We start from the raw sequence: 144,179 nt of genomic DNA, 5'->3' as shown, positions 1-144,179 counted from the left end.
GAAAACTTTCGATAATGGTGTGGGGATGCGGGGGGCTGTCTGTCGTTAATACTAATGGGCATAATAAATGTTAGATGCAAAATATTAAATAGATGTAGGTTATATGTAAAATGTGTATATAATAATTTTGCAATGAATTAGTTGACACACGTGAATTACCGTTAGTTTGCATTTTGTTGTGTTCTACTGTTTTTTTTTTTGTAGAAATAACCAATTTTTTTTATGTGACTTAGCTCTGAGCAAATAAATTATGGAAGAAGAAAATTGGAAATTCTTGTTATTGTTGTTTTATGGACTTGCAAACACAAAAAACGAGTGACTTCACTTTTCAAACAATTAGTTAACAAACTCTATGTAGATATACAGCACGTATATTGAATACCGCTAGTTTAATATAGAAATCTATGATAGATTCGCATATACATATAAGTACATGCATATACCTGTCTCGAGTAATTGATTTTGATATATAAATGATTGAAAAACAAAGAGAAGGGTTTCCCTGCGGTTCCCCATTCACACATTTTACACAAATTTATACGTTATGACGACGTCATACACGTTTTAGAATGTATGAAATTTACATAAAATGTAAAAATTTCACCTTCCATAACTTTCAACGTGCCCAAAGTTATGTCTTATATTATCCCTTATGCTGTTGTCCAATTTTGTACTTCTAGCATAAACTTAAGGGGGGTTTCCGGTTAAGTTTCTAAAATGTGCTAATATACTATTATTAACTTTATTTGTGCAAACATCGGAACGGGATGTACTTTAAGGCCTAGATTTCGTTTTCGTATACCAGTGTGATTTTTTTCAGATTTTTTAATTGGATAGGTTCTGAGAACGAAACCTGTTACACTTTTTGAGGGTCATATGTTGAGCCCTCTCTCCCCTATTTTTGACCCGGTATCAAAAGTATCATCAGTTTCGACAAGTACTAATTGAGCCCTTTCATTTGATATCCCACATGACCATATTCTGTGAAAAAAATGTCACTCTCTTTTCGCATCTATGGAGAGCCTCTTTAAACGCAACACAAAATGGCGCCACTTGCTATATGCAAAGGGAACACTTTCTCATCGAATTTTGAAAAACCGGGTGTGACAGACATACAGACAGCTGAGATCAATATTCCAGACTCTAATGGAGTATGTTGGTCAGTGAAATAACGTCCCCCACGCTATTCCGCGAAGAAGGAATAGTACCGTTCAGCAAACGGAAAGTAATGGTTGCCATAGCAACATAAACTATGTCGAGAACATCTCTTTCCAGAAGAGAACCCCTATTCCGGACAGCAAAAAGGAGAAACCAGTGCCGGCGCAAGCTAGGAAGACCGGAGACGGAAGCTTATCGGCCCACCCGGAAAAGGCCACTAACCGCGCCGAAGACTCTACTTGGACAAAATTAGAAAGTAAGAAACGGTTGCAAAGGAATATCAGGCCAGATACGCTAACAAAACCAGCCAGCTGACGTACGCGGAGATCTTACGTAAAGTGAAAGCAGATACCTCCCTGACTGGGCTGGTAATGTCACGTGTAAGACGTACACAGAAAGATGATCTGTTGCTAGAGTTTAAAGCGGGTGAAGATGTAGGTGAACCCTTACGGGAAAGAATCGAAATATCATAAGAATAAGAATCGGCCAGATGGAATTCTGAATATCGCCTTGAAAATGGCAGCTAGGACAGCTGTATGCTTGCCCAAGTTTTTACAACATGCCTTCGAGAAGGAACAACGGAAGCTACAAAAGCTAATACTTATTCCGAAGCCAGATATACTATTGGGTGACCTCTCCTCATTTCGACCGATATGTTTGGTCAATACAATAGACTATTTGCTATTGCAGAAAATATAGGATACTTTTCTGACAAGCAATTCGGATTTCGTAAGGGGAGATCAACCGTCGACGCAATCAACATGGTGACTGGAATGGTTCAGGCTGCAATGTGTGGTGACTCTCGATGTAAAAAACGCGTTCAACACTATAAAATGGACGAAAATTGTAGACGCTCTAGCCAAGCTACAGTCCTCGAAGTACATTGTACGCATCGTTGTTCGGCAACTAGCACGGCGGGAGAAAGGACGAGGCACAAACTACTACTACTACTACTGCATCATTCCAGACATTCAACTGCTACTTGTAGTCCAGCCTAAAATTAATAGGCAAGGAATAGCTTTCTCCGAACCACAGCTAGCTTCGTACTGATTAAGGGGTAAGTCGCTCCCAAATACATATTTACGCTTAAAACCAAAAATTCTAGCTACCCCTTGTCTAGTAAATCATAACATGTTGATTCACTATTCATTTCTGAGAAATCACGATTTGAAAAACACCCTACTAATTGAGGATTACAAGTGCATGTCGATGGAGTTTGTTACGTTTGTTAATCGGCGAATTGATTAGGCGAAACTTATTATCAATATTAATGAGGAGTGGCTTCTTCGCTTGCGTCCTTTATCATTTTAGTGAAGGTTTCGATCATATTCTCTATATTTTCACTACTTCTTGGTTCGCCTAAGTTAAGTCATTTGAATTCAATATGTTCGCCAAAAGTACTTAATTTTGTAAAATCTGTTTTCCCAAAAAAGTAAGATATTAACTATTTCAAGCACTACCCGAGAGAATCATAGAAATCATCCAAGAGTCTCTTCTAAGGATGGTAAGCATAACCTTGGGGTATATACCATGGGCGTGGAGTCAGGCAAAAATGGATTTTATTCCGAAAGCCATCCTTTTCTTTTAGTCATTCAGACTAATGTGCCTGATGGAACGAGTAACATAAACTACTAAGGAAGATAGCAGAAAAAGCTTCCAAGATATACAAATTGATCGACGCCTAGGGAGAGCGCAATGGCCCATCAGACTGTGCAGTTTGATTTTGTTGGTATCTATCTCCAATCCAACTTTCTTTCCAGTCACCCAGCCAGCCATTTGGTCAGGGTTCATGACGCGGTGAGAGAGCAAATAGATATCATCAGCGTAGTCGAAGTGTTTGAGGAAAGATGTCATCTTCTATGAACTCCTCCACGCGCTCTGGACTCTGCAGCATAAAGTACGGCATCGGTAATAATAAAAAATAACATAGGCGACAAAATGCAACCCTGGCGAACTCCATTTTCGACCTCAAAATCCTCCGATATTTTACCTTTTGCGCCATCATATGTCACACTGATAATTGCAATTAGTTTCTCGGGAATGCAGCTCCTGCGTAAAGTACGCCAGATATACTCCCTGCTCACGCTGTCGAAAGCTTTCTCGAAATCAATGAAGAGTAGGTGAAGCGAAAACCTAAATTCCGCGCACTGTTCCAAAATGACCCGTTAAGTGTTGATGTAATGAATGCAGGAAGATCCGGAGCGGAAACCATCCAGCTCTCTGCAGATCAAGCTTTCGGGATGCTCTTTAATACGTTCCAGAATTATTTACCTATTATCTTTGCGATGCAGAGTATACCCAGATACCCCTCCATTTATAATAATAATAATAATCGTTGACGCAACAATCCATATTGGATCAAGGCCTTGAAGTGTGTTAGAACACTTCATTCAAAACCGTAACGGTACACTAGGAGGCAATGTGGTCAGCATTGCGCTCGCCCGAGATTATTACCCTGATTTGACTCAAGTACTCATTCACAGCTGAGTCGACTGGTATCCGACGTCAAATCACGATGCAAATTCCACTGCCACCAGTGAGATTTGAACCGCGACCTTCCGTATGACAACCTAGTGCTCTAACCCCTCCATTTGCCACACTCAAAACGGGTGCCTTTCTTTGGAACCTTAACGATCAGCCCAATGCTCATTGCTATTCTTAGCAGGATTACTCAGCGCATCTGCCGTTAGATCAGAAAGGTAGCTCTACCACTGTTGCGACAGCTAGATCACACAAACGGTCGATGTTTAACTTGGGGGCCTCTGCTCTCCAACCCTGTGAGAAGTGATGGACGTAACACGCAAGCAAAGGCCAGCAACCATCAGATGGTGATTCCTTTCGATGCCGATGTCAGCGCCAATCTGGTTACGCCCGCCCAGCTTCTGATCGCGAAATGATCGATCTGATTGCTCACGCTGTATCGGCCAGTTGAAACCCAACTGACCTTATGGCAGGTTCTGTGCTCTAACAATGACGAGGCGGTGGAAGCTGCAGAAATGCATGAATCTCTCACCTTTAATGTTGCGATCGCCGCGACCGTGTTTCCCCATCAGAAGTCCGAGTAAGGTATTGTCAGACTCCATCTTGGGATTCTGAACATCCATCACGATCACAATGTTACTTTTACGAAGCCTCCACTGAACTGCGTGTAATTGCTCATAGAAAGCATCCTTCCATCGGATCCACTGTATCGGAAGTCTCTGTTGGTGCATAACTCTATACAATTATGATGCTCCTTAATTTGGACCGGAATCTTGCAGTCAGAAGTCTGTCAGAAACTGGCTCCCAGGTTAAGAGAGTGCGGCTTACGGTAGCCCTCTGAAGCAACCCGACGTGGATTCACATCTGCTGCCACTCGGCTTTCTACAATACAAACGAACATTGCCATTAATGTGGCTAGAAGGTGAGAGAAAGATTTCCACCATCTTATTTCGCTTAGGCCCACAATGTCCAACTTATATTGTTAGAGAAAGCGAGCATACCGTTATCGAGGAGCGTGCGCGCAGTCCAGAAACCAATCATTTCGAAAACCAAAGGTTTTCGGCTTAAGGTCAGTTCCTACCGAGACGTTGTTGACGTTTCGATATCAATAAGGTTTCAAAATTTGTAGTACGAAACTTAGCACAACAACCAGGGAATTGCACAAACTTCAAAGACTGACTTGCGTGTGTATCAGTGGCGCAATGAGAACATGAAACATGAGAAGGCGATCTTCAGAAGGTCCGGAAGCATTAGGAGGCAGGGAGCTGCCCAGATCGAAGTAAGATTGATATTCTTTTTAAGTATCATCCCGAATTACTGATGCCAAGAGATAACATGACAACGAAGTTTCACTTCGATGAGAAGTCTGCAACACGTTGGAGCAACAGGGCAAACTGGGAGAGCGTGGTATTGATATACAGCTTAAATCAGTACCTGATTACCTGATATTACCTGATTAAGGAAAACGTACATACCAACATATTCCAGGCGAAAATATACGCCTTTGATAAATGTGCTTCCCCCAACGTCGAAAAGAACAATAGGGGGCAAAAAACATTATAACCGACAGCCAAACAGCACTTAGATCCGGAGCTGATGAACTCTAAACTGGTATGGAATGCCTTGAGGAACGCTCGGCACAATAAGGTCTAGATACTCTGGGTTCCAAGGCACATTAAGTTAGAAACCAAAGAGCTGGCCAGGAAAGGAACAGAGACGCTGCTATACAGGCCATAGTCATTCTGTGGAGTCGGAAAATTGGTCTATGGCTACGCTAGAAACGAAGAACAGTCCAAGGTTCTTATAAACGCTGGAAAGATTATTCAAACCTCACATCGAAGAATCTCCGAATCATAGTAGGAATACTCATTGGTCATTGCAGCCTAAACTGTTCCTACGGATATTGTCTGTAGATTCGACGAAGAGAGTTATAGAACCTCCACACATGTTTTGCGACAGCGTCCGTCAGTTGAGCAAAATAGGTTGAGGCACCTGGGAGAGCTTATCAGTTATAGGCTTAAATGACATATTACCATATAGTTCATAGGTATACTATAACCAGTAAAGGAGCACAAGTTTGTATAAGTAACCATCGAAAAAAACTATTGGTTTCGCGATTGTCGGTGTTTCTTTTTTCTATGCTTCAAATCATGCCGTGAGTGAGTTATTATGAGTATGCCCCTTTTGACATGTCCCAATTTATTAGAACCAACAGTATAGTAAACCATCCATTTTTGTTGTATGAGGAATGCCCGTTATTGAGATAGTCCAATGCAATTAAATAGCAGAAAACTGTTGACGGTTAAGAAAGTAGCTTCTATCACTTTTCATTTACTTAGTGTGTCATAAATACTGATTGACGCTCTTGATAAACGATACGCCGATTCACGCAATTGGTACGTAGCTCCAAAAAACAAATATTTGCATAAAATATGTGCGTAATCCGATCCTCAAAAAATCGCAAAATCATAAACCTATGACAGTAAAGTTATTAATGCGGGAACACAATTTCACATTGCTGGTGAATTACTTCAGCAGAACGAACATAAAGCACTTGCCACGTCCACTTCAAAAAGCCAATGACACCGGGGCCCATATTTTGCATGGCTGCATGACTTCAAATGGGACTGGTCAGTTCGTCACAAAATGCAAATATTTATATTCAGACTTAGCATCGTCTTGGCGCTCATCATTGATTTTCTCGGTATTTGATTAAATAATTGAGTTTTTCTTTCTGGAGTCTGATTTTACTTTTAGAAGCTCAGCAGTTAAATGGTTTTTGGCGCCCATAAACTGGTTTTATGGCCGCTAAACGCTATCAAAGCCCAGTTTAATTGTGAATGCAATTGGAAACAAACAATAAATATTAAATTTTAATACATTTTCGCTTGGTTTTTGCAACGTGACCTTGTGCAATTGAAACGTTTGTGCTTCCCATTGCTTAGTACGGACTTTTCGGGTCCTGACATTATATGGTCAAAAGTTTCCGGGATATAAACTCGGAAGATATTCTTCTTGAAAGGGATGAACATCTCTTTGAAAACAGTGAATAGAGCGGTGAAATACAATGTGCACAAAAATAATTGTAAACATCACTTGTTGCCTTGACGATACCTAGCCTCCACTAATTTCAAATAACTGCTCTCAACACTCCTCCACGGTTTCATAGCGTTTTTGATATATCCACAAAAGTACGTGCTCCGCTTTATAAGTGGAACCATTACATTGCATAAGACTTTTTCGAATTTGAAATTCTGTCCCAACCTTGGCAATAAAACTACCCTGTTCTGGCAAATTTCATATCTCCGCCTTGGCCAAACAAACAGAAAATGTCTCACGAGGGTAATATTCTCAGCCAGGTATACTCGATATTGGCAGGTTTTTTTGATCACATAAGATATGAACGTAATTTGTACGTACTTCGGCTGGTGTTGTCAGCAAACCCTTACGTAAGTTTTTCAGTTTGACTTGAATATAAACTACCGCCCACAAATTTCACTAGTGAAAACCCAAAATTAGATTCCAGAAACTAATAAATTCTGGGATTCCGGTTACGGTTTTCTTCTTGAGTATGTTCATACGCACTGTGAGCATGATTTTTGAAAAAAAGTTGGTATGCCGGCACACACAGTGTCCATTAATACAAATGGGTGGAAATAGTAAAGACCGTTAAGTAAAATAACATGTCATACGTATATGCAAATAAAAGTAATGATAATAAAGATATCTGAACTGAATACCAACTTGCCAGTCTCGTCTCGGGATTTCGCAAATTATTCGAAAAATTTGAAGGTCAATCCCAAAATCATTAAGATCTAATTGAAATGCAAATACTTTTGGTAATGGTGCCGGTAATCCAAGCGCAAACTTTGAGAGGGGAGTAAAATCGTATTTAACAATTATCAAGGTTTTGTTAAATTGCTACAAACAAATTGCTATCATGACCCATGGGAAAATATGGATATACATACCTAAAAGGGTGGTCAAAAGGCAGTATAGGTCCCAGGGCGAAACGTGGATAGGTACCCACGATGGAGCATAAAACCTGGGAAATGCCTGCTGAACCAACACCAATAGCTCTACTACCAAACCCTATCTCCACCTCCACGTGGTGACCACTGGGAGCTCTTTCTTAACGAAAAGTTGCAGACGGAGAAGGATGAAGGGGAGTCTCCTGCGCCTAAAAACGGGACAAATTGTACCAACTGGTCCTCCAGGTTGGGGGTTGGGTAGGACTGACAACCCTACATGGAAAACAACTGATTACGAAACAACAACAGGAGTCTCGGACTGGACGAATTACACAACGACGAACCCGGCAACGACAAAGGAAGAACGATTTGCGCAGTTTCTCATGGAGTGTGCGCTCCCTATACAGAGGTGAAGCTGCTGAGCAGCTAGCCGATACCCTGTCCCAATATAGGGCTGATGTAACAGCGTTACAGGAGATGCGTTGGATAGGTACCGGTTTCTTCGGGAAAAGCCGCTACACCATATATTATAGTGGCCATCCAGTAAACCATGTGCTCGGAGTAGGTTTCTTAGTCAGCTACAAAATGAAACCTGCTGTTATCGGCTTTGAAAACATAAGCGAACGGCTATGCACTCTGCGCTTGCGAGGCAAGTTTAGAAATATAAGCCTCATTAACGCTCACACCTCTACAGAGGAGACTGCAGAGTCGGAGAAGGATATCTTCTACGAAGCAATAGAACGAACCCTCGAAGCCTATTCCAGATATGATATCAAAATCATATTTGGAGATTTTAACAGCCAAGTAGGGAAGGAGCGCGTATTCAGGCGATACGTTGGCTCCCATAGCTTACACGGACTGCGGATTATTCAATTAGCGGGGTCACACGAAATGGTTATTGGAAGTACCGCGGGCACGCGCAGAGACTTATCACGAACTCCGTGGAGCGGAGAAGCGACTTCACAGACGGAAAAAGGAAGTTTGGGAGAACCAACAAGTCTGTGAACTAGAAACGTGCAGGGAGCAACTGCACTAGGCGCGGAAGTATTACCAATAAGTCAGCAGGAAGAAGCCTTACACATCTCGATGTTCATCCTGCCGAGATAAAGAGGGAAATCTGAATTCCGACTGAATTGACATATTGGAGCGATGGGTTGAGTACTTTGATGAACTACTGAACAACCAGAACATCGGCGAGTTGGAGGTCCCGCCAACTGAAGACGACGGACAAATACTGCCACCACCAAGTTTAGGAGAACAGTCCGTGCAATTCATCGGCTAAAAAATCACAAGTCGCCAGGAGCCGATGGAATTACAGCCGAATTGGTTAAATATGCAGGCAACCAGTTACACCAAGTGGTTCATCAACTTGTGCTCAAGATATGGGACAGCGAATCAATGCCTCACGACTGGCAAAGAGGCATTATCTGTCTCATACATAAAAAGGGAGATATCACACAGTGCAGCAATTATAGAGGTATCACGTTGCTGAGTACCATCTATAAGATATTCCCCGCTATCTTGCTAGGCCGGATGAAGGTGGTGGCAGGGTCCGCCTCGTCTTCTCTCTTCTTTTTCTTCCATAGATATTGCCCTTATAGACTTTCCGGGTGGGATCATCCTCATCCATACGGATTAAGTGACCCGCCCACCGTAACCTATTGAGCCGGACGGAGTCCGGTCGTGGATAAAACCGGACGGTTATGGTGTCGCTCATCGATTTCGTCATTGTGTAGGCTACGGAATCGTCCATCCTCATGTAGGGGGCCAAAAATTCTTCGGAGGATTCTTCTCTCGAACGCGGCCAAGAGTTCGCAATTTTTCTTGCTAAGAACCCACGTTCCCGAGAAATACATGAGGACTGGCAAGATCATAGTCTTGTACAGTAAGAGCTTTGACCCTATGGTGAGACGTTTCGAGCGGAAAAGTTTTTGTAAGCTGAAATAGGCTCTGTTGGCTGACAACAACCGTGCGCGAATTTCATCATCGTAGTTATTATCGGTTGTGATTTTCGACCGTAGATAGGAGAAATTGTGAACTGTCTCAAAATTGTATTCTCCTATCTTTATTCTTCCCGTTTGACCAGTGCGGTTTGATGTTGTTGGTTGGTTGGTTTTCGGTGCTGACGTTGCCACCATATACTTTGTCTTACCTTCATTGATGTGCAGCCCAAAATCTCGCACCAATAGCCGCCTGCTCGATCTGCATGAAGGCAGTTCGTACGTCTCGGGTGGTTCTTCCCATGATGTCGATATCGTCAGCATGGGCCAGTAGTTGTGTAGACTTAAAGAGGATCGTACCTCTTGCATTTACCTCAGCATCACGGATCACTTTCTCGAGGGCCACGTTAAAGAGGACGCATGATAGGGCACCCTCTCCGAATTCTCTCATGGCCGTGTGCAGTTTTACCCTAGCTATGCTATCATAGGCGGCTTTAAAGTCGATGAATAGATGGTGCAACTATTGTCCATATTCCAATAGTTTTTCCATCACTTGCCGCAGAGAAAAAATCTGATCTGTTGCTGCTTTGCCTGGAGTGAAGCCTCTTTCGTATGGGCCAATGATGTTCTGGGTCTGTGGGGCTATTCGGTCTAGCAAGATAGCGGAGAATATCTTATAGATGGTACTCAGCAACGAGATACCTTTATAATTGCTGCACTCTTTGATATCTTCCTTTTTATATATGAGACAGATAATGCCTCGTTGCCAGTCGTGAGACATTGATTCGCTGTACCATGCCTTGAACACAAGTTGATGAACCACTTGGTATAATTGGTCGCCTCCATAGTTAACCAATTCGGCTGTAATTCCATCGGCCCTTGGTGACTTATGATTTTTAAGCTGATGAATTGCACGGACTGTTTCTTCTACACTTGGTGGTGGCAGTATTTGTCCGTCGTCTTCAGTTGGCGGGACCTGCAACTCGCCGATGTTCTGGTTGTTCAGTAGTTCATCAAAGTATTCGACCCATCGCTCCAATATTCCCATTCTGTCAGAAATCAGATTTCCCTCTTTGTCTTGGCAAGATGAACATCAAGGTATATAAGGGTTCATCCTGCTGACTTGTTGGTAAAACTTCCGCACCTGGTGCGGTTACTCCCTGTACTTTTCGAGCTCACAAACCTGTTAGTTCTTCCAGGCTTCCTTTTCCGTCTGTGAAGTAGGTACTTCTAGCAACCATTTCGTGTGACACTGCTAATTGGATAATCCGCAGTCCGTTATCATTTGTATTTTGGTGTAAGCTATGGGAGCCAACGTATCACCTGTATATGGGCTCCTTCCCTGCTTGGCTGTTAAAATCCCCAAGTGTGATTTTGATATCATATCTGGGACAGGCTTCGAGGGTTCGTTCTACTGCTTCGTAGAAGGTATCCTTCTCCGACTCTGCAGTCTCCTCTGTAGGGGCGTGAACGTTGATGAGGCTTATATTTCCAAATTTGCCTCGCAAGCACAGAGTGCATAGCCGTTCGCTTATGTTATCAAAGCCGATAACAGCAGGTTTCATTTTGTGGCTGACCAAGAAACCTACTCCGAGTACATGGTTTACTGGATGGCCACTATAATATATGGTGTAGCGGCTCTTCTCGAAGAAACCGGTCCCTGTCCAACGCATCCCCTGTAACGTGGCTAGCTACTCAGCAGCTTCACCTCTGTACAGGGAGCGCACATTCCATGAGAAAATGCGCAAATCGTTCTTCCTTTGTCGTTGCCGGGTTCGCCGTTGTGTAATCCGTCCAATGCTACTGATACTCAAATTGCTGGTTCCGGTCCCGGCATAAGGGAGATTGACCCCTCTTTCGCTAAAGCGTCCGAGATTTCATTTCCTTCTATGCCACAGTGACCAGGTACCCAGAGTAGTTCCACCGTATTGAATCTAGACATATAGTTCAATCGGTTTCTGCATTCCTGAACGATTTTCGAGATGATCAAAGGACTGCTCAATGCCCTCAGCGCAGCTTGACTGTCACTGCAGATTGCGATGCGCCTGCCCTTCAATCGCTCGTCAATCACCCAGTTTGCCACCCTTAGGATCGCATAAACTTCGGCTTGAAAAACCGTTGCACGTTGTCCCAAAGGAAAAGCCCACTTCTCGTTTTTATTCGAGAGGTAGACTCCGGCTCCAGAACCCTCTTCTGTTTTTGAGCCATCGGTGTAGAAGACTTCCGTATATCCCGCCACGCATTCCTCTGGATCTTCCCAGTCCTCTCTACCCTTCAGGGTAACTTCATATCTTCTACCAAACAGATGTATGGGGACACGAGAATCGGAAGGGATTGTAAGAACTGGATTCAGTCCTCCCAGTAACTCTTCCAATGCTCTGTGCCCCCCACATCCGCTGTTTTCCCATAGATCTAATCGAATTAGCCTATGAGCTGCTCTCATTGCAGTTCTTTGAATAAATATATCCAGGGGTTGCAAATTGAGTAGTGCTTTCAGAGCTGCGCCGGAAGTCGTGCTCATGGCACCAGTGATACCCAGACAAACAGTTCTTTGCAGTGCGGCTAGTTTACGGTGAAAACCTTTCTGTCTCACGTTAACCCATCACACTACGGATGCATATACGAACATCGGTCTAATGATGGCAGCGTATATCCACATTACCACATGAGGCCTGAGTCCCCATGTCGAGGAAAAGGTCCGTCCGCACAGCCCATAAGCTGTGAGAGCTCGTTTCATCTTTACCTCTACATGTTTGTTCCAAGGAAGTTTTTTATCTAGAGTGACTCCCAGGTATTTCACTTCTTTGGAGAGTTGAAGGGTAGTACTCCTCATCTCAGGGAGACAAAGTATATCCAGTTTTCTCCTTTTTGTGAATAAAACCATTGTGGTTTTATTTGAATTAACTGACAGACCATGTCTGAGGCACCAACTGTCTATCAAATCAACGACACATTGTATATTCCTACACACCGTTCCAAGATCCCGATCAACAGCAAGTACAGCCACGTCATCAGCATAAGCTTGAGCGTGTATTGGCAAATTTTGCAGTACGCGTAGCAGTGAGTCGATCAGAATACTCCACAGAAGTGGCGGAAGCACACCTCCTTGGGGGCAACCCTTCGTTGCTTCCGCAGTCAGGTAGCGATCGACCCCTACCTCAGCGCACAGCAATCTTTGCGTTAGCATAGCATGGATTCACTTAATTAAAGCATCATCAACACCATGCACTCTGGCGGCATCACAAAGTTTTTGAAAAGGCACACAGTTAAAAGCCCCTTCAATGTCCACGAACACGCCCATCGCGTAATCACCATTCAAAGTTGCATCCTCTATCTTTGTGACCAAAGAATGAAGAGCAGACTCACAGGACTTCCCACGTTGGTAAGCATGTTGGTTTTCACTAAGTGGGTGTGACCTAAGTGCGTTTCCACGAATGTGACGCTCCACCAGTCTCTCCAAACCTTTCAGCAAGAATGAAGGTTTCGTTATGAAAACTACCTTAACCTGTTGCCAAGAAGAAGGCACGTAGCCCAGAGCAAGACATCCTCGAAAAATATTTCTTAGAGGTCGCTCTACATGCTCCATACCCTCCTTTAGCATTGCCGGATAGATGCGATCCATGCCAGGTTCTTTGAAATGTTCAAAGGACAGTATGGCAGCTCTCACCCTTTGATGGGTAACAACCGCTTTCGCAGTGTTCCAGCTCCCCTTGCAACACTTGCGTGTTGAAGGGGTTGCAAGAACCGTCAACTCTCCCCCTACCACTTCACTCACCCGTTCTCCCGGGTGGTGTACTTCCAGGAGGGTCTGAACTGAGTTCAGTCTGAAGCTCGTGAAAGTACCGTCGTGTTTTCTAAGAGAATCCAACTTGGCTCACTCACCCCTTTTGAGGACTCTGCACACCCTTGAAGTCTCTCTTTCGCCTTCCAGTCCCTCACAGTACGCTCTAAAGGAGTCTCGTTTCGAACACCTAACGAGCCTCTTATATTCACGTTGAGAGTTCCTGAAATTTAACCAGTCTTCGTTCTTGTTACTTTTGCAAGCACGATTTAGAAGTCCTGAGTTCTTGCAGTTCTCGGTTCCACCAAGGAACCGTTTTACCGCCTTGGCTTCGGGAAATAGAACAAGCCTCTTCATAGCACTCTAAAAGTGTGCAGTTCAGAGTTTTCAATTCATCTTCCAGCACCAAAGGAGTCCTTAGTCACCTAGGGAACTGTACTATTGCCAAGAAGTTCATTGAAGTTTGCCCAATCCGTTTTCCTGGGGTTCCGTCTTTGTACTGCAGACTGTTCGCCCGCAAAAGTCAGATTGAATTCTAGATATCGGTGATCTGACAGTGAGACCTCGTCTAGCACTCGCCAGTGTGTAATCAACTCTACCTATACTACCTTTTGACCACCTTAATAAACAGTCTTGATAATTTGCTTTTCAACGAAGAAATAGTACGTTCTGCTTTGCTGCAATCGTGATCCTGTTTTAAACATTTTATTTTATTTTTAATTTACTACTTTTGAACCTGGCGTCTTTTCGAGTCGATTGAACAGGCGAAATACTTTCTACTTCGCTTTGACAACTTGCAATCTCTTCTTGCCTTTAAGACAATTATCGGAAATTAAATTTGAATTATTAATTATTAATTTATTTTAATAGTACTAAGCCCACCGTAAAGTTAATGGAAGACTGCATTAAATGCACAACTCCTTGTGCCACTTATATGCGCGAATCCCTCGTTCATGGGCAAGCACCCAATGAAAAAAAGAGGAAAAAGGCAGGACGGTTTCGTCCAAGAAGGAAACACGACGAATAAATATTAGCAGAAAACAATACCTAGCTACTGTTTTTCGGTCACGGTACTTACAAGATGGAGGCGAGGTAGCGTTTAATGAATTGCACCTCTTGATCTTGGATGAAAACGTCTAGCCTTTTTCTATTTTTTTAATCATTTTCATCTTCAAATTGAATAGTATCTTACGTCTCAAAAGATGATTTTTATATCCTGAGCTTTGCTCTTTTGGATCGGCCGCTTTTATTACCCTACTGCCGTAAATATTGACTCGGAACAGCATTGTCCTTTAATCGTGCTATAAAAGCACGGCACATGATTGAAGAAAGGTATAGCATCACATGGGACAACGTAGAAGTCATCAAGGAATGCGGGAACAGGAACAAGTTGGATGCTCAAGAGAGCTTGGCGATCCTATGGGAAAAGATTGAACTACGACACGGGCAACATGCAATAGAAGCTTCGGAGAGAGATCGCAAGGGTGATACCGGCAACCTTATTATCTCCACGATCTCTAATTAAGTAATCTAGTAGCAATTGAAAGACCCGCATGGTAAATTTAATATTTATAGCAAAGAATAAGAAATAATCTCTCAAAAACAAGTTGACTGACGATTTTGCCCAGGGCAGAGCAACGTGACCGAAAGTGCAAATTTTGACAGGTGGTAATCGCTCCATTTATATATAATCGCAAACACGTTATGAGTACAAATTATATTAAAGTGAAATCTGTGGTAAATTCAGAACGAAACCAGACCGAAGTGAATTTTTTGCTGAGGATGCTGGGAGTCCTGAGTCTGCATCCACCTGACAGACCGGATATCTTAGTTGATCAGGTACTGAAGAAGAGCACAACTTGTGTCCGAAATACGTATATACTAACGAATAATACATCCCGTTTCAGGAAAAAGTCAATTGTATTCTATTTTATTTAGATTCTATGCCTTGGAGCCTATAATTTTATAGTCGTGCACAAAATATTTTGAACACACACAAGCGTTTTTAAAGTCAATTTTCCTACACTTTTCACAAAGTTTTCTCAATTCTTCACAAATTGTCTTATTCCTCGGAAAACGAGAGAATCTATCACAACCATTTATCACACACTTCACCATTTTCAATTTTTCATAAAAATTTCTCTTGAACACGATTTATAGGAAAATTAAAACGATTTTCATACCAAAATGAACTACTCGATAACATGGTGGATATGATGTTCGGATGATATTACCTGTCATCCGATACATACATAGGCAGGGCACTTGCATAGGTTTCCGCTTCCCCGTTATAGGATGGACAGTTACTTGTATAATCTTGTAGACTTCCTAATCTGCATATATATATGTATCGATATCTAGCTAGTGAACAATAATCGGTCAGAATTTCGAAAAGCGGGAAAATGTTGGTGTGCCGAGGCTTTGCCACTTGTTCTTATTGAAAACTTGTTCCCAGTCTCTGATAGCAGCCTTAGTCAATGCTACTGATAGTCTAATTGCTGGCTCCGCTCCAGACATGGGTGAAATAAAACCCTCTCTTGCTAAGGCATTTGAGATTCCATTTCCCTCTACGCCGCAGTTACCAGGAATCCAAAGTAGTTTCGCCGTATTGAATGTAGATACGAAGCTCAAAAATTTTTTCATGCCTACACAATTTCTGAACCGCCAAAGGGACTACTCAACACCTCAAAGCTGCTTGGCTGCCTTGCCAATCGGGATGTGCTTGTTCTTCAGTTGCTCTTTAAAATAACGACGTTCTCAATTACATCAGAAACGAAACCTGCTCGTCACCGGTACCTCTGCCGTTTGGGAAGGTGACAAAAAATAACACTCCCGGTTGCTTAGTAGTTTCCTTCAAGGCAACGTATCCCCTCGACGTCGTCACTCAACCCTCTTTTTGGCCGCAGTAGGTCCACATCCAATCTTACCAGAGAAATAAATTAAGAGGAAATTTTCACGGCGCCCACCTACCTCCAATATAAAGTGATCATTTATTAGCATTAAACTTTTGTATCAAAATGTACCCTGTGAGTTGAGGGGTAAAAATACATTTAAAGTCTTCCCTGTTTGTTGTAAGGGGCGACTAAAAGGATAGAAATTTGTAGGCTAGCAACCTGCAAATTTTGAAACTTTATTGCTATCGACCTTACGCCTTTGGCTATCGAAAACGGACTATGATTTGTTTCTGGAGCGTGGTCATGCTCCTCGACAAGCGAAATTTTTCAAAATCCTCGTTTTCTCAAACTCGAGTGAAAATTCTAATGATGGTGGAACTCTGAAGAGTAGTCCTCTCCCTCTTGCGGAAATGTGCTACTGTGCTTTGAAAAGCTAAGTGTAGCAGGCGTGAATCTGGCATCGGATTGTTTCTGACGGCTACCACAAGGTGGGTTCTTTTGACTTGAGAGCCGGTTTCTGACAGATTTCTGACTGCAAGATTCTGGTCCAGGTTAGGGAGCATCATAATTGGACAATGCTATACACCAACGAAGACTTCCGACATAGTGGAGAAAAACAATTTCTATGAGCAATTACATGCAGTTCAAGAGAGACTTCCTAAAGATAACATTGTAATCGTGATGGGGGATCCGAATGCCAAGATAAGCTCTGGCAACAGTTTGCTCGAACATGTAATGGGGAAACATGGTTTTGGCGACCATAACGATAACGGTGGGAAGTTTGTCGATTTCTGCCGTTTATTGGAGCACAAAGCTTGTCATAAGGTCAGTTGCTTTTCAACTGATCTACATCGTATGACCAATTAGATTGACCACTTTGCGATTAGCAGTAAATTTAGGAGTTGTCTTCTGCATGGGCGTCGAAAGAGATCCTCATCTGATGGTCGCTTGTCTTCCCTTGCATATTGCGTCCACCACTTCGCAATGGATTGCAGAGCCCCGACCCCCAAGTTCAACACCGACCGTTTTTATTATCCTGCTGTCGCTCGACCGTAGGAGAGCTATTTTGTCGATCGGACTTGCCGTCCGATCTGAGTAATCCTTCTGACAGTATCGATGAGCATTGTGCCGCCATCAAAAAAACTCGTTTCTCTCGTGCGTAGTGTGTGCCATGATAAAAGTGAATTCGCTATTCTGCTGATCAGCACAGTGGAACTGCCACAAAATGCAGTGAATTCAGAAATGTATGCCGCATCACGAAAGAGCTTGCATATGTTCGCAAATGTTTCGATGGTGCTGTGAAGGACGTTAAAGAACATCTCGAAAATTTCATCGACAGAAAGCAGGTTACTTTCCACTCCGGATCCTCCTGTATCCACCACATTAACAACTTTCGGATCATTTTGCAACAGTGCATGAAGTTTAGATCTTCACTTCACTTGCTCTTCATCGATTTCGAACAAGGAGAGTATCTAGAGTGCTCTACGCAGGAGGAGCACCGAAGAAACTAATAACTTTTATCAAAGCGACATAGTCCAAGGCGGGGGTTGCTTCTTGTCGACGATATTGTTTCTTCTTGTTATCGATTCAGACGTTCTTCATGATGCCTTGTCCGGAGCACGTGGAGGAAATCAATTTACCCTCAAACACTCCGACTAGGCCCCTGACATATGTTTGCTCATGTCATAGACCTTGCCCAAGGTTCTCAGTCTGACGGGTCATCACTCTCTTCCTATCTGCATTGAGGGAAGAACATTGATACGGATTCGATCAATTTGTATGGGAAGGAAGCGTAGTTTCTGCCAATATTGGCACCGAATTGGATGTTGCCCGACGCATTAACAGCGCTAGATCCACTTTCGCTGGCTTGTCTAAAATCTGAAAATACATCTCAACACCAAGATCAAGTTGACACTGTTCTATGCTAGTGTTCTATGAGGTTTTATTTAATATTTACTGGCAACATGACGTAGGGAAAACCACCAAAGGGGCGTTACTACACTATTCTCTGGGTAAGATGGGGAAGAAAGATGTTTCCTTAAGGAAATTCATTTCAGTCCCGTTTTTCTGACTTTTTGTTAGTATAATGTTTAGAAAGAAATGCTCTGCATCGTATTTGCATGGAGTTAATTAATGTTTTTAGGCATTCGGGCATTTTATTTCAGGTGTGAAGTATCGAGTGGCCTTATCGTAAGTGAACTCATAATTCTCTACAAGAGTATTAACAATTAAAAGGAAAAGATTTTGTTCCAGAATCGTTTATCGTTTATAACATTCTGAAATTTGTTAAAGTCTACAAAGGTAAGGCTCCCCACACTACGCCTGCTTAAACAACCTCACGACATTATTCCAGTCGGTTTGAATAATAATCGTTGATTAGATTTGAGGTCAACATTGCGCTCGCCCTAGATAATTACCCTGATTTATCTCAAGTACTCATTCACAGCTGAGTCGACTGGTATCCGACATCAAATTACGATACAAATCCGACTGCCAAAAGTGAGATTTGATCCGCGACCTTCCGCACAACCGCTTTGTATTCTAAGCACTCAGCTATCCGGACACATTCCAGTTTGTTGGGTGCTTTTAATTACTGGTATGAAATTGCCATACGTTCTCCGAATCGGCGTCTTATATAAAGTCATCGGTTTGATCCGTGCTAGTTAAATTTACACTAATTGCAAAAGATGACTCGAATATAGTCATGTAGGGTATGAACTAAAAGGTCTAAATTAGCTCTCTTCAAAGCTGGTCTTACTTCTGACATTTAATGCACACAAGGGGGGGAACGGGGACTAAAAACTGGTCATTTCTTTCACGGAGCCATACTCAGAAACTACCCAACCGAAAAAATCACGAAGCTGCCACTATAGGGTGCCTAGGCTCCGAAATTCCCCCATACCAATATCTGTTCAAATAAAGTTAATAATAGTATATTACCGTTATTAGTAATTGACTGCAGTGCAATAATATAGGTTATAATATAAAGCATGATCCAACCAAGTTTGGTGGAAATCGCACTATTACTAACAAAGTTATGATAGGTCATAGTTGTCGCTTCAGTACAAATTCTAAAACTTTGAATGCCAACAGCACGCGAGAGTGGATATTTTAATATAATATATGCATCTACATTACGTGCTAGGTATTAATGGGACAAATATTCACTCGAAGATATTTATATCAAAAATACAAAACCCTTTCACACCTGAAGTGTCCAGCTGCTGGTTTTTCTACTTGTTTTTAAGATTCAACGATTCAATTAACAAAAGATTTATGCAAAAGACATTAAGCATGTAGGCATCCTATGACTTCAGTTTAAATTTAATTTATTTTGAGAATTATCTATCTATCTGCCTTGATTTATCAGCGCCATATGTTTGTGAAAGCTGGCTGGATGATAAAATTTTTAATTCAGAGCTCCTCGGAGGCTACTTAGTCTTCTGCTGTGACAGAAATCGCCCGGCTTTGCTTGGTGTTGTAAAGTTCCTGTTCCGTGCCGAACACATCTTTTCCCTCTACTTTTCTCCTTACGACTGTATTACTCTGCGCATTACTCCACCCAACGCGGGTCTATTTGTTATTTCTTGTGTATACATATTTCCCCTGCCTCAGTCCCTCCCACCTCTGCGAGGAATTTTCGCCAGTTTATCGGATGTCCTAAATAGTTTTCTTCTCTCTTCCCTTTCTTGTTTATGGTGACTTTAAGGGGGTCATCCCGTGTGCCGAATCCGCGGAATCGATTTTTTTCTGGCATCATTTGTATCTAGATATAGTGTAGAATATATGGGCAAAGTTATTTTTGATATTCGTAGTCGTTGAGAAATTATAGTGTTAAACACGTAATAAGTCACATGCCAGATTTATGTCGATCGCCATAATAAAGCGCATATTTATCGGCCTGAATGACATTCGAATGACTTCGCTAAAAGGACAAGAATTGAAGCCAAGGCTGTACATGTGTTTCTTGAAGAAACCTAAGGTTTATGGACTAGGTATAGCAGATTAATAATCAGTTAAGATGCTCAAGATATTAATAAATATATGGTGAAAAATTCGCATTTCTATCTTCATCCAGATCTTCACAAAGAATTCCTAAAAAAAGCGAAAAAATGCCCTTCACACGGGATGACCCCCTTAATCATCCTATGGCTTATACCCCAGTAACTCCTTCCACCCTTCTCTTCCCTTATGCACTTTTATGAGCACCTGTGCTGCTCTTCAGTTCAAACTCTCCAGAAATCACTGCAGTCTTGATCTTGTAGAGTACAACTTGCCTGTACCTTCACAATAATAATCGTTGGCGCAACAATCCATATTGAATCAGGGCCTTGAAGTGTGTTAGAGCACTTCATTCAAGACCGTAACGATACGCTACAGGATTACAGTACCCTGTAGGAGGCAATGTTGTCAGCATTGCGCTCGCCCGCCGGCAAATTACGATAGAAATCCCACTGCCACCAGTGAGATTTGAACCGCGACCTTTCGTACGACCTTGCGCTCTAACCACTCAGCTATCCGGACGCCGCCTGTGCCAAGCAAGCCTGTAACTGTCAGGAGTTTTAATATATTCCCTGCTTCCAAGTATTTTAACTTGGTGCCTTAACCTACTTTGCACACTGTCCGGGAGCGTGTAGGAAGGTTTCGTCACACTCCGCAAAGAACTTTCAGGTATTGTCCTTAGATATTTCTAGCTTCCCGAGGTGATAGTTTAGTCGGTAATGACCAATGAGTGTTCCCACTATAATCTGCAGATTCTTTTTGGTGAGATTTAAACAATCCTTTGTGCGCTTGGCTTCGTATCCCCCCGCAAGCACCCTCGACTGCTCCATTCATGGTAGGTACGCTTAGTATAGTTCACTCAGCCTTTCCTCTTCATTTTTTAATGTCACAGCTCGTTTCCGATTCCACAGAAGGGTTCTGGTCCGAGTAAGAGTGTCCCTGCTTTCTTCCTGGCCAGTTCATTCGCTGCCTCATTGCCTTCCAACCCAACATTTCCCGAAACCCAAAGTATCCAGACCTTATCGTGCGTGTTCAGTATCTCAAGGCATTCGCATAACAGCTTGGAGTGCAGTGTGCCTTGACCGCCGCTTGGTTGTCGATCAAAATAGCAATTTTCTGCACCCTAAAGCTCCTTTCGAAGTTGAAGGAGGCATTTGTCTATGATGTATATTTCCGCCTGGAATATGCCAGCGTGCTTTTCCTTGGACCAATGACCCCGGCGCCCACTCCCTCTGTTATGAGGGATCAGTTACCCTGGTAATCAGTTGCTGATTTAAGCCCTGTCACAGCCACGAATTCCCAGTTTGCCCTGTTACTCCATCGTTCAGCTCTCCACCTCACTAGTACTTCCGGCCATTCTGAAGATCGCCTCCCTTGCCTGCATCTGTATGTACAGATGGAGTTTGTGTATCTGCCTGGTTTTTGTGCTGAGTTCAGTTCTTTCTGCCCAGATTATCACCCCATAGGTAATCAGAGACCGTACTGCATTCATTCGTCATTTTTTTCCTGCTTTGGTCTTGCAAGTCATCAGAGTCCTTGTAGTTTCCCGATAAGTGTTTCCAAGATGTGTCTCCCAGAGTAATTTTTGGTCTAGTGTAATTCCCAAATATTGGATCTCTGTTTCTCGTTTCACCTACCTACTATGTAATCTAATGGCTCTCACGTGTTCAAACTTACGCTTCCTCGTGATTGGTATTGTGGTGGTTTTGGCAGGATTCATGCGTGGCCCCGGCTCCCTGCAGCAGCCACCAGTAACTCTTAGTCCAGTTTGGATTCCATCACATATCTGCCTATCCAGAAAGCAAGGTATTTCCCATTCCGTTGCGAATCAGGGCATTTTGTATCTCTGTGTACCATGTGTTATCGAACGCTCCTTCGATATCTAAAAACCCACCCTTTGTTTCCATGGCACCCCATAATACATCAATCAACTGATACAGAGCAGTTTCGATTGAACGTCCTGTCCGATAAGTATGTTACTACTGATGTAGAGGATTACGTATTAGAATTCTAATATAGTCGTCTATGACCTTCTCGATCGTACTGAGTAAGAACGAATTTAGACAAACTGGTGTGAAAAATTTTGCATGGGAAGGATTCTTTTCATCCGCTTTTGAAAGCAAGACCACTTTTGCCCGCCTCCATGCCTTTGGTATATATCCCAAAGCTATGCTGATGATTTCTAGGCCCCACTGAAGTATTGCTGGGAAAATAGCATCTACTCCGAGTCAATGGCTTAAAGGTTCCCACTGCAAACCTTACTCTAGCTTCCGAGCATATCTCTTTTGCTAGTTTCCAGTTCTCCTTTCTTCCCCTTTTGTTCGTTGTTGGGATGTCAAGCAGAATGTTGCCACCTTCCACCGTGGCGTAGAACACCGGAAAATAAGCTCTGGGAAACAGATGTACTCAGTCTTTCTTGTTATCGGTAAATATCCCATTTTACTTCTTCAGACAGACAGACTGTTTTTGGCAATAGCTTTACATACCCTGGTTGCATCTGTGGTTAGAAGCTATTCCGTTTCACTTCCCTGATTTCGTTGCTATACGCAGCCGCGAAACTCTGCTCTCATTTTGGATATGTTCCTGTTTCACCAGGATACATTCCTTGATGACTTAACTGTCTTAGCCGGACAGCTGGCCTTAAATGCGTCAATGATGACTTTGCCAAAGTCTTCCACTTCTAGGTGAACCATGTTTTTATTCTAATGCATTTCATAGGAGCCCGAATCCGTTCTTCTGAGATTCCTTATTATTTTTTTTATTTCGGAATTGTACTAGAATATTAAATCTGATTATTCTGTGATCCAACATAGAGGTCTCATCCAACCCCCCCCCCCCCATTCTTCACCAGCTCGTCATCAAAGTATTCCCTAGAATTATGTCTACTTGACTATTCTATATACTCACCTCTTTAGTGAGTGCCGCTGCTTCTCAAAACTTCCTGACGGGCGTTGACATCGCAACGAGGAGAAGTGGCAGCATCATCCTATAACAGAACTTCACCAGTCTATCTATCCGTGGGATCCTGATGGGGGGAAGTAGCCCGATGCCACGACCGCCTCTCGAGTTCTCCCCGCGGCTACCAATGAGACTTGAACAGCCACAAAGCCTACGGTCGGGAACTCTGAGAAACATATATATTTTAAATTATGTTTAAAAATGATGCAAGCCTTTGGTTTTTCGGAAGAAGAGTCCAAAATTTCCTTTCTCCTTGGAGACCACCAATCTGCGAACCTATCCCGATCGTGAGGAGTTTACCTTTACCCTCCATTTTGTTTTTGAAGAGTCTCTATAATCACGTATATAGATTACCACTATGAACAATTAGGAGGCCCGTAAGATCCTCCGCCTCGAGCGATGCGGTTTTATTCTGCTCCTTCCCAACCTGGTAATCTAGAGACTATAGTCCTAAGCCATTCCGCAGTGTTCTCCTTTCACCAGTATATGACCTGATCGAAAGCGATGGACAAAACCCGGTGCCTGACGACAAGGTCTTCGATAGTTTCCAGCTCCTCACGAGTAAGTATTATATATACTTCGGAAATGTTTTTAGCAGTAAAGCCAGTTGAATGCCCTTGACAGCATCGGAATTCCCCCCTATTCGGTTCAGATTTAAGTTTTCCGAGAGCATTCCGCTCATGTGGGCTAATCTCCGCTGCTCCCCGCTTTCTTGGCTTCGATAATCATGCCTTAGATCTGCCCTAAGCCCTATAAAGGGCCTCTTCAGGCTTCAAGCCTTGCTTCAAATAACGCAGGTACCATTTGGCACTTGCGCCACTGAAGCCGACCTCCTTCCTGACGTCTAATATTGATCTCAGACGTGCTTTTTCTTTGCCCTGATTTTTGAACAGTGCCCGTGGTTGGTTATAGTTGACCTTAGCTCAACTGCTTGAACCCCAAACTTCTCCCTTTTTGGGTGTGATCACCTGGTTCTGTGATCGGTAGCCAGTTGCTCTGGCTCTAAGCCAACATGTCGATATTTGCGATTAAATACACTAGGGTTGTCCCTAATTGAAAAGCAATCTGTTCCCTTGAGGAGACCATTTATCAGCGAGGCTCCTTTGGAATACATCCAGTTACCTCCCCACTACAACCTATCCAATGGGCACGGTTGGCTGACACATTGAATTGGGGGAGGTCTTTTTCGATTCTCCAGTCTAGATTCGTAACGTTTTGTTAATAATAGGGTCACATCGTACAGGGTGTAGCTCCCATCACCCACGAAAGGTATTGGTAACCGACAGGCTTGGCTCTTGGAGAGCCATATATCACTTTTAGATAGAGACAGACTGACTCCTGGGGGTCTGCCCTGCAACCCACTGCTTCACCCCTACAGAGGATTAGTGAGGTCATCAAAAGGCAACGTAATTGAAATCCCTCAATGAGAATTGAATATGACTGTCAATATTGGACGTACGTCGTGAAATGTTCCCCTCCGAGAGTTTCGTTAAACTCCCTTTAAACACAGAAAATTCTGACTGAAACGAGTTAAGCCGAATGATTTACTATCATGAAAAAACGAACTGCCTAAAGACTTCAGCTTTCCAGGAACAGCCTTAAAAAATAGTAAAAAATGGAAATTAACACGCGAAAGATTTACACTGAGCTTCCTAAAGCATTCGATAAGTTAGAAAAAGCGCCTTCTGGAACCCTAAGCAATTTTTGCATATTTTAAGGCTTGATAATATTGCATGATGTATGCATATGGGAATGTGATTTGCATTCGTCGAATGAAGCATTTCGGGGTCCTTGAGACGACTTCAAAATGTTTAGCGTTAGTAATGAAAGATTTACGGAAATCTAGTGAACAAAACAAAACAATTTTGTCAAATTTTCCTAAAAAATGTATTATTTCTCCACTCTTTAAATGGAATTTTTTGAAGAAATGTTATCGAGCATATTATTATCTGTAATTGTTGCAAGTGGCCGGAAAAAAGCTTTGTTTCCTGTTCCGATATTCCTGCAATCCGATTATTCCGTCCTATCTAGATGAAACCTTTGCACCAAATCACTTGAAAGATGCTCCAACGGCTTATCTGGAGGATTCTGTGGTAACCTCGATTTTAACACCCGCCAATAGATGTCGCCAAGGTTAGAAACGTCAAGCCTCCGAATGACAAATCGTCGGCTTCGGCAACGAACCCACAAGCATTACCAAATTTGGTAAACGCTACGGCGAAACTGCCGGCAAATACGCCGCATCATTGCCAGCCTCGTAAACCCTTGTTGCCTGCGTTTTGTGCTGTCAGTTCTGTTTTCGTCGCCCTCCCTTTTCACGTGTTCTTCGTTGACCGACGTCTCTCCCGTACTGTCAAAAACCGCCGTTTGTCAGTCGCGTTTTTGTTATTCGCATTTCATTTCCCACAAAAACGACGGCAATCTGAAGAAAAACGTCTTGCGATCGTGTCGGTTGGCTTCTGTTCGCGGCTCCTCGCCTTCTGTATATTCTTGTGCCTGCCTCGAGCCGTTCGCTGTGGTCGTCGCATAGCGCGAGCTCGAATCCGAAAGAATTTTGTTCGAAATAAAGTTTTGTGCGGCTCGCACGTTCACACGTTCGCGGTCTTCGCCTTTTACGGATACTCGCGCGGAAAATTGCGAGGAAAGTCGCTCCTCTAAGATTTCCTTAGCATTAAAGTGGGAAAGCCCGTCGTGAGCCGATTCTGTGTTTTGCCTATTTCCTTAGCGTCAGAAAGTGAGTGTGCCTTTTGGAATTTTCATACAGAAAACTGTGTTTTGAAAATGATACGTCCGCCGAGCAGCGGGGAAGCAAAGTGACGTGTGTGTGAGAGAATGCGAGTGCGAATGTGAACCGAGCAACACCCAAAAATGGGAAAAATCCGAGGAAGCTTCACGCACGGATTATTTTACACTCGCCCTCCCAGGGGGGATGTCCGCTGGGGTTTTGGATTTCTGGCGGTGCCAAGCTCCGCCAGGGCGCCGGCAGGCCGTCCAGGGAGGCCCGCCAGCGCGGTAAGATACTTTCACGGCCCTGAGGTCATACATGGGCATGGAATTCAACTGCAACGGATTCGAAGCCGCCGCCGCTAAATTTGGAAGAAATGACAAATCTCGGCCACACGGCGCTTTGAGGTTAGGTGGCATTCACTGAATTTGCGCGAGATACCCGGGCCCGCTCCGCTCGCCGGCGTTGTCATCGAGGTCGCTTTCTTGACTTGAATTCTTTAAAAATAAAATGGTCCGTGGGTGGAAATAGACCTTCGATATTCCGCCGTCTGCTGGCCGAGCGGGCGCTTTGCTGTCAAGCCGCTTCGCATTGGGAGAGGCCGGCGGCCGTTACTGCATGCGAAGTGTAGCAGCGACGATCCACTTTGAAAATAGCGCTCCAAGAAAAGACGAGATTACAGTCCGCCGCGGAATCATTTCGTTTTATTTTGGAACACCCAATACTGACCGCTGCCCAGTTCGAAGCCAGAGGTTCGCAACTTTTTATTGTTCATGTTCTTGTTGGAAGTTAAATAATCAGAGATGAACCTTTCACATTTGGATGGATAATCCATACTAGGAGCTCGTATTGTATTTTGTATATCATGCCGCAAGGGCCACTTGCTTCAATCGACTGGATGATAGCAAAAACAAGTTAAATTATTGAATTCGTCGAACCTCTGAAATAAAAAAATACATAAACACCAAAATATCACACTTCACACTCCCTCATTTAAGCCATCCAATTTGCTATCCCTGGACTTTCACAAGTAAATAGCTTTCCTTAAGATCGTATTTAAATTTAGAAGTTCCTCATGGTCATGTTTCATAAGCCAATACGAATCTTGTTTCCAAATATAGCGGCAGATTCTAATTTATGAAACTTTTACCTTGTAAGTGGCTTAGATTGTCGCTTCTGGATGTCAACTTGAAGCCATGAATATTTTCTTTTAAACGACTGACCCCTTTACCAAATAGTCATGAAATGATCTGCAGTAGGTGCACATTTCAATTTTTCAAATATCCGAAAAATATTTATTTTCTACTTGCGAGCCCTCCAAAAAATAGTTTTAAACCGGTCCGCTCCTTAAAGAATCCCTTGTGTACTTCCCAAATTTATCGAAGCAAGCGAAAATAGTAACCGCTGAATCCTAGCTGCGCTGGCTAACTCTTCTCTCAGTTCCCCGTCTGCTAGTCAATTAGTAGTTCTCATGGCACGCTATTTTGGGCTGTTCTAAATATTACCGATCGAGCATCTGTTATTAGAGGGCTTGCCTCGTCCATGTAAATATAGCATGGAAGCAGTCTAACGATGCGCTTTACGGTCAACTCTACGGGACTCTCATTTCCCAATTGAAAATCTGCTTTATAAACATAACTTTCCAAACAAAGTTCTGCGTCAATCTCACCTACGCGCCATTGCTATCGGTTTCTGGCAATGTGCCGCAAGGACTTGCCTGGTGTTTAGAGGAGCAGTTCGTATCCTTATAATACAGTGGCTTGCCATATCACCCAGGAGAGGTAGAGCTGATTCCACTGTACACCATACGATCAAGATCCCTTCCTTACTATGTTACTTATCTATTGCCATTTACGCCCTTTCATCAACTCGTCCAAGGGGCTGTTCGAAATAGTATCATGCCAACATACCCCCAGACAAGTATTGCCGAAAGCTTGGAGCTTTAAGTAACAGTTGGAGTCATTTTGATCTAAATGTTGAGCTAATTGCATTTCCAGATTTTAAACAGGGCAGCGAAGGGGAATCTAGCCCTGTTAATGCGGCGAGTGGCACCCAGTTTAATGCCATCGTCATGACAGAAACGACGCTTCCTAGATATAGAATTTGGTCAACGTGTTCGATGCTCTACCCACTAATACAGATGGGGAAAGTGGGATGACCCGTGAAATTGAAAATCTTGGTTTTATTAGAGTTTAACTTCAGTCCGACTCTACTTGCCTCTCTTTCCAAATCCACGGCAATTTGTCCAAGGACCATGACTCAGTTAAAGAGGAAACAAATCTCTTCAACATAGTCGCAGTGTTTGAGGAAAGATGTCATGGGTCATTGAAATTCTCTGGACACACCCCCGACAACAAGAAGAAAGAATATCGATGATAAGATGTAATCCTGGCAGACTCCGTTTTGGACCCCAAATTTTACTTTAATAATAGCTACTTATTTCGCCGGAATGTCCCTCACTCCTATTCGCATTGTGTTGATATGGTCAATGTAGAAGAATCCAGAGCGAAAACCAGCCTGCTATCTGTCGATCAAGCTTTCGCGATGTTCCTTGATGAGTTCGAGGGTTCTTTCCACCTCTTTAGTTGCTCGTCATCGTGAATGCAGAATCGACCGTTAACGTCCTTCTCAGGATCGAAAGATTTGCGACCATATACAAGCTCTCTAATGAAGCGATATACACTTCTGAACTCATTACGGTCTGCAGCATCTTCTGCTTCCTTCACCAACGCAATAACAAATTTCCTGCTATCATGACGTACACTATATTGAATTTCCTGGAATTACCCATGATATCGGAGTTTGAGCGAATCACGCTCGTCATCAACCACATCGATTAATAGATGCTGCAATTCCTTCCGTTCAACCATTATATGATGATGCCTTTCGCTCGAACAATGCACCATCAATCACGAGGCGGTGTGAGCTGGAGAAATCCACAAACTTCCCATCTTATTGTAAGGTCAGTCCCTATCGGAGGCGTTGTTGACGTTTCGGTAGCAATGAAGTCTCGAAATTTGTAGGTTGCCTCTATGATTCTAAGGGCTGGTCGATTATAAAAGACAATGAATGGCGCGGTGAAGAAGACGAAAATGTTGCGTTGGACCAGTGGCGGTATGGACATGTAATTCGCACTGATGAGACCTCTCTAAGATGATCTAAGCATTGGAAACAATGTGAAACGACCAAATGGCCAACCGAAACAATATTAGCTTGATACGCTCGATAATTTCAAAACCATGACCAAATAAAATGACACAATCAAGCAAGACAAGTCGACTCCGCTACTGGAAGGCACAGAACCTAAAAAGGATCTAGTATTCACGGTATTAATACCAAAAAGCCCGTTTGATTGATCGCTCATTATGCAGTAAGGGTAATGTTCTTGCAAGTTGATTCTAAAAATTTGTACCCTTAGTGATCCTAATGAAAATTTAGAAAATGTATTAGGGTGTCCTATTGGTCCAATTTATTTACATATCACAGGATTTCCTTTAGTGGATGTGATGCTATTTACTGCAGCTGAAGTTCATCGGCATAAAAAATCTGATTTCTTCGCCTCGTTACAGGATGGCATACACGCAGCTACTGAATTGTAGCCAATCAGAATGCTTATAATACTTCTGCATGTCCTCCTGATTTTTAATAGCATAAATTTTGCAAAATGTTTGTTTAGTTCTGACAAGAACGATTTTGTGCATTTAGCCTCTGTCACATTCCTTCAGTTTTTGATAGCAATACTGGTTGCTGATACTGGTATTCCAAGTGCTGGTTCCGATCCTGGCTTCAGAGAAATTGAACTCTCTTTTTCCCAGGCTTCTGAAATTTTATTTTCCTGTACGACCCAGCAACTAGGTACCCGGAGTAGTTACATCCTATTGAATCTAGATATAGAGTTCAAGCGGTTTCTGTATTTCTGATGATTTTCGTTTATCCCCTGTTCAATATTGGTAGGAGTATAGAGCATCCACACAGGCAGAGTGTGTCAGTGTCATAACACTTAATGTTGTACACTTGATAAGCTCACATCAGTAAGATGAATATCCACGACCATATCCGTTCAATCGCTCGCCAATTTCTCAACTTGAAAAATCACTGTATGTTGTCTATCTTCGTACCAGTCGTGTGAATCCCCTTGCGTTTAATTCTGTGTGTAATTCTGTGGCGCAATTAGGCTAAACCTTGACGGGGCTTCAAATTTACTTACTCTTTTATACAACCCCAAGGACAAAAAATTGATTGAGGTTAAATTCGTAAAACGAAGGCCATGCAATTGTATCGACACGCCCAATTCACCTGTCGAGATATTGTCTACACAAATACTTCCTAACAGATCGTAGTCAGTTGCGTAACCATCTTGTTACATCTTGTGGTACAGTGCATCGGATGTTATGCTTTTGTCCTTCATTAATCCACCACACTATGGAAGAATAAAACTAATAGTGGTAAATTACTAATAATGGTCCACTTTGAACCTAGTTTTTCAAGTAATTTACTGCCTTACACTTCGAGATCGTAAGGGTACACTATGAGCTAATGTGGTCATTATCGCGCTCCCCGAAGATTGTTACTTTCATTTTACTGAGATACTCGCTCACAAGAGAGTTGACTGACGTCTTACATCGGCGCCTACGATAAAAATCTCTCTGCTGCCAATGAGAACTGAATTGAGATCTTCGGCTGGGACAACTTAGAGTCTATCTCTTTGGCTAAAAATCCAAAATATTCCTTAATATGTCTCCAAACTTCAATTCCGTCGTTCATATAAGTTCACTTTGTATGATGATGACGTCATATACGACTTAGTGTACAATAAATTGACTTTGAATTTCTACAACTTTGTTGATAATAATTGGATTGACTTCAATTCAAATTTCAGAATTATGTCTAAAATTATCACTTTTACACCTCATACAAGAACTATGGGTTGCAGGTGGGGAAATCACATGATCGCTAAGAAGACTGGACTAGTTATGTTCACCAGGAACGTTAGGTGAGGCAGCTACATGCTACTCACCTTAGCAAGGGCGGAGGTTCAGCTGGTACAAACAGTCAAATATTTAGGAGTACATCTCGACTTCAAGTTAACATGGAAGTACCATATCCAGGAACAATACCAGAAATCCTGTAGATTGCCCTGGTGATGCAGGACTGCGATAGGTAAGATCTGGCGACTCTCACCAGAACGTATTTATTTTATGTATACATCCATAACAAAGCCCATTTTGATGTATGCATGCATCGCCTGGGGTTCGAGACTGAATTCCGTTCATCGCAGAAAGCTGCTGATGCAGATTCAGAAGCTCGGTTGCCTAATTATTATCGATACAATGAGTAGTACGCCGACGTGGTACTCGAAGGTATTCCAAATTTACCCCTAATCCATTTGGAAGCGAAACGGAAAGCAGCTAACGACGCATATAGACTAGATATTATTGGCGCATTGAAAGGCATGGTCATGTGTCCATCTGGAAATCTCTTGGCAAACATCAGGTGGCGCTGATGGCCGTCGATCATATGGTTTCCAAATTCGTTGTCGAAAAGACATACTTCGTCGTAAACACCAAAAAAGAAACATGGTCGATAAATGGCCACGAGTCTTTTGGGATTACAGACTTAATAATCTCCACCGATGAGTCAGTCATGGAAGACGGATCGGGCGCAGGGGTGCTCTCGGTAAATCCAATTATGGAACTGGCTCGACCTCTCGGAAAAATGATGACCTTAGTTCAGGCGAAGATGTATGCCATTTTATTGGCAGTAGAAGAAAGTTTGCGCCAAAACTGGAGGAGTCGGACAACTCGAATCTGTTTTCAAAGTGGTTCAGCATTATCAGCACTAAGCAGCAACGATATATCTAGCCAGTTAGTGCGGAGTTGAAACCGACTGAACGAAACATTGCTGATGTGGGTACAAGGGCACTCAAACATCCCTAGTAATGAGAAAGCTGACAGACTGACTCGCCAAGATTCCGAATCTACGATGGTGGGGCCAGAATCAGCTTTTGGCATCCGGCCATCTACTGTCAAGTCTATTCTGAAGGTGGAAATACAAGGATTCACAAAACCGAATGGAGAAATCTGAACTTCTGCCGGCAGGCAAGTGTGAAAAAACCCGAGGCCCTAGAGCGGCATTTTTGTTGTCCCCTGAGAAGTGAAACATGAAAACCCTAGGGGAACACTACTTATTATGACGTTTACTTCCGGTGTTAAAGGAGATTCATAATCTCGACTCCTGAAATCATTACATGGTTAATAGTGCCGGGGCATAGCTTGCCTATTAGCTCCCGGAAATGTATTTCAACTCCTTTCAGGGCTTTCCCCGAAGTCTACATTTGATTCTTGCTATGCGCCACGTATGAATTAAAATTCAAGTCTTTCTAAATAATTAGTTGAAATCCCAACTTGTTATAAATAAACAAAACAAATTGGAAGGTATCCCCTTTCCACCACATACAATCGTGTTTGTTATTGCTTTTTCCCTATTTCATTATTTTTAGACTTAAAATGTGATAAGCCTACACTAGCAGCAAAATCACAGAGTCAAACGCAAGCATCCATGACGCAGACACGATTCGAACACGAGGTACGCGATATTGACGCTCAACCAGGTCGGCAAACGCACCGTCAAATACACATGGCAAGATTGGATTTGCTCATGGTTTATTTTTTTATTCTGATCCTGGTTCTTCGTTATCGTCATCATGCTTGTCAGGTCACCTAGCGCGACATCTGTTTAAAGTTTTTTGCTATTGGCATGGGACCTCAAATATTATAATATTGTAGAGAGTTCATTGCTAAAAATGAGTAATTTATTGACAACAATATTGCGTTTCCGCTGATTAAACTCTGCCCCTCCTTATATATAATCGCTTCGAATGATTTCTTAATGGCCGAGTCAAGACAAACACTACTTCTACCAACCAAATCTGTCCATTTTTCAAGTCTATTCTTCCGTAGTACTTTACTTAAGGCTCATTTCATTTACCCAGTCCACCTGTAAACTCAAATTAGAATAATACGTTGATACGCATAACGCGGGTTGGCAATTGCTCTTTCTCTACAGAAAAGACGTTCAGCTACAAATTACACAGTTCATAGACGAATTTATATTGTCCGCCAACTGTATGCACGCCGACTTGGCGAAATCCCGACTATTCACCATCTAAGCATCGACTAAGGAGTCTAGCTCTGTTGAGGCCAGCACGGCCGCTCTACAGCTAAATTTCTTTAATTAGGCGCGTGTGAAATGAGAAATGCAAATTGTCCGGTGATTCAGTAGCATTTGAGTGGAGTAGGCAAGTGTTCCTAACACTAAGCATCGTGCAGCCTCGAATTTCAGCCTCCTCAACTGTATTTGGTTCGCTTCAAGTTTTTGCAATCTTGTTTCCTTCATGTATTCATTGTACGATTTCTTGTTAGCCATGGATGAGGTGTATGGAGCTACTAATTGCCTACATCCAACACTGACTTGGCTACGTACTGCCACCACTTCACTGCTGCTGTGGGGCAGCTTACACTGTGTCAACGATTTTTTGGGTCCGGTGCTGAACAATTAGCACACTTATTGCGAATTAAATCTGTTAATTGATTGGTATTATTACGTTGGTCGAATGGACGCCTGCCTATTGTAATGTATTCATATTTGGAATGAATTAGTGAAGAAATGTGGGAGAAAGAAATTTCTTTCGAGAGTTTTGAATATTTCATTAGCACATGGACCGAGTTTCGATGGTGCTGTCGTTAATTTCGTATTCTATCTCATGGAATTGAATTAATTTAAGCAAATTCGGAACGGAATCAGCTGTATTGCTGTTAAGTATCGATTTAGAAACGTTGAAAGTAATGGGGAAGGCGGAATATTATGAATATACAATAACAAACTCTACAAAAAATTGAGAAAGATATAAACTTTGTTTCAATCATTTACAAGTATTAACTTGTCGGGGAATATCTATCTCAGTTTTCATACTTTATTTACCAATCCAGGTAGAATTTACGAAAATAATTCGGACACGTGGATTCACCAACATTTTCTACATCGGTTTGACTGATTACGCGCATTTTATAGCCAATCACATTTCATCATCATCAACGGCGCAACAACCGGTATCCGGTCTAGGTCTGCCTTAATAAGGAACTCCAGACATCCCGGTTTTGCTCCGAGGTAAATCACTTCGATATCCCTAATAGCTGCCTGGCATCCTGACCTACGCCATCGCTTCATCTCAGGCAGGGTCTCCCTCGTCTTCTTTTCCTACCACAGATATTGCCCTGCTAGGCTTTCCGTGCTAAATCATCCTCATCTATACAGATTAAGTGACCCGCCCTCCGTAACCTATTAAGCCGGACGGTCGTGGTATCGGTCATAGATTTCGTCGTTATGTAGGCTACGGAATCGTCCATCCTCATGAAGGGGGCCAAAAATTCTTCGGAGGATTCTTCTCTCGAACGCGGCCAAAACTTCGCAATGTTTCCTGCTAAGAACCCAAGTTTCCGAGGAATATATGAGGACTGGCAAGATCATTATCTTGTACAGTAAGAGCTTTGACAATATGGTGAGACGTTTCGAGCAAAACAGTTTTTGTAAGCTGAAATAGGTTCTGTTGGCTGCCAACAACCGTGCGCGGATTTCATCATCGTAGCTGTTATTGGTTGTGATTTTCGACCCTAGATAGGAGAAATTATCAACGGTCTCAAAGTTGTAGTCTCCTATCTTTATTATTCCCGTTTGACCAGTGCGGTTTGATGGTGCTGACATTGTCATGGTATACTTTGTCTTGCCTTCATTGATGTGCAGCCCGAGATCTCGCGCCGCCTGCTCGATCTGGATGAAGGTAGCTTATACGTCTTGGGTGGTTCTTCCCATGATGTCGATATCGTCAGCATAGGCCAGTAGCTGGGCCGACTTAAAGAGGATCGTGCTTCTTGCATTTACCTCAGCATCACGGATCACTTTCTCGAGGGCCAGGTTAAAGAGGACGCATGGTAGGGCATCCCCTTGTCGTAGACCGTTGTTGATGTCAAATGGTCTTGAGAGTGATCCTGCTGCTTTTATCTGGCCTCGCACATTGGTCAGGGTCAGCCTAGTCAGTCTTATCAATTTCGTCGGGATACCCAATTTTGCCCTGGCTATGCTATCATAGGCGGCTTTAAAGTCGATGAAGAGATGGGCAACTGATGTCCATATTCCAACAGTTTTTCCATCGCTTGCCGCAGAGAGAAAATCTGATCTGTTGCTGATTTGCCTGGAGTGAAGCCTCTTTGGTATGGGCCAATGATGTTCTGGGCGCATGGGACTATCCGGACTAGCAAGATAGCGGAGAATATCTTATAGATGGCACTCAGCAACGTGATACCTCTATAATTGCTGCACTGTGTGATATTTCGCTTTTCATGTATGAGACAGATAATGCTTCTTTGCCAGTCGTCAGGCATTGATTCGCTGTCCCACACCTTGAGCACAAGTTGATGAACCACTTGGTGTAATTGGTCGCCTCCATATTCAACCAATCCGGCTGTAATTCCATCGGCTCCTGGCGACTTATGATTTTTAAGCCGGCGAATTGCACGGAATCACATTTTGCTCCCCATATATGCAAAAGGGGGGTGTGATTTTTTTTCAGTTATGTGGGGCATCAAATCGAAATTAGTCTTATGTTTGATAAACACAGCGGAGTAAAGACTCAAAATGTGTGCCCCAAAAAGTGAAACAAATCTCGTTCTCGGAACCTATTCAACTGAAAAATCTGAAAAAAATCACAATGGTGCATTCATATGAAATCTAGGCCTCAAAATACATCTCGTTCCAATCTCTGCAGAAACAAAGTTAATAATGGATATTATCATATTTTACAAATTTACCCGAAAATCCCCTTAAGTTCATCGTAAAAGTTACTGGAGCCAGACATGTGTATGTATATGTATGGGCCAATGAAGTTTGCAGGTAACATGCAATAAGATGGGTATGTATGTACGTTAGTATCAGCGGTGTTTAATTTACGTACATGCTCCGCATGGAGCAAAATAAAAGTATGCGGAAATGCGTTAGATCAATTTAGATGCGGACATATATATGTAGTAGCATACGGTAATAGGTAATGTTTGTTTGCTTTAATATGTATGTACATGTTTATATTGGTTTGTCAATACATATTGGGTTGGGGAAAAAGGAATGTCGTATTTGTGATCGAAATTTGACGCTTTATTTAACATACTTAGAATTACCCGATTTAAATCAAATATGCGCCATTTTGTTGGCAAACTTATTGCCATTTAGAAGAAAACTTGGTTATCTCCCTTATAAAACCCTCCCTCCTTATTTGCAAAAAAACACAGACAGCAGTTTTCACAAGCCTCTTTTGAGGCCAACTTAGTAGCACCAAGAGCGTTTCGCATGGGCAGGAAGAGATGGTAATCACATGGTGCCAGGTCCGGACTATACGATGGGTGCGATAGGACATCCCATCCGAGCTCCCGTAGCTTCTGACGGGTCATCGAAGATGTGTGAGGCCGAGGGTTGTCCTATGAGCAGCTCATAGTGGATGATTCCCTTCCAATCCCACCAAACACACAACAAAACCTTCCTGGCCGGTCATCCGGTTTGGCGATGGTTTGGGCCGGCTCGCCGCGCTTCGACTACGATTTTTTCCGCTTGAGGTTATCGTACGTGATCCATTTTTCATCACCAGTCACCATCCGCTTCAAAAATGGGTCGAATTCCTTCCGTTTCAGCAATGCATCGCAGTCGTTGATTCGGTCCAAGAGATTTTTTTCCATCAACTCGTGTGGCATCCAAACATCCAGCTTTTTTTGGAATCCAATCTTCTGCAAATGGTTCCAAACGGTTTTATGGTCTATACAAAGTTCTTGGCCAATCGAACGAATGCTCACATGCCGATCTACTTGGATGATTTCGACGATTTTATCGGTTTCTACGACGATTGTGCTACCAGCACGGGGTGTATCTTCGACATCCACTACACCAGAACGAAATCGATCGAACCAACGTTGTGCTGTGCGAATCGTTACAGTATCGGGCCCATAAACTTCACAATTTTTGTCGACCGCCTTCGTTGTATTTTTACCTCTGAGGTAGTAAAAACGTAAAATATGACGAATTTCTTAATTGGTGGACTCCATTTTTGACCCGCTATAACTTGAGACTGAAACGTACGATCACAACACTGTCAAAGAGACTCTTGTAGCACAGATTATCGTCTTTAAATCGCCGTATGGTATGGCCCTATGCGATAAGTACAACACAAGATATCTTTAAATGCCGACATTTATTTTTCCCCATCCCAATATATGAAGGGATAATTTGCATTCTTAGCTATGGAGGAATGGAAAAACATCCTCACGTAAGATGAACACAAAACCTTTACACCCGAAGCGCGGAGCTCCCAGTATTCTGACTTATTTTTATTTATTTATATTTGTTGTAAATGTGTCTTATTTAAACAATCAATGGTAGATTTTGATCCTATTAACTGCTGCCACTTTAAGAATGCTTTTGCTGTAGAGCGGAAAAGTTGTCACGCGGAATTTTGAATAAAATTATCAGTAGGGACTATGTCACTAGCGATATTACTATCAGCAAACATTTTCAAAACTACTAAAGTGGTGTTTTCGGGTATCACCTAAATTGTGGTTAATAATTGTTCATCGAGCAGATAAGCGAATCAACTGGCCAGCATTAAGTTTAGAAAATTTCAACTGTAGATCTGCTATAAGACTCTAATACCAGGATAGTAAAAAATATTTTCATCACCTCCGAGAAAATTGCAAGCTTAAATCATTGCCAACATTTGTTATAAGGACTTCAGATGTATAAAAGCAAGAAAGAAAGAAATACTGAGAGTCAGCCACCATCACAATTTGATTTAGGAATGTTCAGTCAGTTAGATTGCCAATAGATGGGCGGTCTAATGTTCAAATGGTACTTATCATTTACAGCCGTGTTACTACTAAATCAAAGGTGGTATAGTTTTGGAAAGCGTCGACATATCTGAAAAATCTCATAGAATTGATAATCGAATAGAAATATCAAATTATCTTTGAAAAAAATGCGAAAGTAAGTACAAATGCAGGGTTGCAAATTTCGTTACAAGAATACAATTCAGGGCTCTAGTTCCTAAGGTCACATGTTCCAAAATTGTCGATAATGAGTTAAGTTTGGTACTGGATATCAGGGTTGATAAATATCATTGTTTTTTCTTTGTTCTTGGCAGATTTTTTTTTGGTTTAAAAAAAAATCAAATAAATGACGATTTTTTTGTAAATTTGTCCTAATTGAACTAGAAATATTTTACACTAGCAACACTCAGGTTGACGTTATATCCAATGTGTTTGCAAAAGAGCGGAAAAGTTATCCGGAGAAATTTTGTATAAAGCCAGTAAGCGGCATATCATTTCCGACATCAATGAGCACTTTCATTTTCAGATTTCTGTCGCCCTGCTCTAGCATTCCTTTCGTGCATGGCCGATCTTCCGACCATGGTGAACCGCGTCCAACCGCTGATGAAAACAACGTCGTTGATGGTAGCTTAAAAAACATCTCCATCGTCTTCCTCTTCCTCATCCCGCCATTCTTCTTTTCAGCTTCCTCATGTAACAAGCTATCCTTGACAAAACTTCGGGCTAGAACGTTATCGACAAAGTTTCGAGAGCAGTTTCGATTGTGTGGTATTCGGAAAGTACTATACACCATACCCTCTTCTTGCAGCAAAAGCCGTGTGCTATACCATAAAGTACTTCCTCGCGTTAATTATTATATAGCTTGCAGCTTATCGCATTGACGTTGCTCGGATTCTACTACACTACACTACACTACTTCCTGGGGTAATGAGTTTCATCGGATGTCATAAGCCGCTTCCACTTACTGATCGACTCATTTGGTTGTAGTATTGACAAATTGATATGTGATGATGATGTCATACAGGTTGTAGAGTGCACGAAATTCTCAAAAAATGGCAAAGTTTCACCCCCTCTAACTTTGTTAATAATAGTTGGATTTACTTCAAACTTGACCAAATTGTGCATTATGTTATCCCTTACACTCATGCCAGATTTTGTACTTCTGGAATGGACATAAGGGGGGTTGCCGGGTAAATTTCTAAAATGTGGAAATATACTATTACTAACTTTATTTGTGTAGATATCGGAATTGGATGTATTTTGAGGCCTAGATTTCGTAGAGATGCACCACTGTGATTTTTTTCAGATTCTTCGGTTAAATAGGTTCTGAGAACGAGACCTGTTACACTTTTTGATCTCTCGCTCCCCTATTTTTCACACGATATCAAATTCGTTTGATACCCCGCATGGCCACATTCTGTGCAAAAAAATGTTGCACCCTCCATTCACATATATGGGGAGCCCCCCTTAAACTTAACACAAAATGGCGCGTCTTGCTGCATGTAAAGGGAACAGCAAATCACATACTCTCACCAATTTTCATGACAATCGGTCTAGCCGTTTCCGAATAAATCGGGTGATGCAAAATGCAATCCACGAGGTGTCTGTCTGTCGGTGCGCTGTTCTCATATCAAAGCATTTGACGAATTTCAATGATGCAATGAGGCGCAATCAGTCTTTAATCATGATGCATGATGCGACCTTTTGTCGCCCATGGAATTCATTCGACCTCCCTAGACAAGGATGAAAGTAGTATGACTTGCTGCTAATCACAATTGCCAAACCGATGTCGGAGGAAACTTCAATGTTTGAATGGAATAAGAATAAGACGTGTATCAGTTTTCGACTATACTTTCCAACCATTCAAGCGTGTATTTTATTACCAACGTTAAAATTAAGCCCCTTTTTGAGAATTACTAATCGGGGTCTTTTATTTGATATCCCACATTGCTAAATTCAGGAAAGAAAATGCTCTCCTCCCTGTATGAGCTCCACACCTCACGTAAAATAATGCCACCCATCGCCTGCGTGGGAGTTCATAGTTCAAATATATCCACCAAATATTGTGTCAACAGATCCATCTCCGAATATAGTGTGTTAAGCAGATAGATCGTACACAAATTGCATGAAAGATTTGTGCAAAACAATTAAAAAATGGTGCGTACGAATGTAAAAGACTTCAACAAAAAGCAAACGACATTCAAACAATAGAAGAAGCTCGTTGTTTTCTGAAATTCTTGGTAATCTTTTAAGTGACCAGCTTATTTGAACATTATCTTGCAAAGCCTACCGCGAGGAGAGGTTGGCTTGCTTCTACTCGAAATGATTTAATTAGCACTCCTCCCGTTTTTTCGCTGTAATACCAGACAGCACGCAGCGAGTGCATACACGCCTAATGAAATGGAAATTAATTCACTTGCTATATATAAAAATCAATTGAAAGTTTATTCTTATGCACGTCGGAGTGACGCATCGAACGTGCCACAAAGTGTACCCCATAGTTTCCCAGTGCCTCATATTCACCAGGAGGCGGCCGGGTATCTTCATGAGTGCGTACTAAAAATGGGACAAAGAATCTAACCAAGAGAAAAACGAAAGGAAGATGAAAAATTCAATTGTGTCTCTGTACAAATGAGGCATTTGTACATCTCCCAAACATTAAAAGATTTTGAACGAGTGTACCTTCTGCACTGTAAATCATACTCGCCGTACACATCCATATGCAATTTTCTTTTTATGCCTCTAATAATAGCGTCATGAATAATTTCCGTTCGCTTAATTCCCTGGAACCAGATATCGTCAACCTGTATCAAGTATTGTATTTTGTATGGTGCTACCACAGTCCTACCTTTCAGCTGCTGGTGTTGTTCCATTGTCGCCGTTGCTTGATTCGACCGATAAGATAAACCACCTTTTCATAAAATTTTCGCACGTTGTTAAATTGTACTCAAAATCGCAAAGCAGAATGTTGCTTTGTTGCTATTTCGTTTTGCTCGTGATGAATTGAATGGCATACAAGATTTGCCTAAGTGTTTCTACTCATTTATTGATTGGGTTTTCATCAAGAAGTCTTCCATCGAAAATATCCATTGTTAGCCCCAAATCTTTTGAAAAAAGGTAAACAATATATGGTGCTTTCTGGGGTATATAAAAGAATTTCACGTGATCCTTCAATCGTGTATATGTAACATATCTATATTTTGGAGATCTGGTTAATAAATCCGCGGCCTTATTTACTTATACCAATTACAAACGACAAGGTGAAAACAAGCCGGAAACCGGGGGCTCGGCACTTCATATATAAAAGGTTTTGAAGGTATATAACCTTCTTCCTCCTTTATATCATATCTTCATGTAGACATTTGTGGACTGCAATAAATTTGCTCGAAGCAGAGTGCTACCAGTTTGTTAAAAAGAGTAAGATTTCCACCAACTGCATCGCTTTATACCTCTAGGATAAACTCAAGAGAACAAATATTGGAATGGAAGGTATTTTAGTAGCTGTCCAAACACGAGCTTTAAGATTTTTTCACACACCTTCAAGCTTTTTTCCACATCCACTCATCTTGCTTTAGAACCAAATTGAAAACTGCACACCATCGAGTACTAATCGAGACCTTTTGTTTGCTACCGTACATTATCATATCCGGTGAACAAAATTCACACCCCCTTTTCCATGGATTAAACTGCATGCGTGGGCGTTCACAGTTCCCATCAAATTTCGTGTTAATCGCTACAATTGTTTCTGAGAAAAGTGAGTGTAACGGACAAACTCAATAAACCTATTTTAATAAGGTTTTGATTCACACAAAACGTTAAAAGAAGAATATCCCAGGTTACTATCCTTAAAATAATAAATAAATACTAACTACAAGGTACTGCGATATTTACAGGACAATCGGCTATGTCTGGTAAAAAGAACGATTGGTTGAACCTGCCTTGTGAATGCTTCGGAATTTTGGTCGGAAGTTTGGATCAAATACAATAAGATACAATTAAGATATGCCCAGAGTCCTTTAAAATTAACAATATCCTTAAGTAATGTTATGCCTCTCTAGATTTTGATATTTAACTAGGAGAAATAATCCCACTATCTATGAGTCACCACATAAGCAATGAAAATCTTGATAGGAGTGCTCTTCCAGAAAGTGTCATTTTCCTTCGGTTCAAGTTCTCTTTGAATGGTGTCTTGAATCCTGGAAAGACCGTAAGAAGTTCAAATTTTATGAATTGTGATATATTTAAGCTATTCCTAATGCTCCCAGCATTCCAGAATACCATTGGATGAATGGTAAGGCGAGGGTTTTTTTGTTCCCACTAGATTTGTGAGAGCTTCGAACAACGTTGCTTCAAATTGCGCTCTCCGTTCTCCTTGTTCGTGATGCACCGAAACGTGCAATTCAATTGATATTGAGCGCTGCACTTACATCCTCAGTGGTGATTCATTTAAGGATGAACGCCTCTGGCCAAATTATAGTAAAACTGAAGCATCATTTTAAGGGTGTATCGAAATCACTGCAATGGAAGAAACGGACCTATTATATATGCTCGAATCAATTAGCGAGAACAGCAAATTATTTTAAGAGTTGCTCGTGTGGCGATGAATTTTACCGATCTGGTATAATAAATAGGCTCTTGTAGGTTTTAAAATGTTTTTCCCCAATCCTGGCCAGACAAATTTTCGTTGTACAATCTGGCATGTTGCCCCTCCGCTAGGATGAGAAAGGTTGTAAAGGTTCTTCTACGCAACTATTGAGAGACGAAAGGCCTTATAACGTAGGTTACTTTTTTTGTCGGCATTTCCGTTCACGATTCGAAACGGGGGAACGCCCTTAAGTTCTCGCTTCCGGAAAAGTACACAATTTGCGTTGTGAATTGCAAAATGTAATCTAAACGACACGACTGGCTAAGTACATATCACTAAATCTCGGCCCTTATAGAAATATTTGAAGAATTTGAAGACCGTGTAAACTGCTAATACTTATTTCCTCCTCACTTCCTAGGAGAGCAAACATGGATCTATTACCGAGAATGCTGCGTGTTTGCTTCCACCAAACTTCCCATAGAGGAATTTTGAAGCATAATTCTTTCACTGATTAATCTGAATTGAATCTTTAAAGAAGCTCTGCCTTTGGATCTCACTGGGATGTAGGAAGCTATAAACAGCTGGGCAATGTCTATTGCTATGACAGATTCTACCACGTGCTCGCAACAACCTGGGTGCACACCAATGCACTGTATCACATAGACGGCACTAACCATCATCAACATCATCAACGGCGCAACAACCGGTATCCCGTCTAGGCCTGCCTTAATAAGGAACTCCAGACATCCCGGTTTTTTCGCCGAGGTCCACCAATTCGATATCCCTAAAAGCTGTCTGGCGTCCTGGTCTGTCTCGTCTTCTTTTTCTATCATAGATATTGCCCTTATAGAGTTTCCCGGTGAGATCATCCTCATCCATACGAATTAAGTGACCCGCCCACCGTAACCTATTGAGCCGGATTTTATCCACAACCGGACGGTCATGGTATCGCTCATAGATTTCGTAATTGTGTAGGCTACGGAATCGTCCATCCTCATGTAGGGGACCAAAAATTCTTCGGAGGATTCTTCTCTCGAACGTGGCCAAAAGTTCGCAATTTTTCTTGCTAAGAACCCAAATTTCCGAGGAATACATGAGGACTGGCAAGATCATAGTCTTGTACAGTAAGAGCTAGACGGCACTAGCACCGGTCCTTATGCGTGAAATTTCGGTCGGGCAATTCTTGTAGCGGTCGAGGAGTGCAAGGAATTTCCGACTCCATAAAATTTCAAAGAATTCACTAGGAATTGAATCACCTGTATCCCTCCTGTTCTTGCATCAAACCATGCTTCCTGGGAAAAAAGCCTCTCTATTGCGTGTCGAGTGAAATGACAATAGAAATTGATGATACAGAGGAATCTTCTACCAGCTTTGGGGGCAGCCTAGTACCAATATTTGAAATAAGAATTTTCGGCAGACTCACCAAACACACATTTCGCTTAGTTAATGATTACGCCATACAAGTCCTTCTCGTAATTATTTGAGATATTGCCAATGGTCGCTGCTATCATCAGATGTAATCAGCATATTGTCGAGATTTAACTGCTTCTAAGATAATAGGTGTGACAAACAGACAGTAAACCGATTTTAATAAGGTTGTGTTTTACACAAAACCTTAAAAAAGTAGGGGGGAACATGATGGACGAGGCAGATTTTTTTGGCATTATCTTCATTATGAGATGTCGTGCATTGTCAGGAAGCAGTATTACTCCATCTTTGTTAAGCAATCTAGATCGTTGAACGCATAATTTCCCATGTGTTTCATCAAGTTGAACAGAGTACTTCTGTGAATTAATGGAAAATTTCAGCTGCTGCTGTGTCCAGGTATCTGCGTGGTTAGAGCACAAGGCTGTAGTATGGAAGGTCGCGGTTCGAATTTCACTGGTGACAGTGTGGTTTGTACCGTGATTTGACGGCGGATATCAGTCGACTCAGCTGTGAATGAGTATCTATGTAAGTCAAATCAGGGTAATAATCTCGGGCGAGCGCAATGCTGACCACATTGCCTCTTACAGGGTACTGTAATTCTACGTTTACAGTCTTGAATGAAATGCTCTAACACACTTCAGTGTCCTGATCCAATACGAATTGTCGTGCCAACGATTACTATTATTATTCAGCTGCTGTTACCATTGCCTTCATCAGGTGAATGGTCTCATTAGCATCTAGCCATTGCGTCCCATGTTTTGCTCAATTAGTTTATTCGGAACTCGTTTATCTAGTTTTTTCACCTTTCAGAGCTGTTGGAAGTACCGGGAAATTGTCGAATAGTGTTTGCCAAATTAAAAGTTCTAATGCCAAACAAGTGTCTGGAAGTAATTAGCACTATCAGCAAACGCAGCTCGTCGTTGCGGATCAATGGTGCTGTTTGGCCATACTCACTTTGATGGATAATGCCGCATGATCGAAATTTATCGATCCACCGCTTTGTGGCTCTTTCATTTACCGCATTCGCCATTTAGAATGTTGCGATCTTGGAGTGTAAATTTTTGTTCCCTACCAAGTGTCATGGATTTTTCAAATTTTTTCTCAAGGAATTTTAATCTTTCGGTGCAGCTGCTATGTGATGTTGCTTTTACGCTTGCCTCAGTTACATATGGGGCCATGTAGAAGTTATACAATAATTCGATCAGCTGTCTCTGCTGGCTGAACACTTACAGATATAGGTTTCATCTACAGCACGCAAAGAATATCGTCCGCGAGGTTCTCACCTGCAAGGGTTCTGATGTCTCTCAACGGGTGACTCTAGCCACGTTCCGTTTATCTCTCGCGAGCCTCCCAAAGTGTTCTTTAAGTTTTGTGTCTAACAGTGATTGTTATTCGTTACATCAGATTTGAATCGCACTTCGCATTATTATTTCAAAACATTGAAACAAAATGTCAAATCAGCTGAGAAACAGAATTTTCCATTAAATCACATTACATAGAATTACATAAAGTATTTTCTAAATTCTAAAAATCCGTTTTGACAGTTAAACGTTGACAAGCAAACGGCACAAAATTCACCGGGCTCATCGTAGTGGTCTTTGCGAGTCTCGCGAGCGCCATACGGCATTTGATTTCTGTTTCCAGTCTTTAAGTTCTATTTCTGTTAAAAGACGATGTAATTTTTGTCCTCTGAGTCAGTAAAACTTTCGATCCATTTAGCTTTTAAGGCATTTTACAAATCTGTTGTCGTATGCATACGAGGTCGGATACCTGTTTTTAATGGACAGACTCTTTTTATTACACAAATTATAATGAAAAACCACACTGGTGACATTAGTGTTTTCTATTCACTTCTTGGTGAAGTATACGATATCCACACAGTCAGATTGTGCCTCAGTTTCACTACCATCGCAGATTAGCGGGATTGAGAGGCTGACGTTCTATCCTCTCAACCATCGCGCCTTCTAAGAACAGTGGAAAATTTATGAATGAAACTGAAAAATGCAGCAGATAACATTTGCTTTAAGCACTTATTATACTGGATAGGTCCCAACTACTTTAAAGAGTTCTTCACTCATCCATGTCCTTTAAAAAAATTTAAAAAAAAAAAAAACAATTGATAATCTTTCAGTTGTAGGACAATAGTTGCCAACTGATGCAATGAATATTAAATTATTATATGTAAATATAGTATATGCCCAGCATAATTATCACGGGTGTAAAACCCCTCTAAAAAAGAAACCAGGTTCAGAAATTGCTTATCGCTAACAGTATGGGTTTCTCTTTTAGCAAATATATGTAACTCACCCCTCATATCATTTGTGCTATAATACAACGAATATGTTGAAACAGAACTAGCCATAAATGATCTAAATCATTGACCATTTCAAGAAATCTAGTATTATCTACAGAAATGAATACCGCATGTGATAAAACGATAAAGAGCAAATACATTTCTACCTTTTTGCTCATAAAATTCTAATTTTAGGCCTAAAACAATCAAACCACCGCCCACAAGGAACTTCCTAGAAACTTTAAATCAGAACTATGCTAACATTGACGATGACTCAAACGCCTTGGTATTTTTTTCAGTTTGATTGTTCGTCAATTGGAACTTGAAACCTGATAAAGCGAAATGTTGGAAATTTCATGGAGTCAAATTACTGATAAAGGTGCGACCGTTCAAAGTGAATAATTGACCGGCATAAGTTTATGGCAAGCACGGCACCCACAACATTATACTTTCTGCTACTTAAACGGTGGCGTCTTCCGATGTAACAACAACGTATCTTGTTGAGTTCTGCCTCCTGGCTTACACGTTTCTTGAAATTTGATAGGCGAGTATATGTGATATTCGCCGAAGCCAAATTGTTTCTTTACTCACCGATAATTGGAAATTACTGGTTACTCGAACAATGTTTTCGCTGCAGTCTGAAGTCCAAGGAAATGATAAGATTATTGTGAGAAATGAGTAAATCAGAAACTGAATATGAACATATGGTCCGGTAATGAATAATTTTTAATCACGAATTGTAAGTTGATATTTATACGGTGAAATGGCAAAACCTCATAACTGTGAGCACTTATCGCCTAAATTTTGAGGCCGACAATTAAATTTACAATCTTAGTTAATACTTTTCGTTTTTGACTGTTATGAGTCACTACTTCTTTTGCTTTCACCGCTGATAGCTATCACTTCGGGGAAAAGTACCTTCTTACATCCGCTATAAGTTTTTAAGTATCGACAAAGTTTACTTTTTACAAAATTGGGTTTATGTTTCTTAAACAAAAATTTGAACTATTGGTGATTCACTTCCTGCCCTTAACTTATATTTCGCCACAAACCTTACAATATTCGTAGAAGCGTCACAGAAAACCATCAGTGAGTATAGGTTCATCCAGAGTTTTTATGATTTTAGTTTAATAGAAACAACCATTCTATTTACTAATTAAATAAGAAACCAACAAGGCACACCTATGCCACCCTCTATTAAAAGGGAAGTGAAAGAAAATGTTAATCAACTTTCAATGGATAATACTATTCTAAATTTTAAAACTCAAAGCATGAAAAAAGTAAATTATTCCTCTATAATTAGGAGACCAGAAAACAATATAGTTGAAAATCTACTACAGAAAAAAAAAGCTCTGCCAGAGCTAGTTTCACATGCGACTAGGTGAATTGAAAGGAGAAGTCTTCCTTGTGTAAAGGCCCGACAAACAGCCGCCTGAATCCGGCTCCATTTCAGCGGCTTCTGTACCAATGTTAGATTTAGGCTTCATTCGCTTGGTTGACTTTTAGCAGTACTAGCGAAAAGTGCATTTTGAATGACTAAAACTGCGATTCCAAGCGACGATAATTTTCTACAAAATATACAATACAGTACAAATAAGAACTCTTGAGCAACCATAGAAAGCGCTACTAAGTTATGTATCAGCTCCCTTCCACGACTTTCCGGGAAGCTTACACTCTATCTCCACTGCCGCATGGCACAACCTGCAATGGAGTTGTCGCCCTTTCACAATTTCAGGGCAGAGCAATCCGATAAAACAACCCAGGCAGAGTTAATGAAAGCTTCGATTTTTCAGGTAACGCTTCTCATGTGCTATATCTTATAGTAGAACAGAAAGAAACACCTGCTTGTGTTAGAATAGCTATCGCCGCCAGCAGAAGGAGCTACTAGATTCACAAATTGTTCGACGCCCCCTGCCCATGGTTACAAATAGAAAGTAAAGTTTTGTTGGTATTTATTTTCAGGCGGACACTGCTTACTTCCTTCTCTAAATCCAGAACCATTTGCGCTAGCTCAATAATTTGGGGGGAGAGCAAGCATATGTCATCAGTGCACTTAAGATGTCGAAAGAAAGATGATATCGTCCATTAAACCCCGTCAAAGCAGCATGAAGGAACTCACTGATAACGAGGAAAAAACATATCACTGATAATGAGAAGAAGAAATATCGATAACAAAATGCAACCCGTTTGGACTTCAAATTCCTCGACGTGACATTTTACCCCATCATGTGTCGCTTTGATAACCATTATTAATTTTACCAGAACGAACCTTTAGCGTAGAGCATTCCAGATACCCTCCCAGATAAATCTGTCGAAAGCTAAAATCGATCGATAAAAGTGCAAGTGGAATGGGGAAGGGCCTTAATGCTGTCACTGCTAAGGTATTCAGAACAAGAACTAGTCTACCTTCTGTCTATCATGCTTTCGAGGAGTTATATTGTCGCGGTTAAGGCTGAAGTCCTTCGGGATCCTAACGATAATCTGCCTCTTCCATTCTCTTGGAAAGATCCTAGATTCACAGGATTACCGCCTAAGTGAATCAGTAACTCTCCAGAAACTACAGGGGCTGAAACGAACAATTTTGCCGCGATACCGTCAAGGCTGACTGGAATTCCTTTCGTTACGACATACGTTATGCAGCACAGTAACCGAAGTTCTATTCATACACACCCCGTTCGCAGGGATCAATAAGTTCTCGACTCCTTACATTCATCGATTCGCCTCCATGCTTCTGATAGTCCCCACACAGAAGGGAAGATACGCAACCATTAGATAATGACCCCTTTCGAGGTCGTTCTTAACAACTTTTTTTAACGCCGATACTGTTGTGGAGGAGTGTGCGCAAATTCTAGATATCATAAGAACCCTCATCTTCAGGAGATCAGATGCCGCTGCTAACGACCCGACAGCAAGATAGTTTCTATTTTATAGGTTGCTGGGATTTCTATTACTTTTAGTCGTCTTTTACGACAAACACTTTGCGTATATTTTTAAGGTGTGGCCCATTAGGCAACCCGATGATGTCCTATATAAAAACTTACTTCCATACCCATTTGCCTAGAATGGATTACAATTCTTCCTCATTCCCAAAGTAGCAGTAACAGTTCATAAATACATGGATAAATCTGTTTCAAATTACATAAATCTAGAATAACGATTTTATCTTATGAATCACTAAATTTCGTTTCATACGAACATCAAGAAAATTGAGCATAATTGACTTACAGATAACTTCCCAGTGACCCTAAGATACATTTAATTTATAAAAGATAAAAAGAAAATCTGTGCTGATTAATCTTTTAAATATGTATAAACCAGCGAAAAGGACCCGTCAGCTCTACAATTTCTAGAAGGAATAAGGAATCTGGTTAGGTTACTGTAATGTATGACAGTTATTTTGCTGAGTGCGCTAGAATTACTCCTATGACCATTTCAATATACCAAAAACGTAAAGTAATCAGCGTTGCATTACGATTGCTACATATACTGTATCTGACTTGACAACTAATATTTCAAAAGTAAATGCTCAGTCAGCATCAGAAGTGCGGTTCACACGCAACAGCTCAACATTTGCGGTTATTAAAATTATTTCACTAGAAAATTTAGAAGCAGAATTTTTTGAGACGGTGATTTACAAGAAATGTCTGCGTTAGGAAATAATTCTCGCATTCTCATTGTGAAATGAGCCTCTATCCAGGTTATGGAGCCTTCATTTTAACTGGAAAATAGGAGGCTTTCTGGGAAGGAAGAAAGAGATTTGAATTGACTATTGTTAAAACTTACAGACGTTTCTGATCATCAATGGGTCATTTTTAACAGAATTAGCAAGAATAGCTTGACAGGTAGTTGACAATTGACGGATAAAACTTACGATAGAGAAAATTGGCAAACTCATTTCAGGCGAGTCAATCCCACTACGCTGAGTGAAAGCATGTGGCTAATATCGCTACATTTTCGTCGTTCCATTAATGGTGAAGTTGCCTACTGAGGAGCATTTGTCTTTTTAGCATGTTGGCATCATGTGGTTCGATGACCCAAAGAGCGATCAAGGAACTCTCTTTAAGGCAATGCCATCCACTTATGTAGGTATATGTGTGCCGCGAAGGAACGTTCTCTTTAGAATACTTAACGGACTAAACCTAGTCACTTGATCGATATTCCGCAAAAATTCTTCCTTCCTTTTTAGTGGAGCTGACATATGTGAATGCCTTAGAACGTCTCGAGACAGTGTAGAAGGAAAAACTTTTCATTCCTGGTGAACAGAGTTAACGTCAGATTTCATCATGACTGCATTATACCTCACATTCTTACGCTCCCTCAGAGAAAACTTGCGAAGATAGGTGGCCAGCAGTTGGTCCAACTCTCCGCAATCCGCTTCATCCGAAACTTGGACAATAAAATAAGGGATTTGTTCTCATTGAAGTCATCACAGTTTTACGAAAAGTCGATTTTGTTTTTTTAACAGACTTTTAGCAGTATGTAATAGACCACGAAGGAAACTTTATGTTAGATTAAAAATACAAATATTTTTTTAAAGGTGAAGGTTTGTACTTCTGATATTCGGGAGCTTAATGGCTAATGCCGTAAACTCTTTAGGTATTTTGGCCATCTATTTATCTGTTGACATATGGACTTGTGTGCTTATTCGTGGATCTCCTTTGTTCCAGCTTGAAAACTCCTGTTATTTTCCATTTTCTACTCGACATATCCTTCCGCCCCTCGCTTGTAGATGATGATCGCCTTCTATATACCATTTGGAAGACAAATTCACTATTCGGCAAATTAAATGAACGCTTAAACATATCAAATTAACGCTTCCACAAATAAAGTTAACATTTTAATAAATGAAATTAACTCTTTTGCAAATGCATTGAATGCGTTCACAAATGAAAATAATTATGTTTCAAAACAAGTTAACCATTTTTTCACCCAAGTCAGCGGTCAGAAATGTCTAGTTCTTATAAATACTAACAACAATGCATTTTCAAACTTGAAAATGTTATTTCCCTTTACATTTTTCAATATTTCAAACAAATCTTAGTGTAATTCGCCTCCAACCACCGCATTCGGTAACTGCATCATCATATCCATATGAAGATTAGATCAATCTGGTGATACACCTGCAATTCCTGATTAGGTCCTTGAGTATATGTTCTCGCCAATTATCTTCTAAGTCTTCACTTGCATGCGCCTTTATTTCGAAGAAAGACTTTCCAAGGGGTTTCAGCTTAGATGAATAATCGTTTATATTCCCGAGTTGTCACAATCTCTAATACTAGCCAAGTATTTAGGCTCGGACGATCCTAACTGCTTAAAAGATGAAGAGACTCTGGTGGTGGTGCCCGGTGGTAGGTTGATGGAAGAATCCGTCATGAACTCCCCGCAATATCAAGCACGTATGCAGAATGGTGTACTTCTGCATGCTTTGAACCCGACTGTGTAAGAGTCCCACACAGGGAAGCCGTGAGGGATTTACGTACAATAGCTGTGTCGAGAAGCCAAACTTCTTTGACGTCCCGAGTTAGCGCCAACATGCGCATTGACCCCTCCACTAATAATGGACGTTATAAATTTATAGAGGGTTGTAAGCAAGTAATCGGTCTTGTGTCCGCGGGGTCCTGCACTGTCTCCTTTATAGGGATAAGGTAGGTAATACCTGCAGTGTGGAAGTAGGGAAATTTCTAGGGTTGACTAATGACCTGATTTATGCTATGTGCCAACCAAATTTCTTATACCCGAAATTCTACACACGATTCAGACCAGGAGCCCTCCAGTTCTTCGAGCTGTTTATGGCAACCCCTCTTCAGCAACCTCCGCAAAATTCATACAAGGCGTAGTGGCCAGGCGGGTTCTTTCAACAGTAATCCACTCAACATGCTGAGCGGGTAACCTCAAAGTCCACTCCAATACTCTCTCGCTTTCGTTATCGAAAACTGTACTGTCTGGATACTGTTAGGATTTTTGAGAGATATGAAAAAATCCGCACTGGTTCCTCGCGTAAGTTGCATTTTTGCCTTAGTGAGTCCGCCGGCGTTCTAGACGAATTTTCCATTGTGGATTTCTTCGATCACTCAAATCAATAACTCGAAAACGGATCTTCTGACCGTGTAATCTGACAGACGCAACTGCATCACAATATACAAGTGATTGTAGTTACAGTAGGGACATATCAGCACACAGTCGAGATGAAATCTCATCATCATTGAATTAAGATATGCATAAGGCTTAGGAATACCTGCTTTATGCAAAGAATCCATTTCTGAAAATTCCATACCCGCTCTTTGGAATTCGTCCCGATCCTCAGCGGAGACTTCAGCCGGACCGTGAAAAAGAATACTTCAATGTGTACTAAAACTGTTGCCTGCAGTGCGGCGTGGTGTTATTGATGCCGCCGCCTCTATCCCCACCGATTCTCGGACATCAGTTTCCGCGATGATCTCCAGTCGAACACGTTCCCTGATGATAGCCGCAATTATGTCGGGGCGAGTAATGAATCGGTACTGATCTGCGACTCGCTGCACAGCCACATGCGCGTATTGCGGAAAACATCCGACGAATCAATGGTACAACAACGTGCGGTAAGAAGTTGTACCTACCCCCGCCTTTTTTTCGTACTCCTCAGTCCACTTCATCCGCTGCCTACACGAACCTGTTGGAATGATCACCACAGATTATGCTGCAGCATGCGGAGCCACGCTCCTGATCATCGTGACCTCGAACCGCCGTTCGACCCCGTGCTGTCCATAACGGAAGCCTGACTCAGTCACCAAATCAGATGATTCTCGTCTGTTAGCCGTACTGAACCTTAAATTTCTCACTCTCAGGTTTTGTGTAGAATAAAACCTTATTAAGGTCGGTTTATTGTCTGTCCTTTTATATCTGAAGCCACCAGCTTCTAATTTCCCGACTTGTTTAATTTATATTTTATATCTAACTGCCCGGGTGGTGATGACTTCCTCAGTGAGTAATCTGCATGACTACAAAATTCCTGCACCTTGCTCACCTACCCGCTGAAACGCTGCGGTGGCGTATAGCCATTCAGACTGAAGCTATCCGTCCCTCTTCCTTTCACAACCGGGCTTGGGACTTCTACTTCGGAGTTTTATTTATATAACTGTTAATCAGTTTAGGATTGTTTTTATTTCATCGATCGTAAATTTCACTCGACAGGTCGTTAATTTGTCTTGAAAAATGGTTAATTTTTTTTTTAAATATTTTTATTTTACATTCTAAAACCATTAACTTCATTTGTTAAAAAGTTCATTTCGTTTGTTAAATCATTAATTTGATTTGACTCAGGTGTCACGAGATAAATACAGGAAAAAGGAAAATGGGTGCCATACGATGAGACGATGTTTCAAGTCTTACCGTTAAAGCCTCCTCGTGGTATAAAATAGAGTTTGAGGGATCCAATCTCCAACCCCCCTCGTAATTTGCGGCGATAATTGTCCTAACAATAAGCTAATTAATAACATGAAAATAGCCCTTTTTAGGGGAGTCGTAGCTTTTTACGGCAGGTAAGTTTTTAGAAGGACTAGTGGTAGAATCTTCCGCTTTCTCCTGAATATCCTCCCTACACATCCCCTTACGGAGCGGTGTTGATAATTCAAACTTTACCGTGGTAATATGAAGATACTTCCCATTTGAAGCGGCAGAATTTTTTGAGAAGGTGGAGGTGGCAGGTAGTGGGAAGTAAGGTTGAAAATTGAAACTTTACCACGATCATATTGAAAAATCCAAAAACCACGCTTTGAGGTGTCATACATTTTGACTGCTACGAGCTTGAATGGGGAATGAAAAGAGGGGCCTCCTACTTTCCCTCTCCCTGTTTAAAATGCACCCTTTTCTATATACCCTGAAAACTCAACCTTTTTGTGAGTGTAATTATGCGGTGTTTCCAATGATTAATTATCTGAAATAATAAAAAACTTGTTGTTTCTTTTTCGATGGTGTAGATATTTATTCTTGTAAATACCGATATTTCGGGAACCACTTGTTCTCTTCATCAGTGCTAACAAGTCTTGTTGTTGTGTTGTGTAGATATACCCCAACGAAAAAGAAACAAGTTTTTTATTATTTCAGATCAACATTTTTGTATCTACATCTTCATCCAGGAAACAAGGAATAAATAGAAATTATAATCATTTTGCATAAAAAGTATGGCAAGAATGTCAAATTTTAAAAATTGACTTTCAAAAAAATGGGCGTATCATACATTTCTAAATATCTCCCTATGTATAAAGCAATCTGAGCAATTCAATAAGCATTTTGATATTCAGAAAGCTGAGAATCATCATTAGCGCCACCGTGCTCAGAAAATTACAATATTTACATTTCATGTAACCGAGCAAATCCCAGCTAGCATCATGACTAAATTTACACATTTCTGTTTATTCCATGTAAACAAATTCAATTGGAATGTTACACAATAGTATGTATCTGAGATGAATATGTTAGTGGAGGCTTTTGCTTTCTTTTGATTTCAGTTCTGATTCCGACTCGCTTCATTCTTATAAGGAAAAGTGAACTGAAGAAAGCATAACCGGAAAAGATAATGACATAAACATGCTTACATTTAATAATGCAAGTTCAGATGCACACTGAAAGACGGATGAACGTTTGATAAAGCGCAAATAAGGGATGCATTATAAAAACTCATTATCATTACGTTTTTGCCTTTAGTATAATATCTGTATTGTAAGATAGGAGTCAATTTTTCATAAACGAGATTACAATGAATTCGTTTGCTATAACGTTAAATAAAAACACAAATGTCGACAAAAATCCGTGCTTTGTAACCCTCATGTAACTAGAATAAGACTCATGCTTGCATATGTATACACATGTAAGTTTCAAACATAAATTTACTGCAACATGCTTTACGAGCAATGCTTGTTTCTTAGTAGGTCTATTTTATGCGACAACGCTTACATACATATTTCGCAGAGTTAAATTACATATTTTCAAGATCAGCATTTCTCAGCATAACGCTACACAGCGTTCGTTGTAAACGTGGGGCAGTTCGCATTATAAATTAATCGTAGAAGCAGAAACCTTTCAATGAAAGTGACAATTTACGTTGCGCATCGCTACTCGCTTGTCTGACTATATTTGTTATCGTGTCCTTATTATCGCACTTAGATCTCATCGTTATTCTTCTTTGCTCTCGGTCAGTTAGTTTTAATACGGTATTTCAAAGTCATTTTATAATATGGTTAAAAACGCTTGGTTCACCCCAATAGAAGGATAGCCAGCATTTCAGGGGATTTTTTTCTTGAAATCGTCACTTGAAATCATTTCCTATAAAATGCAGATGTAGGGGTTTCTGGAGGCATAATGTAGCTCGAAAAATAAAATGTTGAATTTCCGCAATTCCAGACGATGATGAATGTATAAATTTCTGAATGTGATTTCCTTATATGGAAACAACCTGCACGCAGATGTAATAAAAAGCAGCAAATACATAGGTTGTTGCATATGAAATGGCCGATTTGGCAATCAAGTGAATTTAGCTGCGATTTTGCTCTCAAACCACCACCAGTTGGTGCTGTTGGTGTCGGATAATGAAGTATAAATACGCCTACATTTAATGAAGAAGTCATTTCAGTTTTGACCATCGTTGTAATAACAGTGAATGAAAAGGAAACAAGTCGGAATACCGGAAACTCGCGCTTCGGGTATAAAGGTCTTGTGTTCATCTTATGTAAGAAACTTCAACGCACATTTTTCTATCCGTATATAGCTACAAATTAAACATATTCCTTCATATTTTTCCAAACCATATTTCCGATTTACTTCGTGCACAAAAGCATACATATGTACATATATAGTACGTATATTAAATACGGTTGGTTTAATGTACAAATATATCTATCTGAATTAGGCACTACCCGCAAAGTTTATTAGCACGCATATACTATATACCTACATACACACATATCTGGTTGGAGTAATTGATATTCATATAGAAATGACTAAAAAACTAAAACAAAATAATTCTTTCCGACCCATTCATAAAAACTCATTTCGTTGTGGTATTGACGAATTGATATGTGATGATGACGTCATGCAGTTTGTAGAGTGCACGAAATTCACAAAAAATGGTGAAATTTTACTCCCTATAACTTTTTTAATAATAGTTGGATTTTCTTCGAACTTGACCAAATTGTGCATTATGTTCTTCATTGCACGCATGCCAAATTTTGTATTTCTGGGATGAACATAAGGGGGTTGCCGGGTAAATTACTAAAATGTGGAAATATACTATTATTACACTTTTTGGGGGTCATATTTTGAGCCGTCACTCCCCTATGTTTCACCCAATATCAAATATTGAACCAGTTTCGAAAGGTACTAATCGAGACCTTTCATTTGATACCCCACATGGCTACATTTTGTGAAAAAAAAATTTGCACCCTCCATTCAATTGTATGGGGAGCCCCTCTTAAGCTTAACACAAAATGGCGACCCTTACTGCATGTAAAGGGAACACCAAATTACATACTCTCACCAACTTTCATGACAATCGGTCCAGCCGTTTCCGAATAAATCGGGTGTGACAGACAGACAGACAGGCACCGACACGATTCTAATAAGGTTTTGTTTCAAACAAAACCTTAAAAAGGATGGAAAAGAGCCAAAAACGTATACTTTTTATGTATGAGTTCAAACTTGGTCATAAAGCGGCAGAGGCGACCAGGAACATTAACAGCGCGTTTGAAGCGAAGGTAACGGTAAGCGAACGAACCACACTGCGGTGGTTCGAAAAATTCCGGTCAGGCGACGTAAACCTTCAAAGTGAGCCACGTGGGCATCCAGGACCATCGATTGATAACGACGAGCTGCGTGTGCTAGACGAATCCGACACACGTCAGCCTGTGAGAGACATTGCAGAGAAACTGGGCGTACACTATTCGACAGTTTCCCGGCACTTGCAACAACTTGGAAAAGTGAAAATGGGTACCGCAAGCCCTTACGGAGCAAAACATGGCGCTTCGAATGTACATTTGCAGTTCTTTACTCTCCCGCAACAGAAGCAATCCCTTTTTGCACGGAGTAGTGCCATGTGATGAAAAGTGGATATTATACGACAATCGTTGCCGATCAGCGCAATGCCTAGATGCTGATGAGCCACCGAAGTGTATGCCGAAACCCAGCATCCATCCGAAGAAGGTAATGGTGACTGTTTGGTGGTCTACAGCTGCAGTTATCCACTATTCTTTATTGGCACCTGGAGAAATGATAAATGCACAGAAATACTGTGCCCAACTCGAGGAAATACGGCAAAAATTGAGTATTCAACGGCCGAGATTGGTCAACAGAGATAGTGTGATAATCCTTCACGGCAATGCACGGTCTCATATATCCAGAACAACGGTTCAAAAGTTCAATGAATTGCAGTATGAGAATTTGCCTCATTCACCATATTCACCGGACTTTTCGCCAATCGACTACCACTTTTTAAGCATTTGGATAATTTTTTTGGCGGAAAAACAATTTAGGTACAAAGAGGCTGTCAAAACTGCCTTCGACGAATTTATCAACACCCGACAGTTGGACTTCTACGAAACTGGCATACATGCTATTGAATCTCGCTGGGAGAAGTGTTTTGAATCGATTGGCACCTATTTTGATTAAATAAATAAATTTTTGTAAGCTTTACAGTCGTTTTAAATTTTAGTACCAAAACGGCCATTTCATTTGCAACAATCTAATAGTATCATTTTCACTCAATTACCATCCACTAGATTCGTTTCTGTAGCATAAATTAATCTACATTGTTATCACGAGAAAATGCATAGCATCTACATGATATCAGCTCTATAAAATAGTGCTATAAAATGTATCAAAAGTGAAATCGTGAACAATTGACGATGTAAAGTTTTTATAATTAACGAAGACACGTAATTGTTGCATTGACGACAATTCGCTGCCGCATCAAGAATGGATGGGAGCATCAAAGATAATTTTGTAGCTGATGTCGGTAGTGCATGTCAAGCGCAGTTCTTGCAATGAAATGGCGTTTTCGTACTCTAAATTGAAAGAAATGACGCATAAGTTAATAATTGCACTGAAAGACATACATATATTATTTACGACGGCTCAGAACTAGATAGCTAATGCTGCTCGTTATCATTAGTTTCTGGTCTTCTTGTCGCAATCTTGTCTGGCAACGAACTTCCTGGGACATTTGATATGAAAATCGGAGACACTTATACCCACAGCAGTTTGGACAGTGAACCTAAAGATAACCGACGGTCATAAACTACGGAATCACCTTATTTTTCGTTACTAAGCTCATTCGAAAATTAATGCTCAAATGCATAAGGAATGCAATTTGAATGTGAGTCTACATTTGCCACTTTCAATTTGTTCTTAAAGTAGAACATCTTCAACATGCAAATATGCATTGAAGACTTGTTTCACACAATGTACCTAATAATTATCACGTACTATTAGCCTTAAGAGTGAATGGTTGTATGAATGAATGAAATTTGCTGTTAGACACTATTTAGACATGTACATGTTCGTAAAGTTTATTAACAACACTTGCTTCGGTTAATCACTCCTTAAGAATGCAGTCTATAATTATATCTAATGGAATTTGTTCATTATTACTTTCTTTCATTTCATATTTCATCAAAGCAGTTACTCGGGCAATAAACGATGTCGTTTCGGGTTGTGCGGAGTTCAAAATTTCGTCATGTCTACGGTCAGGCATTGAAACGTGAACAATGCTACGATAACATACGTGTATCAAAAAGCAGTTGGGACTCGACATTTTGTGCAGTCAATCCTAAATTTTTAGCTATTATTGTTGAATCAGCTGGTGGCGGAGCGTTTATTGTTTTACCACACAATAAGGTATGAATAGTTGTATTTTGATTTAAGATGTTTGTTTATAAGCTGGCGATAATCCTATATCTGTTTGCATTTACGTATCGAAAATTCGACACTTAGGTATGATAAAAATTGAGGAAACACTCTATGGTGTAGTCTTTTTTTCCAAAATATACCTACTCGCACGTGTCTTCATTCCGTCAATAGTAAATGGAAGATGTTTTCTTCTCTTTTAATCTGGATATGGTGTCAAATCCATCTGAGAATACGATAGACCAAAACAGCAAAAAGGAAGGCCCAAATTTTTTAGGTATTCAATGTAAAAATTAATGAAGGTCAGCTTCCTCCTGCAAGCAGACTGAAAACCAATTCCAAAATCGGAATATTCAGACTAGGCAAAAATATTACGAACCGTGGTCTCTTGTGTCCTTTATACCCAGTCTCCGAATAAGCTACTTTTTATCGCCTCGATTAAGTAACCAGGTCCATCAGTTCTTTATTTAACCAGTGAGGGGGTAATTGAAAAATCTTTAATATTTTTGTGGAAAGCTTTTTTACGATGGATATATATCTGACAACTCGCTCCCCCACTACTCATATGAGTTACTATGGGCAGTCCTCTCAAAAGCATTATGGGTTTTGAGAAGTTTTAAATAAGATTCAACTTCCGCAGTGTTAGCAAAACATAAGAATTATGTAATGACTAATGTGATTTGTGCGAGCTGGTCAAGGTCGACGAAGAGGGCAGAGGTATCTCGGAAAATCTAAAGAGATGGCGAAACCGTTAAAGCCCCCCCGGAAATACTGGAGCTACACTGAAGTGTCCCGTCGACATGCGCTTGCACGCTTCTATGCTTGTCGGGCTCGGATATTGAGAAGTCCTTTTGTGCACTACAGTCCGCCCTACGTCATTAAAAATATTTATCACGTTTCCTCTAGCCAATGGATGGGACTACATCAGCACCTGAAATGCAAAATGGGATATCTCGTGACATTATGCAGTTTGGTGAACGCGAAACTAAAATGAGGAAATAAAAAAAAATCTTTAAGAAACACATCTTTTGGAGCTCTTACCCCTCCTTGGTATCCTTAAATCATAGCAACTCGAAAACCGGGAGCTCGGCGCTTCAAATACGAAATGTTCAGTGTATTTTTCTCAGAACACTTAAGTATAGAACTGTTCCATTTCCACGTAGCTTGTAATGTATTTAATATGTCAGCCTACTCACTTTAATGTGATATTGAGATTCAATGTTTTGAACCATTTTCAGTTACTATAAATTTGTCAGTAATAGTGGGATTTTCATCAAACTTGGCAGTATTGTGTTTTATATCATCATGTTTTGTATATCACGGTACTTTAAACTTACAAACCTGCAAAATTGATAACAGTTGCCTGATTATGTTAGTTTTCAAATGACATGTAAAAATGATGGGCTTAATTATGGAAAATTTAGGAATATTACAAATTAAGTGATTGCTATCCGTTCCTTCCACCAATCCAGCTCACCGCAACACTTCCTTGCGCTCCTCATTATCTCTGCGACAATGTCCGGAAAGAATTCCCTTATGTCTGCATTGAGTTGCTAATAGATCTTATAAAACTTTCTAGGAGTCTACACAAAATGAGGATCTTGCCTTACACATTATGTGTGGGTAATACCGCAACACTCCGTGCCCGCGTGGAAGCTGGATAAAGAAATGATCACTCTTGCCGTGTTTTCGGTCTAATAACGAACCGAAGCTTCTGAGAAGCCGCACAATTTATTTGCCTCTTGACTCATTTTCTCAAAAAAGTTTCCTTTCTCCCTTGCGCCTGTAGATATTTCTTATGTTCCTTGGTAAGGAGGACGGCGAATGTCACAAGATCACTGCCTGCTTTGTGGGCAGTCCAGTCTGTAATATCGCAACCCCTTCGATACTCCTTGTTAGGGGCATCAACTCATACCTCTCCACCGTAGAACAGAACGAAATGCACTGCTCCCATGAGAAGGCAATTGTTGCTATTAGGCATGACCCCCAACATTTGCCTTTAGCCGGCTTGAAACTAAACTCCTGATGCAGAAAAAGTTCATCTTCGAGTCTAGCGTCAATACTAGGTATTTAGTCGCTGGCTTCGACTCTATTGTGGGGACTGCTGTAACAAAATCTACCGCTCCCGGAATTTACCTGTAGTGGAGTGCTAAAGCGGCACACATTCAAAGCGCTCGGTCCAGCATGGAAAGGTTTCGTTGGATATTGCGGGGGGTCTGCACCGCTAGATCTTTATTTTGCAAGTCGAGCTGTTAACCAAAGCGGCCATTCTTGGAACTTATTGATTAGAACATTTAAGAAAATCGAAACATTTTAGAAAAAAAATTAATAAAAAAATATTTATCTATTTTTCCTTCTTTTAAAATTGAAAAGTTCACGGCTAGTTCCGCGAATTAAGAGAACAATCAAACATAAAATAGAATTTATTTTATACCACATAGAATATACAGTTAGTGATCTCTACACTATAATCGTCTCACAAACCACGCATGGTCGGCATTCTCTTTCTAGTCAGGATAACTACATCAACTTTCCCAGTGCTAGATTAAAGCCATGTGCAATCGTCCATCTGCCTATCCATCACGTCAATATGCTAAGTCTATTTTGCGCCGGTTTAACCAAGCACTACAACATCAAGCAACCAGTCGCACTCGTCTGGTATAGTCTTAACAGACTATTTAAGCATATGTGAGTGATCGGTATGCAGCTAAGGCTAATCAGCACAAACCTTGCCACTTTCCAGAGACAACGCAAAATACCTTCTCTCATGAAGCGTTGAATAAGCTGAGCTATAGGTTTGGTTGATGGTAAACTACTCGTTTTGTGTTTCTCTGTCAGGATGCCGTGGTAACCCAAAATTTTCTTATTTTTCATTTGTTTCTTTAAGCACTCTCATGGTGAAAACCCTCGGCGCCTTGCCAAATGCGGGAAATAATGCCTTTGCGTTGTATTACCCGCATCTGCAAAACTCTTTTCTCTTATCAAATCGCCGGCAGGAGGTAGCCGTGTGCCCATAGCCCAAATTTCTTTATTATTATTATTCTGTTAAGGGAAAGTCGCACCGCGTCCTTGAAGAACTATTGTGCCCCTTTTACTGGTTATAGTGTACCTATTGATCATAGTATATCAAGCAGGCATATAACCGTTAGGAACTTTAGTATGTTCCCTACTTCCAGATGTTTCAGCTTTGCATCTGGTATTAAATGTTCTCCCAGATGCCTTGACCTACTTTGCACAAGTGCTGGAGACTGTCCCAGGACGTGTATGGAGTGTCCGTAGATATCCCTAGCTTCCCTAGGTGATAGTTCAGCCTATAATGACCAATGAGAATTCCCACTATGATTCGGAGGTTCTTTTTGGTGAGGTTTAAGCAATCCTTTGTGCGTATGGGTTCGTACCCCCAATAAGCACCCTGAAGTGCTCCATCCCTGATAGGCCCGCCTAGTATAGTTTCCTCAACCGTTCCTCTTCATTTCTTAGATTCATAGCCATGAAACCGTTTCCGATTCCACAGAAGGGTTCTGGTCCGTGTAAAGGCATCCCTGCTCCCTTCTTGGCTAGTTCGTCCGCTGCCTCGTTGCCTTCCAACCCAGCATGGCCTGGAACCCAAAGTATCCAGACCTTGTTGGACGAGCCGAGCGTATTCAGTCTCTCAAGGCATTCCCATACCAGTTTAGAGTTCACCTGGTTGGACCTAAATGCCTTGACCGCTGCTTGGTTATCGGTGAGAATAGCTATGTTCTGCCCCCTATAGTTCCTTTGCAGATTAAAGGAGGCACATTTGTCTATGGCGTATATTTCTACCTGAAATAAGCTATTGTACATGCCCATTGCCTCAAAGTACATATTCCCTGGACCAATGACACCGGCACCCACTCCCTCTGCTGTGAGGGATCCGTCAGTGTACCAAGTAATCAGTTGCTGCTTTAAGCCGTATGTCGCAGCCACGCTCTCCAAATTTACCTTGTTACTCCAATGTGTTTCAAACTTCTTATCGGAATGAAACCTCGTTATCATGTTATCCCTTGGTATCCATAATTCGGAATACCGCTTAGAAAGAATATCAATCTTCCTTCGATTTAGGCAGCTCCCCGCCTGACTCATACTACCGGCTATTTTATAACCCAACCAATCCTGACCTTCCCGCTTTTAAGAAATTTCCTCGCGAATTGTTCGGTAATTTGTTCCTCAATAAGATTTTGAGCTCATAAGGTGATGCCTATCCGGGTATTGGTTGCTTCTGCGCATTCTCGCTTGATGACCTCTTTCATTTCGGTCTTTGTGCAAAAAAGTCAGGATCTTCAATCTCCTTAGAGCACATATTCTCTACGCTAAAACCCAAAGCCTTCTTTCCCGTACCCTTGCCTTTGGTCTTCAGACATAGCTGAACAAGAATTCCGCCAGCCTTCGTTTTCCGTATGGAATACACTGCCTTCGAGATTGATCTTATAGCGAATATCGCCGAGGGCTTCTGCAAGGGTTTTACCTTTCGTCCGGCGGTTTCTTGTTGTCCTTCGCCTTCTTTTTTTCTGTCCTGAAGATTACCTGGATAAAGCCTCCTTCCGAGATGTATTCCTCCTTTCGCTTTTCACCAGTCTTCAATGGACTATATGCTGTACGCTTGGGGCAGGACGCTGCGACGAGTAATGCACTTTCGTGCTGCGCCTAAACATAGCCAGCTCTCTCTTTCTTTCTCTCTTTTCCGAACATCGCCTTTTCCATTTTTGCCGTAAGTTCGTGGAGTGCTGTTTCCGTGGATTCGCCTTTTTAGTAGGCGTGTTGCCTATGGTTAAATGGCCACTTAGGAATGTGTGCATCGACTGGGATATAATATTTCTTTAATTATTTCTTTCTCCGAACGCAGCTTTTTTCATTAATTTAAAAATCCACAGAAATTATCCATGGCATAATATTTCGCAGGCATAAATTATCTTATTGAGGTATAAAACTGGTTCATTTCGGACATTTCGTTTTTGTGAGATGGAACCAATAAACACAGTAAATTTTGCATTGTATTTTTTTTAAAAGTCCACTCCAAATCTAGCAAATGACGACCATTTTTAATTAGAGTAAAATACTATATATCAGGTGTTTTAATAGGCATCATAAATATTAAAATGTAAGAGGAGGAACAGATCTTTTTAGAAGTAAGGATTCATGATTAAATCAAATGAACTTCGATTGGAACAAAATATAGAATGCTAGAAACTAATGGGAGCAACATGTTGTCCATTTATAGTTAAGATTTATGAAAATTTCATGTTCGCATCAGCTCCCGATAAAAGTGGTATTTCAATTTATTTAAAATGAGGTAAGGAAGAGGTTCCCAAGTTAGTTAAAAGCAATATTAGAAAATAGAAAATTGCAACTTTTCACCGCACAATCAATCAATCACTTCTACCCTATAAATATTTATTCCCTTCACCACATCCACAATTTCGTATTATCATCGCATATTGCGAATATCTACTTGGCTATGTTATTTTATTCCCATTAAAATTCATTGAATGCATTGCGATTTCTGCAGCTGATTCACACCTCGTCCTCTGCGTTTATTTATTTCTGTGCAAGCGATCATTCAATGCACTGAATAAAATTTTAATGTTTCTCGTTTGTATTTTATGCGATGACATAAAACTTTCAGTATCTGTTCACGTAAAGTGATTGAAATCAGGTTGAAGTTGAGCCAACAGTAAAAATATTGTTATTGTCAATTTATTAAATAAAAATACAAATATGTTTAAAAAATTATTCGATTCACAATTAGAAAGTATTCATGGTTGGCTAAGAAATAAAGCAAGCAAGAAGACACGCTAGCATTAACACATTGAGTGCCAGTTGTAAATTAAACGTTCTGGGCATGTGCTACATTCTTTCCAAGCGAAAAGTTGTTGCCCAATTAGGATGAATTTAAAGGGGATTTCCCGGTAAAGTTCTAAAATCATATAATATGCCATTATTAACTTTATTTGAGCATAAATCGGAATTGTGTGTGTATTTTGAGCTCTAGATTTCGTATGCACTATTTTGATTTTTTTTCAAATTTTTCGGTTGCATAGCTTCTAAGAACGAGGCCTGCTTCATGTTTTGGAACACACACTCACTTTCCTATGTTTCACCAATGTCAGAAATGAAAAGTACTAATACGCCCCATTGTGTAAAAAGAATTCACTACTCTCTCACATCTATGAGGGATCCACCCTTAAGCTCAGTAGAAAATGATACCGCTTGATATAAGTAAAGGGATTCACAAACCACACGATTAAATTTGGTTTGGCATAACAAACAGACAGACATTGAATCGATTTTAATGAGGTTTTGTTTCACACAGGAACTTAAAAAGTACAGGGTAAGGCATTGCCGAACATTCTGCTTGAGCCTACTTCATGCTTTCCTATATATGGAATCAGTCGTCACGATACAGATACCTTATATTATATTTATTTAACTCTAGTACTAGATTAAATTCTTTTCGATTGCTTATTACTTCTTGTTACTCACACGGATATTTCGTCACTGAAGTGTTAGCGAAAACAAATTCTCGCACTATCGACCCTTAACATGTTTGTTTTCAAATTAATCTCAGATCGTGGGCTTACGTTGTAATTTCTAAGTTAGAAGGGATGAAAATAAATTTCAGTTCCTAAACTGTAAAAAGCAGAGAGAAGCTATTCATAATGGTGTCTAACCGCCGAACTTGTCAATGCTTACCAATGTGGATTTCGGACTCTACATCATGGAAAGTGAACTTATTCACCAAAACGAACCAAACGAAAGACTTTGTTCTACTCTATCGAAGCGAATTTTAATAAGAAAAATAACTATACAAATCCGCTACTACGTGAATGCATTTCCACAGAATCAATAGCTAGCACACAATTGTACTATTGTTTAGGATTTAATGTAAGTTGACATGAGGACCAAAACGAACCAAAATTATCGTACAATTTACCTCTGCTTTCGCGGTTGAACAAAGTCAACTAAAGAGGTATTTTGATCCCCTGATCCCCCAAGTTTATTCCAGTTGGTTGAATTTTATAGTGTTTATTGCGTCCTAGAATGAGGGAACACACGAGAAAGCATCGAAGTTTCTGCGTCACCAAATTGTAAATTAAACCTTACCATTCCTCCCAAATTCACCACCCTGCCCCATTATTATTCAAACCTTTCCAAATTCGTATAAACTTAAATTACAGAAGATCCAATGATCAGTAATAGAACTATTTCAAAATTCCACCTTGAAATGATAATTTCATACACGTAAATTTTCCTTGAAAAAAGAATCTTAAAATATTTTCGTGACCTGAATAATTTCGGAAAAATTCACATCCGTTCATCGTACAATATTTTATAAATATCACCACCGTTTGAAATTTATGATTATGCAACTAGCCAACAACCTACCCAATTCGTCATTCAATTTAAACCTATTTTAAACGATCTCATTACGAATCTATAAGTTTTCAAAGAGAGGCTAGTTGAAAACATAGACCACTGCGTGTGCAAAAGGATTATGATGAATCCCAATAATAACATTCAATTTCAAGGCAAAAAATAGAAGTGAGTTTTCACTTGTCATCCCCGCCTCACAAATTTATAATTATTTTTATAGGCATGATGACAACGGTTGACCTTAAGCTTTACAGATCTCAATATTTATTTTTGGAGCGAAATGCGACGCAGCCACATCGCCCCAACAGGTACCACTTAATTACGCTGTGTAATCTGATGGATCATTTAGAAAGTGTTGGGAAGACTTGAGTTCGATATAAATATAGTAGATTGCTAGGGAATGCATCTGCATTCGAAATCAAGAGCGTCAGTCCTTTGATTTCATTCTTTCATTATTTCGGATGTTTACGACTTTTTTTAATATTCGAAATAATTTGTGGTGGAATACAATTCACTTTTCTTGACAAGCAAATGCCAAGGGTTATCTATATTTCTAGTTCTCCTTTCCGATTGAAAATAGAAGGAGAACTAGTTTCATATTCCTTATTTCAATGATATGGACAACACTCAGGAATATCATTTAACAATTCGATCCACCAAGTGGGAAGATTAGTTTCCGAACATATTGAAGTTTGTTCGGTATAACTTTCTATTGTCACCGAAAGAATGACGGAAACTCAAGTGAAATAATACACCCACAAATAATAATTTGGACTAAGTTATCTCCTTTCGATGGGTGAAATGTATTCAAAAAAGAGAGTATGATTATATAAAAATACAGTTATAAATTTTAAATTAAATCTTCAGCACCTACTCCTGAAATTCTGCTCAGTGAAATTTAGATACTGATTGTGGCAACTATGCTGGTCTTCTGGCGCAACAAAAAATTTAATAGGATTTTTAAAAATATTAAAAATCTATTTGTTAAAGGTTCATTATAGTTATTCAAGCCTGGAATGGAAAGATAGCGATCAACATTGAACAAATTGTAAAGCGAAAACCTATGAAAGGTTTTGTGGATATTTTATGTGAGAACATAAGTGATACTAACATTTTAGGTATATATGGTGTCTTAAGGTGGAGTAAATTTGCGTGAAACAACACCCGGAATGGCGAGAGAGGCCTGTATTGACTAATCAAAAGTCGACACCAACGCACACAGGATATGCATGGGATGGCAACAATATTTTGAGCAGATTTCAACTGAAGTATTTGTTCATGCCTCCCGTCAGCGCAATTGAAGTCGAGGAAACACTAAAACGAATGAAATCGGGGAAAGCAACAGGACCTAACGACCCAAAACTGTGACTCAGTGAGTTCCTATTGAGGGTTATTGGGTAAGGTGGAAACCCATCTGACTGGCAAAAAAGCACGACCATTCCAATATCGAAAAAGAAAGATAATTCAGCAATGTTCATACCATGCAAATTTTTGAACGCATTCTCGGCGATCGTGAAAAAATTGCGTGAGAGGCATCTTCGATGGTAAGGTCATGTAATTCACCTTAACGGGAATTCACTTGTCAAGACTGAAAGTAATCGCGTGCCATGTTTTATAATTCTGGGGTGGAGCCAAAGAGAGATTTCCAACAAAGTTACAAAATAGATTTTTTATTTGAGTAATTACCAATAAATGGCTTCTTGATTTAAGGAGGAAAGCACATTGAAAGGCATTTTTTCACGTCTTTCAATATATGCAATCCTTCGACTGCTTTCTCCGGTTCGTTTTATTTAACCGTGGTTTGCTGTCTAAATTAATCTTGGTCTTTCGCATGTATAGACTGTGGTTGCCTTTGAATACCCGCCTGGGTAGATGTTCTCGTATCCAATATTTGTTTGATGAATCCAGTTCATCGCAAATTTCGGAGCTTAAGGGGTTCTATCTATTTGCAAGTTTTTTTCTCTGTTTTCTTATTGGCTTAAAATAAGCTAAAACATCCCTAGATTCATAAAAAATAATATTCTTGTATAAAAACATTTTAGAAATATTTTTAAGATTAGTTTCTCTGCCGTTAAACACTCACTTTCCGATGTTACAAAGAGACTCAGCGAAGCATTCCAACAACCAGAAAAGAACTAGAAGAACAAAATATGATTGTGGAAGGCAATTATATAGTGCTGGGATAGCGTGAATTGAAAAAGTTGTTACGAACTAAAACGAGGACGAAAAGTTATACAAGATGTCCTGTTTATAATGGTCAAAAAGCTTGACCTTCCCAGTTGTAACTGTTTAAATTTTAAAGAAATTTCAAAAACAATTTTTTATCTAAATTTCAGTATGCATTATTGCAACGATATTTTAAACTCACAAACTTGCAAAGTTGATAGAAGCTTTAACGTTAAGCTTAATTATGGAAAATTTGGGAATTTTATCCGTTAAATGAGAGAAAACATGATCAGCTTTAAATGCGAAAAATGGAAAATTAATGCGCCAACTAAAACTACCATATTTAAGTGAATTTACACCATATCAAGACCACGTATGTATGTAATGCGTAATATTCCTGAAGTTTCCATAATTAAGCCCATCATTTTTACATGTCATTTGAAAGCTAACATAATGAGACAACTTTTATCCACTTTCAAGTTTTGCAACTTTAAAGCGCCGTTGCAATAATGCCCTATTGAAATTAAGATAAGAATACCACTCGAAGAGTTTTCATCCCATTGACAGAAATTTAGCTGTAACTTCATTTGATTGTGTTCTATTTCGATGCCACTCTCAGGAAGTTGGCTCCCTGAATAGACCAATTGGTTCACTTACTCAATATTAGAATCGTCTGTGGTGATGTTTTTTATGCTGGTATATTTCTCCGTATTGACACCCCCAGCTTCGTCTTATTTGACCGTGACACTAACTTCCCTTGCTGACTACACTAGTTCCTGGAACGACATCTATATCTTTGGAGTGTGTTATTAACAGAATTGTGGTAAAAGTTTCACTTCGCTTTAATCCTACTTCCAAGTTGAAAGTTTCTTTTGCTTTAGATAGGATTTTGATTAGCACTCCATATTCCATAAGTTTCCTAATCTCAGCAATAATGTACGCAAAGCATTGCCATTAATGTTATCGTAAACCTGAAAGAAATCTACGGATGGTTGTTATACCCCAATGCTATATTCCCAGTAGTTTTCCAGTATCTATTAATTGCCTGACGACTGGCAAAGAACCATTATCTGTCTCATACATAAAAAGGGAGATATCACACAGTGCAGTAATTATAGAGGTATCGCGTTGCTGAGTACCATCTACAAGATATTCTCCGCTATCTTGCTAGGCCCGATAGCGCCATACGCCCAGAACATCATTGGCCCATACCAAAGAGGCTTCACTCCAGGCAAATCAGCAACAGATCAGATTTCCTCCCTGCGGCAAGCGATCGAAAACTGTTGGAATATGAACAGCTACGACAATGAAATCCGCGCACGGTCGCTGGCAGCGAACAGAGCCTATTTGAGCTTACAAAAACTGTTCCGCTCAAAATGGCTCACCATAGGGTCAAAGCTCTTACTTTACAAGACAATGATCTCGCCAGTCCTCATGTATTCCTCGGAGGCTTGGGTTCTTAGCAAGACAAATTGCGAAGTCTTCGCCGCGACGAAATCTATGAGCGGTAGTATGACCGTCAGGTTGTGGATAAAATCCGGCTCGATAGGTAACGGTGGGCGGGTCACTTAATCCGTATGGATGAGGATGAACCAGCCCGGAAAGTCTATAAGGGCAATATCTATGGTAGAAAAAGAAGACGAGGCAGACCCTGCCTGAAATGGAACGATGACAGAGGTCAGGACGTCAGACAGCTTTTAGGGATATCGAATTGGTGGACCTCGGCGCAAAACCGGGATGTCTGGAGTTCCTTATTAAGGCAGGCCTAGACCGGATACCGCTTGTTGCGCCATCGATGATGATGATTTGATTGAAAACATTTGGTTTGTAATTAATTGCCTAATCTAACCCCAAGATACATATAATACTAATAATCCATATCAGCTTCCAAAACGTGTAGAACAAGAGTGTGTATATCCTACTCATACCTAAACAGCCTTGTGCGTTATGTTTAAAAAAAAAGCAACTTTGACCTACTATAACTTCATTAATAATAGTAGGATTTCCATTACATTTTCCAGTAGTCATTTACTTCGTATCAAAATATAAATCAATATAATCTCTAACGAAATGAAGTTATCAATATTATTTTATTTTTGAAATCGGTTAAAGAAGTCTTCTCGAATAAATTTATATAGAAGATATTTACAGAGCTGTCAAATTCAAATACAGAAGCTGTTAAAATATCAAACTTGGTACAATTTTAGCAAATACATTATTCGTTGAAATTATTCAATGCTACGACCATCAGTTTCGAGGGCCTGCTCAAAGCGAATCTAATCTATATCTTCCTCACTTTGCAAACGTGCACTACGCCCTGCTAAAAGATTATAATTTCCTCCTGTTACCACGTTCTTCATCGAGAGTATCACCGCCTCCAATTGGTAAATGCACCCGTGGACGTTAATTGGCCTCGTGAAAGGAATTGGGTGACACAACTTTTGTTGGGGACCATAATCGACGCGGCAATTTTTTCTTCGCTCGGAGTAAACCTCGCCAGAATTTTTCGCTTCCCGGAACTTTCTGGTAATCTTGTACACTTACAATTCAATAATCGTATTAGGTTGTAATCCAGCGCGAACTGACTCTTTGATCGTCCCTATAGATAAGCTAACTGGAAATTTATCTTAAATTGTTGCTAGAAGATGCTCAAGTTCCAAATTTACTCCAACGGCGCTGCATATTGTCCCCTCAATGAGCAGATTCAAAATTCCAGTATTTATCTTCTAATATTCTGCATGCTGCCGATTTCTTTTGTCTCACAAAATTCTGCACTTTCTTTAAAAAATTTTCCCTATTTTTTCCGTCACAGTACTCACACCGGCAATGGGTTTTTCCAACTGAATTCTCTTCATTTCCAAATTGAAATTTTCGGCTCTTCCAGTTTTTTGTATTTCTTCATCTGCGCCTAGCTCCTAATGTATATGCAATTATTATGTCAGACTATTCACTTTAGCCTGATACTGACATTCAAAGCACAGATGCGAGAACTTGAACCTATAACTTTGTTAGTAACAATGCGATTTCCAACAAACTTAGTAATACCATGCCGTATGCTATAGCCTCTATTACTTCATTTCATAGTAATATACTGTTACTAACTTTAACAAATATTGGTATGGAGGGTATTTCCGAGCCTACATATGACTTTTTTCAGATTTTGCGGTTGGGTGGCTTCTGAGAATGAGTCCATTGAAAGATGATGTCTTTTCACCCGCCCTATCCTATTATGCAACAAATGTCAAACTGAGGCATTTGATACCCCATATGACTATATTCGTTAAACAAGTCGGAATACCGGAAGCTCGCGCTTCGGGTATAAAGGTTTTGTGTTCATCTTATCTAAGAAATTTCAACGCACATTCTTCTATCCGCACACAGCTACAAAACTACGAGACATACGTACATATTACAGCCGTAGATGTTACGCTCACCGCAAACAAACAAACTGCCTATTTCCGAATACTGTGCACATATAGGCACGTATATAAATTGATTGTACCCATATTTCCGATTTACTTCTTATATCTATCTGAATTAGGCACTACCCGCGAAGTCCATTAGCACGCATATACTATATACCTACATACACACATGTCTCGTTGGAATAATTGATATTCATATACAAATGATTAAAAAACTAAAACAAAATAATTCTTTTCCACCCAATTCATACGAACTTACTTCGTTGTGTATTGACGAATTGATATGTGATGATGACGTCATGCAGGTTGTAGAGTGCACGAAATTCACAAAAAATTGTAAAGTTTTACCCCCTATAATTTTGTTAATAATAGTTTGATTTTCTTCAAACTTGACCAAATTGTGCACTGTGTTCTTCATTATACGCATACTAAATTTTGTACTTCTGGGATGAACATAAGGGGGGTGCCGGGTAAATTTCTAAAATGTGGAAATATACTATTATTAACTTTATTTGTGCAGATATTGGAACCGGATATATTTTGAGGCCTAGATTTTGTAGAGATGAACTACTGCGATTTTTTTCAGATTTTTCGGTTGGATAGGTTCTGAGAACGAGACCTGTTACACTTTTTGGGGGTCATATTTTGAGCCCTCACTCCCCTATGTTTCACCCAATATCAAATATTGAACCAGTTTCGAAAAGTACTAATTGAGACCTTTCATTTGATAACCCACATGGCTACATTCTGTGAAAAAAAATTTTGCACTCTTCTTTCACATGTATGGGGAGCCCCCCTTAAACTTAACAGAAAATGGCGTCAGTTGTTGCATGTAAAGGGAACGGCAGATCACATACTTCTACCAATGTTCGGTCCAGTCGTTTCCGAATAAATCGGCTGTGACAGACAGACAGACAGGCAGACATCGAATCGATTCTAATAAGGTTTTGTTTCACACAAAACCTTAAACAATAGACCGCTCTTTTTGCATGCACGCGAAGCTGCGAGATCCGCCTGATTCATTTTCAATGATATCCATTTTCCATGAGTTATTGTTCAAAAATGGCAAGTTTCATTACAACGTAATCATTTTCTGGACTATACTTTTCCATTCGCCACATTTTCATAAGCAACTAAAGCTTAGCCCATTGCTTCATTGAGTCGCTTTGTTGAAAGCTGGACGATTTTCACTTTAGAACTTCTTTAGGCCATTTCACTTGAGAAGCCTCTTACGTATTATTTTTATCAACATTTTGAATTTACTATTTCTATTAATTAATTAACTGGAAACTGTTGGTATCTGATAATTACACAATTTTCCTTTTTATTAATATTAATTGTTTTAGGTAACGAAACATTTCGTGGGAAAAATCCATTCTTTCCCAATTTATACGTTTGAACTTTATTATTGTTTATTATTTTTGAAAGTCCCCGGTTCAGGCGATCTCCTTAAAAAATTAAAAATTTAATTGAAATAAGTGAGGCGGAGATGAATCCCCATCTTGCGCATTCGCATTCATCTTACATGTTCACGTAAAGAACGCGGTCGAAAGAAACTGGGCATTTGGCATGAAGCCACATTTTGTGCTTTGAGCGCGTATATTTTAAGTTATGGAAATTTAAAAATAGGTCGGACACATAGCATTCTAACATCGTCGTTCTTATATTTAGATATATTTTCGATTTTTGGAATTCTATCCAATTTCGGATGCGGGATGACGCACTGCACTATGCAGTGAGGTTGACTTTATTTTCAACGACGACAACTATCCTTTTGTGGGATGGTCAGGTATCTTGAATTATCAAATTTGTATGTATGTCAATGAAAAAGTGAAGTTATAAATCTGATTTTCTGAAGATATGATTTGCAGTTGTTTTGTTAACCTAATATTTTGAGAAATTCGCGAAATGTATAAATTTTATTTCTGGAATTATGTGACTTGTCAGACAGAAGTAAATTGAAGCATTTTTTAAGATAATGGGGTAAACGCGTAGAATGATATTCAAAAAATATCAAAACAACAATAAATAAATGTGGATTTCCACGTCGTGATTTTCGGTAACTCGTGAGAATTCAAATAAGAGCTTTGATGTGAATGCCGCGATTTTTACCGGTAGAGTAATGTTATAAAATATTTTCGGATGAATTGAAAACAATACGTTCCATACTTGATACATGCGCCTTATCAGAAATAGCTCAGGGAATCAAGCAACATGCACCTCAGAAAGTGGCTAGTCTCGGTTCAGTTTTAGAGTCGAATACTGAAGAAAAATGTCAAAAAATGAATCATTTTTATATCATCCCTTTGCGAGCTACTTACAATATGTTCATTGAGAACGCATACGCATAATTTACTTGTTTATAAATGTAGAGTTCAGCAAATCCAGATTTTTATCCTCTACTATAAAAGCAATATCGTAATTGCATTATCATTTCTGTCTGTTTTAAATTCAGAAGTAGCAAACTGTATAAAGAAAATGAATCCCAATTAGATAAAGGTCCTGAGGATTTAACTTGAGTAGTTTTCGTGTAGGTATAATCCCACGATCCCTTTTAGACTTGGATTGATTTGGAGACCACAATCAAAGCCCCCCATTACCGGCAAAGCGGTACTGGCTTGTACTGGATGCAGCTTCAGCATTGATATCAGTGAACACGAAGCCTATCTAACACCTGTGCTGCAACTAAGGGGTACTGCACCCGAGTTGTACAATGCCAACTCCACGCTTGAGAGCTCTGCCCGCGACATAGGCGTAACCCCAATCACCAACCATCCTATAAGCAGTCAACCAACGCAATATCCCCCAGGGATTCTTCCATAATTCCAGATAATCTGCGCTGACACTTTCTGGCAAGAGTCACTCCAGATGAGTCTTCTGCAGACTTAGGTCTGATCGCGGTCCTCGAGTACGCGAGAATCCAAAGTACAAGAAACACTTCGAAGTGGTATTTCTCCTGTATCATTAAAAGGCACTTAAAATAAGCCCAGTCTGAGTAGCTAAACTGCTAAAATTGTTTAAGGTGTGAAATTCATGACATTGTCGATGATCTATGTAGAAAGGGGTCAAGTGGATCATCACTTTCTTCACAAAATTTCGATTATTACCCTTGTGTAAAGCAAAAGAAAAAATACTAAGTGTAATTTCGCGGTGTTTCTAGCGACTAAATAATTTGAAATAATTAAGACTTGCTATTGATATTTATTATGGTTGCAACTACCGATATTTCGGGAACCACTTTTTCCCTTGATCAGTGCTAACAAGCCAAGTTAAGGGAGCAAGTGGTTCCCGAAATATCGGTATTTGCTTAACTTTGCACACTGATTTTACATACTAAATACTCGAAGAAAGGAACGTATTTTTGGCAAAAATCAGAGTTTTTTTTTACATCTTTAACAAAAATTCAAAAATGAATATTTTCTTAATTCTTTCGTTCTAATCCAGGATAAACTTATGTACTAAAGAAACCTTTTGCTTTTTTCATCTCCGAAGAAGCAATCATGAGGTTATCCTGACTATCGGATGGAATCAAGGCGACTCGGTTCTCACCACTATCACTTTCTTAATCTGAATATTTATTTTGCAAATAATGCTTAATAATGTACAGAAATTTAAAAAAAATTAATAAATGAAATATTCTAAAGAAAATAAAAAAAAATATTTTTTGGTATCTCGGATCATTTTTCCCTTCAAGATAATGGGAAAAATAATAAAAACCACACAAAATCTGGAAGTAACGTTGAAAGGAGACAGTTAAGGGAGTAGCAACAATTTGTGTGGTTTTTCAAGGAGTGCTTCCCATCCATTCAAAAGGAGGATGTACATTGAATTGGACCTGGTACTTTCGTGGGCAGATCTTAGTTTCGATATCGGTTGCAATATGAGGGGTCAAAAAGTACAAGCTCAAAAATGAGGCAGGTCTCATTTTCGATAACTACTCAACCCACCTGTATGAAATCTAGTCTCAAAATACATATCTGCTCAGTAGTATATTACTAAATTTTGAAAATTGACCGAAAACCTCCTTAAATTGATCTTAGGAGTACCAACTGCAGGAGCATAGGAATGGTATCAAAGATAATGCTGGAAAATTAAGTGCAAATCCTGGCATTAGTATCAAAATTATCAATTTCGTGCGAATCTGCTGCATCTAAAGCCATTGAAATTTGATGCTGACGTCATAATGAACGAGAGTAGTGTACATAATATATAAGAATATACACAAACCCTTTCATGTAACTTCTCCAGTTTTTTTCGCGAAAACGAAAAATCCAACTTTCTGAGCATTTAAAATCACTTTTCGTCGTTTTCGTATCCTTTTTGCTTTTAGAGGCAACTATAAGTTACTTATAGTAGAAAAAGAAGACGAGGCAGACCCTGCCTGAGATGGAGCGATGGCGTAGGTCAGGACGCCAGGCAGCTTTTAGGGATATCGAATTGGTGGACCTCGTCGCAAAACCGGGATGTCTGGAGTTCCTTATTAAGGCAGGCCTAGACCGGATACCGCTTGTTGTGCCGTTGATGATGATGATGATAAGATACCGGCGAATAATATTCACTTCCACCAGAGCTAATCTCACCTTCAACTCTCTAACAAAAAATTTCATTTTATTCTAATCCACTCGTTCACTGCTAATCTCATCAATAAATATACAAGGCAAAAAGAGAAATTAATACATGTGTGTCTAAAGTCATTTCAATGGCAAAGAAGACAATGTTTAAATCTGAAACTAATATATAAATTCTACATTATAGGTCGGGCGAATAGCAGCTGATCATCCTCTAGTTGGCGGTCACAAAGGACCTGTATTGGATATAGCATGGTGTCCACACAACGACAATGTTATTGCATCTGGATCAGAAGACTGCGTCGTAAAAGTTTGGCAAATCCCAGACGGTGGCCTTATTAAAACGCTTACAGAGCCTGTCGTTGATTTAGTTTTTCACCAACGTCGTGTAGGCTTAGTGCTATGGCATCCGTCCGCTTTAAATGTTCTCCTAACCGCAGGGTCCGACAACCAAGTAAGTATTCACTCCCATTGTGCAATACAATGAAAAAACACGGAACCAGAGCTTACATGAATCAATCTTTTTTCATGATTTGTAGGTTGTAATTTGGAATGTTGGAACCGGTGAAATTCTAGTCCATATTGATTCGCATCCCGATATAGTCTACAGTGCATGTTGGAATTGGGACGGTTCGAAACTTGTGACAACATGTAAAGACAAAAAGATTCGTCTCTTCGATCCACGAACGGGTGAGATTGAAAGTGAAGCACTATGTCATGAAGGATCAAAAGCAACACGTGCAATTTTCCTTCGGCACGGTTTAATTTTTACAACTGGCTTCAATCGATCATCAGAAAGGCAATACTCATTACGTGCCCCAGATGCATTAAATGAGCCCATTGTCATGGTTGAATTGGATACATCGAATGGTGTAATGTTTCCACTTTATGATCCTGACACAAATTTAGTTTACCTTTGCGGAAAAGGTGATTCAGTTATCCGGTATTTCGAGGTAAGTTTATAAAATACTGCGCAAATGTGATGAGATCTATTAAATAAATTAAGTATACACGGTAATTTCCACTTAAAGGTACTCCTTATAATGGATGTGTATTGAAAACGGTATTCGTCTACTTTTTTTTTTAAATTCATCAACACAAAGCACATATTGTATAAAGTACTTACTTTTCTAAGAATTAAGGCACAACGTCTACTGGCTTTCCTTATTTAACGACTCTTTTGTAGACAGAACTTCTATTTTTTTATTATTATCGTCAAAAGATTTAATTTTGACAATGTTTATGAATGTACAGGTCTATTCCGAATGAAATTCATATGCATATCTTAATTTCCCAGTTTTGGTAGTCACTCCTCAGTTATCAAAGATATCAAGAACTTCAGATCTCTTAGTTTTTATAGTTAATAAAGTTCAAAATTATTTATTGTCAACAATTGCAGCAGTGGCCAAATGTTCACTAATTATTTGTAGAATTAAAGTTAAAATGGGGTTTCATATGTATACTTTAAAAGACATGTAATAAGTCTTTTAAAGTATTAGAATAGAATGTCTAATGTCATGTTAGACAATTGCAGAATTCTAAATATTCGCGCTTAAATCCCATTAGAAACAAGTCGGGAAACCAGAAGCTGTATGGAGACCCCCCTTAAATTCTACATAGAATAATGTAACTCACTGTATGCTTGAGCGTTCACAGTTCCCACCTTTCCACCAAGTTTCGTGTGAATCGCTACAACCGTCTCGGAGAAAAATGCGTGTGACAGACAGACCCACAAAACCTTAAAAAAGGTTTTCACTTAGCAAATCTGTCATTTGAAGATCATCAAACTTGATTCTCTTGATGAAAGCTACCTTAAGCGGCTTGACTTTTACCAAGTGCTTGATTCATATGCTTGACAACGAATTATTTTGCGATATTGTGATTATTATTCTCTTTTTAACAGGTTCCACTGTACTGTAGATAGAGAACCGTTCAATTGTCATAATAGTCCTAATTTATAATCACAATCTGGCAAAGACCCCCATATTCTTCAATTTGCTTCGTAAAAATCCAACTCAAATTAGCGGGAAAATGTGTAGACCGCAGCATCCGTTAGGCTCCACCAGGTCAGTTAGTTCCAGCCTGTTGGTTTTCATCGTTTTCACAGGCGCACTTCCATTTCTAGTCCGCTCCTATAAATGGCTGCTTTGTTAATTTTCTGAAGAGGTAGGGCAGTAGCATTGAATAGAACTCATAATTTATAATAATAATCTGCTGCTAAATCTGCAAACTTAAACTTTGGGGCACTACAAAGAACGCATTGATTTAAAAAAAAAATATGATTGTTTTCGCATAAAAAGTTTATTGTAGAAATTTCCAACATAAAGTTAGCTATTCTTCCTCTTTTCTGTCGTTGGCTCGTCTTTGCCCAGTTCAATAGCGGGGCCGGTATACTTGATTTAGGTAAAGTCAAGAGGTTCCCAAATCATCATCTAGCGTATCTAACCATCTGTTTCGCTTGGCCTTTGAGTTGTTTCCCATCAACTTTGATACTCAGGTCAATCTTAGCTAATAAGTTCTTGTCAGCGCGTATTATTTGAAAATACCATTGAAACTACCTCTCTCGCACTGTATCGATCGCGGGTGTTACATTTCGAACGTGATTATAACGTGTTACACTACTGGCATAACGCAATATTTTTTGCCTCTATTAGCTTCAGTCGTTAATTATTGTCGGACGGCACTGAAAACTAAACTAGGCTAACATGGCGGGCAACGCTGCGATAGATTTTGGATTTGGGGCAATTTCATAACGAAAGACATTGTTGGCTGAGACTATTGATCCGAGATTAATGAATAAATCGCTCAATTCCGGGCAGCAGTTCCGCAGATCTTGACAGACCCGTTTTGGTTCACGGCAATTTGAACATTCTATTTTACTGCCTTTCTTTTTCTATATTGCAACGGTCGTGTATACTCGCCGGTTAGATGTTCTCCTATCCTCCTCAATAATTTGACTTCCACTGGGTGAAAGTGTTGGGTCCCAGCTTTTTGCTTTCCAGAGCTAAGCTTCGATGGCGTGAGGTTCTGTTACTTTCCTTGATCTTATTCGTTTGATTGTCTTACAACTTCTGTGACGCTGACATATGAAATTATTGCATAGTGCTTTTGGGAGTGGACGATGATGTTCGAAGTATTTCCTCCATCATCTGCCCGTCGAGGTTCTTCCGCCCGTCGAGGTTCTTCCTCACCATTCTTGTCATTAATATAAAAGAGATGTTTGGTATCCTGTGTACGTTACTGACAAATGACAATTCGATATCGATTTCTCTCATCATTCTCAGCATCCAATTTATCATAAATGTCATTTAATGGACGGCTCGGGTAACAGCGTTCAGTGGGACATGCAAACCTGAGTAGGGATTTTAACGAAACACATGCCACACGGGAAAAATTAGGGTAGTGGTATCGGCTTTATGCAACCAATGTGAGAATCGGAGGAGATTTCCCGGCACTTCGCATGCGCTGTCCGCTGTCTTCAGATCTCAGACGAATATAAGTCGGTAAAAGTTTGCGAATGCCACAAGTGGGAGACCATTAAATAGGCGTATTTGAGGGAAAGTACAATAGGCCCAAACAAAATCCTGAGGGCTTGAAGCTGCGCCTCTCCCCACTAAACTAAAACCGTGTTCGCTTTCTACGCTTCCTTGTTCGTGTTTTTGTACATCTGCCAATTGTTTGCTTCCCATACTTTGCCCGCAACTATAATCGCCGTTCAAATATGTTTTCAGCCTAGGAAAATCATAAATAAAATGGAAGTCTGGCGACGCAAAGACAAACGATAATGCTGAGCAAGGCTTTAATCATTGTGGTTGTTTTGTTAAGTTCACTTGAGGGGTTATACCTAATTGTGAGGCCAAAAAAAGTGTGTTTTGTTGGAGATATTTTATTTAATAAATATATGAAAAGCATGGACAGATCGTGTATTACTTTTATTTTAAATTGATTTTTAAAAATAGCAAATTGTGCGGCTCCTGTACACGATCTCCAGGAGGTCCTCCACAGAAGGGCGTCCGGTGGTGAACAAGATATCCCTGGTTTGGATTATCTGAAATGAGAAATGAAAAAAATGTTGTTGATTAATGAATGCAGTTATTAGTCGAAGAGATATTCAAAATTTTGTTTTTTGAAAAAAATCCCAAAAGAAAAATTGTAATTAAAAAAAAATATTCAACTCTAAGTTGCCTACAAAATCGAAATACTTGTTAAACAGCTTATTCCTGTGATTAATACTTACGGAATATGTCTAAGAACATTGTATAGAAGTTTAAAACCGATCGATCAAGCCATTTTGGAAAAATCGTGCCCACCGACTTTAACGACAACACCGTTTTGAGAAAAACAGATTTAACGTTTCAAAAGATGCTGACACTTAGTTAACGATTTTTTTTACTTGCATCGAGTCATCTATTCCAAGACCATAAGATTTTAGGAGCTTGTATTTAACAACGTTCAATACACAATTTCAAAAAAGTACTCCTATTATAATTCATGGATATTAGAAATTATACTGATTTCCGTCCGTAACTATTTTCTTTCTGCACAAAACTCGCTCTTTTCACAATGACTGCCAACTATCTTCTTAACTCTTTTTTCTTATTATTTTTTATCTGACGTTTCTCGCCACCTACTCTGTTCCTCACTATTGTAACGAGATCTGAACTGAGTGGAGCGCACATGTGTAAATACCGTTGTAAAATGTAATATTCGATATTCAATCGAGGTGTCACGTGCCACTAAAATTTCTTCATTGGACTTTGATTTTTTCGCTGACGCACTAAAACTATAATATTACACTTGTATCGGATTCTGCTTTTTTTGAAATTAAAACATTTCTCCGTTTTCTTTTGTCTTGTCTGCATCTTCGTAAATGGTCTTGCTGCTTTAGTACACTTGCGAGGTATTTTAAAAGACAAAACTACAAATTGAAAGTATAAACTGAATGCTCGCACAACTTAACAACGTGGCAGCACTTAGATCTGACTAAATTTACTAATGTGGTATGAAATATCCAACTAAATTTAGCTCGCAGGTATTAAATAAACCTTTCGAATTTTCTTTCTATAGACAAAAACACAATAAAGAAGGTCCTCAAACGTATAGCAGATTAGAAAAACAGCTGCTATTTCGCTCTAAGCTCCGCCTACTTTCTAACGCTCGGAGATGTTCGGCAATTTTTTGAAAATTTCAACTAGATATAACCCCTTAACGCACAAACTATTTTTATTATTTTAATAACAATAATATTTTAATAAACTTTTTCATCAACTTTCTCAGTTGCAAACCAATTGTCTTACAATTTAATTTGCTTAAAACCGAACGAAATTTTTTTATCTTGTTCCAAGTCTCTTCTCCACTGTCTTCCTCTGACTCTGTTTCTCCACTGACTTCGAAAAACAATTTTCGCTATCAAAAGTTGTTGTTGGAAGTCACGGCCAATGCGATTCGCAACTGCATACGTTCGCATCGGTCATGGAATGCCGTAATGGAGCACGATGGACGAGCTCTGGACTTTTCTGGACGAAAAGTGGGTCCAAATTGTACAACTAACAACAATACCTTTCCGAATTGATCGTTCGGTTCCTTGGTAGAAGCTCGAAAATTGCTACACATTGCCAATCCCGCCATACTGAGAGCATAACGTTATCCCAATAATCATTCTTTTCAAAAAAGGTTCGTTTCATTGACGTTTTCGACCTTTTTTTTTACGTATGTACGCTTCTTTAGGTACAAGTTAACACTTTTGTCACTAATCGCGTCTTGGAACGTGGGTTTGACTTGATCACAACCATAATTTGATCCTCCCTAATCTCATTGTGCTGGCCGACGAGCATCATAGCTATCAAAATTCCAAGTGCAGAGTTGCTTAAACCAGTTTTGACATTGACCTTCGAACAATTTCATTATGAACTTACACAAGTTTGCACGGACTTTACTTTCGTTTTTCCCTTAATGGAAATAAAAACAAATATGGCAAAAATACAGTTTGCTTTCCTATTTATTTAGTTTCATTTTCCGAAAGATGAGGTTCTCGTAAAAAAATTCACTCTACTGTGTCAGTTCAGATAATTATTCAATAATTACGCGTAGTATTATTGCTCTATTCACTAGAACTATGTCTTATAAAGCAAACAATTGGTTGAATTATTGAATTGATGAAAACAACAAACGTTCTCAGAACCGTTAAGGGACCATTTGAATGGATAATATTCGAAGTTCGCCGAATTAGTCTAAGTATTGAAATTTATTCAAAATGAACTTTCAAAGAACGCACTGTGCTACACCACTATATTGTTTCCCTTTAAAGTTGCCTTCTTTTACTATAATTATAAAATTATAGGACTTTTAGGAGATAAGCTTTAAATAAACAGGAAATTATATTTACTATTTACTTTTTACATAGATAACCCCTGAACCACCATTTGTACATTATATCAACACCTTCCAAACACCTGACCCGCAACGTGGTATTGGTATGATGGCAAAACGAGGATGTGATGTTAACACATGCGAAATAGCAAAATTTTATCGACTCAATAATAACGGCCTGTGCCAAGTAATATCAATGACTGTACCTCGAAAATCAGATCTCTTCCAAGAAGATTTATATCCAGATACATTATCTGACGAGCCCGCACAAACCGCCGAGGAATGGATGAGCGGTAATGATGTTGATCCAATTCTGGTATCCCTCAAAGTAAGTATTGTAGATGATTGTAAATGAGATGTGATTTAACGTGTGGTTAAATGCATATATATTAGCTTAAGATTAAGCGTTGTTTTGCTTCTTTTATACTCAGGAACTTACAATTAATCACAAAACGACATCACACACTAAATCGATTATGTCCGCCCGGGGGCTTATTTATTGATTGTTAAATTCGATATAATTAGGATATTATATCACTTTTCTAATTGGATTTGAACTTATAAAATGTGTACGTTCTGATTTTAAGCAGCATCTGCACAAGAAATGTGATTATCAGATTTTCACAATTTATAAAATTCTAATGACTAACAGCTTTAGGCTAGCCAACGTCATTCATAGTAGGAGCTTACTTCACATGAATTTTTTCTTTACTAGTTTTTTGGACCACCAATCAAAACCTTTCATATCCAGAACTTATTAATTCCTGTTAATTAAAAAACCACGAGAGCATTTCCATCATGACCCACCCAAGTTCAAAACGTCATTTCTTACCTCATTTGTACACTTGAGTAATAGTCATCCAATTGACATTTCCAAAAACTACACTACAACGTATTAAAACCCAACTTGTCCCATCGAGATGTGTGTGCGTTTTGTAAATAATAGCACGTTATTAGTAGTTAAGTTTAGTGTTAGTGAACAGGATACTAAAAAGTCTGAAAGTAGGATCGTGTTTTACTTGTGCAGGGAGGATATGTCTCACAATCTGGAAACAAGTCATTATCAGTTGCGAAGAAGTCGAATATCCTCGATAAGATACCGCCTAAGGGGCCCAAAGGAGCTAGCAGTGCTCTAAGTATAAACGCTAACAATGTCTCAAGCAGCAGCGGAGGCGGAGGAGGAATAAGTGTAAGTTCTAAAATTGCTTTTTCGATTAAGACTATGTAAAATATTATTATTGAGGCTTTAGTGTTATGCAACAAAAGTCAATTTACTCTTTGGTAAATAATAGATATATTGTCCATATCAAAGTATTACTTCCAAAAGATAATATTTAATTCTCATAAACATAACAAAAAAGTAATAAATAAATTTCAATTCAATGAGTTCAAGCAAAAGTAGGTATTGTCTTAAGATATTCATCTCATAATTTCATCACATTAATTCCATGTTCTTAAAATCTTGTACAAACATACAGGAAAAGGATCTTAAAGATATTACGGATGAAATTCGTAAACTGAAGGCGATTATTGTGAAACATGAAAATCGTATTCGTGCCTTAGAAGCAATTGCCAAAAACGATGACGAAATCGACATGGCTGCAGGTTCAGCTAGCGGGAATTCAGCTCAAAGCCACTCAACGACAAGTAAAGATAAGGAATCAGAGAATTCTACTGGCGGACATACGAATCTGGCACCGGACGAAGTGTAAAAAAATAATATTTTGTTTTCAAATTACTATACATTATATAAAAACAATTTATATAATTTTTTAATTTTTTAAAATTGTTTTAATTGTAAGTATTTATATTAAAAGATGCAAAACAAAGTGGAGAAGTGAAAACTATAAAGCAAAATGAATATAAACTAAACTAAAATCAAGGCCCGATATTTAAACTAATTTTTACAGGGTGGTACAACGAATTGGTATATGCATTTAGTGCTTTAATAAAACTGTACTGAATAAGTTTTTTATCGGTTTCTACGTTTCGTTGAAGAAACCGAATAAAATCTGTCGCTTATGAGAAGTTTTTAATATTTATTTCAATTGATTGCTTGTAATTAATTACACTGTCATTGTTATCAAGCAAATGTTTTATACTAGTTAACGCAGAATGTTCCTTTAGGGTACAAAAATGTCAGCCTCATTTGTATGTATATTTGTAAGATAAAAAGTGGAAAAGTTCTGGAAAAATTAAACTGTTTAATCAATAAATCACATTTTATTCAAACTCATTTCAACTGCAATAACTTACCTCATTCAAGAGGACAATGTGATTGCAACCTTAGGCCTGCAACGGCTACATTTCGAGAAGAATCTTTAAGTAAATACATTTTATAACTGAAACAAAATTATATTTTCCATCGCACATGCAGTGTGTTTCATTCAACATGGATAGTTACGTTTGTAAATATTTGTAATAACGGATATGAACCACTTCAGTCACCACTCTGGACTGTTCTTAATGTTATAATGAATATAGTTAATTAAATTTAACCTTATCCTATATTTACTGAAAGTTGTTAAGGTTTAAAAAAGAAAAGTCCAAAAAATAGAAATTAATTTAATTTGCCTTATACCTTAGTGTAATCATTGAATGTTTAAAGGAATACATCACGAGAATAATGTGTTTCGTTAAACGAACACTTGTAACAGAATGTTAACAATTCATGCAGTTGCCTTTTTGTTATTTTTGATAACGACTATTTTAAATTACTTCCTACATCGTATTTTATAATATGTAAAATTATAACGAGGAAATTATTAGACAAAATTGTGTGATGTATATAATATTTTACGCATGAGAAGAACAGAATGATAATTTTTTTTCGATTTTAGCTAAAATCATCCTTTTTTGTTTGCGCTGTCATAATAAAATTCTTTTTCTTATTTTATATTTTTTTTATTTTAGTTATTTCCTATTATCCTGTTATTAGAATACAATGATTTTCATATGGATCGCAACGTAGAATCAATTTTCTTTTCATTACAATATTGTCTCAATGTGTGCCCCTCGGTTTTCTCAGAAACCTAATCGAAATCGATTCACTGTCTGTCTGTCTGTCACATGCATCTTTGTCTAAAACGGCTACAACGATTGAAACGAAATTTCATAAACATATGAGAACTATGAATACATATGCATACAGTGAGTGGCATATTTAGGTGGAGTTTAAAGGAGGGCTCCCTATACATGTAATTTTTTTCACGTAATGTACCTGTGTGGGGTATCAAATGAAAGGTCTCTACCAATACTTTCATAAGCAGATTTTAGTTCTGATGTAAATTGTGAAATGGAATAAATCCATGCACACTTAAAGTGAAGCGGCACTCATTTTCGGAAACTACCCAACCAAAAAATCTGAAAAAATGCAGGGCCATAAGTTGATATGAAATTTAGGCCTCAAAATATGTCCCATTCCTATATCTGCTCAAATAAACTTAATAATAGTATATTACCAACTTTTTAAAATTGGCCGAAAAAACCTCTTAAGCTCGTTCTAGGTTTACAGCAGCAAGGAAGACAGTATCGCACAATACTGCAGTTTCGTGAGAGTCTGCCTATTAGTGTCAAAGCCGTTCAAAATTATCAATTTCGCGCATATTTACTGCATCTCAAGCGATGCAAACAAGATGCCGACGTCATAACAACGAGAATAATTGACGTTCGAGTGGAATATTAAAATCCCATATATGACGAAGTCTTTTCTCCCAGGCCTTTGACTCTATTAAGTGAGCCCTTGTTTGTTTATGTTTTAGGTGAAATTCTTCACATTTGATAATAATGTTGAACTCATAGAATGAAGTGTATGCCGTTAACTGTAATCGATAGAATACTTTGCAGTACAAATGGTAATGGCTGAAAAATGGTATGCAATTTAAATTTAAATTATTAGACAAATGCAACTGGCACACTCAAAGTTCGTCACATAGGAAAACACAAAACCTTTTATACCTGAAGCTTCCGGTTTCCCAACTCGTTTAATTTGTTTTTGATATTTCAGTGTATTGGCAAGTATTTCTTTTCCAATCTGGTCATTTTCGGGATGTCAAACTACTTTTCGCCAACGTGCTTCCTAAATCAAATAGTTTTTTTTATTCCAGTTTGATTTTTTTTTTGAGTTGTCACAATCGCGATAGAGGCTACATTTTACCTAATACTAGCACTAAATGCCAAGCATTTAGGCTCGAACAAACCTAACTACTTAAATTATAAAGGAGCGCTGTTGGTAGTGGCCGGTGTGTGAGGTTCCCAGGGCATCAAGGGAAGCCGTGGGAGTTTTTGGCACAATACTTGTAGCTGACAAGTTTGATTATTCTCAATATTTTTACTTGTACTGCAAGAATGATTGCCATATGGCCCGATTGTTTTTGGAATCGCATCATAACTTTATGTTAAAGATAAAGTTAAAAGTATTTTCCTACCCCTCAGCGAGTTTCGACTAGAAATGTTTTTTTTTTTAAATGCATTGCCTATAAAAATGTGTACCTAGAAGCAAGTTGTTCCATTATTTATTAACGGTAAAGCCAAGACGCTCATATTCAGTCTCGTTGACTATAATTCTCATTTTTTTCATCCAGATGTGAAACTTCTGAAAATGTTCTTGTAGTTCTTTGGAGGTAGTTTGGGGGATTATATTTGTGCGTGCTTAAGAATAGCAGTATCATCTGCAAAAGCGGAGATCAATAGGGGAACAATATATTTTGGCTTCAAAGGATTTTCTTATTGCAGCAACAAACCTGTATAACTGCTCGAAAGAACCATGTTTTTAGGAATACGGTGATCGTTGATGGCTTTCAGTTTGTGTAAACAATTTTTTTTCCAAAAGCTTAGATAAAATATATAATAAGGCAATTGGTCTGTAAAATGTAATCTTCTTGAAATTATTATAGGGGTATATTAGCATATAACTAGTATCTAGATTTGAAAATCACGTTTAATAGTGAAGTATTTCATAGCCATATTTGAAAGTTATTTTATCATTTGCCAAGGGCCGTAGAGCGGAAAGCCGGGCTAGGGAGTGAAAATCTTTTCTTCTTCCCCCACTCTCCAAAAGTCTGAGCAACCTACAAGTACAATATATTATACACCTGTGTTTAGCATCATTCTCGTTTGTACCATATTGTGGCTGAATATTTTGCAACGAGTATAGATTTAGGTTGTTGTTTAGGATCTGCGGGATCCTAAGTCCCCATCCACATGATGGTGGACCGGACTAAATGAGGAGCAACTTACTCCCATGTTTTTTAGTCCATGGATCCCTAGTTTGGAGCGTAGCACCCCAAGCATTAAAAATTGAAAAAATCAAAAATGACTGACGGTTTCGTCCATTTTTTCAATTTTTAATGCTTGGGGTGCTACGCTCCAAACTAGGGATCCATGGACTAAAAAACGTGGGAGTAAGTTGCTCCTCATTTAGCCCGGTCCACCATCATGTGGATGGGGACTTAGGATCCCGCAGATCCTAAACAACAACTTAGCTTTAGCCTTAGTCTAGCTTAGACTACAACGACTGGCGTTTTAAGTCCAATATAACTCGCAGCCTTGTCGTGTTTTTGCGATGATAAAAGGGAGCGTCTTTCCACCTGTTGGCACTTTCGGTCACGCTGCTCCCAGGGCAGAGGTGAGGCAGCGTCTGATGAGTTGCCTCTACCCTGGACGAAACCGTCAGTCATTTTTGATTTTTTCGAGTATAGATTTGTTTAAAATTCAACATTGCGCCTATGATTCCCACATATCGGCCGGCTTAAATGTGGACGATGTAATTCAATTCACAATGCTAAGAAAATTTATTTTCCCTTACAGCGTTTTGTGGTAATGAGTATTATTTTCGTAGTTTACTCCACGAGCTTATCTTCCTATGAGAACTTGAACAACCTGATATTCTCAAGGTGTTTTGTAATTATAGCTAATGCCTTTTTTAACGTTATCTTGTAGAAATTTAAGGCGATCATTGCATTATTTACCACAATTGTGGCCACATTAACAGAGCTCTACGAGATATCGATGATAATAATATACTGTATAGGTCCATCATAAATGCTGCACTAGAAATTCCGCGCTTCTTCGAAGTTTTGCTGGGCGATGGAGACCAGTCTGTCCAAGCATGTCTTCGAACTTTCCCCAAGCAAGATTTGTGGGTTCGTGTCAGCTCTACCTATATCTCAGCCTATCATATCTAACACAAAGCTGCCCCCGACAATTTCAACCACGGCCGCTGGACACTCATGTTACTGCTCCATCATTCGATCAATCTATGCATTATTTCAAAGGATCCTATAGACTTCACTTCCATCCGAGGCAATCCGTCAATGGTGGAGGTTAAATTGACTTTATTTTTTAGATTAAATTAACATCCATTTCCGTCCTGGGTGTTTGATTCTTGAAGCAATGTGGCAATCATGTAATCCCTTCTTTCCTTCGCGCACCATGAATATAACGTTGTCTTGGACTTCTTTACAATGTATCTTTCCCCTGACATGTTCCGCATCGAAAGAACCAGTCAATGCGTTTTGCATACTTTCGCAGGTCCGTAGGGAGGAAATCCGGGTCTACCTGAATATAGGCCTTTTATATTATCAAAATAATCTTTCTTTTTCTTCCCTTTGTCCCGTTCACAAGCTTGTCGTGATCGGTTTCGCCATTTGGCTCTATCGAATCCCTATCTGGGTGCAATCTCGAGGCTTTTACATCCCCATCCAGTGTATCCACCCACCTTTGTTTAGGCCTGCCGTTTACCATCGACTTCGATGCTTAGACCAATCTTGGCAAGTGAATTCTCGTTAGCACGAATTGCGTGACCATACCATCGAAGACGCTTCTCTCGCAACTTTTCCACGATTGGTCCAACCCCATAACGATCGCCGATATCCTCATTTGGGATGTGATCAAAACGTGTCACGCCACTAGTGGAACGTAACATCTTCGTTTCCATTACCGCAAGACGCCGTTCATAGTCTTTTATAGTTGGCCAACACTCAGAACTATAGAGAGCGACAGGACGGACAACATTGCGGTAAATTTTCGATTTGAGACGTTCGTTGATACGTCGATCACAAAGAACACCAGTTCTGGAGCGCCACTTCATCTAACTTGCGTTAATGCGTGAAGCAATTTCATAACGCAGTTCTCCATTGGCTGATAACGTTGACCCGAGGTATTTAAATCGCTCAATTCTCGGCAGATCACTGCCACTGCCAGTGATATTTTATAAGTCTCGTTGAACTGTCTATATCGGCCCTCGAAAAAACTCCGGGTCCGAAACAGAATCGCCATCCCCTTATCTCCCTCCTTATGATACCATCTTGCCCCATTTTCTGCACTGATTTTTATCTACCTCTAAAAGGCTCCATTTCTTTCTTCTTTTTATTTCTCTGTTATATGATTTACAAAGTTTTTGAGTATATTCATCGAACATTTTTCCTTTTTCGGCATCGTTCCTGGCTCCTTTGCCGGTTGGCGACCATATCAAAGAATCCGTTTTTTGATGTCATTTCATTTAAAATAATTAGTAGTAGGTGGCGTTTGATAACAAAGTGATTAAACGATTTCAGATTTGCGTCTTCCATTAGCTTCCGTAGCTTTTGCATTGATTAGATACACAAACAACAGCAACTCAATGTCATGCTCTTCGCTTTCCCTTTGTTGGAGAACAGCATATGTATTGCTGCAGAATAGAACATCTATCATTTTCAGGGTTTTGCGCTTCGGATTTAATTGTTCTTGTGGTTGTGTGCAGAAGAAGGTTTTGGAGTTTTCAGCAGGAAACTAGTTTCCCTGAATTTTTATATGAAGCTTATACTATTTTTTTTTAAGATGTTCAAATTGATTAATTTTAAATTTCTGTTTTGATAATGGGTATAATTACCAAATGAGATTTCAAATCTATATCGAATTTTTCGATATAGTTTGTTGTTCCTGAAATTGATAGAATAACAATAATAATAATCGCTGGCGCAACAATCCATATTAGATCAGGGCCTTGAAGTGTGTTAGAGCACTTCATTCAAGACAGTAACGGTACACTACAGTACACTGTAGGAGGCAATGTGGTCAGCATTGCGCTCGCCCGAGGTTATTATCCTAATTGAGTCAGGTACTCATTCACAGCTAAGTCGACTGGCATCCGACGTCAAATGAAGATACAAATCCCACTGCCACCAGCGAGATTTGAACCGCGACCTTCCGTACGACAGCCTTGTGCTCTAACCACTAAGCTTTCCGGACACGAAATTGATAGAATACTGACAAAAAAATATGCTTTCCAATGGCCACATTACATGATTTTCGTACTTGGTCCACCTATAGCAACTTTCGTTGATTAATTAAGACAGATACTAGCAATTCGATGCAATTGCGTTGCAGTTAATTGCTCTTGAACGCCGTTTCGAAGCGCCCGATTACTTTAAATCATTTTTCAGACTTTGCTGACTCTGGAATACGTTTCTCAACCACTTTTTTCTCTTCTCTCTATAACTTTCAAGAACCACCTTTTCATTGTAAAATCTTTTACTGTCTTCTAGAAAATCTTTTAAGGTAGAGTTAAAAGCAATTTATTTGAAATAATAAAAACTTGTTGTTTGCAAAGTTTGAGCAAACTTGTTAGCACTGATGAAGGGAACAAGTGGTTCCCGAAGTATCGGTATTTGCAAGAATAAATATTCACACCAACGAAAAAGAAACAACAAGTTTTCATTATTTCAGATAATTAATCGTTGGAAACACCGCATAATTTCACTCAGAGCAATTTATTGTTTCCCAAGTTTAATTTGTGATGCCAGGACCATAAAGCAAGTCTTATACTTCGAAGGAAATGTTCATTATGACTGCATCCTTCTACTAAAAAGTACGAAACTTATCTGGGCAAGAAATTAAAGTGCGTAGACCGTAAAGAGCGCACTTGCTTAACCGCTTTTGGTATTTCCGATGTTCATCACTTCACTGACTTTCTAAAGATTTTCTATTGAGCTTAGAACATTAAAAATATATTCTTCAAGTTGTAAACAAATTTTTAAAACAAGTAAGTAATAAGCAATCTCACTGCACTTTCACCTAAACGGCGATCGCGTGTTTCTGACGAGTTGTGCAGTCGATCTACCCCTCGATTCATTTTCCCAGAATTGCTGCCATGCGCTGAAGTGCAGGCCATCTCCTCGATAATTCATTTCCTTATCCTCCTCGAGCGCAATGCTGACCACATTGCCTCCAGTGTACCGTTACGGTCTTGAATGAAGTGCTCTAACACACTTTAAGGCCCTGATCCAACATGGATTGTTGTGCCAACGATTATTATTATTATTATTATCCTCCTCACTTTTCCCAACATATATATCTCGTCTCCACGGCGTCCAGACCGATCGGAATTACTTCTGCTATCGCCGACACCGCTAGCTCCAAAGCTTAGATAGACGTGTATGGCTCAGCTGGGCTGGCAGTTTGGATTACTTCCCAATCACATCAATTATGAACCACCCAGTCATAAAACCACTCACCTAATCATCCTTCAAGAATTACTCCATAGCAGAGATCATTTCGGGGACATAACAGGGCACCGGAATGCTATGCATGTTTAAGATAATAAATCTCATTCTCCCGCCTATTTCTAAGACTCGCCTTTGCCAAGAGTTTGGTTGAGCCAAACTCCATTCAAATGCACTGTTTCTAAAGTCACCTCTAGCTAGGACTCTCTATTCCGTGTTTTGAATTTGGTCCTCTATGACGCCGAGCCCTCTCGAAAGGCAAGCATAGGCTCCTTCAGTGTGACTTAAAGCTATTCCTGCACAACAAAAGCATCTGGAACCTAGATGACAGCAGTCCCAGATGCGTTGCTGAGAAGCACCAAGGCAAGTCTCCTCTCTCGCATTATCTGCTTCATCAATTCGTGAGCAGAAAATAGATCATGCTTTTTGGAATTCTTCTTTGAAGGCAGCGACACTGAACATTCATGTGCAAATCTTAGTATTACTGGGAAAGTATTTGTGGTGAATCTTCGCATCTCCAAAATTGATTCACTCCAAAATATTAAGGGTGTGGTGTCCAAACTGACTAGATGGCACACCAGGAAACTGAGAGCTTTTACATAAAATAAGCATAAAATCCTGTATACCACATGCTTCAATCCAGGATCTGAAGACTTTTCATATAGCATAATAATATTTTTGAGCTAATTTTGAGACATTTTTCCCTGCTTCCATATTTTTTGAATAAGTATACAATTAATCTTTTCACTTCACGAATATATCTTTGATTCAAGATTCTCTATTCGTCAACTCCTCTTTTTTACCTCTCCCCATGTTATTTCTTTACTTTCATTTTTTTTCCATGGCAGAATTATAAGCAATAGGTTTTCTTCTGAATCTATGAAAGTTGAGTGCACTAATTAGTTACGTATTGATAAATGATAAACTGCATATGAAAAAAATAGATAAGAGATTACGCTCGGCTAGAAAACAGAGAATATGTAGAGCTTACAGTGGCATTTACATTAGGGGCTCTAGGTCACAGTCTTTGCCATAATTCTACTGCAGGTTATATCTTCATGATGTTTCAAAACGAGAGACTGCATGGGCTCTTCAAATAATCTGACGTAATTTCAGAGAAAGATGGTGAAGGCGATAAGTAGGATTTGTAAACCAAAAAGATTGAGCGGTTTTTCCGATATCCGATGTTCCCTATGAATGTCAAAGATAGTATACGGTTACCTGTCCATAACCCCGCCACAAGCCCCTGATTTAAAATCTACTTTTCCTGCTGCCTGCAAATTTTCTGAGATCCTGCCAAAAGTTCGGCGTTTTATTGTATATTCACCAATACATTCACGTATTAATTACAAAATATGAATATGATTTTCTTCCACCATACAAATTCAGGCAATGTGCCGGGAGAAGAATCTCCTGTGTATAGTCTTCTTGGGACGAGTACTGCAAGGTAGTGCCTGCTTGGTATAGTAGTATTTACATGAAAAGGATGACCAGGATTAAGTCTTCAATTCAAAATGAAATGGATTATCTTCTGTCCCTGTCATAGATAATAATATGCAAGAGCGTGAGATACAAGATCCGTTTGGTTTTGGACATTGTGATCAACCATTAGCAAAGTTTCTTATGGTTGTGTATCTACTGAACTACAGAACACCAATTCACCGAAGGAGAATACTAACACGGAGTACTTGGCCTTTAGGTTGTTTTTCTGTATTCCAATAATGTACTCGATACAAGTATTCATGCCAGTCGAGTGAATAGAAAGCAATCCTATTTACTAGAACGAATTGGTTCCTCCCAATTACAATACCCGGCTGTATGATGTAATAGCGCTAAATACATAGATCGATTACAAGATCAGAGTTGTTAGCAGAGTGTTACTGAAGCCGTTAATAGTGCGCAAACCGAAATAGCCAACTGTGTAATTAGTTAAAATGAGTATGCTGGGTGAAGATAACAATTTTAAATTTGTAGAACTAGAATATTATGGAGAACGACACTATAAGGAAAAGTCTCAAATGCAACAAGTGGAATCCAAAGTAAGACATTCTAGAAAAGACAAGACAAAGGAGAAGAAACGATCTCTGCAAACCTCAATAGAGCAAACAGACTCATGCCACAAGTACTGGACCTTTATGGAGACTATATTTATGATCCGCAAGGAAAAGAAAAAAAATAAATTCTGCTAATACCCTGCATATTTAGAGCTTATTATGAAAATTTTAAGATCAAAGTGCCTTCCTTTTAGTGCCAATAATTGTTTCGCTTTCTTTGTTATATATATATACTTCAGATTTCGTTGCGAATTGCAATTCTGCATCGCTAATTCGCTTATAGAATGTTGACAATAAATTCTAAATATATTATCATAAGTACCACCATGAATTTTAATTACTACTTGAGTTAAGGGTAATTATCGGCATCCTTATAAATTCTACCTGTAAATTGTCCCATACTAAATATATAATAACTAATTAATCAAATCAACATGTACCACCCATTGACTTAACAAATAATGTGTACTTCTGGGTACCAATATAAACTGAACTGATGAAATATTTTTATATTTGTTGTAACTTAATGGTCCCTTTTCTAATACTGAACAATTCAGCTAAAATTTAAAGCTAACTATCTTGCTTGTAACGAAAATTGACATAAATTTATTATAGTATTGTGTAAACTGCATCGTGTAATTAATAAAAAGATGTTTCGAGTATTTACTAAGCATGAACTTGGCATTTATGGTCATAATAAGTGTAAATTTTACCGAGGCAACAACTCAGAAAAATTAAACAAATCAACTGAATCAAACATATGTTGTAAAATTCTATACAAATATTTACAACATTCTACTATTTAGTATCATATAAAATTACATTATTTTGTATTTATTGAATATATATCTTGTTGATCATTTCTGAAAAAAGAAAATAAAAAAAAAAACAGTTTAAAAATTTAAATGCTGTTTGGCCTACTTAATTCAGAGAGTTTTTCATTAGTTGCGAAATGTTTTTTTTTACCCTGGAATGACACACTGGGCTAAAAATTATCCCACCTTCTTCAGGAATTCAATTTACTCTTTCGTTGAAACATTTCTTTTGGCAACTGCTCAGTGTAAATAAACATTGTTTACTTATGTTTCCCTTCTTCATTTTTTTGGGCTTAATTAGTCTAGTTTAGTGAGGGAAGCTGCAGCTCCAACCACCCAGACCTTTGCTAGGCCCATTGTACTACCTCTGGAGATCGCCTATTCATCGCCAACGGCGTGCGCAGGCTTTCGCGAATCTGAGAACATTCTCCAGAGATTGAAAATAAGCAGACCCCTCGTTGAAGAAAACTTTATCAAGGCATTTTCGTCTTAGGAGCCCGGGCAACTGCATACGAAGTGCAGGGTCGTCTCTTCCTCCTCCTCGCATTGGCAGCATATGTCCGAGACCACCACTCCGAGTTTTTCCATGTCTTAGTTTAAGGGGCAGTGTCCCGTTAAAAACCCTACTGGAATTTTCATGTCCCACTTCTGCCTGCCGGCAGAAGTTCAAATTTCTCCATTCGGCTTGAATTCTTGCCATTTCTCCTTTCAGAGTAGACTTGAAAGTAGATGGCCAGATGCCAAAAGCTGGTTGTAGCCCCATCATTGTGTATTCAGAACCTTGGCGAGGCAGTCTGTCAGCTTCTTCACTACCAGCGATGTTTGAGTGCCCTGGCACGCACATCAAGAATGTTTTGCTCAGTCGGTCAAATTTCAGCCGCACCTGATGACAACTCCACACCAACTGGCTCGATATATCGTTACTGTTTAGGGCTGATAATCTTGCCCGACTGTTAAAACAGATTTAAATGGTGTGACCCCTCCAGTATTGCCGCAGATATTCTTCTGCTGCCAATGAAATGGCATATATCTCCGCCTGAAATATGGTCGTCATTTTTCGGAGAGGTCGAACCAGCTCCATAATCGGATTTCCCGAAAACACCCCTGCACCCGATTCGTTTTCCATGGCTAACCCGTCGGTGAAGATTATTAAGTCTGTAATCTCAAAAGATTCGTAGCCATTTATCGGCCATTCTTCTCTTTTGGTGTTTATGACGAAGTGTGTCTTTTCGAAGACGAATCTGGAAACCATATGATTGACGATCAGAGCCACTTGATGTTTGCCAAGAAATTTCTAGATGAACGCATGACCGTATGATTTGCAGCCTTTCCACGCGCCAATTGTATCAAGTCTATATGCGTCGTTAGCTGCTTTTCCTTTCACCTCCAAATGGATTGGGGGTAAATTTAGAATAGCTTCGAGTGCCACGGTCAGCGCACTATTCATTCATCCAGTAATACTTAAGCAACCGAGCCTCTGAATCTGTGTCAGTAGCTTAATGCTGTACAGTACCAGAGCAATCTGGAGGATTTCTGATATTGTTCCTGGATATGGTGCTTCCACATTAACTTGGAGTCGAAATGTTCTCCTAAATATTTGACTGTTTCTACCAATTGAATTTCCGCCCCTGCTAACGTAAGTTGCGTGTAGTTGTCCCACCTGACATTCCTAGTGAACAGCGTTCACCGTGAGTCCATTATGGAGGCACTGTGGATACATGCAGTGCTGCATTCAGGCGGTCACATACTGTGCCCGCAAACGGGCATTGCCTTCCCAATTTTTAACGTTAGCTCATGGAGTGCTGTCTCCGTGGATTTGCCTTTCTAGTAGGCTTGTTGCCTGCAATGGGGCAGCCACTTAGGGATATATGTATCCCTTATGAACCGATCTACTAGTCTTTCTAGTCCTTCTAGTAGAAAGGAAGTTGACTGATCAGTCGGAAGCTTTCTGCGTCTGTGTAGGTGGTTTTGCTTGGTTTGGGAATAAATATTACCTTCACATCACGCCAGCTGGTTGGAATATAAGCGTGTGCTACGCAAGCGCGGTGTATATTCCGAATGTACGGACCCAGGGCATCCATTCCCTCTATTACTAGAGCAGGAATAATGCCATTCGACGCTCTCTGAAATAGGCACTACCCCAAAGCTTCATTTATATATACATATAAATACATACATATGTATGTTTGGCTGGAGTAATTGATATTGATATATGAATGATTAAAAAATTAAAACGAAATGTTTCCCTGCAACCTCTCATTCACGTTGTATTGACGAATTGATATGTTATGATGAAGTCATATACGTTTTAGAATGCACGAAATTCAAACAAAATATAAAAGTTTCACGTTCTATAACTTTGTTAATAACAGTTCGATTTCCTTCAAACCCAAATTATGCCTTATGTTATCCCTTCTACAAGTGCAAACTTTTGTAGTTCTAGTATGAACTTAAGGGGAGTTTCCGCCTAAATTTCAAAAATATGCTAATATACTATTATTAAGTTTATTTGTGTAGATATCGGAACAGGATGTATTTTGGGGCCTAGATTTCGTTTAGATACACGACTGTGATTTTTTTCCAAATTTTCGGTTGGATAAGTTTTGAGAACGAGGCCTGTTACACTGTTTGGGGGTCATATTTTGAGCCCTCACTCCCCTACATTTCCACCTTTCATTTGATATCCTACATGGCCACATTCTATAAATAAAAATTTTGCACCTTCCATTCACACTTAACACAAAATGACGCCATATGCTATTGCTATATGTAAAGGGAACAGCAGACCACACGCTCCCACCAATTTTCGTGATAATCGGTCTAGCCGTTCCCGAATAAATTGGGTCACACCGATAGAACAAATGTGACAATTGTTCGTAGACTAAAGTCGATTGGGACCAAGTAAACGTACCACAAAGAGATTATTGACGTCGAAATAAAGGCCAATCACATCGAAATGTGACGTATGACAATTGGTTTTCATCTATTCCATTGTTTTACGAAATGTTGAAAGTTCACAAGTTCACTATTCTCAGGAAAAATAAAAGGGAAGTGACTGCAAAACTAACTGTCAGTCGTAAGGAAAAGTCGGCTTTGCTTGCATTCTACGAAAATAAAACATTGATTTCTTTTGCCCCTCGGGAGAGTAAAATCGTTTCAGTTCTTTCAACGCAGCCTTTTGATAACACTATAAATCAAGAGACTGTGAAACCCCAAATAATACTGGACTATAAATCTGCGTTTCTTTTGGCGAATGCTTGACCAGGGCGAAGTAAATGACAAGGTGCTTTTTACTCTTGTTAAGTGGAATTCAAATATGACACGGAGAGATTTCCTATTTCAAGTAGGGTATTCATTGTTAGAGCCACTAATGAAAAGGAGATTACAAACCGATACTCTGAGGAAACCACTGAAGATGTCATCACAAAATATTCTGGGTGTCGAATAATCAAATATCCCCACAGTAGCATTAAAAAAAGGCCGTCAGATACTTTATTTGTCAGAGCAATAAGGACAGAAAAACAAAAACTATTTGCGAAAATTGCCAAAAGACCATTTGCTAAGAACATCGTGCAGCAGTGTGGGTGCAATGTGAGCCCTATTCAGGTTTATGACAACCTATTATGAGTTTGAGCTGGAATATAAATTTTTTCGCGTATGTTTTTTAACTTTTTTTAAAAATGTTTCCGTTTTTGTAATTAAATATTTTTTTGCCGGTCACCTCTACGTGGCGATCGCTGTGAGTTCTTTTTTCATGAAAAACTGGAGACAGAAGGATGAAGGCCAGTCTCCCGCGCCTAAAAACGGGACAAAATATACCAACTGGTCCTCCAGGTTGGGGGTTGGGTAGGCCTGACAACCCTACATGGAAAACCGATGTTATGAAGCCACGGAAGCAGCCTCGGACAGGATGGATTTTACAACGACGAACTCGGTAACGACAACGAATGAACGATTTGCGCATTTTCTCATCGAACGTGCGCTCCCTGTACAGACCGGATATAAGGCTGATATAACAGCGTTGCAAGAGATGCGATGGGCAGGGGCCGATTTCCTGGAGAAGAGTCGCTACACCATATATTATAGCATCCATCCAGTGAACCATGTGCTCGGAGTAGATTTCTTTGTCAGCCAAAAAATAAACCTGCTATTATCAGCTTTGAAAATATAAGCGAAAGGCTATGCACTCTGCGTTTGCAGGGCAAGTTAAAAAATATGAGCCTCATAAACCTTCACGACCCTACAGACGAGACTGCAGAGTCAGAGAAGGATACCTTCTACGAGGCAGTTGAGTGAACCCTCGAAGCCTGTCCCAAGTATGATATCAAAATCATACTTGGAAATTTCAACCGTCAAGTAGGGACGGAGCCCGTATTCAGGCGATATGACGGCTCCCATAACTTACATAGGAATACCAATGATAACGTACTCCGGATTATTCAGTTAGCAGTATCGCACGAAATGCTTGTAGGAAGTACCTAGTTTGCACGGAATGCGGTCCACCAACATACGTGGGCCTTTTCAGACGGGCGCACTTTCAACCAAATTGACCACGTGCTGATTGAACGCCGCCACCACCATAGGGGATCACTATCTCGTTGGCATAGTGCTCCAGGCTCGAATTACAATACTACCAACAATCCGTAGCTAACAGATATCCTGGAGATGAATGTAAGTTAGCAACGGAACGAAAACGGGCAAAGAATGCGAGCACGCCCAGAGACCTACCAAGAACTCCGTTAAGTGGAGAAGTGACTTCCCAAACGGAAAAAGGAAGCCTGGGAGATCCAACAGGCCTGTGAACTCGTAAATTATAGGGAGCAACTGCACCATGCGCGGAAGTTTTACCAAAAAGTCAGCAGGATGGAGCATTATACACCCCGATGCTCATCCTGCGAGGACAAAGAGGGAAATCTGATCTCCGACAGAATGGACATATTGGAACAATGGGTTGAGCATTTTGATGAACTGTTCAACAACCAAAATATCGGCAAGTTGGATTTCCCGCCAAGTGAAGACGACGGACAAATGCTACCACCACGAAGCATAGAAAAACCAGTACGTGCAAACCACCGGCTAAAAAACCATAAGTCGCTAGGAACCGATGGAATTAAAGCCGACTTGATTAAATATGGAGGCGACCAACTACACCAAATGGTTCATCAGCTTCTAAATGAAGCCTTTCTCAACATTTTCTTGTTGCTCTGCATTCTCGGCACCAGTCTTTCTCACCTAAATTCCTTTCATGATTTGCGCAATCTGTTGCTAAATTGGTAATTTGGTTCTTTTATGCAGTTTTCATTAATTGTTTGATTGCGGTTAACATGAACTTCACTTTCTCTATCACTTCCATCAGTAAAAGGTAACAAAATTTCTTGTTCACTATTTAAACTTCGATTTAATGCCTTCTACTTATTCCTGCCCTTTTCATCGTCCAAAATATGTATACTATTATAAATATAAATAAGAACATCATTAAGGACTTAAATATTACAACTTACCGTTTCATTTTTATTCTTTCCTGGGTGCCTTCACTTCGGTTTTTCTGGATAACTTCACATACACTCCCTTTGAATTACAAACTTCAAACGACACAGCTTCGTTCGCTCTACTGAGTATCTCTCAAAATGCAACTAAAAACAAGGGGTCCTTACAAAAGTAATGACTGGCATACGATTATGTAACGTGTAATACTGATCCCGACCGAAACAATTGAAACCCCATCGTCCGTATATTACCGGAAGTAATGTCTGGTAAGCGAGAGGATAATAACATCGTGGCAACCCAAAATGTAGGAACTGCAAATTATTGAAGTGAGAATATTTATTCGATTTCCAAACCGATTACTGCATATTATTTTTGGCATTGTCTTACAGTTTCAAATGTTTCATTTGAAGAAATAATAAATTACTACAGCAGCATAGTTTCTACTGAGGAACCTCACGACGCGAGGGTGTGAGATTCTGGAACGAGATGAAGTTGCCAAATCGGTTGCTTCGCGTGTGGCAAACGAACCACATCCAGGTTGCCAATTTGGTTGCACGTCTGTGGCCAGCTTCACCAAGAGCCATAACAGAGGAGAGAAAATCCCTTTCTGTGGGCAGGCAGCAGGTACTCCAGCATGCGAAGGAGCAAACTGATTAAAAGCGGAACGATTCCATGCTGTCTGAGCCGTAATTGAAAGCAACTTCGATGTCCATTAAATCTGCCTAAGGCGACTCAGTGCAAACTCTCTTAAAAGTATATAGTACGCACGATTGTTGTCAGCCAACAGAGCCTATTTCAGCTTACAAAAACTGTTCCGCTCGAAACGTCTCACCATAGGGTCAAAGCTCTTACTGTACAAGACTATGATCTTGCCAGTCCTCATGTATTCCTCGGAAACTTGGGTTCTTAACAAGAAAAATTGCGAACTCTTGGCCGCGTTCGAGAGAAGAATCCTCCGAAGAATTTTTGGCCCGCTACATGAGGATGGACGATTCAGTAGCCTACACAATGACGAAATCTATGAGCGATACCATGACCGTCCGGTTGTGGATAAAATACGGCTCAATAGGTTACGGTGGGCGGGTCACTTAATCCGTATGGATGAGGATGATCCCACCCAGAAAGTCTATATGGGCAATATCTATGGTAGAAAAAGAAGACGAGGCAGACCCTGCCTAAGATGGAGCGATGGCGTAGGTCAGGACGCCAGACAGCTTTTAGGGATATTGAATTGGTGGACCTCGGCGCAAAACCGGGGTGTCTGGAGTTCCTTATTAAGGCAGGCCTAGAAAGTCCTTAGTTTCCACGATAGAAGACGCAACTCTGAAAGTCGAGTACGCGATGGGGATGTCCGCCGACATTGAAAAGGCCTTAGATTGTGCACCCTTTCAAGAAATTTGTGATACCCCCAGAGAGCAGTGAATGATACTGCGGTGGAGTGGATATATGCAATGCTAAGAAATTGCCAGGCACTGAAGTAGGTGTTGATTGCTACCTGATTGCAGAACCAACAAAAGGATGCCTCATGGAAGTGCGCCAATGCAACTTCTATGGTGTATGTTGATCGACTCACTGCTTTGCGAACTGCAAAATCTGCAGATGAAGTGATTATGCTAGCTGTTGGTCGAGACCTCCGAACGGTGTGTAGAAATATACAATGCGCCATTGATTTGATTATTAGTTGGTATCTCGAATAGAAGCTTTCAGTAAATCCATTTTGCTATCGTTAGGTCGTTGTTCGCCTATACATCTATAGTGTGGCCTGTTAAGATGAGAAGAGTTTTCAAGTAAGCTAGGCTCAACACGAAGAATTGTATGTCTGGGTACTACCTGTACCATGATCAGCTTTAGATGGACTACGCAATTTGTAGTCTTTGGATATGTTCATACAGAGCACTGCAATGAGAGCAGTTCATAGGCTAATTCGTTTTGATCTATAGAGAAACAACGCACATGAGGGGAACGGAGCACTGGGAGAGATACTTGGGGAACTGAATCAATGTCGTGTTCAAATCTACTAGCATGAAGCTTCGAAAAGCATCCCGGCCTTTGAAATTACAGTAATATTCCTTGTGTATCTTCAAAATATTTGTTTTAAAATTCAATATTGTCCTTCGACACAGATAGAACACATATATGACGTGAAATCAGCTAAAACTGGAAGAGATGAAAATGGCAGTTGGTATTTGGTCGTTTACCAAAATTCCTGAAAAAGTCGGCTACTACATTCCCCTTGAATTTTTCCCATCTGCTATACAAACTGTCTGAACGCATTTAGGAATACGTTGCTATAATGTTCCAACTAATGAGTTCACCGGCAATCTTTTACGATATACATTCACACCTCCATTCATCACGATACTGCTTATAGCGTGGAGGAGTCCTAATATTCTATATGACTTGATCTTCTCCAAATCCCAGCAAGAAGAATTCTGATAGTCTGGTTTTCGAATAATTTCATAACTCATTTTTTATCGCGTGACGCTATCTAAATAAAAGTGAAGTAATTTCATCATTTCATCATGATAATTATTAAAATATTCTTTCTGATTACATTGTCAACGAAACGTTATACTTAGTCCTACACAATACAATGCAACGTGTAGCTTTTCTCATTCAAAACTAACAATACTAGTTATTCAACTCGTAAAGTATTTGTGATATTGTTCTACTCGATTCAACATTACTCAGAGCAACCCCCGCCAAATGAGGCTCATAGCACCGCAAATTCCTAGCAATAAATAACAAACATTACATCTTGCTTTGCAGCAGATAACTTTTGAATTTACCTCTTTGCTAATGATGTATGGGTTACTAAATTGCGGAGAATCAACGCCGCAGTCAAACGAATACTCTTTGTTACTGGACCTTCATTTTCATCCTGAAACAAAACAAATCTATGCGGTAAAGAAAAACAAATTAGTATGAATGCAGATAAAACAAACCATCAATTCCTTGGGATTGACAAAATCATTTGAGTGTCGTTTTATCGCATGCATTGCGGCGCTTGCAGCGGGTGGAAGAGAGCTACTAGACGAAGTAGATAAAGCTGGCGATGCGGTTCCGCGTGATTCGCTGGAATTCGACGGGACATTTTTAATAATCGTTACAGGTTGCCCATGAACTGGTGGGAGAATTCCCGTAGTTGCCCTTCTCTGGCAGGCAGCTTTCAGTGACTGATTAAGGAGGAAAGAAAGTAATAAATAATCAAGTTACGGTTTGGCGTGAGGACTGTATATTTACCTCTAAGGTGCAATGACGGTCTAGCAAATGGGTCATTAATGAATATCTTTTTCGTGGTATATTATCGCATAATCCGCTTCCAGGACCCCATTGGCAATAAATTTCAGCTGCTGGATCTAAACTTTCCGGGCAATGTACAGTGCACGCATGCCTGTACACTTCTGCTAGCGATTTGTACTGCTTTCTGTGGATACGGAAGGTGAACCACCATATTAACTTTACAATTTCATATACATACCTTGGGCACCCTCGCCAGTCACAAATCCATAACCAATTCTGATCGAAAGTTTCCTCGTCTGCAGCTGGTGTGTCGGGTTTATTCGGTCTCTTGGGTACAAGCTGAGATGATGGTTGCTGTGGCGATTGCGGCTGCATTACTTGATTAACTTGTGGCTGCGTCGGTTGGGTAGCCTGATGGACTGATGTCGGCCCTTGGTGAATAGGCTGAGATGTTACTTGTGGAGGTGCTGTTATTCCTACTTTTGCGTTTTCCGACAATTCAATTGTACCCGACCCAGTCACTATAATCTGCCGCTTTACTTCAGCACGTGTCGTTTGAATTACAGATTGTTGCTGCGAAGGGACTGGGGGAATAGTTGATTGCTGTTGTACCAATATTTGAGGTTTAGGTAATGCTTTCGTTTGTGTCTGACTCGTTTGGGTGCTTGACGGATGAATTTTGATTGTAGCAGGTATATGTGGCAGTTGAGATAAAATGGAAGCTTGCTGCTGTGTTTGGAGCGATGTTTGTTGTTGATTGCCCTGCGATTGGATGATAGAAGCCGGTTGCTGCATTAACTGGGGCTGAATAGTAATTGAAGGCTGATTCGTGGCACTTTGAATAGTCGTTGGAGATTGGTTTACTTGAACTGATACGCCGCCAACTTGAGCCAGGTGCATCTGCTTTTGAATGACTGTATGAGATGCAGCTTGAATCTGGAATTGCTGTTGAGAACACGGTGGTGCTTGGATTTGCATTTGACTTTGAGAAGCAGAGGATGACTGAATTTGAATTTGGGGCTGTGGTACAGAAGTTTGAAGCTGGATCTGGGGTTGAGTACCTTGTGCCGATTGGATTTGAAGGTGTTGCTGACCAGCTGAATTTGTTTGAATTTGTATGTGTTGCTGTTGCTGCATCTGAGATTGTTGAACCATTGAAGAATTTTGGGATATTATTACGTTTTGAGGAGACCCATTTTGCATAATATTCGAGTTTGGATTACTGACAATTATTTGATGATGTTGTACAGGTCGAGGTACTTGAGTGACTATCATTTGCTGCCCTTGTTGTGTGGTCATGATAACTTTCTGTTGTCCAGCGGGATTTGAAATTATTTGCTGTTGCGCCACAGCTTGTGGTGGTCCTCCTTGTTGTTGCAAAATGATAATGGTTTTTGTCTGAGAGCCTTGCTGCTGTCCAGTTTGAGCGAGAAGTAATGCTGGGTTGAGAGGCTGCTGTTGCTGTGGCTGTTGCGCTACAAGATACGTTTGACCTTGCGGATTCGTTGCTAATACGTACTGCGTTTGATGTTGATGCTGCTGTTGAATTACAGGTTGAATTATTGGTTGCCCGTTTGGACCTATTTGTTTTTGAATTATTAAGGGAACCGTTTGCAATCCTGAATCTGTTTTTATCGTTGCTGTAGCTTGAGGTGGAACAGGTTGGTTTACTGGTTGACCTGGCTGCGTTAAAATAACCTGGTTATTTGGTCCCATGATGATTTGCCTTTGGATAGGAACAGGCATGGTAATGACTTGTTTCTGCTCGACGGGAGGTTGAATCACTGGAATGGTAGTTTCGAGCTCGGGTTCATCTTCTAAATCTTCATCTTCGAGAATAGAAGCAGCCATTTCGGCATAAAGATTGGCAGCATTTTTAGAAGCTTGAACTATGGGCATTTCTTCGTCATCATCAATTTCATCGTTATCAGTTGCAAGTCGCTTTTGGATAATGCTACCTTCATTGATTGGTTCCTCCTCGTATTTCCTTTTCGCAGGACCACACGGCACCGGAAGATCCGGGGACTTTTTATCCAACAAATCCACAAGCATCTGATTTCCTTGGAACCCTTGCGCAGTTTTATTGAATGAATCCTTGGAGATGTCGTCCTCGGTCACCGAAGAACTGCCCGATTTAGATTTTGGAACTAAAAGGCCCTCGAAACTTATAAGTGAACCTTCTCCATCATCAGTGGTTATCACCTGTGTGGAACTGATGGCACTGGAAGCGACTGAATTATTTCCCGTTGAATTAGAGTCGTCATTTCCGGGAGTTATCAAAACATTACTTGGAATTTTTATATTCTGCAAGTTCCCACTTAATGGTGCCAAAGGCGGCACGGGATCCCAATTCGAGCTACTGTTATCAGTCGAATCAATGGAAGTTTGTGACTGAGGTTGCTGAAGAGATGAAGTGTTAGTCGTTTTCTTCTCTATAACCGCAGCAGGAATAACTGCGTTTGTGCTTATTGCTTTAATTGTAGTTTGACCAACTTTCACTGCGCTTGTGGGGATAACTGGATTATTCATCAAAGCACTTATGCTCGCATGTGGTACACTTTGTTGTTGTTGCTGCGCTTGTTGCTGAGCTAGTTCTTTCTGTTTCATTTGTTGACGCTGAGCTACCTGCGAATTCAAATTATGATAACAAATCAATGTTGGCACAACAGCCTCAGCTTAGGATTCTTTATAGAGAGAAATTCCACCAAAATAGTTTTTATAAAAAACAAAATGAAGCAGCGTTTTGTCACGTCAAAACTATTTCAAGAAAATCTTTGCCAATATTTCGGGGGTTTATTGTTTTATATTTCAAATAGCGCTTCTGTTAGATGAATGTTTATATACAAAAGATGTTTATTCGTTGCGTTTAAAGGTCTAACCTAAGCATTCATGAACTATTTTCACTTTAGGAGATCTCCTTAATGCACCATTTTTTTATCATACAGCCGTGCGTGGAGCTCAAGGGGACCGAAAGGAGAGTTCGTCAAAAATTCTAGGTAAATTGTGGGGGTCCCGCCACTTACTAAATTGGGGGATCACCATACATGCAAAAGGGGATCAATTTCGTTTTTTATTCGAATATTATCATGTATCAAATGGAAAACCTCGAATAATGCTTGTTGACGCATGTCGAAAATTTGGAATTGGTTATAGAAGGACTGAATTGGAGGTAAAGGGATCACTTGTGTTCATATAGAATGGTTCATTCCCAAATCATTTAGGTACCCCTAAATATCTTGGCCTCAAAGTACCCTCCATATCGGTGACTATTCAAATAATTGATTATTGATCAATTAAATGATTATATTCTCTGGAAATTGATGAACAAATGGAACAGTACATAAGAAATGCACGAAAATATTTTATAGCTGAAGCACCGGGTGACAGGCTTGGTTTAACTTTCTTGAGCCTTCTTTTCCGTTCAGTATCTGCATTGACTCATATAGATCATGTTCGTCACGAACATGGGTTTTAAGTGGTCATATCGGGATGATATGACTGTAATATCGCGACTTCTTGACGATGCGCGCAACGTCACATTGACTTTGAATGACATTGTTTTGCAGCATAACCCATATCTTGATGCCCTGAGAGCGACCGGGCGAATGACGTTGCCTTGGATTTTCTTTTTAGGGCATATCGATTGCAACCAAGTTGGACTAATTTGCAAAAAATAAATTCATGGTTCAGTTATCAATATATATAACAATCCATAATATTTAAACCGCTCAGTCCTGAGCAGATCGTCAGAAACTCTATTTTTCAAATCGAGAAACAAGCAATATTGCACGAGATAATCATTCAAATTTGGTTCGCTTGCTGGAAACGATTTACAAAACTTACTCGAGCACTGTTATGATCGGGAGCGCTTTTTCCAGGCTTCTAGATTCTGCACACTGTGTAATCATATATTTTGAAGATTGCGTAAATACGGTAATTCTGAGTACTTTCCAGAAAACAAGTGACTCATCCAACTATCACGTAACAAATCATTTCGAGTTTATGCATTTGCAAATATAATAAAATCTAACCCAGAATATAAAGGGGGTATCTGGAAACAATTATTGATATCTGACTGAAGAACGAAGTACGTATCATAATAAAAGCGATGGCGATCACTTTGCTAGCGTGCGATGGATTTGGATTTGTATCCATTTATGATGATTATAGTGAGTAAAGAATTTCGTTGAGGCACAAGACAGCTGCGGTAGATTATTAGAAAGTGGAAGTGGCAGTGACATTCGAGGTGCTGAGGTAAATGCGAGGAGTACGATTTTCTTTCAGTCCACCCAACTAATGGGGATATCGACATGGGAAGAACGACCCGAGTCGTACAAATTGCTTTCATCCAGATCGAGCAAGCGGTGCGAGATCTTGGGCTGCATATCAATGAAGGCACGACAAAATATCATATATGGTGGCAACGTCAGCACCGAAAACCAACCAACCCACAACATCAAACCGCAATGGTCTAACGGGAAGAATAAACATAGAGACTACAACTTTAAGACTGTTGATAATTCTTCAATATAGGGTCGGTCGAAAATCACAACCGATAATAACTACGACGATGAGATCCGCACACGATTAATGGCAGCGAAAAAGAGCCTATTTCAGCTTACAAAACCTGTTCCGCTCGAAACGTCTCACCATGAGGGTCAAAGCTCTTACTGCACAAGACAATGATCTTGTCAGTCCTCATGTATTCCTCGGAGACTTGGGTTCCCTAGCCTACATAACGACGAAATCTATGAGCGATACCACGACCGTCAGGTTGTGGATAAAATCCAGTCCAATAGCTTGCGGTGGGCGGGTCACTCAATCTGTATGGATGACCGACAGGGCAATATATATGGTAGAAAAAGAAGATGGCAGCCAGGCAGCTTTTAGGGATATCGAATTGGTGGACCTCGGCGCAAAACCGGGATGTCTGGAGTTCCTTATTAAGGCAGGCCTAGACCGAATACCAGTTGTTGCGCCGTTGATGATGATGATGGTTTTAAGTCAAACTTTCCGTGTCACTTTGTCCAAAACCAGAGCGATTTCGTCAAGACTTGGTAAGAGTAGAAACAATTGCCATCGGGAGGGTGGAGAAATTAAGGATATCATAATCCACTGAAACCTTGCTCGTCTCCCGATCACTGTAGCATGGACTTCAAATTTCTTCGAGATTTTAGATTGATGCAGCTGATAATAGTTATTATTGCTTTACATACTGTTGCATAATGGTTCGCAGAATGTTGATATAGTCAGCAAACGGTACGGGCTGGCCCTGCAAATCTGATCAGGATAGATTCTGCTACCCTTCTCCTTCCCAAGGAAATCACCATTTTATTAGCTTGTGCTATCAAAGCCGCGCACAACTGCGCTATTTGGGCTCTTCTGAGCGCTCACTAATAACTACCAACCCATATAGGCAATTACTTTTCCATAGAGAGAGATAGATTAAATGAAAAAAAATACCCAATTAATCTTCCATTATCAACGATGGCGGTGAAAGTTTCAGAAATTAACAAACCACTCACCGTTATAATCATAGCTCTCAAGGCAGAGTTCACCTTGGCATCCAAATCATCCTAACTCACTGAGGAGAAACTATCTCAATAGAGATTTGAATATGCGCTTAGACCATTGAGCTGGCATTCAAGAATATAAAATATTCTCTGCTTGTTGTAGGCAACTAAGAGGGATGGAAATTTTTGGATTTGCCTCTGCCAATTTCAAAACTATTTTCTTAACGGAATGTGACAAGCCTCGCGGTAGTAAACGTGAATCTAGTTTCAAACCAATAGCTGCAATAAGACGCTCTCCTTGGCTGAGTGCTGCTTTCTCATAAGATCTTGATTGCGAGAGGTGCTAACATCAGCTTCGTCAACAACTGATGGTCGCTCACTTTTACTTGCGTATTACGGCTGGATCTGCTCGGTTAAGTGTAGAATATATTAGTTAATTCTAAGGATTTCGAAACAAGGTGCGAAATCCGTCATCACTAGTTTAGGGGAGGAAAAACTTGCGAAATGATATGCAGTTCAGGGATCTGAACGAGGAGCCAACTGTTTTCCGCTCTGGTTTCCCCTACAAAAATTCTTAGATTTACTTGGTCTTCATCGATGTCGAGAAGGCTTTAATCTATCCATCCATCCATTTTTCCAAGCTTGTTATTGACGGGATTCTTGTTGGAAATGTCTTTTAGCTTCGATTTGTCACCGAAAAAAATGCGAAATCAATGTTACAATGGAGCAGCATACGTTTTCGGCAAATGCTATAGATTCAACTATGAAACGTATTATAGAACTACGAGCTGTTTTGGTTCACTGGAATGCCCATAATATAGATATTGCGGTTCAAGATGCGATATTTAAGATATTTGGAGCAAGAATATTCATTCAAAACAATACGAATATGATTTACTTCATGTAAGTTCCCCTTTCTTTCACATTTTCAACAGATCCTAATAAGATAAAAGCTAGATGAATCTATGATAAATACTCTCTTTTCACTTAGACTTATTTTGGGATCTAAGCAATCAGTTGAGTTTCTTTTTTCTTGACAAACAAAACAGATACTTGAAAAAATTCATTCATGCAATTCGACGCCGTATTGATCACAATCAGTCCCAATTCGATATTTCAGACAATTTGGCGAAAAAGAAATTAAAATTTGATGAACCGGAACTCCCAAGGCACCGAAAAATCTGCGAAAACAGCTGCCGAGTTTAGGTCCCAGAAGGAAAGTAAAGAAAATGGACATAAGCGGGGGCAACGAAAGTATTGGTACAGCAAATCAAATTGACAGATTCTAATGAAAATCAAATTTGAACTTTCATTTCAATTTTAATGTTATGTATGCAATCACAGCTGTAAGACAACGATCTAGTCCGCCACTATGCCTGACGGTTGCATAACTCCACCATGTTATTTACATAGCATGCTGGTCCCAACCCCAGATAAAGGAGGAGGGTTTGACGCAACGTAATTTGTACCATCCTCAGTAAAACAAAAATAAAATGCTGAGATTAGAGAAAGAGATAAATAAAGTATAGTTGGTGTTATTCCACTATGTTAAATTCTACCTGATCTCCCTTGGTGTCAGGCCATGCGACGGCAGGTCTAGAAAATACATCCAATGTCATTAAAAACAAAACAATCATGTTAAGGAGGAAGAACTTGCAAGAGCCCTTCGGAAAAAGCGCATTGATATTTGAGCCCTTCGGGAATCCCGATGGTCTGGCGCCAACAGCTCCGACATAGAACGCGAACGCGGTAAAAATGACTATAAACTTCTCTATTTTGGCAGCCCACACAATCAATATTGTGTTGGTATTGCCAACTTAGAGGGTTTCCGTATGCCATTAAAGAAGTCGATCGTTCCTTATGAGACCATCGCACCTCAGCATGACCCGTTGATTACTGTTTTGTGAACCAAGTCACCGATAAAACAGAAACGCATTGGCCTTCAACGCATTAAATGTTGACGATTTCGTGAGAAAGAGGACCGGGAACATTATCGAAGACGTGCGCCCAGCATTGACATCAAGCCCCCATAGGTCAGTACGTCAACACTCTTCAACCATGAAAATTACACAGAGCTCGCTGAGATGAATCATTAAAGATGATATGAGCATGCGCCAATATAAAATTGTGTTGATCAAAGCTTTGAAGCTGGCTGACCAGTCAAAAAGACTGGAATTTTGTGACATGATTGACGAAAATTTGATCAATTTGAAGGAGTGAATGCAAATAAGCAAAACATGCGGTACTAAGTAGAAGATAATCACGCACGCAACATTTCTTCTCATCGCTGTGTGGTGTGCAATCTCAGCCAGATCATCATCGTACCTTTCTTTTTCGAAGAAAGGGGTTTGGCGGTGATGCGAACGATAGTCGTTACCCAGAGAGGTTAAACGAGTTTTTTTTATCCCTTCTCTACGACCTAGGCGAATATCTCTATCGAAGATATGGTTCCAGCAAGACGGACCGACTTCGCGTATTACTACCTGCTGAAAGAAAAGTTTCCGAAATGGTTAATTTAAAAGGGCACGGAGTTTCTTTGGCCGCCGCGCGTCCAGGTCTTATGTCGATGGATTTTTTTGGGGGGCCATCTGAAAAGCAGACTATATTTAAACAAGCCAATATATTGAGGCCATGAAATCTACCATTGGAAGTGAAATTTCGAGATTCAAGAAAGGGTCACTCAAATGCAAGATACGGCATGGTCGAAGCAAGTCGTTTCGACGCTAGATAATAATTTTCGCTAACATTTTTTTTTCAAATTGTGTCTGTTATCTGAGTGTATATCGTTTAAGATGACACACAACAAACCAAAGAATGTTGTTACTGTCATTTTTCAATCAATTTTTCACTAGTAAATTGTTGGGACCGTATTTTAAGTTAATGTAAATGTTCATACATACATAGCATATATGTAGGTGATATATATGGATGTGGACATGTGTAGCAATTGTCACAAAAATTGAAACAAGGAAACTTTGTTACAAACATTGTTACGTTTGAAAAGATCAGTTATTTATAAGTTTCTCTTCAATGTATTCTAACGTTGCAAGAGAGAGACAAACATTCATACATTTATAATATATGAGTGCGGGGAAGTAAACTCATTCAATCGAAGTTATTGAAATTTAATAAGGTTTTGTTTTACAAATGTTGAATATTCTGGTCCTAAACGAAGTAAGATGGTGGGACTCTGGACAGTACTCATCTCCCTCTTACGGTGGTAGCAGACGCGAATCCGTTGTCGGGTTGCTTCTGATCATCATCATCATCATCAACGGCGCAACAACCGGTATCCGGTCTAGGCCTGCCTTAATAAGGAACTCCAGACATCCCGGTTTTGCGCCGAGGTCCACCAATTCGATATCCCTAAAAGCTGTCTGGCGTCCTGACCCACGCCATCGCTCCATCTTAGGCAGGGTCTGCCTCGTCTTCTTTTTCTACCATAGATATTGCCCTTATAGACTTTCCGGGTGGGATCATCTTCATCCATACGGATTAAGTGACCCGCCCACCGTAACCTATTTAGCCGGATTTTATCCACAACCGGACGGTCATGGTATCGCTCATAGATTTCGTCATTGTGTAGGCTACGGAATCGTCCATCCTCATGTAGGGGGCCAAAAATTCTTCGGAGGAGGTTGCATCTGATGGCTCCCACAAAGAACGATCTCTTCACCTGGGAGCCGGAATCTAACAGACTTCTAACTTCAAGATTCCGGTCCAGATTAAGGATGTACAATCTTACGCACCAACGGAGACTTCCCATGTAGTGGAGAAGTATGCTTTTTACGAGCAATTACGTAGTTCAGGGGAGTCCTTCTAGAGATGACATTGTGGTCGTGATAGATGATCTGAATGTCAAGGCGGGCTCTGACAACACCTTGCTCGAACATGTGATAAAGAAACACTGTCTTGGTGACCGTAACCATAATGATGGGAGGTTTGTGCATTTCCAGCGCCTTGGTCGCATTGGTCGATCACAGAGCCTGCCATAAGGTCAGTTCGGTTTCAACTGGCCGGCGCCTTACAAGCAATCAGATTGACAATTCGCGATCAGCAGTTATATTTGGGAATTGTATTCTGGGTATGCGTTACATGAGAGGCACTGACATCAGCCTCGAAAGGGATAACCATCTGATGGTCGCTGACGTTCGCTTAGGTGTTACGACTTCTTCCACGGTTGGGAAGCTGCGACCCCCTAAGTTCAACATCGTCCGCTTGTATGATGTAAGAGCTATCTTGTTGATCGGACGGCAGATATACCGAATAACCCGCCTGAGAATATCGATGAGCTGAAGGGCGTCAACGGTCTACAACTGAAGAGGTGAAAAGAACACTTTACCACGGTGCTTAACAGTATCACATCCGATGAGTTTGCTCTGCTTGTAGATGAAATAGCTAGTCACCGTAGCATGCGGATACGAACTGTTTCTCTAAGCAGAAGAGAAATCATTTCGGCCATCAATGCACTCATACGGAGCAAAGCCGCTGGGCTTGACGGTCTCTCTGCAGAGTTATTTATCGCTGCACCTGCAGTTACTGAAGAGCTGATGCTTCCACTCGTACGAAAATTTTGAGAAACCGAGACCTTTTCTAGAGAATGGTAGGGGATGATGGTTAAAATTCCAAATTTCGTTCTGACTTGTGACAATTGGTGGAGTATGTGTGTGATCGCTACCGTCGCAAAGATAATAGCTAAAATAATTCTGGAGTGCATCAAAGAACATCTCGAAAATTTGATTGACAGAGAGCAGACTGGTTTGCGCTCCGGATTTTCCTGCATTGACCAGGGAACAGCGTGCAGAGTTTAAATCTTCGCTGCACCTGCTCTTCATCGATTTCGAGAAAGTTTTCGATAGCGTGAACATGGAGTGTATTTGGAGTGCTTTACACAGGAGGGGCATTCCGAAGAAACTAACAGCCTTGATATTTTGCCTTGATAGCGCAAAATATCACGTACTGCACCGATATTATTTCTTCTTGTTATCGTTGACGTTCACCATGCTTGCTCACCTTGTTGGAGGGCGTGGGGGAATTCAATGAACTATAACATCTTCCCTCTGATGACATCTGTTTGCTCTCACAGGGACATGGACCATGGCCAAATTAACCTGGATTTGGAAAGGGAGGCAAGTAGAGTTGAACTGAAGATAACCACTAACAAAACCAAGATTTTCAGTTTGGCGGGTCATCGCACTCTCCCTATCCGCAGTAATGGGCAGAGCATCGGAGGCGTCGATTAATTTGTATATCTAGGAAGCGTGGTTTCTGCCGATGGTGGCACCAAACTGGATGTTGCATGATGCATTTCGATTTCGCTGCCCCATCTAAAATCTGGAAATGCAGTTATCTCAACACCAAGATTCAAGTTGAAATTGTTCTGTGTTGCTATATGGGAGTAGCACATGGAAAGTGAACTACACTTTTACTCAAAGCTCCAAGACTCCATTAACACTTGTCTGCGTCGTATCATTGCAGAATGCTAGCCTGACACTATTTCAAAACGGGCTTCACTCATACGCACTGTGATCGGAAGGCGGATAGGTCACACATTAAAGAGGGGTGACACTTGCATTGCTAGCTACGCCATGCAGTGGAATCCACTCTTCCACGATGGCTGACGAGTGGGTCACCCCAAGGGCGAAGAACAGTAGAGGAGTGCGAGCGCCTCGGGTAGTCGTGGGAGGAGCCGAAGGACATTTTATGTAACCGGGAACGATAGTGCGTAGGTGTAATAGATGCGCTATACTCCACCAAGGTGTGAATGGCAACCATATTATAATTAAAAATATAACCCAAAAGCTGACCCAGGTGGCAGAGTAACCGTTATAGCTTCCACACAGAACATTTCCGAGATGTCGAAACGACATGTACCTGAGGTGGCAATTATCATTATATTCAAAAAATAAATTTTTCATAAAAAGGCATCATATTCCGTTTCTCATTTTAGATTCATTGCTGTCTTTCAATTAATCTTTGAATATGAAACGCTTGAAAAGAGGGAATTCGTCTTGGCTCACTTTGTACTTTATACTCTTTCAATCAGAATGCCTGAGATCAGCTCTCAGGTTACAAGAACGCATGTTCCCGGTACCACTAGAAATGCGTAGCATCTTGGCCAGCCTAAAAGCGGAAAGTGCGTATATTTCAATGATCAACGGCGAGAGAAAAAAAATTTCACGTTGTTGGCCTGCAAATTTCTATAATTCTTTTTTGTGTCAAATTTCTTAGTGCATATTTAGATTTCAGTTTTATTATGCTTTTTAGTGATCAATGTCTACACTATTCACTACCATTCATTAGATCACGATGAACAAACAGAATCTAATTTTTATGAAGCAAACTCCAAGAGCGGTGCATATACGAATGTCAAAACAACGAGCCATGGTAAATATGTTAGTTGCTGCAGCAAATGTCTTTTTACGAAACTGAGTAGATCATAAGTGTTACGTTGAATTGATCAGGAATCTCAGCTCAAAATTTCAAAAACTTTCAAATTTCACCTGTTTACCGAACAAAAGGCTACTGAAATAGTGCCAAGCTATTACGTAGATATTGGAAGCAATGCAACTAAATTAAAATTTTATCAATGCGGCTATAAAGATAATCGTCTCTCATGCATGACTTTTACTTAACACACTTGAAAGCAGCTGCTTTCCTCATACTCAACATTTTCATCTCAACTTTTTAATTTACTAAAATCCAACACGTCCACAGCGTCAGTGTTTCTAAACATACACATGCTTCAAGGAGCGCTGCACTGAACGAATCAGTGGCTCACATGCGCTTGCCACACATCTTTTCTTTGGGGGAATAGACATGCATTTGTTGAAACCTAGAAGCTAGCTAATAACTGGTTTATAGACGTGTAGGAGTAACGAAAATTGACTTCTTTTGAACAAATTAGGATTGTGTATACTAAGCTGTAATCAATTGATCCTTTGGCAAATCAATTTTTTAAGATACAAGATCAAGTTTCGTTTCGAAAAAAATACTTAAACTAGATGTTTAAAAAACAACAAGAATTAATAAGTTAGTAAAACAACTTGTTACCTGATGCAAATTAACATTTTGGGTAATCAAACAACTTGGATTATTTGGAGCTGCACTCGCATTCGCTTCGCTTACATCTGAAGTGGAAGTAGGAGATGTTGTTACCTTGTTAGCCAGAAGACTTTTAATTAAAGACGAAGATGTTTGCGGCACATTTCCATTGCCTTGTACAATAGCAGAATTATTTGGATTCACTACAATTTGTGGCGATTGCATTGAAATTTGTTGTGGTGTTTGCGGTGTGATTTGCATTGGCTGCGGTTGTTGTTGAATCTGCACCTGCTGCTGCTGTTGCATTTGAACATGTTGTTGCAGCTGAATTTGTTGCTGTTGTACCTGAATTTGCTGCGACACTTGAACTTGTTGCGGTTGCTGCTGTATCTGCATTTGTGGTTGTTGGTGCTGTTGAGGGTGTTGAATCACGCTTAATTGGTTTGATTCTGTAGCGCCAGTTTGTGGAACACCTTTCTGTGCAATCGATTGTGGCTATGGGAGAGGAAATATGTTGATTTTAATTCCATAGACATCAAAAATTAATTGTGAGCGTTAGTTTGAAATAATCCAACAACAATTTGCTGCTAAATTCCAACCAAATAATTTTGCTTTTAAGAACAGAGGGGCCACAAAGTAAGAATTTTAAATAGATCTCACAAATTGTCCGATGGTTACACCTTGAACTACTACCTACTTCAATGCAAAAGGCGAAAAAATACGTTTGAACAAAAGCATCAGGTTAGATTCAACCAAGGTTCCTACAATTCCTTTTCAAAAATAACAGCGAAAAGAAAAGCTGGTGGTAGATAGGCAATAGGCTTAATGAATAAACAACTAGAGTACGTACAGTAACGCTGTGACTAATAATGACATGTTTGCCTGCTACTAGCTGATTTTCTTGCAACTGGGTTACAATTTGTGGTTGCGGTGGCTGTTGGATTTGCTGTTGACTAGCTTGCTGGGCTGGGGTTGTTTGCTGTACTTGGGCTTGTGGTGTTTGAGCCTGCTGTGCTTGCATTTGCATTGGTGGTTGCCCTTGGGCTTTCTTGATTGTTTTCCCCTTTTGACCTACCTCCGGTTTTTTAATCGCCTGTGCTTCAGTTAACGCCTGCTGCGATACTTTCACTTGATGTTGGGTTGCCGGCGATTGAGTTGGAGTCTTCGTTATAACTTTCTGTATGGTTGGTGACTGATTGGCTTGTGGTGCTTGCATTGGTGATACTTTATACTGAACGGGCATAGGATTCGCTCTCATGCGGATATTAATATAGTAAAATGCGTTTAATTCAATTCCGTTAGCTTCGGTGGTTTTTATTAGGTTGGGTCCCACATTTGAACCTAGTACTGTCCGGACGATCTGAGGGAAGTGAATGGGTGAAACAATACCACGACGCCCGGCTTTCTGACAAGCAGCTAAATACATCTTGTACAATTCTTGCTGCTCCACACGACTCGTGGGTGATACAATTGATTCAAAGGTCGCTGTAACCCAGGCCAAAGCGAATGGATCACTTTCCTGCGAAAAAATTTCGGTCTCAATAAATTATGCATAAATGAAAATCAGTAAACCTTACCTGTACAGTAGGTGCAGTTTTATTAGTAGTAGGTGTTGCAGGGGTAGTTATGTTATCTTTTGACCCCGCTGGCAAATTTGGACGTGCTGATGGCGAAGGCGGTACTACGATTGCTTCTGGAACATAAATATATAAGCTGATGGATTTCAAGTTTATTGAACTTACTTTGCGGCTCGGGATTTGTTGCTGTGGCATGCGCCGCTTCCGGATGACTCTCCTTCTTAGCTGCCAAAACATGTCCTTGCATAGCGACATTTTGTAAGTTCGCAATATTTTGGGCAACCATTGGAAGCATATTGCCAGGAACCGTTTCTACAACTCGCATCAAAATGCAACCATCTGGGCCGTAACTTTGTGCCTAGATTACAAATATACTAAAGTCAAGAAATATTTATGATAGAGGAAAAATTACCTCAACAGTGATTAAAGAAACCAATGTGTCGACAATGCCTTTAACTTGGATGATTGAGTTGCAAGGTCTCGGGCCAAGTGAGCTCAATCCATAAAGACATTCAAGTGTGTATAGCAATAACATTATATCATTCAAGGCCAAGAACAGACAAATTTGATTATATGTCTTAAAATCTAAACATTTATTCAAGTCGTTTGCATTTGTATCTTTCTGCGACAACTTATTCAAAATCTCCAAGCAGCTTATTATGACTCCCCGATCTTGTCCCTCCAAACCTTCGCAAATCGTTGTTAGAATACAGCGCGTTAACTCATCTGATGTTGGATCGCGCAGACTTACTTGCGTTGCTATATTTCCAAAAATATCGAATGCCATGTGGTGTAAATTGCCCCAACGTACATTTGCGCACATTACAAGAAACCGTAGGAAAGTTCTATTGGTGGCGAAAATGGATAAATTTTCTTCGAAGAAACTTAAATTGCGCATTATTGACGTCACTTGCAGAACACGTTGTCCAACATAATCGTGCGTTCCCAGTCCTCGACCCAAACAGAGAAAATCATATCTTCCAACGTCGTTTTTGTATTCTTCGGGATCAACCGCATTTACATTTTCTCCATTTCCCCGAAACGGTAACCGTTCACAAGTTCGATATGCTGCCATATCTTCGAATTTTTCATCAGGAGCTTGGAAATAATCATCATACGATAGTTCGAGAATCGGCGGTTTGTCGTAGAGGCAATCGGTCCAAAAGGTCTGGAGAGAATGTCGACGGACTTTCGTGTACATTTCAACGAATATGTCGCGCATTGAAACTAGAAAGATTTTTTTTTGTTTAAAATCATTTTTAAAATAACTTTCTTAAAGAAAAAAGGATTTCAACCACAAAATTTCAGACATAAAACGCTACACAAATTTATCGATTAGAAGACGGTTGGCCCCCATAATATACAGTTTAGAACCGTACAAATGAAAACTCCTACCAATGATTGCGCAGGAAGTTTCAGATGTCGTTTAAGATAGCGAGGGAGAATCTGGTAGGAACCAAAGGAGTTTCTAAAAGGAAACATGTCAGGTCATTGAACCTTGTGAGGTTGGTGTAGGAATGCTTAACGGACAATGGGGTCTAAGTTGGAAACTCCGTAAGAGTCCACGCGAAAGTGAAATTTTTTAGAACATAATATGATACGAACGACTTGCATGAGCGTTGCGTTAGATGAAATTAGGTGTTAGGTTTAAATTCAGTAATTTTGGTTTTAATATTTTCGGTCCCGTCTTTCTGTTTGTTATAAGACAAAAAGCGGCTACTCTCACATTTTCCTTAAGGGGGGTTGGTAAAATTGTTACCTTTTTTGTATGTTTTATATTTAATTTTCTAAATGGAAAATCTTTCAAGAATATTGTGTGAAAATTTGAGATGAATCAGTTCAAAAGGAAGGAAAGGAAACGTATAGCGCTCTTCCCACTGATGTTTTGGATGCCATCAAACCTATATGAAGATCTGAGCGATGTGTCGAGAATTCGAACCAATTTATTTGGAAGATCTCAGCAAAGCACTTGAGTGGAGCCTCCGTCATCGTTGAGATTTCTGCTTATGTGGCAGCCTGTGTCTTCAATGAAGGTTCTTTGCTTTACTAACCCCCATGCAAGGAATGATAAGACGAGCGGGCCGGGAGCTGAAAAACAGACAGGATTTGTCGCAGACAGGAGCATTATGGATGATAGCACCATACTTTATGGACCTATCATCGATGATTTAGTGTGGGGTAGGCCGACAAAACTCGCTTATGAACATTTTATTCCAATTTTTTGAGTGTTCAAAACTTCAAAGCGTTTTCACCCCGTTTTCAATGTCGGAGTCCCTCATAAGTCCAAAATAACTGCACCGATCCTTTTGAAATTTTGAATACTACTTCAAAGGGTTCCCAAAAAGTGAAATTTCGGAAAACCCTTCCGCCGTTACCTGGAGAAAGCGAACATTTAATAAAAGAAATTTAATTTTTTTTATTTCAGATGATCCAGCACCGCATTCTACTTTTTTCGGAGACGCTTCCGAATAATTGCTGCCATTGCCTTATTTTTCGAATATCATACTGAAATGTACTGTTGGTTTTAGTAAATAGATTTTAACTGTGTCGTAAAAAAAGTCACAAAATTGTGCCAAAAATGAAGATTGTGAAAAGCGCTAGTTTTGGTTGATTGCATCAAACATTACTTCACAGCAAGAATTTGCTTCAAGTTCTTCGCTAACTTCGAAACAAGTACCGTCTGGGCAAGCACCTCCTGGAGATGCAGCTGTAAGCTATCGGACAATTAACAGTGATGAAAATGGTGCAGAAAGGTGAGCTGTTGTTATTTCGAATAAAACCTCGAGTAGAGAAGCAATCCTACAAGATTTTCCAAGCCTACACAATTCCAGCGCGTGTAAAAGGAAGCTATTATTTTTACACTCGCGAAGGGGAGTACTTAGCTTTTAATCGAGGAAACTACCGATTTGTTGTCCTCACCAGAGGGGCGTTTCTCTGATGCCAACAGTGAATGGAACTTTCTTCTTACGTGTTTCTTCTTTGGAATAGCTCAGCTCCTCCCCAAACAGGCTTGCACGACGAACCTCTTCGCAAGAAATGGGAACGTTGTGTGTAGTGGTAGATAGGCCGGATATTGGGACGCTCTAGTACAAATGCAAGCACAAAACTACTGGATATATATGTTCTGAGAAAGTCTAAAGGTTGCAGTTTATTATCGAGAGGGAAAGGACATCAATGGCCTATTGCTGGAAATCGGTGACAGTTGTGCAATGCGGAGGGAAAGTTTCCTCGTTTCAGCATAATCTGACACTAAGGCAAACGTGAAACTATTTTATGGTGATTTTCTTAATGTAACTTTTCCAATTTCTGTAGCTACTAGCAATTAGTTTGATCATCATTTTTGTGTTACTACAAGACGCCAATGTCGAAGGAAGGGGACACCACCGGCAGTATTGCCGAATAACTTGAAGGAGCAAAGTCATCATGAAAGTGCAATACAACCGTTATCATCATTGACGATTTCGTTCAGGTCACCGCCGATATTCAGTGCAGCGAGAAGTGTACATCAACAAAATGGGAACCAATTTGGCGAGTCAACGAGTTGCCGCGCTCACCGTTGTTATCCGTTTCGACGACTCTATTAAGGGGGGAAACATTAAGAAGTTTAAAAATCGACTTTTTTTATCCGATAGATCGGTAACTTATGAGGGTAGAACCAAGCGATTATCGCGTACAGGCTCAAGTTCGAGTGCCTGGAAGTTAGTCGCTTTGTGTCCTTACGTAATTTTGTAGCGCTATGTAAATAGCGTATTTATAAATACTTGGCGGCGGTCCCTTCTAGTAATGAACCAAACATAATGCAATTTGGAAGCATGATTTTTATAAAATTATGAAAAATATGAACTAACATTTGGGATGATACCATATTTCTGGTCTAAATTGAAATATTTTTCTTGAACGCTGAAACTTATAAGAAATATATACGTTATTCTCAAGTTATAGACAATTGAATCTCTAGCCAACCGGTCCCCTTGACCGTCATTATGATGACAAGAATCGCATATGAAAAGCAAAACACAGACTTCTACTGAAGAGGAGAGAATTCGTCGTAGGATAAAGTAAATTATGTAATATAAGTATGTAAAAAAAACCGTTTCTCCATTTTATTCATGTATTAAACTTGCCCAAAAATGGCATGATCGCCTCGTGCAACACGGTCTCAGATTGAATCCAAACAACACTGAATTTTTGATGACCGATCCCCATGAAACAGGCACAATCACTATCAGCGGCAGTGATCTGCCCAGAACTGAGCGATTTAAATACCTCGGATCAATGCTATCAGCCAATTTAGAACTGCGTTATGAAATTGCTTCACGCATTGTCGCAACCTGGATGAAGTGGCGATCCACAACTGGTGTTCTTTGTGATCGATGTATCAACGAACGTCTCAAATCTAAAATCGACCCTAATGTCATTCGCCCTGTCGCTCTCTACGGTTTTGAGTGTTGGCTGACTACAAAATATAATGAACGGCGTTTTGCGGTAATGGAGACGAAGATGTTGCGTTGGTCTAGTGGTGTGACACGTTTTGATCACATCCGAAGTGAGGATATCCGCGATCGATATGGGGTTACACCGATCGTGGAGAAATTGCGAGAAGCGTCTTCGATGGTATAGTCACGTAATTCGCGCTAACGAGAATTCACTAGCCAAGATTGAACTGAACATCGGAGTCGATGGTAAACGACCAAAAAGGATGCCGAAACAACGGTTGCTTGATACGCTGAATGGGGATTTAAAACCTCGAGATTATACACAGATCAGGCATTCGATATTACTAAATAGCGAAACCGATCACGACGAGCTGACCCCGCTTGCGAACGGGACAAAGGCTGAAGAAAAAGAATATACTTCTCACAATTTCTTTCCCCCATCCTCGACATTCATTTATATCATTCATTTAAAATTTAAAAAAAATACTCATTTCATTTGATATATCCTTAAAACCTATTTCCTGTTACCTATCCCAATAAAAATGTGTTTATATACAAATTGCTAATTTGGTAAAGAAATCGTAAGTGATGAAGTCATGAAGATGTTGGTAGTTAGCGCCGAAATCAGATTTTATTCAAGTTTTGTGAAATCATCTTCGATGAACACGAAGTGCGTGTTTTGTTCTGTAGAAAAGAAAGATTACGTTTTCCGGTTTCATTTTTTAGTGATGGGGGGAGCTATCAGCGTCAATTTGGATGACAACTCTGTGTAATGAGAGGCAAGTTGGTGTTGTTTCAAATATCTACAGGCGCAGTGCAGTTGATTTTACTTGAGATGAGTACTGACAAGCAAACTGAAAGTATTTCAGTTTTGGATGCGACGCAAGAATTTGGAAAATGAGTGTCGAGGCATGAGTCCCCGAAAGAAAACAAAAGAACAACGTTAACCCGCAGGTGAATGAAAAGCGGCTGTTATGAGGCTGTGAGGATAATCTATGATAGAATAACTTGGGCAAATGCAATACTTACAGTGAGAGAATACCCCGGCGTGTGCTATCAAGACATCCACCAACTTCGGACAATGATCCAACTTTAGTGTGTGCTGGCTTTCATTCGCCATCAAGGTGCACACATTTATCGCAAAATCCTGTTCATTTGGCAAAGGCGATAGGAGCGATAACATCAGTTTATCGTACTCCGACGGCTTAAACATATCCGTGGACAGGCGGTGTAGCACTCGTAGCGGCTCTGACACCTGATGCTGGCTGTAGTTGTAGGTCATAGGGACAGAAGTGAAGTTCTTGGCAGACCACTTCTTGTGGCGTCCCTCGTCGTCCGGTTCATCCGCGCGGTCTGGATCTTCGCCCAAAAAGTGGAGTCGCTCATACTTGTCCAAGTACCTCGTGTAGATATGCTTAATCGCAACCGGTGCATTCACACATTTCTGGTTGATGCCCAGTATATGAAGCAGTTCATCCCATTCATTGCGAATGTTAACTTTTAGCCATCCGCCACGCTTCACCACCTCAGCGTAAAGTTTGTGTAAGTCAACTTCCTTCCCATTAATTTTCGGGAATCTCACGATCGGTGTGCTGAAAATAGTTATTTTGGATTAATATTCCCGTCATCAGGTTTCATACTGCAATCCAAGGGGTCTTACTTTCGACTCTCGTGAAACCCTTGAAGGTCTTTGTAAAACGACTCCCGATCGCGGACATCATAAATGAAGTCCGTCCGGTTGCTTGATTTCTTTGCACTCGCACTCCCTTTCGTTGTACTGCTCACGGAATCGTCCGCCTGTGCATTTTCTTTGTTATTGGCATCCTTGAGGTCTGAAGTCGTCATTTTCACATTTAGTCCTATATTTCACTGAGGAATTCACTCAAAATTCACATTTATTACAAAAACCCCGCGGCGTTCTGTTTTGACAATCGGCTTCGGTTTTGCTGTCAAGATAGCAAGCGGAGAAAAAATTCGCTGCGGCGAATTCAGCTGTGTTGCCATAACCGCATTTTTATAATATTTCGTAAAGGACCAACATTTTTCCAAGCTGAATGTAATTGATTTCTATACGCTTAAAACGTTGTTTGGTGCCGCCAAGGCGGACTGTGAATGCCAGGTTTTTTGTCGATTTCAGACACCACTACTGCCACTATTTTGTTTTTAAATTTATTTTATAAAAATCAAATTTGAATGTGTTCCTGTAAATTGTAAGCATTACCAGCAGATATCTTTCTTGTTTGGATATCTCACTGTTAGCTATCTTCATGCCGCATAGGCGGAGAATCGTAAATGGCGTCATAAAATGTCAAAACCATTAAGTTCGCAAGGTGTTTTCTCCGCGTTCGTCACATAAAGCATGCATATTCCATAATTTACTGAATTGAAACCGCATAATCGGCCATCAAGTTCGATTTCTATCTCGCGAATGGTTCTCTAGCAAGCGGGAAGTGTGTAGTGAAGTGAATAAAATGCGACGAATTTCTCGTTGTTTTTTGACTACTTTGTGCTTAGTATTTGTGGTGTTCATTGACTTGTCGCAAGGATCACAAAGGTCGGGTAGTACATTAAATGAGGATTACGACGGCGGTGGTGCCGGCGGCGGAGGCACCGATGGCCACGATGACGAGCAAGGCTATTGTGCACCTTACAACGGGAAAGTTTGTAAAGCATTCATCACGGGACAAGTTTGGTATAGTCGCGATGATCCCAATGGGGGCTGGCAAAATGAGCAAATCACGGCGGCACTTTGGGATGAGCTGATTTCGGATCTGACGGGATTATGTCGGAGTGCAGCTGAGGTAATTATTCATAGCAAAGCTAGTGTAATCCTTTTATTTATGGGTGTCGGGAGAGAGTGGAGGAATTCTTATCAGCGAAATGCAGAAAATGTGTCGTTTGTGGTTTTGCGTGTGACTCTCAGACGGTCCTCCTTTGTGGAAGGCTGCGTTGTGCAGTTTCACCAGCCGCCACAACTGTGCTTATCTCGAAATCTGAAATTTGACGCGACTGTTTGTTATTGATACAAATGGCAATTTTGTAAATATTTGTCGGGTTATCGAGTAGGGTTTGTTTTGGATGTAATTTGGTCTGGGTTGGCGAATCGAGAAAAGGCTCTCCTTTTGGGAGTTATTAAAAGCAATTCCCTGCTTGAGCAAACTTTCTGAGAATAAACATTCAAACCGCGAGATATAATGATCTCATTGCTCCACAGACACTACATTTCTGTCTCCGGTTGATTTTCGTTGGTTAGGTATTCCCATCACAATAAAAAAATCGAATTGGTATTGACTCAAGGCTCGGGGCTTATCAGATTGTTTCCACCTATCGTCTCAACACGTTAGCTCAATTCGCGTGCGTGATGAAGTGAGCCTAAACGTAAAGAGCCCGGAAGTGAAACGTTATCATCAAAGAAGCCGCGGCTTGTCTTATATTCAAAAGCAATTAATTTTCAGTAACAGTCATTGGTACGACCACTTTGTTGACTTAAATCATTCGCCGATTGTTTCAAGGCTGATTATTAAGATAACCGTAATAGCCATCCTAAAACAAACTTGTTCATATCGAGATGCCTTTTAGGCTCCTTCAAAGTTTAGCGACTGAATAAACGATGCAATAATTGATACCACATGCTTAGAACAAAACCGTATTAGGATCGATTCGATGTCTGTCTGTCTGTCAGTTACACTCAATTTATTCGCAAACGGTTGAGGGTACCAAGACGAATGGAGAGGTGAGAATATGTGGTTTGTGAATCCCTTTGCAAGTGGCCCCATTTTCTATTAAGTTTAAGGGGGGCTTACCATACATATGAAAGAGGTGTAATTTTTTCACAGAATATAGTCGTATTCGGTATCAAATGAAGAGCTAAATCAGTACTTTTCGAAACTGATATTATTTTTGATACTGGGAGAAACATAGGTGAGCGGGGGCTCAAAATGTATGCCCTAAAAAGTGTAAAAGGCCTCATTATCAGAACCTATTCACCGAAAAACCTGAATAAAATCAAAATGGTGCATCCATACGAAATCTAGGACTCAAAATACAACCCATTCCAATATCTGCTTAAATAAAGTTAATAATAGTATTTCACCATATTTTTGAAATTCACCCGAAACCCCCGTTAACTTCTACTATTTAATAAATTATAGTAAGTCAAAGTTGTCCCTTTCGCATCAAATTACTATTCCCCACGAGATATGATTTTAGTTCCACGCCGAATTGAATATCGGGTAGCGGGACAACCAACATTCAGTACGAACTATATATAAGTGGGACAATCAAGTATCAAATATTTTTACATAAAGCATCAATAAAATCTTTCATATTTGAAGTTTTGAGCTAAACCAAAATTAACAGCTCTACTACCAAACCTTATCTCCACCTCCACGTGGTGATCGCTGGGAGTTCCTCCTTAATGAAAAACTCCAGACGGAGAAGGATGAAGGCTAGTCTCTCGCGCCTACAAACGGGAAAAATTATAGCAACTGGACTTCCAGGCTGGATGTTGGGTAGGGCTGACAACAATACACGGAAAACCGAAGTTACGAAGCCCCGAAAGGTGCCTCGGAAAGGATGGATTTTACAAAGACGTACCCGGCAACGAAAATAGAATAACCATTGCGCATTTTGTCATGGAACGTTGACTCCCTGTACAGACTGAATCCTGCTCAGCAGCTAGCCGATGCGTTTTCCTAATATAAAACTGATGTAACAGCATTGCAATATATTCGGTTTCCTGGATAAGAGCCACAACACCATATATTGGGTTGGGGGAAAAGAAATGTTTTGTCAGTAGATGAAGACACTTAAACATATCTTGTGTTGTACTTATCGCATCGGGTCATACTATACGGCAATTTGAAGACGACAATCTGTGCTACAAGTGTCTCTTTGGCAGTGTTGTGATCGTACGTTTCAGTCTCAAGTTATAGCGCATCAAAACTGGAGTCCACCAAGTAAGAAATTCGTCATATTTTATCTTTTTACTACCTGAGAGGTAAAAATGCAACAAAGGCGGCCGAAAAAATTTGTGAAGTTTATGGGCCCGATATTGTAACGATTCGCATAGCACAGCGTTGGTTTGATTGATTTCGTTCTGGTATAGTGGATGTTGAAGATACACCCAGTACTGGTAGGCCAATCGTGGTAGAAACCGATAAAATCGTCGAAATCATCCAAGTAGACCGGCATGTATTTGCTCGACTGGCCAGGAACTGGGTATAGACCATAAAACAGTTTGGAACCATTTCCAGAAGATTGGATTCCAAAACAAGTTGACGCAAAAAAACCTCTTGGACTGAATCAACGCCTGCGATGCACTGCTGAAACGGAACGAATTCGACCCATTTTTGAAGCGGATGATGACTGGTTATGAAAAGTGGATCACGTACGAAAACCTCAAGCGAAAAAGATCGGAATCATCCACTATGAGCTGCTCAACTATGGCTAGACCCTCAATTTGGTCCTCTATTGTGAGCAACTCAAGCGTTTGAAGCAGGCGATTGACCAGAAGCGGCCAGAATTGGTCAATAGGGATGGTGTTATGTTCCACCAGGACAAAGCTCGGCCTCACACATCTTTGATGACCCGCCAGAAGCTACGGGGGCTCGGATGGGATGTCCTATCGCACCCACCATATAGTCTGGAACTGGCACCGAGTGATTACCATCTCTGGCTGTCGGAGTTTTTTGGAAATAAGGAGGGGGGATAATGAAGTTGCCTTCTAAATGGCAATATGTTTTCGAACAAAACGGCGCATATTGGACTTAAATCGAATAATTCTAAGTATGTTAAATAAAGCGTCAAATTTCCATCACAAATGCGACATTTCTTTTTCCCCAATCCAGTATTATAGCGGCCATCTAGCAAACCATGTTCTCAGAAATCAAAAACATACTGGAGATTTTAACAGTCAAGTAGGGATGGAGCCGGTATTTAGGCGATACATCGGCTCTCGTAGCGTACATAAAAACATAAATGATTGGAAGTATCTGGTTCGCGCGGAAAGCGGTCAGCAAACATAAGTGGGCCTCTTCAGACGGGACTAATTTCAACCACATTGACCACGTGTTGATTGAATAACGCCACATCTCAGCCTTGATGAATGTCACAACATATAAGGGTGCAATATAGATTCGGATCACTAGCTTGTTCATATAGTGCTCTGGGCTCGAATTACAGCATTGCCAGAATCCCCTCTGACAATCGGGTGAGGTTGAATACTGAAGCCAACCGCAACAAAGCCCTCCGTAACATCTATAAGGGGAAACTTGATGTCGTAAACCGCAGTTTACAGATGTCCTGGATATGAAGCATCAACAAATAATCTTCACACCTGAGGAGCGTTATCACTGATACGGCCACAAACATACTTGACTTGTTTGACGAAGAATATAAGCTAGCAACCGAAACATGCTGAAATCTAAAGGAACACCGGCACACGCAGAGATCGCTCATCCTGTCCAGACAAAGAGGGAAATCTGATTTCCGGCAGAATGGGTTTATTGGAGCGACAGATTGAGTACTTTGAAGAACTGCTCAACTATCAAAATATCTGCGAGTCGAGGTTCCGCCAACTGAAGACGACGGACAAATGCTGCCACCACCAATCATGAAAGAAACAGTCGGTGCAATTTATCAGCTTAGAAAGTCATAAGTCTCAAGGAGCCGATGAAATTGTAACCGAATTTGTTATATATGCAGGCGACGAACTTCACAAGGAGTTTATCAACTGATGCTCAAGGTTTGGGACAGTGAATCAATACCTGACGACTGGCAACGAGGCATTATCTGTCCTATGTATAAAAAGGGGGATATATCACATTGCTGAGTATTATCTATAAGGTCGGAGCCCCATACGCCCAGAACATCATCGGCTCATAACGAAGAAGCTTCACTCCAGGTAAATCAGCAACAGACAAGATTTTCTTTCTGCCGCAAGGGATTTATAAACTGTTGGAATATGGCGACTTAAGGCTGTATATGATAGCATAGACGAGCGCAATGCTGACCACGTTGCCTCCTACAGTGCACTGTAGTGTACCGTTACGGTCTTGAAGGAAGTGCTCTAACACACTTCAAGGCCCTGATCCAATATGGATTGTTGCGCCAACGATTATTATTATTATTATGATAGAATAGCCAGGGTAAAACTGTGCATGGCCGTGATAGGATTCGGTATCTCCGCGAAATTGATAAGACTGGCTAGGATGACCCTAACCAATGTGCTAGGTCAAATAAAAGCAACCTAATCAACATCAACAACGGTCTAAGACAAGGGGATACCCTATCATGCGCCCTCTTTAATCTAGCCTTGGAAATATGCTCCGCGATGAAGATGCTAATGCAAGAGGCACTATCCTCTTCGAGCTCACCCAGCCACTGACCTACGCTGGTGAAGTACGTGGCGACAATGTCAGCGCCAAAAACCAAACAACCAGCAACATGAAACGCACTGATCAAACGACAACAGAGCCTATTTCAGCTTACAAAAGTTGTTCCGCTCGAAACGTCTCACCATAGGGTCAGAGTTCTTATTGTACAAGACAATGAACTTCCCAGTTCTTATGTATTCGTCGGAGACCTGGGTTCTTAACAAGAAAAATTGTGAACTCTTGGCTGCGTTCGAGAGAAGAAGCCTTCATAGAATTTTTGACCCCTCCATGAGGATTGACGATTCCGTAACCTCTATAATGATGAAATTTATGATTGATATTACGATCCTCTGGTTGTGGATAAAATTCGGTTCAACAAGCTGTAGTGGGCGGGTCACCTAATCCGTCCGTATGGGAGAGGATGGTCCTGCCCGGAAAATCGATAAGGGCAATATTTATGGTAGAAAAAGAAGACGTGGCAGGCCCTGCCTGAAATGGAGCGATAGCGTAGGCTGGGCCGTCAGACAGCTTTTGAGGATATCGATTCGTTGGCCCGGGATGTGTGGAGTTCCTTACTGACCTGGATACCAGCTGTTGTGCTGTTTTTGGTCAACATCGATTCTAGTAATTATTTATTATAAAAAAATCGATTCATATGTAAATACTACATTGCTCCAATCTTGATCAATGCGTTTTGCTTCGCTGACAGTGTTGGTTTTCACGCTGTTCTCTTGTGTTCTTTCTTCCTAACTTTTCTTCTGCTTCACCTAAAGGTAATATTGGAGGCTTCGTGAACAAAGCGATGATGGCACCATCTTGAAAACTAGAAAAAAAAATTAGCTAATACTAATTTTTTACAATTTCTAGTTTGCAAGTGTTTTTAAAAACTACAAAAATAAAGGTCTGTGATTACATTTCAAAAGATTTTTATATATAATCATGTACAGTAGCCGTTCGTAAATTAGAACCTGCAGAAATTAGAAATTATTTGTTTATTCAAAATTAGAATAAATGGTTTTCATCTTTGAGCTTAGAATATCTTTTTCTATTTACAAGGTATTTTCTGATATTTTATTTCCCATTTGTGACCACATTCCCGTTTTTTTTGTTGGATAGGGTAGATGAACATGTCGGTAAGCGGTGGGATTATCAACTAAACATCTCCGCGTCATTAGAGAGCTAGTTTGGAACCATTTGGCACATTACTTCGGGTTAATACTCCCATTCTCCCGCCTTAGGAAACCTAAGTACCCGGACGTAATATAAAATGAGGCTCCCCCCATTGCATCTGCAATTTTTCCCATATCATCTTCCACGAGAAAAAACGATGTCGGTGTCGTTCACCACCCCATGCGGAACACACAGTCAGTCCCAATCTTGTGCAAGTAAAATGGAAATCCTCCATACCCACCTAGAAGCTAGGTAAGGAAATAATCGATCTTATCATGTTTTTGGATCTGCCGCGGGCCTAAGTTGCCGACGAGCCGCACTGTCCATCTGCCTCTTGATTCGTTTATCCAACCGAGGCCAACGAGATCACCATCAATCCCAGCTCTGAGAAAGCGCAGCAGGCGAAGGCAAAATTCCCCATCTCTGTACTTCCTTGTCAAAGGTGTCAGCCCAAACCACCGGAATAGACTGAAAGGGACTGTGTTGCACCCATAAGAACACGTTTATTCTTAGAGGAAGAATTCTCAACATTTGCCATTAACCGAATTAAAGCCGAAACTCCAGCTATGACCTTGTCCGTTGCTGTTTTGATTTGGTGAGAGAGCTGTCAAATGAAGTTCGTTACACGAACTTATATCAAGCAATGTACAATGAAAAGTGGGGAAAATTGAAAACGATGAGTAACAGTTTGTCCACACTTCACGTCATTCGCAATTTGGCCTCACTTTTGGTTTCCGGCATTTATTTTTTAAATGTAAATTTGCTAAGGTAAAATCAGTTAAGGGGAAGTGGGACTAAGCAACTCATCAATTTTGATCCGTGGCTGAATCGAAAGTATGGTGAAATTGATTATTTCCTTTCCCAGCTCCTTGTGCAAGGTGGGATGGGATTCATCAGCAACTTTATGAAGATACATGTAAGCTATCTTCGGACAACATTTATCAAAGAGGTGCTGAGATGCACTGAGATATGGAGCCGTTTTCTGCACTATGGTCGGTTTCTTATTTTCGCTATGAAGATTCAGCTCGCTCAGTGGAGGGGCCGGATGATAGGGGGTTTTTTGAATTTACAATTCCCTCTTTCTTCTCTCGTATCTCTCGTGAAAGGAGTTCCCTGACTTGCAGGCTCCCTAAGGCGGGAGAACTGGTGGGCTAGTCTTAAGTAATGTGTCAAACGCTTTCAGAAACATTCTATGATTTCGGGGAGGTGTGTGGTTGCTAGTCCGACAGCTTACCTTTGCGGGAGTCCAACCTCAGTGCGTAAACACATTCCCACGCTCTAACCAAAATAATGGGAATTTAAACATAAGAAAATATCTTGTAAACAGAGAATGAATTTCTAAGCTTGGAAATTATGTTAGAATCATTTGTTCTAATTTCTGAGCGCTTCATGTAAATAAATTGTTTGCTCTAATTTCCAAGCTTTTCTAATTTCTGCAAGTTCTAGTTTTCGAACGGCTACAATATTATCCTGTATTTTGTTGGTAACTCTATTTGAGCCTCTCCCAGGTGGATCATCGATATTGCCATGAATTCCAAACCTACTAACTCACTCGGTTACGAACGTTTTCAAGGCTGCTAGGTGTTCAGCTACCTGAACTCGACTCATTTTTGGGCTCTGTTCATGACCCGAGAAATACTGCTTCAGAACGTTGTATTTGGGACCTATTTTCTTTAAACAATTAACTACTTCTGCATTTTACACTGACTGAAATGATAATACAATTGCGATTTCGTCTTCAAACTAGAGGATTTAAGTCCTGATTACACGAACTTTATGATTACAAATAAGGAAATAATGGTGTCCTCGTTCTAACATATGGCAGGACCCGGTAAAGAAGCTACACTTTATCTGAAATAATTTATCTGCTTAATTTCTGAAGTACAACTTGAATTCTCATTTTTTACGATCGTTTATTTTACATGTACATGGTTATTAAAAAAACCGCATCCGGTTCTTGGCTATGTGACAGGACTTGTCGAGCATTTCGTTTTTTCTCAACCATTCTGTGGATTTAATGATTTAGTATAACTGGCAATGGGTTCGTTCGTTTTTCTTAAATTGTGATATATTTGACATTCCCGTAAACCCATCGTCCACAGATATTTAACCTGAACGTCGAAGTATCATATTTTTGACATCTTGAAATACTAAGTACAATAATTACTAAAAACTTGGTGTTTTCATGAGTAGACACACGAGGGCGTCCTAAACATAAATCAAGCTGATTTGAACTGTGCACAGAAAGAAAGTCAGGCGGGTTGTGGTGCTAGGAAGTGAGTAGTACTGAATCTAGGTCTCTTTAATTTTTTTTTATGGATGTATGTTGAAATGTGTAAAAGAGTTAGCTGCCGCAAGTTGCAGCAGAGTGTGGGATCCTCACCCACTAGAACCACCCTTATCTTCTCCCCACGGTATCATTGTGAGGTATTACTTCGTGTGGAGGTTCTGTTCTATATCAGCACGATTAAATTACGCGTCCGTAGCGTTTTGTGGCACGATCCAGTTTCTGGAGCTTTTCTTGCATCGTGGTTATTGTTGCATTTGCCGTGCTCCAATTCGTTACCGACCTCAGCATTGAATCGACGATTTTTTGAGGTCCGATAACTACGTTGAGAGCTTCGTTCAATCTCCCTCTTTCACCCCTGAATCTCGCGCAATGGAATATAACCGGGTCTAGCGACGCATAGTCAACGGTGTAATCAGTTTCTGTAACCACCGTGTCTCATAAGGAATTGTAGCCTTTTCCAGAATTACCCTATTGTTGCTGCCATATCCTGTACAGCTCCTTCCTAGTATAGTAGATTTTCGGAAATGTGCAGTCACATCGGAAGAATTTTGCCCTCTGCTCGAAGATCCAAGAGAATCATTCCTGCAATAACACACACCCGATATATGCCCTGCACACCCTTCCTCGGTTCCACTGCCTTGCCCAGTGCCCACCACTCCTCTGATCAACAGCCGGCGACTGTATTTTGGTCCTCCAATAGTAGGCATCATCGTTACTATAGATGAGTTAGCCTTTTTTGTCTTTTCTCGTGCAAAGTCAATCATCAGTTATCTGATCATCTGATCATCATCAGGTATCTGATGATTGACTCGTGATTACAAACCCCGCTATGGTGGAATGAATAGTTTCATTTCCACGACATTCACATTCTCGCAACTACCATCGCCGCCAGGTCGTCAAAGTTGCCTCCTTTGATACGCGAAGGCCAAGCACTCCATCATACATTATGTTCGCCAGCAGGAACCCCACTACACAACCTTACGGAACACCTCCTGCCACAAAATCTTCTTTCGGCTCGTCATCCGCCTCGTACCAAAGAAGTCTCTCTAATAGGTAATTTAGATAGATCACCCGCTAGCTTGGTCAAAGAAAACAGCCTGCAATATATGACCCTCTTCAAATTTTCCTTATAGTGTCTAAAAGATGAATAAAGTGATATGAACGCCAGGTTGTTTCTGGGACTTTGGGCAGGAAACACTCCTATCATGCACGATTTAAATGTGCTTATGAACCATGCGGATCTGATTTGATTTGTCGGGGGAATATGCATATAATTGTCTGGAAATTGGCACAGGAGATTACCATCAATTGCAGGTGTACCCAACAGATGATGACAGTTGATTTGAAAAAATTATGAAGTGTCCACTAGATGAGTTTCACGTCTGTTGTGGGAGTTGGAAGTTTCCCAATCACTTATCAATCTATTCCAGCAAGAGACTGAGTCGTTTTTAAATTGAGTCAAAGTTTGTGACGGAAATTGTAATATTTTGACCATTTGGATTCCGCGGAATTATCATTTCGAAGGAATACAGACACAAATTTAAGAAGCGCCATGACAATGCCAGTTACCACTCAGCAAACAACATGTAATAATAATAATCGTTGACGCAACAATCCACATTGGAACAGGGCCTTGAAGTGTGCTAGAGCACTTTCATCCAAGACGGTAAGGGTACACTAGATGGTTACAGTACCCTATAGGAGGCAATGTGACCAGCATTGTGCTCGCCTGAGATTATTACCCCGATTTGACTCAGGTACTCATTCACAGCGAGTCGGCTGATATCCGACGTAAAATCATGGTACAAACTCCACTGCCACCAGAGAGATTTAAAGCACGACCTTTCTTACGACAGCCTTGTGCTCTAACCACTCAGCTATCCGGACACACACACACAAACAATATATAACCCGTCAGCCACACCTACACGTTATCGCTGTCAGTTCCTTGCAATGTGCTTCGGCTGCCTTCACGTTGTTGTAGGTCGACACACTCGTCGACAATCCCGAGATAGTGGCTTCCATTGCATGGTCTAATCCGCAATGGAGTAGTTCGCCTTTCCTTAGTATGAGGTCTATCCACTGTAAGTTCTGCTTTCTGATCAACGGGCCCACGGTTATCTGGCCCATATGCCGACCAATTTCATCACTAATTGTTGTGTTAGACCAGAACACTCCGGGGAAACGACGCACGCATAAATTGATGCAAGCTTGGAGCTTTTGAGTAACAGTGGTTGCCACTTTCCTTATACTACTCCAATATAGTAGCGCAAAGAGGACGTTTGCGCGGAGCAGTCTCAATTTGATGCTTGTGTTGAGATAATTATATTTCTAAACTTTGGACAAAACGCGAAGGCGGATTTAGCGCTGTTATTGCGTTGGGCGATATCGTCAGAAACAGGGCTTCTTAAATATACAAATTGATCAAAGTCCTCCATGTTCTACCCCTTAATGCAAAAACAAATTCAGAACTTTGGCTTTGTGAGGGTTTATGTCCAGGTCGACTTTATTTGTTTTTATAGAACCAGAGCCATTTGGTTAAAGTCCATGACTCGTTGAGAGAGCAAGTAGATGTCAGCGTAGCCCAGATGTTGGAGGGAAGATGGCATAGTTCATTTAATCCCTCCACTTTCTCTAGCCAAGTTAACCCTAGTGGACAGGATGCAAACCTAGTGGACTTCACTTTCCAGGTACCTCTCCCGCGTAGGGCATTCCAAATACACTCCGTTCCCGCTGTGGAAAGCTTTTTCGAAATCGATAAAGAGTAGGTGGATTGGTGACCTAAATTGCGTGCGCTGTCGCACAATAATGCGGAAGATGGTAATGTAGTCGATATAGGAGGTTCCAAAGTTGAAACTAAGTTTTCGAGATCTCCCTTGATGCACTCCAGGATGATTTTGTCTAATATCTTCTCGTCAGCGGAAAGCACACAACTACACTTTTAATTGTCACAGTAAAGATGGTTGCCCTTCTTCGGAATCTTAACTATAATCTCTTCTTCCTCTCCTTTCTTGGGAAACATCTCAGATTCCCAGCATTTACGAATGATTGGAAGTATCAACTCTGCAGAGACTGCAGGGGCGCAGGGAGAAATTCCGCGAGAGACCGTCAAGGCAATCGACTTTACTTCACTTGAGTAAGGTGGTGGCAAAATTAGTTTCTCTTCTGTTTGGAGGAGCCGTCCGTATTAGCCAGAAGGGGGGCCGACGCATGCAATCCAATAGCGACACCTAAGCGATGTCAACATATCTTCAGAAGACAACTCCTAAATCTACTGATGATCGCGATGTGGTCAATCTGATTAAATGTTCAGTCGAAACTAAACTAACAATGTTGTTTGATTAGCAGCGAAGAGAGTTCGACCGGCAACGTCTTAATTTGCAGCCGAGACTATCGAAGCTGATAGATGTGCCTTGGAAGAAAACACCAATAGGTTATGGTAGTGAGCAGTGTGAACAGACTACGGAAAAAGCACTACATCACAAGGCATTGAGCTTTCTTTTGAGTCTGTAGTCGGAACATGGTACGCATAAACTTTGCCGACGAAGATATGAACGATTGGCTCAGGTCCCAAAAAATGTGCGTTAGGATGCACGACTAATCCTTTACGCTGTTATCGTTCAATAAATACTTTGATTAGTTTCAAAATGAATATCGCAATGGTGCAGAACCTGTGGAATAAATAGGTGTCTTGAACAATTTCAGCATCCTCAATTGGATGCTGCCAGGCAGCAAACTAGGTGTTCCAGAAAGAGGTGTTAAAAAGGTTCACAGTCAAACGACTTGATGACATTACTACGTGTTTGGGACCGTCATGTTACAAGTGTCGCCACCTAACGCGAGTAAGGAGGACGTGAAGCGTAGGGTATCGCCATCTAAAACATTGCTAAAATGCAATATTTCTCAAATAAAATTCCAACATTGTAAGGCGGCCGTTGTAATAATCAGTCATTGGATCGCTTACCGCAAGATATTTATATATCTATGGGTTGTTAATGGGGAAACAAGGAGCTTAAACTTTCCGCATGTTGATTTATTGTATGTCAACGGACGGTGAAATCATCATTCATTTCATTTCCTCTAAGATAAGGACGAAGTTCGCAGTGAAACATTCACAAAAGCTATTCAATATGCTAAAAGTAAAGGCACGTTAACGCTCCCTATATTTTTTGGGAATCTAAACTATTAGAGCATCTAGCAAGAACCGAACCGCAAATACTCAACTCGGATAATAAACCTATTTTCTTCAATGTAACTAGGCGAGAAATCATGGACATCGCGATTATGTCTCCTGGTATGGTGATCTTGTTGGAGAGGGGCGGGTATTGGATTATATGCCGCACTCACATCATTAAATTTATAATGGGCATACGGAATACGTGAAAGAGCTTTCACGAACTGCTGAGCATCCGAGTTATGATCACTAGAAGCCGCATCAATTGCATTGCCGAAACTGCAAAAACAGTCCATATGACCACAACTAATATGAGTATAACAGAGAAGAGTAAAAAATATTATGGTACTTGGATTTAACAAAACAGAGGGGAATGACAAAGCATTCCTCAACCGAGCTCTGAACTTTGATCCAGGTGCACAAAAAAGTGGTAGATCGGTTCATGTAGGCGTGTTTTTGAGCCGACAGTCTTGTGCTCTTATCACTCAGCTATCCGGATACATACAAACTTATAATGGTGTATCTATATCAAATCTAGACCTCAAAACACATTCCATTTCGATATCTGCTCAAATAAAGTTACCATATTAACGACTAGTTCCTTCTCTCTGGGGACGCTCTCGGATTCCAACAATTTTCGTACGAAGTAGCCAATGTGCAGAAATGGCCGGAAGAGCGATGAATAACTCGGCAGTTAGATCGTCAAGTCCAGCAGTTTTACTACGTTTGGAGCAGTCGGTATCCACATATTTCATTTCAGCCATAAGAAGTGGAACCTCAACGGATGTGATACAATAAGAACCCTGATGAAGTGTTCCTTCCACCTCTAATCGTCATCATGGATGCGAATCCGAATTAACGTACCTCATACGACCATTGAAAAGTGTGCAATCACATGCAAATTATTTCATGATGTTGTAATCAGTTCTGAGATCATTGCATTCTGCCCTGACCAGCACAATAACAGATTTCCTTGTGTCACGGCGCATATTATTTTAAACTTCGCAGTATCGGAACGCCCAGCCTTCACTCGCAGCGGTCAATAGAGGCGTCCGTTCATTTATCCGCTTTTACGATTTCCGCAGTAAGCCAGAATTTATGACGGACGTGGTCGATCACCTATATAGTAATCAAGAAAAGTGCACGTATGGTGTCAGTCAGTTGAAACCCAATTGACCTAAGGCAAGCTCTTGCTCGAACAATTTGTCCTCAATGACGAAGCGGTGGAAGCTGTAAAAACCCGCAAAACCTTCCACCATTATCACCTTTAGAAAGCCGCTCAAGTTGCTAGCGTACAAATTTCTATCCCTTTTAGACGCCTTTTATAACAAACAGGGAATACTTAGAGTGTAGTCTTGAACCCAAATTCACAGGGCGCTGCCGCTAAAAATGCTTTTGCTAATACACAGCATGGACAGGTGTAGAGAAAACCACCACAAAAGAAAGATTAACGACCATGAATAAACCATAAAACCTATTTAGGTTTTATAGTTTTGGAAAATTTCAAGAAGAGAGGAGCTTGTGATTGAAATTTCAAAAGAGAGTTAGAAGGATCATTTATAAATTACTACTTAAAATATCTTAATGTCATGATGTAGGGATGGGAAGTAGGAATTTGAAATGGAAAATAGTGGAAGTACCAAAGGATGCTGATGGGAGGGAAAGGAAAACGGATTATCTCGACAGCACGTCATAAGGCAAAGACGAAACGAAATGAGACGCATGATGGAAAATCGCGAGTACTACAATTTCCAAAACAATATTATGGAAGGCCGTAAGCGCTACGAACTCGCATAGTTAACAAATATTTATGAATTTGAAAAACTATAAACATATATATCGATATTTTTATTTTATTTTTACAGGTTATTTATTAGAAATATATCTATAAAATCAAATAGCATATAAATAAGTTATTATTTCTCTATAGAAAATGCTGTGCGCTTACGCATTCCCACAATGCATTAACGAGGACGGGAGCGCAATTAAATTGCCGCTTTGCTACGAGGATTGCGTGGCAACACACCTGCAGTACTGCTACAACGATTGGGTCCTTATCGAAGAAAAAAAAGAGCGTGGGATCCATTTAAAATCGCGAGGTCATTTTCGACTGCCAAATTGTGAAATTCTTCCAAAATATAATCGTTCGGCGGTTAGGCCGCCATGCTCCTTTATTGGCTTAACCGAATTAGATTCGGATGAAATTACCTGTAAGTGAATATTTTTGTCCTCTATAAGTTCGCAGTAGACTTGACATTAAACATATTTTTGCAGACGACTGTCGAATGGCAAACGGACGGTACTACCTTGGTGATGTTAATGTTACAAAGACTGGAATTCCTTGTCAAAGATGGGATTCACAACACCCTCACAAACACATTCAACCACCACCGGTTTTTCCACAAATTCGAGATGGAGGAAATGCATGCAGAAACGCCGGCGGCGAAGAACCTTACCCTTGGTGTTACACGATGAATGACTCTATTCGATGGCAGCATTGTGACATTCCTCTTTGTCGTACGTTTTAAAAATGAATCAGCCGCAGAAACGAAATAATCGCGTGTTTATTTTACAGCCAACTCTTCAGACACGATTACAAGGGATGGCAGTACGCAAATTTCAATGGAAACATTTTTCACGCCGTCTATGATTTTTCTACTATCTGGGATAGGATTTGTGGGGATTGTTGCGTGCCATTTAATTGTTTTATTAGTCTATAGAGTATTGGGGCACAAACGTGTACGACAACAACATTCTGGTGGTTACAATATTGCAGCTACGCACGACAATATCGATTTGAATAAATTACCAAGTAACTCGGCTTATCATGAAACACGGGCGCAATTGAATCCTAAACTGGAGAAACTGGAATATCCCCGAAATAACATCATTTATATAAAAGATTTAGGACAGGGGGCATTTGGAAGAGTATTTCAAGCAAAAGCTCCTGGCTTAGTGGCAGAAGAGGACTTTACTCTGGTGGCAGTGAAGATGCTGAAGGAAGATGCCAGTCAGGATATGCGACTGGATTTCGAGCGGGAGGCATGCCTTCTAGCTGAGTTCGATCATCCGAATATAGTTAAATTGCTTGGAGTCTGTGCAATCGGAAAGCCCATGTGTTTGTTATTCGAATTTATGGCTCGCGGGGACCTAAACGAGTTTCTAAGGTCATGTTCACCGTATATTACGCAACGAGTAGAAACCCCACGACCAGATGTAACTCATCGCGATCTACTTAGTATTTCTCATCAAGTGGCGGCTGGAATGGTTTATTTATCTGAGCGTAAATTCGTCCACCGTGACTTAGCTACAAGGAATTGTTTGATTGACGAGGATATGGTCGTTAAAATCGCTGATTTTGGCCTTTCACATAAAATCTATTTACAAGATTACTATAAAGGTGATGAACATGATGCAATTCCAATTCGGTGGATGCCGCTTGAAAGCATCCTGTACAATAAGTATACTATTGAGTCGGACGTTTGGGCATTTGGTGTCTGTTTATGGGAGATATTCTCGTTTGCCTTGCAACCATATTATGGTATGACTCACGAAGAAGTTGTAAAATATGTTAAGGAAGGTAATGTACTTAATTGTCCCGAGAATACGCCACTAGCGATATATTCACTAATGCGAAAATGTTGGAATCGTAAGCCAACAGATCGGCCAAGTTTTTCTGTAATTTATGAAACTCTGCAGCGAATCATTGCAGATTTTGACAGTAAAAACATTCGCTGATTTTCTGGTTAGATCGTTTTTATATTTAAACTTTTATTTCTTATTATCTAAGACACTGCCTTTTTACTGTAGTGGTTAATTCTTTTTTACCTTTTACATACTTAGTTCCTTCTAATGAGAAAACGATCTCGTATTGAAGTGGGTGATTTTAGCTCACTATTTTATTGAAATTATTTTCTTTAAGTTTTTACAATTTCTATATATACACATTTTCCGAAATTCTGTTTCTCGAATATATTGCGTACTGATAAGTTACCTACCTCTTGGAGAAGACATTTTTATAACAACTATTGTATAGATAGAATCTAGGTTAAGTGAAACTCAGTTGTTTGCTATTAAATGGGAATGAATATTGTGTCACTAAACGATGTGAAGTGATGAAAGTGCACTCACTGCGATTGGAATTATTTATTCGAATATATGTAGACGTTTTGAAACTGCAACTGCAGTGCGAATGGCATTGATATCTTGAATAACATCCTCGCAACGGCTCAGAAATCGAATGGAACAAAAAGGTTGCAGTTGTAGTAACGTAATTTCCAGCCATTCCATTCGTTCCCTTATGTGGGACTAGATACTTTTCTGCAAATATTATTGGTTCTTCATGACAATATAAGGTAAATGGCTCTAGAAATTAATGTTTTCAATTTCAGTTTCATCGAAAAATATTCAAATGTTGAGTAATGGCTTAGAACCAAAACCCACAGCAATGTTATTCTATTTTGAGGAGCCATTTCTAATCAGTGTACAATATTCTATTTAAACAATCAAAATTATTTTATCCTCGAATGCTTTCATATTATCTAGTCTAATTGCTGCTTCACTATGCTTAGTTGATAATAAATGAGCAGCTTCATTTTTAGTATATTATCTAAAGATTTTCCAAAAATTATGACAAATTAAAGTTCTCTTAGGTTTATTCGATATAATCTCATTGTTTTCTCGACCACATTATCGTAATGTAACTTTAGAATTAGTGAATAGGTTTCACAGATACGGATTATGAGAATAAATGTGTTAGGAAAAAAGTGTAAGAAAAATATTCAAATATCGAATTAGTGTAAGGTATACATATGTTATTTATCATTTTTGTTATTTATATTTTATGTTTCTCTTATGTACACAAAATACAGATTGTAAATTGAAAACGAGTACGTTCTTAATTATTGAAAAAAGTGATTTTCAGAAAATAACAACGACTAATTTAAACAAATCGGGACACCGGAAGCTAGACGCTTCAGGTTTAAAAGGTTTTGTGTTTCCCTATGTGCATGACAGTTCCATTCGTACATAGTTAAAAATTCCATTCCCCTCTATTTTTAAAAAGCCATTTACACAAATAAGTTGATCTGGAAAACTTTGTATTGATAATAGCTAACCCCATACGCTTCATACTAGGAGTTCAAAATTTTTAGCAAATGTGAAAAACTTACCTAGAACAGGGACAAACAAGTCGGAATGCTGGAAATTCTGCGCTTCAGGGATAAATTCATGCATATATATGTACGCATCCAAATTGATTTAACGCAACTCCACATATTTCCACTTTATCCATGCTCAAAACCATATGTATATGTACGTAAATTAAATATCGCTGGTAATAACCCACACACATACCAATCTTATTGTGAGCTACCCGCAAACTTCATTACCACATGCATACATACATATCTCTGCCTCCAGTAATTCATGCTGATATTCAAATGACTAAAAAAAGTAAGAAAGGAAATATGAACCCGCCGTTCATATAAGTTCACTTTATACGGTGATGACGCAACAAATTGACGTGAAATGCGAAATTTTTATCTTCTATAACTTTGTTAATAATAGTTTGATCGCGTTCCAACTTTCCAGAATTATATGTTATCGCCTATGTTAATACCAAATTTTGTACTTCTAGGATGAACTTAAGGGGGCCTAGATTTTATGTAGATGCACCATTGTGATTTTTTTCAGATTTTTCGATTGGATAGGTTCTGAGAACGAGACGGTTACACCTTTCGGGGCACACCTTTTGAGTTGTCGCTCTCCTGTATTTCACCCAATATCAAAAATACGATCAACGGAAAGTTCTAAACGAGTCCTTTCACACATGATTATATTTTTGGTGAAACAAAATTTACCCCGCCTTTCGCATAAATGGGTAGCTCCCCTTAAATCCACGGCAAAATGAAGTCACTCACTGCATGTAAAGGGAGACACAGACCACATGTTCTCACCAAATTTCGTGACAATCGTTTCAGCCGTTTCAGAGTAAATCGGGTTGCCAGCCAGACAGACATTGAATCGATTTTAATAAGGTTTTGTTTCACACAAAACTTTAGAAGGGCTCGGGAGAAGTACAGAATTTAGTACTCCAAGGATGAACTCAAGGGGGGTTTTTCAGTCAATTTGCAAAAGTTGGTAATATACTATTAGTAAGTTTATTTGAGTAGTTATCGGAATGGAACATATTTTGAGGGCTAGATTTCATACCACCCTGTTTTCAAAATGAGTTCTCTCTCACTAGGAGTTCAACATTATTAGCAAGTGTGAAGCAGTTCACTTAAATAAGATATAAACAAGTCGAAAACCGGAAGCTCGGCGCTTGGAGTATGAAAGGTTTTATACATAGCTCGTAGTGTACATACTTGTAAATACTCGAAATTCAATTCGATGTGCTCCTGGCACTTTTTTGTATAGAGTAGAAATTTAAGATTTTGGAGAAGTAACATTGACCTTTTATAACTTTGTTGATAATATTAGGATTTTCATATCATAGATATTGCAATCGAGAGTATTTTGAGTCCTTGATACCATGTGCATGAATCACCATAATTTTTTTCAGATTTTACATATAATTTTCATTTATTT

The 144,179-nt window shown here is 40.0% G+C and overlaps 3 protein-coding genes across 7 annotated transcripts; 2 read left to right on the top strand and 1 right to left on the bottom strand.

Moving 5' to 3' along the window:
- Positions 1 to 25,378: 25,378 nt before the first annotated feature.
- LOC119653533 (coronin-6) lies at positions 25,379 to 85,823 on the top strand. Of its 3 annotated transcripts, none has more exons than XM_038058221.1 (7): positions 25,379 to 25,919; positions 58,780 to 58,998; positions 76,746 to 77,012; positions 77,098 to 77,511; positions 82,962 to 83,255; positions 83,934 to 84,116; positions 84,406 to 85,823. In XM_038058221.1, exons 2-7 carry the CDS (start codon positions 58,801 to 58,803, stop codon positions 84,637 to 84,639), a joined length of 1,590 nt encoding a protein of 529 aa, XP_037914149.1. In that variant the 5' UTR covers positions 25,379 to 25,919; positions 58,780 to 58,800; the 3' UTR covers positions 84,640 to 85,823. The 3 variants fall into 3 exon arrangements, with proteins under 3 accessions (XP_037914149.1, XP_037914141.1, XP_037914157.1); XM_038058213.1 differs by having other exon boundaries at positions 25,380 to 25,919; positions 58,783 to 58,998; XM_038058229.1 differs by having other exon boundaries at positions 25,382 to 25,919; positions 58,783 to 58,998; positions 83,955 to 84,116.
- A 17,449-nt stretch (positions 85,824 to 103,272) lies between these two features.
- LOC119653067 (AT-rich interactive domain-containing protein 2) lies at positions 103,273 to 124,614 on the bottom strand. Of its 3 annotated transcripts, none has more exons than XM_038057558.1 (12): positions 124,239 to 124,614; positions 123,608 to 124,170; positions 118,555 to 119,369; positions 118,308 to 118,500; positions 118,143 to 118,255; positions 117,416 to 118,084; positions 116,575 to 117,060; positions 104,247 to 106,633; positions 104,009 to 104,192; positions 103,711 to 103,941; positions 103,555 to 103,646; positions 103,273 to 103,496 (listed from the first exon to the last, which is right to left on the bottom strand). In XM_038057558.1, the coding sequence occupies exons 1-12, from the start codon at positions 124,421 to 124,423 to the stop codon at positions 103,397 to 103,399; spliced, it is 6,018 nt and encodes a 2,005-aa protein (XP_037913486.1). In that variant the 5' UTR covers positions 124,424 to 124,614; the 3' UTR covers positions 103,273 to 103,396. The 3 variants fall into 3 exon arrangements, with proteins under 3 accessions (XP_037913486.1, XP_037913477.1, XP_037913494.1); XM_038057549.1 differs by having other exon boundaries at positions 118,143 to 118,258; positions 124,239 to 124,613; XM_038057566.1 differs by having other exon boundaries at positions 117,641 to 118,084; positions 118,143 to 118,258; positions 124,239 to 124,613.
- A 239-nt stretch (positions 124,615 to 124,853) lies between these two features.
- LOC119646203 (tyrosine-protein kinase transmembrane receptor Ror2) lies at positions 124,854 to 142,477 on the top strand. Its single transcript, XM_038046585.1, has 4 exons — positions 124,854 to 125,379; positions 139,519 to 139,798; positions 139,863 to 140,105; positions 140,164 to 142,477. Exons 1-4 carry the CDS (start codon positions 125,050 to 125,052, stop codon positions 141,324 to 141,326), a joined length of 2,016 nt encoding a protein of 671 aa, XP_037902513.1. The 5' UTR covers positions 124,854 to 125,049; the 3' UTR covers positions 141,327 to 142,477.
- Positions 142,478 to 144,179: the final 1,702 nt, after the last annotated feature.

The sequence above is a fragment of the Hermetia illucens genome, chromosome 1 (genome assembly GCF_905115235.1).
Source record: "Hermetia illucens chromosome 1, iHerIll2.2.curated.20191125, whole genome shotgun sequence".
Lineage (NCBI taxonomy): Eukaryota > Metazoa > Arthropoda > Insecta > Diptera > Stratiomyidae > Hermetia > Hermetia illucens.
The sequence above is the reverse complement of the archived record's forward strand: the minus strand, read 5'-3'. Positions and strand labels throughout refer to the sequence as shown.

Excerpts from the sequence above, each read along its gene's own strand:
- LOC119653067 (XM_038057549.1), bottom strand. The coding sequence starts at position 124,423 with ATGACGACTTCAGACCTCAAGGATGCCAATAACAAAGAAAATGCACAG. Across the intron at positions 118,259-118,307 it reads AACAAATCCCGAGCCGCAAA|AAGCAATCGTAGTACCGCCT; the intron begins GTAAGTTCAATA and ends TTTATGTTCCAG. Across the intron at positions 103,647-103,710 it reads TCAATCCCAAGGAATTGATG|GATGAAAATGAAGGTCCAGT; the intron begins GTTTGTTTTATC and ends GTTTTGTTTCAG.
- LOC119653533 (XM_038058221.1), top strand. The coding sequence starts at position 58,801 with ATGTCGTTTCGGGTTGTGCGGAGTTCAAAATTTCGTCATGTCTACGGT. Across the intron at positions 58,999-76,745 it reads TTGTTTTACCACACAATAAG|GTCGGGCGAATAGCAGCTGA; the intron begins GTATGAATAGTT and ends TCTACATTATAG. Across the intron at positions 84,117-84,405 it reads GAGGCGGAGGAGGAATAAGT|GAAAAGGATCTTAAAGATAT; the intron begins GTAAGTTCTAAA and ends ACAAACATACAG.
- LOC119646203 (XM_038046585.1), top strand. The coding sequence starts at position 125,050 with ATGCGACGAATTTCTCGTTGTTTTTTGACTACTTTGTGCTTAGTATTT. Across the intron at positions 125,380-139,518 it reads TATGTCGGAGTGCAGCTGAG|AAAATGCTGTGCGCTTACGC; the intron begins GTAATTATTCAT and ends ATTTCTCTATAG. Across the intron at positions 139,799-139,862 it reads AGATTCGGATGAAATTACCT|ACGACTGTCGAATGGCAAAC; the intron begins GTAAGTGAATAT and ends ATATTTTTGCAG.